This window comes from Hyperolius riggenbachi, chromosome 4, assembly GCF_040937935.1.
Source record: "Hyperolius riggenbachi isolate aHypRig1 chromosome 4, aHypRig1.pri, whole genome shotgun sequence".
Lineage (NCBI taxonomy): Eukaryota > Metazoa > Chordata > Amphibia > Anura > Hyperoliidae > Hyperolius > Hyperolius riggenbachi.
In genome coordinates this window covers 105,533,247-105,655,142 of record NC_090649.1, presented here as the reverse complement: position 1 = coordinate 105,655,142, position 121,896 = coordinate 105,533,247, and the positions used below count along the sequence as shown (strand labels likewise).

At 44.4% G+C, this 121,896-nt stretch overlaps 1 protein-coding gene across 1 annotated transcript; it reads right to left on the bottom strand.

Annotated features, from left to right (window-relative positions):
* Nucleotides 1–1,048: 1,048 nt before the first annotated feature.
* ALKAL2 (ALK and LTK ligand 2) lies at nt 1,049–88,029 on the bottom strand. Its single transcript, XM_068279108.1, has 5 exons — nt 87,649–88,029; nt 57,118–57,171; nt 54,766–54,849; nt 45,784–45,857; nt 1,049–4,431 (listed from the first exon to the last, which is right to left on the bottom strand). Exons 1-4 carry the CDS (start codon nt 87,899–87,901, stop codon nt 45,793–45,795), a joined length of 456 nt encoding a protein of 151 aa, XP_068135209.1. The 5' UTR covers nt 87,902–88,029; the 3' UTR covers nt 1,049–4,431; nt 45,784–45,792.
* Nucleotides 88,030–121,896: the final 33,867 nt, after the last annotated feature.

Genomic DNA, 121,896 nt, shown 5'->3' with positions numbered 1-121,896 from the left:
TCTGTTATGCACGCCCCTCTCCAGGCCCCACTATGCACACTCCAGTGTGTGTGTGTGTGTGTGTGTGTTATTTACATAAGCCAGCAGTGTCTCTGCTCTCATCAGTGAGAGAAGAGAGCTGGATAAAAATCCTCCTCTGTTAGGCTGTGAAAGGAGCTGGCTGACACATACTGAGGAATTACAGACATGGGCAGAGCTGTATGCAGGAAGAAACGATCAGCCTGTCACTAGTATTCAGTGGATGAGAGCTGCAGGGAAACAGAAGGTAAACACACAAATGATCCCTTGAGATTCAAAAGGAAGGCTGTATACAGCCTGCTTGTGTATGGATGCATTTTCTATGTGTGGACATGCTGTACATCAACCTACTTCCTGTTTTGGTGGCCATTTTGTTTGTTTATAAACAAACGTTTTAAAACAGTTTTTGACTACTTTTAATGCGGCGGGGAGCGGCAAAATTGTGACAGAGGATAATAGGAGATGTCTCCTAACGCACTGGTATGTTTACTTTTGTGCGATTTTAACAATACAGATTCTCTTTAACCCTTTGTGGACCAGCACCCTCTGCCCAGAGGGTGCTGGTCCAGCAAACCGCCACTTCCCGACGAATCGCCGCAAGTTACCGTCGCTCCCGCCGCACACGCCGCTCTGTCCCCGCCGCAGGCTGCTCTCTTTGCCGTCGCTATGACGGCAGAGCACTGTGCGCCGGTCAGGAGCCGCTTTCATTGGCTCCTGACCCTGTCATTCCATGTAAGCCAATGGGAACGGCTTACATGAATGACAGGGCCAGGAGCCAATGAAAACGGCTCCTGCCTGGCTCACAGTGCTCTGCCGTCATAGAGGCGGCAGGGCAGCTGATTGCGGCGGGGGCAGAGCGGACCGAGTGACGTGGACGGGCTGGGGCGCGCGGTCAATGGGACGTAGAGTTTACGTCCTGTCAGGACTGCAGCGCCCCCTGCCCGCCGTAGATTTATATTCGCTCGGTCCGCAGGTGGTTAAGCTTTATAATAAAAATACACAAACACCGTTCAGAATATATAGCATACACTTTATTACGTGTGTCATATTTACATCTATTTACATATTGCACATATATCACTTGGAATGTTTTATACATGTAATGTACATAAGAGTAATGGCCTGATCATCAGCCTATATCTGTACAGTTCAGCATCCCCCATAGGTTGGCTCACAAATGTCTCCACAGTATGTTACATAAGTGAATTGTATGCAGCACTGATATCATAGCATGGGCTCTGCATAAAATTAGGCATTGTCTCAGACAATGAGCAAGGCGTTTGTCATGCAGTTGTGACGGTTTATTCAGTAAGGCAAAGGGCAGAGATGCGTCAAAGTGCTGAAACCACTCAATTAACTGATATATATTAGTCATAAAAAAAAGAGCGGTCACACCAAATGGTCATTCCAATTAGGGATGGACAATGAGATGCAAATCATTTTGAGCTGATGCAGTATTATGCAAATGTATGCAAATTTAAGCAGCTTGAAAATGAACCAATCAAATCCTGCTGAGGTAAAATGTGATTGGTCCATTTTCAAGCTGCATGAATTTGCATATAAAATTTGCATAATGGTAATCCTGCATCAACTCAAAATTATTTGCATCTCATTGACCATCCCTAATTCCAATTACACGCAAATTATGTCTTTTTTTCTGATGGTTAGGAAGCCTGTGGTAAATGGACAATTTGGGTGCCGCCATTGTCACTAATGTTAATTAGCAGCAACCGGGCACGTGAGCAGAAATTTGGGCACCTGGACAAATGCATTGTTCGTATTATCGTCTATGTAGTAACTTCAGTACTTTTCGTTATTTGCTCCCAGGGGGCAGTTAAGGTTAGGTGTCAAGAAGGGGAGTTAGAGTTAGGTGTTGGGGGTTGATTATGATTAGACGTGAGGGGCGCAGGTTCTATGTGAGAGTAGAGTTATGTTTAACTGTAGTAAAATATCAGAAATATTTACCAATATTATTATTTCGTTGTCTCTGCTCAATGACACCTTCATTGAAGTATGCCAGAGCTCAAATCGATGAATTATTGACCCTATTGATCTCTATCCTGCTCTCAGAAGCCATTTACTCACAGGAAAGTGTTTTATGTACCGTAATTAATTATCAGTGAGGGTTATGCTATAGTCTGACCTGGGCAGAAACTGTAACTTGCATACCTGACGTATACGGTAACTCTTTCAGGCAGAGAAAGGAAAAAAAGGAACACAGCCTAGTTATTTGTGTGTTTGGCACTATACATACACGTCTCTCTCATCATGCCACATGCCGCCTCGGTTGTCCTTTAATGAGTAATGTACCGGTATGTGTTTGTCAATTTGCCTGGAACTCTGTGGATGCACACTGGTCTTTGCCTTACTCAATTAACTCACTCTTGTTTTGTGACCAGTACTAATATTTAACCTTAAAATATATTTTCTCCAACCAAATGCTATTTGCATAAGCATTACATACAGGTTTGTACCAGTGTTGCAAAGCAGACTCTATGACAAAGTTGGAATACACAAATATTAACAGGAATGTTACACAACACATAAGTAATTAAACCCTTAGCTGGTCTCAAGAAGGTCACAAACTAGTTTGATTTTGGCGGCACAACATGATACATTTGTCGGTGTCATTATTTTGCTTATTGGAGGCAATTTTTGAACTTTAATGCTCAGCAACGGTTCTGATTTCCAGTTTGATTGAAAATGCCTGTTCTGGATTTTTTGGTTTATGTAGTCATTGTAGCAAATAGAACCCTCCTCTTACCAAGGCAGCTGATTCTGCAACTATATGCTCCAAATACGGAAGTACCTGCAGTTTAAAATACAGTAATGTAGGTTTCATTTTTAAGGAGTACCAAGGTCGGGTCAATGTGAGGGTCAGGTTAGTGTTGGATGACAATTGTGTGCCAGAATGTAGCCAAACCATAATGATGAGCGACCAATATTGGGCACTTTGCCCGATCTGTCCAGAGGATCAACTCACACGACACTTGTGCTGATATCATGCACTTGGCCATATGTGTACAATGTCGTTTGAATGATATTATTCTACCGTAATGTCGTTTCTGTTTGCGCCACAATATTTAAATGAATAGGACATTTGCAATATCGGTGTGTGCGGAAACAAACAAGTCATCTGTTTTCCGCAACTTTTGTTGGGCGCTTGTACGGACCTTTAGTGAAAGATTAATCTCTTCCAGACCTTGATAATTGAAATCTCCGCCCTGTTTACATCCAGCTATTCCTGCCAGGGCACAGATTTCAATCATCCCTTCATTTCAATCGTCTCGATGCTCTTGCCGTTCCCATCGCTTAACCCGCTTGCTCTGCTGAGCAGAGCTTGAGCTGATTTCATTGCCTCATGACTGCATGATTGCTGTGAGCCAATCACAGTACAAAAAAGGGCACCAACAGCTCTGGTCTTAAAGTGTCCAGAGCTGTCCGGTCCGGGTTCTCTTTCAGCTACAGTCCTCTGGTGGTGGAGTAAATAACTACCTCTAGTGTTCCTTTGTAAAGTGGCAATAATTTACAGTAGCTCTGACCTGGGAGTTTGGACCTAGTGCCCATGAGCCACAGCTCCATTCCTACACCTGCAGGAGGACAGGAGCATCTGATCCAAGTCTTCATGGAGCAGAAGGCAACACTTTGGTGCTCTAGTATTGGTTATTACCGAATAAAGTAGTGACAGTGGCACTATTCCATAACTAAATGGCTTATAGCAGTAGGGAAGGAGAGGGAGTATTAGGGGCAGGAACCAGTACTGTTGGGGGGGACGGAAATCGTGAAGGCAGCAGTTGTGGATAGAAGAAGTATGATGCCACTGGTGGGACAATACTAAGACGGAGGGGTAACTGCAGTGAGGTCTGTGGTCTTCTAGCTATGCTGCTGCCTATGCAGGTGCTAAAAAAAAAAAAAAGTATTTTAAATGCATGAACATTGGTGAGCAAGCTGGCTAATCAAAGATAAATCCTCATAGGATTTCCATATCAAACTGGAAACTCATTTCAACTAAATCAATAATTTCTTACAGTGCTGATTTTACCAACACTGGATCTGCTGGCCGATAAGCGTGTTGGAAAATCGCTCTGAAAAATATGACAATTCTTCCAATGTAGCAATTAGCATTGGCTTATCCCAGAACATGGGCGTGTCCTGTTACACAGAGATCCGGATTGCGGCGCTGTTACTACGGTAGAGCAAGGACATCTCGGTACCAGTGGCAGTCACAGTACTTGTGCACAACATTTGTAGAGTGGATGTAGGAAATGCATGTCTGAAAACGGAAGTATATCATTCTGTCCATATGCAAAAATAAATTCATTTGTTCACAATGGAGCATGTTAGAAGTTCCCTGTTGGATTCCAAGGCACTTTTTTTTTTTAAATTCTTGGGGTATTTTGTTCATTCTTTTATCTGCAGAGAAAAGGACAAATGGTAATTAGAGTGGGTAACTAATTAAAAATGACACTTCAAGTTGAGGCTCCCTGCACACTACAAATCCGATTTACGATTCCGATCTTCCCTGGATGCTATCAAAAGAAAAATGCAGAAAAAACGCAGCATGCAGTGCATGTGAAAATCGATTAAAAATCGAAATCGCATGTAGTGTGCAGGGAGCCATATGGGTCCAAAGTGCATTAAAATGATTATTATATCTTTGTTACAGTTTAATAGAGATATATATATATATATATATATATATATATATATATATATATATATATATGTTATACAATACACAATATAACAGAAAACAGACCATCACAAAAAAAATGTGTACATTTAAAATGTATAGGTATAATATGTACATTTCTCATACAATAAAATGCACTATAAACTACTCTTCCATGTTCCTGTAGCTTACAGTAGACAGTAAGAATCTGACAGGTTTTTGACTAGCCCATCTCCACCTGGGGAATTCTCAGTATTTTCTTTGTGCTTTACAAAAGCACTCTATGGAATGGATCTATACAAAGATATTGGCAAGCCTCAATAGTTGCCTGCCATTCAGTAGTTGCTTTTGAAGATAAAAAAACCTTCTAGTCCCCCATGAGTAGATGGACTAGTCGAAAGCCTGACAGATTTTTACCACATATTGTATATAACAGCGATTAAAATGTATATTGCATCATACTTTCGAATAAATGTAAATGAGAGTGACAAGGGGTTGGCAAGGGAAGAAGTGTGAACACTGAGGGTCCATCAACGTTTTACTGAGGAGCTCCATGATTTATAGTTACGCCCCTGCACATGTATACACATGCATTTTAAAGAAAACCTGTATTGAAAAAAGGGCCCCTGAGGGGTACTTACCTCCGGAGGGGATCCATCCATTTGAGGCTTCCTCCATCCTCTGTCCCGTGGTGGTCTCGCTGGGCCGCTCCGAATGGCGGCCACGTAAATATTTACCTTTGCGGCTCCAGCGCAGTAGCGGCTCTCGGCTTAGGATCAGGCGGAAATAGCTGATCCCAGTCGAATCCGCTCTACTGTAGTACAGCAGACCCAACTGGGATCGGCTATTTCCGCCTGATCTGCGCCGCTAGTGCACTGGAGCCGGGCAAGGTAAATATTCCAGGGTCTTTTGGCTTCGTAGGGGCCCTTAGTGTCCACCGTGGGACGGGGGAAGCCTTAATCGGATCCAGAGGCTTCCCCCTCCCAAGGTAAGTACCCCCAGGGGCCCTGTTTTTAGTACAGAGTCTCTTTAAAGTGTAACTGTCGGGCATAAAATCAATTGTTTATTTTTATCTGGTAAACAAGTAATACGGATGCTAACCAGGAAATCCAAAAGTTAAAATCTCTATTACTTTTCTTGTTTATAAATGATCATTGCCCAGTTTACCTGACTCATCTGGTATGTTGCCGCACAAAGGAAGTTGCAGGGCATGCTGGGTTGTCTTTTTTTGCTTCTTTATTTCCCCTCAGACTTAACTAATGTACAGAAGCAAAAAAGGACAACCCAGCATGCCCTGCAACTTTATTTTTGCGGCAACGTACCAAATAAGAGTCAGGAAAAATGGGGAATGATCATTTATAAACAAGAAAAGTAATAGAGATTTCAACTTTTGGATTGCCTGATTAGCATCCGTATTACTTGTTTACCAGATGAAAATAAAGAATTGATTTTATGCCCGACAGTTACACTCTAACGTTTTCTATTTTTTACAATAGTGGTCCTTTAAAGGACAACTGAAGTGAGAAAAATATGGTGACATATTTATTCCCTTTTGAACAATACCAGTTTCCTGGTAGCCCTGCTGATCTATTTGGCTGCAGTAGTGTCTGAATCACACCAGCAACAAGCATGCAGCTAATCTTGTCACATCTGACAATTGTCAATAATGTCAGAAACACCTGATCTGCTGCATGTTTGTGCAGTTTCTATGGCTAAAAGTATGAGAGGCAGTGGATCAGCATGATAGCCAGGTAACTGGTATTGCTTAAAATGAAATAAGTATGGCAGCCTCCATATCCCTCTCACTTCAGTTGTCCTTGAAGGTTAGGAAGGGAACATACTTAGAGAATTGTCTGCATTTTCCCTGCATCCAAAATCACATGATAATGTAAGTAAATGAAATGACACTTACAATGGGATTTTGGATGTGTGAAAAAACAGCCTGTAGGGTAATATTGTACACAAGGTACGATTCCCAGCAGCTAAACGTTCAGCTGCTGTTAGCTGACATGCGCGTCAAAACGCACATTTTTTTCGCGAACGTGTTCCCTGCATTAATGCCTTTTTATTGCAGCGGTTACACCTTTTTCAAACAATGCTAAATATGAATTTTTCTTCTTAGAGCAAGCCTGAAATAAACTGATTAGATATACAATTGTATCTATCCTCCTACTCCAATTTTTTCTTTTTTTATAATCCCATTTTTATTTTGTGTTTAAAAACTAAAAAAGTAGGATTAATGTTTTTATTGTCTCAGCTGAATAACACAGTCTTTTAGTGTTCCACAGCTACAATTTATAAAACTGTTGACCATTTTTTTAATCTTTTCCCTGCACTCAGAAGCTGTTCTCTTCCAGGGAAGAGTGTTAAGGCTATATCACATAAGACGCAGCATTGCGTACTGTACACATTGTCCCACACTGTTTCACACATACAAACCTTGGGCACATCAGTGAGTAAACCTGGACTGGCTGATATATACTACACTGTTGTCCAAAAATATGTGTTAAGGTGACTGTGTGTAACCGGATCGTTGGAATTTTTAAAATTATTTGATAAAATAATCAGTTGCACCAGAAAAATTGAAACTCTGCTTTCAACTGAGAAATCTTGTTTAGTTTTGAAGAAAAGTTGATAAAATGCATAAATCAAGTTTTGGGAAAATTCTAATTGATTGATGTATAAAATCATTACAAAAAAAAGGGAACAAAAGAAAAACTATAACTGGGTATGTTAGCTTTTGCATGCTATTTTTTTTTTTTGTTATACAAACTCCTCTGCAGACGTTGCTGAAATCCATCTAACGGTCCACATTAGCTAGGCTTCCTCATTGATTACTTTGGTGTTTTGGCTCAGAGAAAGTTTACCGTATTTTAAAATAAAAATAATCACTACTAATGTACTGTGTAGATAAAAAGAAACAACGCACCTGGGATCCACTGCGAATCGTGGGAGTCAAAAAGAGCACCGGACATTTGGGCACCATCATAGACTGTAGTGTGAATTACGGCTATAGTGGCACTCGAAGGGTAATTTGGGTGTCAGCAAAAGACAGAGCCCACATTACGAAAAACAGCGCAATTCAGCCGCTAGCAATAGCTGGCAGCTGAATTGCATTTTACCCCCGAGTCCATGGCGGCCTGGAGGGGAAATAGTAATCTACACTGCAATAGCAGGATGAGCTGTTCTGCTCACCCTTTCCTGGTGCCGTTTTTGCATGTATGCACTGGGAATAACTGATCAATAGCAGCATTGATTTGCAGAACAAAAATAAATGCTCTGTTGGCTTGGATCAGTGATACCACTAGGAGATGTGGGTCTGCACAGCAAGAGCAAGACATTTACTACACCACCCCCTATCCCATGGATATGAGTTGACATGGCAACGTGCAGTGCAAAAACACATAGATGGACACAGAGCTATAAAGTCCCAGGATGAATATAAGATAAAGTAAAAGGATTGTATAAAACACCAGCAGCGCGGCGTCTCGCCCAAATGCTTTTCTGCTTCCAGTTTTGACCCCCACTGGGCAGCTTGGAAGCGCTCTGCTTAACCGTTCCTGGACACTACATGTAGCGTCAAGGATGAAAGGATACAACAGGAAATGACAGGATCGCTAAATTATGGTACTGAGCGGGGAGCACCGCGGGCATCATTAAATGCCGGTTCATCGCAGTAACGCTCCCTGCACACTGCATGCAATTCCAAATTGTAATCGTTTTTTACATGCGATTCCGATTTTTAATCGTTACAGAATATGTTTTTTTCTGCGTTTTTCTGTTAATAACATTCAGGAAAAATCGGAATTGCAAATTGGAAATGGAATCGCAAATCGGATTTGCAGTGTGCAGGGAGCCTTGCAACCCCCAGGGCTCTATATCCGCTCCTCCCATTCCAGGGGCTACATTAGCCTCTGCTATGCTATTATGGTGCCCGTTGTCTGCAGTGCTGTACAGCTCAACAGGTCACTGCAGGATGGTGTAAGAGGAAATCCCGCTTCTACCTGAGTCCTGACAGCTGCTTAGTTGCTTAGCAAAACAGCATCCTCTAGAAACAAGCATGGTACAACTTCATATTTGATAATTAGAGTACAATGTTTCCTTAGAGAGTCTATAATCCCCCAGGGAACACTGCTGTCACTTCCAATCACTACAAGGATAAACTGTCACTGTAGCATCTTGTGATCATAACATCCTGTTGCTTTTACAACAGGCCTGTGTAGGACAGGGACACAATACTGCTCATCAGTCAATTTAATTCAAAACCTTTCAGGAATATGTACAAGTTAAAGACTTCTTTTAATTTTTTGTAAATTATTTATAATATTGGTATAACAATCAGGCCCAGATTTACATCACAGGAGCCTATAGGCACAGATGTCCTGGCACCCTAGACTTCACCCTCCATGAACCTACAAACCCCCACTGAACTGCACCGCAAGTGTGCTGGCTAGCCCAGCTGTCACTTCTCCCTTACTTCCCTTGCCCGTCATAGGTAGCTACAGATGTCCCTTAGCATTAGGCAGCCAGAAGTACCCTCAATATTAAGTAGCTAGAGGTGCCCCCAACTGAAGAGAGATCTCATCAGTGAAAAGAGCAGGGTGAGTAACCTCTCATTTATGCTCTCAGCAGGACTTTACATAGAGAAGCGCTCGGGGAGTGAGCCACCTCTCCACCATCAGGCACCTGTAGGCACGTGCCTACAGTGCCTTATGGTAAATCTGGCCCTGATAACAATAACTAAGGGGAAGCCATGTAACTCAGTTTGCAAGGCTTGATGAGTTTTCACATAAGACAAATCACTGTTGCGTGCAGCTCTCAGCAACCAGCCCAATGAAATAAGTTGTGTTCACTGAAAGTATTAACAAATCAGTTAGCTAATCTTATCTCTTAGAAAACCCTAAAGTGTCTGTGGAGCCTGGAGGTTTAAGACCGTTTCACACAGGCGTCCCGCAGCGTCTCGGTCAAATGCTTTTCTGCAAATGGGGCAGCTTTTCGCAGCGATCGAGTTTTCTCATCCCGTAGGGGTATACGGAGGCGTGGCGGTGAACGGCCCCCAGGGTTGCCTCAGACAACAGAAAAAATAAGGATAAAAACTCACTGTTTGTGTAAATGACCGTAAAGATTCTGCCCATTTACTCAAATGGGCGGCGTTTAAATTAAAAGCACCTGGGAAGCGCCCAGTGAACCGGGCCTAACAGATGTGTACAATACATTTCTCCAATCAGCTGCTGTATTTAATATAATAAATAAATGCAAAAGTGATAAATACAAAAAACCACAGACAAGTGAAGTTAATAAGTTTGATTAGCTTGCTACAATTGCACCTGACACATGTTGGGATATTTTAGGCAGCAAGTGACCAGTCAGCTTCTAAAGATGATATACTGGATTGAAAGCATAAAAATGGGCACCTAAAGCCTCTTTTTCACGCAAGGCCGAGCTGTGCGCTTGTCGAGCGGGCCACAAGCAGTGTGTGGTAACAATGCGCCTGGATGTCACGTTTAGCGGCATTACCCAGTGGCCAAAAATTGTCTCATGTAGTTTTTAAGGACAGCAACCAACAGGTTCAGATGCAACTACATAGGGGGCGGTGGCGTCCAAGCAGATAAACGGCCGATGTGAGCAAGTGCCCAGCTGGAAAACAGGAGCCGCTGACGAGCATTAAATTCAGTGCCTTTATGCTTTGAGCTGCTCATAGAAAAGAGGCCAAAGGCTAAACTGTGATGACAAAATGATTGAGTTACACTATGTCTAAAATGGCCTTGTTCCTTATATGTTCTGTGGTTAGTACCTCGGAAGCGGTCCAAGGAAGGGCAATTAGTGAAAAAGTCCATTGGGTGACCAAGCCTCACTGCTGCACCAGAGAAGTGAATGATACCTCAACTGGACCAATCAAATAGAAGAGCTACTGAAGAACAAATTGCTGAAACACCTAATGCTGTCCATGAGAAAATAATGTGAGAGCTTACAGCGGAACTGTAGATACAAATTAAACACATTGTTTCACTTACCTGGGGCTTCCACAAGCCCCCAGCATCCGTCCTGTCCCGCGCCGCTCCTCGACGAGTCTCCGTTCTCCCGCCGCCAGCTACTTTCGGTTTCGCCGCCGGGCCACTGCGCCTGCGCGGCTCTGGCCACGCGTATCTTTTCTTAGCGTCCCCGCTATTGCAGAGGGGAACGTGAAGAAAGGATAGGATATGCTTGGCAGGGCTGAGCGGGCCTCGACTTACAAGACGCGGTACGGAACGGAGCGGCGGCGGGGGAACAGAGACTCGTGGAAACTCGGCGTGGGACAGGAAAGCTGCTGGCAAGCCCCAGGTAAGTGAAACAATGTGTTTAATTTGTATCTACAGTTCCGCTTTAAAGTGACTTGCCGTTTAGTGTGTATGGTGCTACATAGCCGCAGGCCAGTTAGAGTACTCATGCTGATTCCTCTCCACTGCATAAGACCCCCCTACAACTGGCATGTAAGGGTCATAAACGAACCGGGGGGGTCTGCTCCTGTACTAAAGAAAGAAAGCAGCAGCGCATCATACATTACCTGCTTGGGAAGGCAAGAAAGACCCGGGCCTTGGGCGGCTGCAGCTTATGGGGCACCTGGACATGAAATAGGGATTGCTACATATGAAGGATAAGGCTGCAAATGGGGGGCAACACATGAAAATGGAAGCTGATGCCTCAGGGAGTTGTACATGAAAGAGAGGAGCTGCAGTACATGGATGATACACATGGGAGAGGGGGCTGCACTTGGAAAGAGAGCCCCAACATACTTGGCCTAGGGATGGAAAAGGTATAAATCCGGCCTTGCAAGTACTGTACAGCCTATTACCATTCGATTCCCAATACCTGTCATATGACATGCAGGGACAGAAGTCGCAATGTGATAGGCTGTACGCAAAGTGATCTCTGCTGGGGAGCCCAGCGCAATATAGTGAACCCTCTGTATCCCCAGATAAAATGTTATGTCCATAATCCAGCTAATCTTTTCCAGCAGACCTGGCCTACAATAACCGGCATGCTGAGCTTGTAAAGAGACGTAGACACAAAAGAAGCAGCTGGTATTGCTTGTTAGAGCTACACCGATATAACCTCGCTCAACAATGTTATCACTGCAGAGATTAAGCCTTTATTTCTATATCCAGATAACATGAAAGGTTTACTAGGAAAAACAAATCATGAATATAAAATTGGTTTCTTTTGTACAGTTGCCATAACTCAACATTTGTACATCTGTGTGGGTTTATTTGTAATGGTTAAACAAAGAAGGGGTTTGGGCATGATGTCCTGAGCAAAAACTCACACTGAAGCTGGCCATACCCACGTCGCAATTCTCCTGACGATTTTTTGAGCGCGGAGCGGTTGTTTCCGGATCGGTGGATCGGATCGCTAAGATCCCCGACGACTCCTGCGCAAAGTACCGCAATTGCTTGAAGTCTCATTAGCTCCCGGCATGTAGCGTCACGTGACATCGTGCTCATCCGCCGACAGGAAGAGGCGTTGCTGACTATCGTTATCAAGGGGACGTCGCAAGGCCCGTCGGGCGGTGAGTACGCAGCTTTAGAGATTGCCACCCAATGTGGCAGAATGATCGATTCCTCTCTGATAGGAATCAGTTCAGAAGGGGATCGACTCCAACCACACACCGCACACTGATTTTCAATTATTATCTGTACTGCTGTTCCAAATTCTTCAGAACACAACTCAAATTTAAACTGATAAGCACCAAAGCTGTGGGAGGGGGATATGTGTTAACTCACCCAGTCACCACCTCTGTGCACTGCCCTCCATGTTGAGTTGTAGCTTTCCAGCTACTTCCTCCTTCAGAGCTGCAAGGAGGAAGTAGCTGAGGAGCTGAACGAAACGTGGAAGGCAGCGCATAGAGGAAGCGACAAGGTGCGTTAACCATCCTGCCATCAGTTTAAATTTGAGTTCTGTTCCAAATAATTTGAAACAGCGGTGCAAATGGTTCCAAATAGCTCACTGATATTTTTAATATGGAAAACAAATTTTTGCTTTCTTAAAAAGTATTTGTGAAAATTCAGGTTGGATTGAGCTCCAAGAAGTCTCCTAGTGCATCACTGCTGAAATATGCAAATTATCCATTGTTGTCCCTGAAAGCTAGCCACACCTCTAAGCAAACTTTTGTTTTGCATATTATTTTAGTAAGAAGGCTTTTTGGTCCATTGTAGCCCCTTACACACTCCTAGGAGTTCTGGTTCACCATGAGTTTGCTGGGTACTCTGATATTTTTAATAGATTCCATCAGGGAATCTATTGACTATCGAACTGCAGCGTTGCATTGTTCCAGTTTAATGGTATGTCCCATTGGTTAACTAAAGCTCCTGCCCCACCCCCCAACGACCTAGATTTTCTTTCCTGCCTGATCTATAATTTCAATCAATTTTTAAGTTCGAACAATCAAGACATTTTGGGTGAAAGGATTCCCAGGAGGTGAATCTGCAGGGAATTGAACAGGAAAACTGATGACTGTATGGGTTATTATTATATAATATTTATATGGGTATGGGTTCTTTAAAGGTGCGTATAATACAAAGATCAATATGGCCCTAAATGATCATGTTTGTTCTTTAGGGCAAGACTGTGGGGGACACAAGTGCTATACAGATGCTGTTTGCCTATACCCGAGTGCTTACACGCAACTGTATAGAAAATATATGCACTAGTAGAAACAGGTCTTAATGTAGCCATGACTGACATCACTTGTAACTTTATGTATCAAATGCTCAGTACTTTATTTATTTATTCTCATTGCAGATTCACTACTTAGTGGGCTGTGCGTGTTCTAGCAAATGGGGAAATTTGTGACGTCACTTCCAGGATCCGCAAAGTGATTCCGGGCCACTGCTATGGAGCTGTACGCTATACATAACTGTTATAAAGTGAGATACCACTCAAATTTCATCTGTGGTCTAATGCATAAAATTACCAGCTAAAACCAATTGAGCAGTTTTCACAGTACTGGAAGGGTTTTTACTAAATTTAGCTGCTAATTCATAAGCTTGACGTCGTGCTTTCTGCTGAAGCTTGGGGGAAAGCGGAGAACTTTCTCTTTTTAGTTTGCTCACTAATTGCTTAATTAAAAGCGATAGTTTCTCTTGCAGTCTGCAATGATATCAGTTAGCTTCAGTGAGGTGTAAATATATCAATTAAAAGACCAGTCTTCTAATATTTAATAGGCATTATTTACTGTGTTTAATGTTTTAAAGCCTAAATGTAATTTTGAGTACAATCCCACTTTACACAGAAGGTTAGAACTATGAGCCAGTAAAATCGCTCAGCAGTGCCTGGTTTCTCTAGAATGAGACATTTCTGAATCATTGCTTTAATCTATGTTCTATTACTAGTCAATTCAATTGTACAGCTTCAATATTGCTTTTTAATCTGTCTCTACAGCTGAGCACCATATATTATAGATAGGCAACAGGAGTGGGTACTAATTGCCTGAAATTGTCTATAATGTAATGAATGCACACAGTCAAGACCTCAATGTCAATAAGGCAAAGACATTTACACCCACAGCAGAAAAGCAGCTTCTGCAACAAGTCTGCAAGGAGAGCAAATGCTTCTATGAAATGTACAGGGGCATAATTAAAAAGCAGCACACTTTGAATGTCCCTAATAAAAAAATAAAATAAAACAAAAAAAGGCCCTAAGTATCATAAAAACAGCCATTTGAGATGTAATCAACTACAGAGTGCATTTATTGTTTTTTTGACACCATAGAACTAAATTAGGAAGCATATCCCCAAAATCACTGAGATAAGACAGTATATGCCCCAAATAATCAAATTGGGCTGCATGTGCCACAAATAACAACGGGCAGGAAGTACTCCAAATAACATAATTTAACAGCTTAGTCCACAAAGTAATATTATGAACCAGGCACTTTCCCCAAATAACATAATTAGGCAGCATGTCTCCCAAACAACAATTAGGCTGTCTGTCCCATACACAGACTAGGCCCCAGTGACATACTAGAGCAACAGATAAAAGACCCCTGTAATGGGAGCACACACTAATCGGATATACACACGCTTACTACTCCAGCAGTGTTAACTTTCCTCTGCACTATCAGTACAGTCTCCACCCTTACTAGGTTGTGTGGCTACATAAGATAGCAAGTAAACGTAGTATATGTGGCAACATAGTACAGTGCCTATCCGTAGGTAAAAACACACCAATATCAGCTGCACAGTGTGAATTAATGTTATAATTCGCAAATATAAGATGCCTCCATACACTACATGCTATATCTCAACTATACTCTGCACCTGGTGCCCCTTGTGTTTCTCACATGTCACAGTGTAGAGAGTCAAAGTGATTAGCCTGTCCCTTACTGGCCAATTAGGCCTTTTACTGGGTTCCAAAACATAGCAGATGTTCTAGGTTATATGACCCATAAAGACACAGAAAAGACCAAAGCCCAAGCTCCATATAATTTAAACAAATCTTTATTGACTTGGTCTATTAGGGTCAGCTTACATTCACTGGATATATATAAGCCATATATACCTTTGATGAACCCATAAAATACTGCAACAACATGTCAAGGCTCTAGCAGAAACACACATGACATTGATGAACTGTTATATAGGGCTGATAAAAGGGTAACAAAGCTACAACTGACATGTATATCTAAAAACAAGGAACACCAAGAGCCCCAATAGTGTAATATGTACTGGTAAATGGTTACTAGATAGAGTAAATATTAATACTCACAAACCAGGGTTACCATTAGGCAACCACTGTAAAAGCAGGTGGGGAGATTTTCCTGACCCCACTCAGGAATAAGAAGTCGCTCTCTGTAGATGAGAAAAAGCGGGTTCAACCCTTCACCCAGGGTGGACTCAATATTATGCAGGAGAACAGAGGCGCCAAAAGGATAAAAGGAAGCTAAATGAGCTTAAAAAACCAAATTCTTGGTAAATAGAGGAGGTAGTGGTGGACTTACCTTCTCCAAGTAGTCACACAACAACTGTAGTAAAGACAGTTAATATATTTTATTTATGAACTCCAAATATGCAACGCGCTTCGCAGGTTTGATCCCGCTTCATCAGGCAATAACAACGGAGCAATAGCATATGTAGTCAGTAGAAGAGCCAGGCACCTCTGTGTACTGACCACATATGCTATTGCTCCGTTGTTATTGCCTGATGAAGCGGCATCAAACTTGCGAAACGCGTTGCATATTTGGAGTTCATAAATAAAATATATTGACTGTCTTTACTACAGTCGTTGTGTGTCTACTTGGAGGAGGTAAGTCCACCACTACCTCCTCTATTTACCAAGAATTTGTTTTTTAAGCTCATTTAGCTACCTTTTATCCTTTTGGCACCTCTGTTCTCCTGCATGACATGTATACCTGGCTGACAGTGACCCCTGCTCGGGATGCTATAATCCTTTATATATGGTAACATGCTGGGTGGCAATGTCAGCTAGCTGTATTTCTCATATATATCCTTGTTAACCTTTCATCAGTCCTATAATACACATATACAATTTATACATAGCACTGCTACTTGTACATTTCTGCTTGAATATTGAAGTGTCGCTAAAGTCTTTTATAGGATCTTGAAATATTTTTAATGACGTATATCTTGAATGAATGTAAGCTTAGCAAGCAAATACAGTTATTTTTAAGTCCTGTGTAAAGTAAGTGAACCCTCTGGTAGACATTAGAGTGTTCCGAGGCAGGAAGAAAAGTTGTAACTACAGAAAGAACAGTCCATGCAGCTGTAAAGAGGTCCAGCTCAAAGAGCCCCCCCCCCCATCTTTTTACCCTTCTTTGCTTCAATACAGGGGTCTCAGCTTCAAAACAGGCATTGTTATGTTCACATTTGTTATGGGAAGGGAGAGTTATGGTGGACCTACTGTTATAATTATATGACCCCTGTTAAAGAAGGGGTTCACTAAGATGACAGGGGGAAAGAGTGTGGACATTGAAGAGGCCCTGGCATTTGTAGTTCTGTCCTTGACTGGAAGCCCATTAATGCTTTACTGTCTGAGACGGTTCTTATTTAGTCATGTCATTGTATCTTCAAATAAAAATAAAGTAACTTCAACGGGACACCTTTTTTTTCTGTTCAAGAAATGTTTCAGCCTCTTTTTTGAGAAATGAAGTCTACAGACGTACATGTACAACAGTCCCTGCAACTACAAGGAGGCCAAGTTCCATGGGGGGAGGCATCTTCTTTCCTTTCTTTGCTCCAATACATTGTTTTGCTCACACTTGTTATGGAGGAGGAGAGTTAAGGTGGCCATACTGTTATTTTTTTATATGACCCCTGTTAAATAGGCCTCATGGTCATGGAGGTCACTAAGAGGAGAGGGGAAAAGGGTGTGGATGTTGAAAGGGCTCCATCACAGATTTGCTAGTGGCCCCATCATTTTTAGTTATGCCTTGACTGGGAGTCCATTAATGCTTCATTGTCTGCGATGGTTCTTATTAAGTCATGTCATGGTATCTTCAAAGAAAATTAAACTAACTTTAACTGGACACCTTTTTTCGGTTCAAGAAGACGTTTCAGTCTCTTCTTGGGAAAGTAAGTCTACACACATGCACAGATAATCCTCTTACTCCAAGGTAACAAAACCTTCCTTTAGCAAAATGCTCATTATTCATGTATGAACTGTCTAAGTCACCCAGGTGACGGTGTGGATCTTTAACACTTTTAAATACCCAACATAAAACAGCATTGTATGTTTTTTGATAAATGAAAAGTTCTTTCCCTTGTTTAGAGATCTTTCTTCTAGCTTGACGAAGGCCACTTTTAACCCTCTTGTCGGAAAGTTCCCTTCTCTGACCAAAAATTGCACCTCGCTATTAGCCATAGGTGAAACTGCTTGACTTTGCTCCAATGCTGATAGTGATGACTACAGATTTAAGTTAATAAGTGATGTGAAAGTAAGGAAAAATTAACTTGCTTTTAGAACTAGGAGTTGGTAGGTAGGTAAAGAGATTTTTTTTGAAAACCTGTTTAAGCAGAGGCATAGCAAAAAGGAATACAGAGGTTGTGACCACATCTGGATCCCTGAACACGAGGGCCCATCAAGAGCCCACCTTCAGCAGCCACCTTAGCTCTTCATTGGTGCTACCGTGGTAATGACTACATCTATAGGTGCTTTGAATAGCGGTTCTTCCTCTCTTTGCTGACACCTTTCTTACACTTGGTGCTATAATTTTATATACAGTAATTGGGGTGGGGGAGGCAATAAATAAAAATTGCACTGGGGCAATGCTAACAAACATAAAAAAAACAAAAACACTTGCCAAATATTGTTGTTTTGTATAGAGCAACATTACTGTTTATTAAATGTAGCTACTTTTTATGGGGTAATGCAACTTTTTTCAGTTTATTGCAGTTATTTCACTTGTATAACACAAGAGTAAATTGATTTATAGCTTTTTATATTAAAAAAAAACATTACCATCCGTCATACCCAGTATATAGAAGCCTGGTGAGTAAACATAGGCAAATAATACATTTTTGGCTAGGTAGTCTAAACAACTCTTTCCAATAGTTTGTTATTTGGTGACATGACCATTGCATGTGTAATAAATCACTGTCTGAGTTCTGGCATTTATAACAGTTACTATTTGTTTTTCCTCCAATTAAGAAGTGTATAATATATTCTATGTAGCATACTTAGTTGAGTAATTCTATCTCTTGATGGAATAGGTGTTTTAGTGTATATATTAAAAAGAGAACTCTCTTAACAAAGGGATATTACTTGCCCATTTTATAAAAAATGTGTCTCTATACTTAGCTTTTGTTATGTAAAGTTTGTATATTAAAAAGACACTGAAGCGAAAAAAAAATTATGATATTATGATTTGTATGTGTAGTACAGCTAAGAAAAAAAACCATTAAGATCAGATACATCAGTCTAATTGTTTCCAGTACAGGAAGAGTTGAGAAACTCCAGTTGTTATCTCTATGCAAAAAAGCTATTAAGCTCTCCGACTAACTTAGTCGTGGAGAGGGCTGTTATCTGACTTTTATTATCTCAACTGTAATTGAACTGTTTACTTTTTCTCTGCTAGAGGAGAGGTCATTACTTCACAGACTGCTCTGAAAGACTCATTTTGAATGCTGAGTGTTGTGTAATCTGCACATATTATAGAGTGATGCAATGTTAGAAAAAACACTATATACCTGAAAATAAAAATATGAGAATATTTTCTTTGCTGCTAATCTTCTAGTAATTATTCATAGTACACAACCAATTCATTATATCATATATTTTTTTCCGCTTCAGTGTCTCTTTAAAGGAAACCTTAAAGTGGTCTGAAACTTCGACATAACATTCAATAAAAATGTGTTTTCTACTTTTTATTATTCATACAGTTATCATATTTGCTTTTGTGCACAAGTAATATTGTCTGTCTACAAATTAGCAAAGTTTCCAAACTGTAGTTTTTCTTGCCATAAAAGATTCCGTTGCATTTTATTCCAACTGCTTTTTATTATATATTAAAATCTTCTAATGCACTGTGTGCGCCTGAAGCAGAGACAGCTTCTCAGAGAGTGTTTTTTACTGGTTACAAACAAATGTATCATCATTGGAATGCAAACAAAGATACTGTTATCTCCAGTTTTGATGATAGATTTTAAGCTGAATAGCAGGACAAAGTGCTTTGTTGAACTATTTCAGTGATGTTCTGCTAAAAAAATAAATTCTGGGATAGTAGCTTTGAAGCTGTGATGATTCTTTTAGAGCAAAGTAGAAATGCTGACTTTCAGACCACTTTAAGGAGCAAGGGGAGAAAATAAATCAATACACAGCAGAGTGAGAAGCTGAAAAGTAGAAAAGAGATCAAGAAATTATCGATATTCACCATTTAATTTGTTAATATTGTTTGATCCACAATTAGCCTGCATGTCATCATCTTTACCACTGGCAGACATGAAAAAAACTAAACAGCCCCAACTGCACAGCACCAGCTGCCATTATCTATAGCCACACCAACTAACAATACAATAGGCTAAACAGTTGTTGTTTTTTTATAGCTATACACATGCACAGAGGGAGATACTGGTTGCATTGCAGTTGGAAAAAGCCATTATTTCCCACAATGCAATGCAGGACTTACAGTAGGTTCTGGCATCACACTGCGGAAGGCTGTCACAGACGAACCATGAAAAAATGCAATCAACCCGTTTTTTGATTGTGATTCACGGTACAATCCAGATTACATGTCTAGGAGTAGCAGAGTGCAAAACTCCTGGGTTACTTTAAAAAGAGCCTTATGTGTAGATTACAGTGTGTCTTTTAATTGCCTGAGACCAAAACAAGCATTCCCCTACCATTTGGCCCTGTTGCTAGCAAAGGAAGCCTGAGCTCAGCAGGACACAGGCAACCAGGGGCCAAGAAGTCCTGACTATATTTCATAGCTGTAGTTTATTATTTTGCCTTTTTTAGAGATACTGTACTTAGGATCTGTATGAAAAGGGGATTATTTGACTGCTAATGTCCGGCTGCACGTTTCCATATCCCTGGGGTAAGCAGCAGGCCCGTTATTAAACTTCTCAGGAAAGGAATGTCAAACACTATCCATGTCTAGTATTAATGTGATCCATATTCTTTGATGTTAAGGTAATTTGCTATTATTATTTGCGTGGAATGAACATGGTTTGATTTATAAAAATGTCACATATTTGCGATTCAAACTCCAAAATAAAGGGACGCCCCTGCCCTTAGCTCAGGGACTGGCTCTCAAGAGCTAGGTCCTTTATAAGCAAAGGACTGAAATCTGATAAAAGATCTTAATTTAACACCACATATAGATTGAAGCTAGCCAGAGAACCCACGGCTAGCTTCCCTGAATTCTGAAATGAAGGCACTTTGAATTTCCTGGATTTCCACACAAAGGACATCTTTCTTCCAAAATTATTTATTCATTTTCTTTGTTTTGACCCTTCTATTCTATCTATGGCTACCGTCTCTATAATTGTTACTTTTAATAATTTTCTATATACAGGTAGTCCCCGGTTAACGAACGAGATAGGAACTGTAGGTTTGTTCTTAACCTGAATCTGTTCTTTAGTCAGAATACTGTGCTATTTCTGTCCCCTGTACGTCCTCTGTACCAGCCTGTGCCTCCAGTGTCCCCCTCTGTGTCACCTCTGCCCCCTGTAACTGCTTATATAGTTTAAAAGCCATTTTCCTTTGATTTTTTTAAAATTAATTTTCAAGTCCAATTTGAAAAAAAAAAATGTTTTTGACTTGTTCCCATGGAATCACAGAATCCACGATACTGGATTGTCTGGTCACTAGGGGGCCTGTGACAGAGGGGTTTTACCACAATATCAGCCATACAGTTCCCCTGGAGATCTATTAGAGAAAAAGGTAAAGATTTATCATGGGGAAGGTGGTATCAGCTACTGATTGGAATGAAGTTCAATCCTTGGTTACAGTCCCTCTTTAAAGTAGTGATTAAGGAACCCCTTCCCCCGCTCTACATACCTGGTGCTTCCTCCAGCCCCTTGCAGCTGACATGTCTCACGCCACAGCTCAATGCTCAGCCGCCAGCCCGGCGTCCCCGCCAGTGCAGAGGCCGACCTCAAGGTCATCTCCACTACGCCTGCACGAGTGTCCCTGTCAATCATGCCCACGTTGTCCACGGTGTACTGCGCAGTACACCGCGGACAACATGGGCTTGATTGGCAGCGTAGCTCGCGCAGGTGCACTAGAGGAGGTCGGGCTCTGCACCAACGGGGACCCCGGGCTGGCGGCTGAGCACAGAACTACGTCATGGGACACGTCAGCTGCAAGGGGCTGGAGGAAGCCCCTGGTAAGTAGAGCAGGGGGTGAGTAGGTTTTCCCTGATGACTCCTTTAACTAAGGTGCCCAGTTTAACTACTTTAGGACCCTGCTAATTGAAATCTACGCCCTGTTTTGATGGCTATCTGGCTGTTAGGGCGTAGATTTCAACTCACTGCCGCTGTGCGTATCCACCGTTTTCATCGCCCCTACCGATCCCTGCCATCTCCTGCCGCAGCTCACTCGCTGTGCCTGTCTATATGACGACAGAGCCCTGTGAGTGGGTCAGGAGCCGATTTCATTGGCTCCTGGCCCTGTATGTCAATTTAACTCCCATCGGCTTACATTGAAAGACAGGGTCAGGAGCCAATGAAAGCGGCTCCTGACTGACACACAGGAACTCTGCCGTCATAGAGATGGCAGAGTGAGTGGCCCAGGTTTCCGACGTGTGGTAGTGACAGTAGTTGCGGCAGGTATGTGCGGCGATTCGTCGGGATTCCGACGTTTTTGTACTAGCGGTCCCTTTGCATTAAGGGGGCAGAGACTGCTGGTACTGAAGTGGTTAACTTACCTAGAGCTTGTTCTAGCCCCCTGTAGTCCTTTAGGTCTCTCGCTTTTCTTCCGCTCTGATCTATTCAGCAACTGTGCCTCCCGCAAACTGTCTGACTGAGGCATAACCCAAGTTTGCAAATGTTTGCCATATAATAGCAGGCCATTGCTAAGAAACCAAAGCCAGGTTTGCTGGAACTCTGGTATTCCTCCACTCTTCTCCAGTGTCCTCCAGCCTTTGGAAAACTCATTAAATCAGGCTCATCTATCTATATAGGTAGGATTGTCAGGTTTCATCACAGAAGCCTCCCTAGGCAGGGCTTAGTTGGCAGCTCTTAAAACATACCAGTCTGTCTGCCAACATCTCAGCAGGTTAATATAGATCACCAGCTTATAACTATTTATCTCATAGTAGCATATTTGTTATGCATGAATTATGTTTATGAGTGTCATTTCAGGTGATCATCTCAGGTGATCATCTCAGTAAAGCTATGAACAAATGTAAACACATTTCCCCTAGGCATAAAAAAACAACATTAACCATTACGCGACTGTGCATCACTTTAAAACATCCTGTTGGTCCCTCTTAATGGACAAACAGACATTTTAAAATGTCCTCCGCTGCTGCCCCGCCGCCCTTACCGCCGGAATCCGTAGAGCTGCTATTGGTGAAAGGGAAGAAGTCTTCTCTGAACCAATCAAAGTGCCTGTATGGGAAAAATCATGGCTTCAACGAGAAGCCAATGATCTTTCCTGTCAGTGTGCTTATTCTAAGCACACTGACTAGTGAGTGTGGGGACATAATAGTTACCAAATAAAACACTTGAAAGAAAAAAATGACAGCATTTAAAAAAAAATACAGTGACATTGGGGACTTTGGGGTTTTGTTGGGTCACGTTGTTTTTTTTTTTTTTTTTACTGTGTATGGCATGAGGGTATATTACTGTTATATTTGCATATACGTGCTTATAATTAGTGATGGACGCGAAACTGAAAAAAATGTACCTTTATTTCTAAATAATATATTGTCGCCATACATTGTACTACGGACATAATTTAAATGTTGCAATAACTGGGACAAATGGACAAATAAAATAAGTGAATTTTCCTAATAACCTTTTCACTAATAAACCAGTGATTTCTCTGGTGGATGTTTTACTGCACTTGAGAAGCTGCCTTGAATTGTGTAAGCTGTTAAGGTCCATACCCACGGAAAGATTTCTTGCACGATTTTACACTAAAATTGGTTGTTTTCCTGGCACCGCACAACAGCGTTTTACAAAGATTTGTTAAACGGTGTGTAAAGACTGTTGTTTAACTGCAACGATTGTTCGTTTTGAACAACGGATCCCATTGCGTATGTTCGTTCAGATTTTCTCTAAAGGCAATGGACTTTAGCGGAAAAATTGCACGATTGTTTAAATGATCGGTCGTGTCCCATCGTTTGCCTTTTGTTATTCGCAATGTTCACAGATGGATTGCTGAACCATCGTTTGTGGGTGCTTAGCTTCACAGAAATGTGAGTGATAATTCAATATGGCTGCATACACACTGCAGAATTCCCACACAACTGCACCACGATCCAGCCACAGGCAAATCAAGAAGCTAGCGGAAAACCCTGCTTTTCTGATAAATATTATAGTTATAGTGAAATATTGTACAGGTGAAACTCAAAAAATTTGAATATTGTGCAAAAGTCCATTTACATAAGTGATTCAACTTAAAGAGACACTTAAGCCTAAGGAAAAAAAAATCAGTTTCGCTCACCTGGGGCTGCAGGTGTCCGGTGCTCTCGCAGTCACTCACAGAGCCTCCTGTCCTCCGCTGCCAGCTACTTTCACTTCACTGACAGGCACAACAGGCCTGGCCACACATAGCCTTCTACGTGTTCCAGTCCGCAATAGTGTCCTGCGCGATATCGTAGTAGGAGACGCGTGGCCAGGCCTGCGCAGGCGCAGTAAGCCTGTCGCCTAAAGTGAAAGTAGCTGGCGGTGGGGGACAGGAGGATCCGTTTGTGACTGTGAGTGCACCAGAGAGCTGCAGAGGGCTGGTAGAAGCCCCAGGTGAGTAAAACTGATTTTATTCCTTAGGCTTAAGGATCCCTTTAAAAAGTGAAACTTAAAGGACACCTGAAGTGAGACGTATATGGAGGCTGCCATATGTATTTCTTTTTAAGCAATACCAGTTGCTGATTGTTCTGCTGATCCTCTGACTCTAGTGCTACGTACACACATGCGACAACGATCGTTCATTGTCAACGACGAACGATCTTTTAATTGACGAAAGAACGACCGAAGTAAAGTTAGTTGTAAAAAGTGTGTAACGATCACATCGTTAGAACGAACGTTACACCACTTAAAAGTACTTAATGCGCCTGCGCATAAAATTGTAAAGTTCCTTGGAGAAAAAGAGAAATGCGCATGTCCAGCCTGGTACGAACGATCGTTTCCAACAATGTACCACTTTTGCTAACGATCGTCGGTGGTAAAAATCCGCCAAGACAGAACTTTGTTTTGTAGCGATTTGCCTCGTTCGTCATTTGCCTTAATAGTCGTTGGTTCGTTTTTTGTAACGATCGTCGTTGATAAAGATCGGGGAACGATCGTTACAAACGACTATAGTCGCATGTGTGTACGCACCTTTATACTTTTAGAGATAGACCTTGAACAAGCATGCAGCAGATCAGGTGTTCCTGACATTATTGTCAGAGCTGACAAGATTAGCTGCATGCTTATTTCTGGTGCAATTCAGACACTACTGCATCCTAATAGACCAGCAGGGCTGCCAGGCAACTGGTATTGTTTAAAAGGAAGTAAATATGGCAGCCTCTCACTTTGGTTGTTCTTTAAGATGGTCACATAATGTATAGCTTTGTCTTTTTTGCTCCTTCAACAAAAGCTTTTCAAACAGAAACGTAGGCCCGGTTCACATCTGCGCTTTTTTGCTGAGCCAGCCGTACGGATCCGGCAATCTGGATCCTGGGAAACAGTCAGTTTTTACAGCCAGTGTGCCAGTGGCGTAGCTAAAGAGCTGTGGGCCCCGATGCAAGTTTTACAATGGGGCCCCCCAAGCAGTCTATACATAACAATTGATACGGCGCACCAAAACCTGCCAATGGCAACTACAGTGTCAGAGGTGCAAGAAGGGGATGGGGAACAGTTTGTAAGTAATTACTACTATTCAAAGTATCTATAGAAGTGATTATTATGAGCACATTGACCAATAGAGAGCTAATACTGTAGTTGAGGGAGAGCTCTTCGGGGCCCCTCTGGCCCAAGGGCCCCGATGCGGTCGCTACCTCTGCACCCCCTTTTGCTACGCCCCTGCAGTGTGCTGTAAAATGTCTGTTTTCCATAGGTTCCTATTGTGGTGCAAAACCTTACGTTTCCGTTCCGCTGAGTGAAACAGTCCGGAATATTGGGTCCTGCTGCATTTTTTGTCTGTTCAGCATTCCGGACCACGGAACCATACGGCCGGTTCCGTTGTCAAAACCTAATGTGAACCGAGCCTTATATATGAAATAGACTCCTTACATGCAAAGCAAGATATTTCAAGCCTTTGTTATGATTGTGATGATTTTGGCTTACAGCTTATCTGGACCCCAAAATCTAAATCTCAGACCATTAGAATATTGCAAAGAGGTTCAATATCCTAATCTAGGCCTAAGCGTCAGACTCTTATAAGCTAATTCATGCAAAACACCTCCAAAGAAATGGACTTCTGCACAATCTTCAATTTTTTCTACAAACATTCTTTTGTAGATATTCTTTTACTAAAATCTGGCAAGTTTCCTTCTTTACTCTGCATCAGTTTTTTTCATTTGATTAAAAAATATTTGAGGTGAAAAAAAGAAAGTAGATGAAAGAAATGCCTTATACAGGTAGTCCCTGACTTATGAACGCCCGACTTACGAACGACCCGCCGATACGAACGGCATGGATTCTGTGTTTCCATGGGAACAAGTAAAAAATAAACATTTCAAATTGGACTTGTAGTTTTTGAGAAAATCGATTTTCAAAAAAATTAAAGAAAAAATGGCTTTTAAACTATGAGTCCAAAAAATGGCTTTTAAACTACAAGTCCAGGTGCAGAGGGCAGAGGAGACACAGAGGGGAACACTGGAGGCACAGTGGGGCAAAGAAGAGGTACAGGGGACAGAGATGGCACAGAGGGGAACACTGGAGGCACAGGGGGGCACAGAAGAGGTACAGGGGACAGAGATGGCACAGAGGGGGACACTGGAGGCACAGGGGGGCACAGAAGAGGTACAGGGGACAGAGATGGCACAGAGGGGGACACTGGAGGCACAGGGGGGCACAGAAGAGGTACAGGGGACAGAGATGGCACAGAGGGGGACACTGGAGGCACAGGGGGGCACAGAAGAGGTACAGGGGACAGAGATGGCACAGAGGGGGACACTGGAGGCACAGAAGAGGTACAGGGGACAGAGATGGCACAGAGGGGAACACTGGAGGCACAGGGGGGCACAGAAGAGGAACAGGGGACAGAGATGGCACAGAGGGGGACACTGAAGGCACAGGGGGGCACAGAAGAGGTACAGGGGACAGAGATGGTACAGTGTTCCAACCTAAGAACAGATTCAGGTTAAGAATGAATCTACAGTCCCTATCTTGTTCGTTAATCGGGAACTACCTGTATAGTATTCCCATGATCTCCAGTCTATTCCCTCCCGCAATCCCGTTAGTCCGCAGTTCAGTCCAGCATGGGTCGCAACCCATGGAAGTTGCCGACCTTTGAAGCGGATCTATTCTGGCCCATGCATGCATAGTCTCTACTTGACGCCACTCTGGCTGCGCCCCCGACCTATTTGCAGGCCACAGGGTATCGCAGGAGGGAACAGTCTGGAGCCCATGCGGATTCTATGCAAGGCTTCACTTTCATGTATTTTTTTCACCTCAGATATCCTTTAACCAAATGTGTTTAACATTTGTTACAAAATACAATGTACATATTTTATGGCCAGGCATTCAATAATTAAGCAACGGTTAATGATTTATAAGTGATAATGGACGGCATTCAGATCATCCTGCGTCAAAGAAGCAGAAAGTTGTGGGGTCCAATAATTTGCTGTCCCTTAAGGCAGCTTGGCAGAATTAATACCATGAGTAATTGATATTAATAATTTATAAACTTTCACGGCAGATTTTATGAAGGTGTGGCGTTGCCTGGCAACAGATAGTAGGATTCCATTAAGTAGGTAATAACATTGACTCACGCTACAACATCCCTGACTGAGCATCAAAACCCTAGAATGAACATAGTCTGCCAAAGAGAATTAAAAAAAAATCTTAAAAGATGTGGTAGAAGATAAGATGCTATCTCCTTGACTTTTATGAGTATTCTTAATGAAAAAAAGAGTTAAGCATAGAGATCTCAGTCAGCACCTGTAGAGTAAGTGTGGCTGCCGGGGGCTGGAGAGCACAATACAAGCGCCTGGCCTTAAAAGAGCACTATGATGAAACACTGTAAAATACATACCTGCCACATATAGATGTATCCCAGACTAAAAAGAACTGCACAGTGGAACCTTGGTCTGCAGCCAGTGGCGCACCTAGGACATTTGACACCCAGTGCTGGGTATTAAATGACACCCCCTCCCAGCCTTCCCCCAAAAGGAAAGAGTTCTAAGCACACCATGGGGTGTAATGCCAGGTACAGGTAGCCTGGAGTTGGAGTAGTTACCCCTTGTATAGGTTAGCCAGGTATAAGAACCCACAGTATAGGTATAGAATAGTTGCCCACAGTATAGGTAGCCTAGTGTAGTTGCCCGCAGTATAGGTAGCCTAGTATAGTTGCCCACAGTATAGGTAGCCTAGTGTAGTTGCCCGCAGTATAGGTAGCCTAGTATAGTTGTCCGCCAGTATAGGTAGCCTCCTGGTATAGTTGCCCACAGAACAGGTAGCCTCCTGGTATAGTTTCCCACAGTAAAGGTAGCCTAGTATAGTTGACCACAGTATAGGTAGTCTAGTATAGTTGCCCACAGTATAAGTAGCCTATTATAGTTGCCCGCAGTATAGGTAGCCTGGTATTGTTGCCCACAGTATAGGTAGTCTAGTATAGTTGCCCGCAGTATAGGTAGCCGAGTATAGTTGCCCACAGTATAGGTAGCCTAGTATAGTTGCCCGCAGTATAGGTAGCCTAGTATAGTTGTCCTCAGTATAGGTAGCCTAGTATAGTTGTCCACAGTATAGGTAGTCTAGTATAGGTAGCCTATTATAGTTGCCCGCAGTATAGGTAGCCTAGTATTGTTGCCCACAGTATAGGTAGCCTAGTATAGTTGCCCACAGTATAGGTAGTCTAGTATAGTTGCCCACAGTATAGGTAGCCTAGTATAGGTAGCCTATTATAGTTGCCCGCAGTATAGGTAGCCTAGTATAGTTGCCCACAGTATAGGTAACCTAGTATAGTTGCCCGCAGTATAGGTAGCCTAGTATAGTTGTCCTCAGTGTAGGTAGCCTAGTATAGTTGTCCACAGTATAGGTAGTCTAGTATAGGTAGCCTATTATAGTTGCTCTCAGTATAGGTAGCCTAGTATTGTTGCCCACAGTATAGGTAGCCTAGTATAGTTGCCCACAGTATAGGTAGTCTAGTATAGTTGCCCACAGTATAGGTAGCCTAGTATAGTTGCCCACAGTATAGGTAGCCTAGTATAGTTGCCCGCAGTATAGGTAGCCTAGTATAGTTGTCCTCAGTATAGGTAGCCTAGTGCTAAGGCACCAGTTAGTGTTAGGTGAAGGTGAGAAGATTCTAAGGCATAGGTGAGTTGGGGTTACCTAAATCATCAATGCAGACTCTGCATTGATGATTGAAGTACCCCACCTATTCCTTCTCTGCCCGCAGCCCACCTTTACCAAACACTAACTACTGCAGATCATTGCGAGCGGAAGCCACTCCGTGCCATTAGCTCACCTGCTACACCGCCAGAGTCCATGATTCAAACTCCTGTCATGTTCATCTCTCCCCCTAGTGCCCGGTGTGTCTTCCTGCATCATGTGATCACACACATGCAAGAAGAGATGCCAGCACTAAGGGGAGAGCTGAGCGCTGAAAGAAGGTCAGACATCGTTGGACTCCGGCAGGTGTAGCAGGTGAGTTAATGGCACACCGGGGCGTTCGGGCAGCAGCAGGAGGTCTCTGGTGTCAGCCCCCTGCCATGGTGACACCCAGAGTGTATTGCTTCTGTCGCCAGCCCCTCCATATGCCACTACTGCAGGCATAATTTGTTCCGGAAACATGGTTGTAATCCAAAACACTCTTATATTAAAGCAAATTTCCCCATAAGGATTAATGGAAACTCACATAATTCGTTCCACTACCCAAAAACATTTTTAGAAAAATGTTTTAATACAAAGTATTGTACTGTATAAAGTAATTAAAAATGTAAAAAAGACTTTCACTATAACTAACAGAATAATTGGTCTCTGTTGGCTCACCCTAACTTTTTTTTGTGTGTGTGTGACTTAAAGGGAACCTAAACTGATATGGATTTTTCCTTTTAAAATAATACCAGTTGCCTGACTCTCCTGCTGATCCTGTGTCTCTAATACTTTTAGCCACAGCCCCTCAACAAGCATGCAGATCAGGTGCTCTGACTGAAGTCAGACTGGATTAGCTGCATGCTTGTTTCAGGTGTGTGATTCAGTCACTACTGCAGCCAAAGAGATCAACAGGACTGCCAAGCAGCTGATATTGTAAAGGAAATTGTAATTGTAAGGAAACATCCATATCCCTCTCAGTTAAGGTGCTCTTTAAACAAGATACTTATCCAATGACAGTTCTACTTTTGAGGATTTCACGGAACGAGACAGCGCAAAACGGCACAGGGAAATTTAGGCGCACTACAGGACATAATGTGAATTGCATCCATAGAGGCGTTCAGACTGTAATATGGGCGTGGTCAAAAGACGGCCCCCAAATTACTATAAAAACAGTGTAATTCTGCCGCCAGCAATAGCTGGAAGCTAAATTACATCTTCCCCTAAGTCCATAGTGGCCTGGAGGGGTAATACTAAATATTTTTCAGCTTCACCCTGCACCTAAATTTCCCGGCAATCTTTTTGCATATATGCTTTGCATAAATGTGACATTGTACAGTCCTTACACTCAAATTACATGCAATTCTGCAGCGTCAAATAGGGAAGAACCATCGTCTCAGTTGTGATTACGTGATGAGCATATACAGTGGGTTGCAAAAGTATTCGGCCCCCTTGAAGTTTTGCACATTTTGTCATATTACTGCCACAAACATGAATCAATTTTATTGGAATTCCACATGAAAGACCAACACAAAGTGGTGTACACATGAGAAGTGGAACGAAAATCATACATGATTCCAAACATTTTTTACAAATAAATAACTGCAAAGTGGTGTGTGCATAATTAGTCAGCCCCCTTTGATCTGAGTGCAGTCAGTTGCCTATAGACATTGCCTGATGAGTGCTAATGACTAAATAGAGTGCACCTGTGTGTAATCTAATGTCAGTACAAATACAGCTGCTCTGTGAGGGCCTCAGAGGTTGTCTAAGAGAATATTGGGAGCAACAACACCGTGAAGTCCAAAGAACACACAAGACAGGTCAGGGATCAAGTTATTGAGAAATTTAAAGCAGGCTTAGGCTACAAAAAGATTTCCAAAGCCTTGAACATCCCACGGAGCACTGTTCAAGTGATCATTCACAAATGGAAGGAGCATGGCACAACTGTAAACCTACCAAAACAAGGCCATCCACCAAAACTCACAGGCCGAACAAGGAGAGCGCTGATCAGAAATGCAGTCAAGAGGCCCATGGTGACTCTGGACGAGCTGCAGAGATCTACAGCTCAGGTGGGAGACTCTGTCCATAGGACAACTATTAGTCATGCGAGTACATTTGAAATCGGCGCCGGTAGACTTGGGTGCAAGATTCATCGGTATATGGCTGATCCTGCTTCTGCACAAGACCGGGCCGTTTTAATTACTATTCCCCCTCCAGGCCGACATGGATAGTGGGGGAATGAAATAATTCGGCTTCCAGCGATTGCTGGAGGTTGAATTATTGTGTTTTTTAAGCAACCTCGGCTCCGTCTTCTGACGGACCCGACGTTACTCACTGAGCGCTGCAATAGGAGTGATTCCTATTGTAGTCTATTGAGGCGCCAGCTGCGCCCAAATCTAGCAGCGCTGAAAAGCACTGCTCCGAGTCATGCACTGTACAAAGTTGGCCTTTATGGAAGAGTGGCAAGAAGTGGAAGAAGGTGCTCTGGTTAGATGAGACCAAAATGGAACTTTTTGGCCAAAATGCAAAACGCTATGTGTGGCGGAAAACTGACACTGCACATCACTCTGAACACACCATCCCCACTGTCAAATATGGTGGTGGCAGCATCATGCTCCGGGGGGGGGGGGGGGGGGTTGCATCTCTTCAGCAGGGACAGGGAAGCTGGTCAGAGTTTCAGAGTTGATGGGAAGATGGATGGAGCCAAATACAGGGCAAAAGGTTCACCTTCCAGCAGGACAATGACCCTTAACATAAAGCCAGGGCAACAATGGAATGGTTTAAAACAAAACATATCTATGTGTTAGAATAGCCCAGTCAAAGACTAGATCTAAATCTAATTGAGAATCTGTGGCAAGATCTGAAAACTACTGTTCACAAACGCTGTCCATCTAATCTGACTGAGCTGGAGCTGTTTTGCAAAGAAGAATGGGCAATGATTTCAGTCTCTAGATGTGCAAAGCTGGTAGAGACATACCCTAAAAGACTGGCAGCTGTAATTGCAGCAAAAGGTGGTTCTACAAAGTATTGACTCAGGGGGCCGAATAATTACGCACACCCCACTTTGCAGTTATTTATTTGTAAAAAATGTTTGGAATGATGTATGATTTTCGATTCACTTCTCACATGTACACCACTTTGTATTGGTCTTTCACGTGGAATTCCAATAAAATTGATGCATGTTTGTGGCAGTAATGTGACAAAATGTGGAAAACTTTAAGGGGGACGAATACTTTTGCAACCCACTGTACGTTCTGTGCTTGTATACCAAGATGTTGCTTGCTTAGCAAGTCAAAATTCCATAAAAATGTTTTGCTCATCTTGCAAAGCACTCTTAAACCAAGTTATTTGCAAGCCAAAGTGTTACTGTAGATTACCTGTACTTCCTATGTTGTTGACAGTTAGGGCAGGTTCACACTTGCTTAAAAAAAGTACCCATTCAGATCTTTTTTTAAGGTTCACTTGCAAAGACCAAATCCTGATAGATTCCATGCTGAAATCGACTGGGGATGGGCCTGGCCTTAGGTTTCACAGCGCCCTGAGCGAAACCTGATTTTTGTGCCCCCCCTTCATCCTCTTCCCGCGTGCGCGCACACACACGCACACATACACAGGCCCATATGCAAATCACCTTTTCTCCTGAGATATCTCCTAGAACAGTGGTTCCAACCTTTTTGACGTTGTGACACATCACGCCAAATACTCAGATCTCTGTGAAACATCACATATGTATAATAGAAAAATATACTGTTAACAACCACGAATGGATGGAAAGAGTGCTTAATCCTGAATATATACCTAAAAATGAAGGCTAGAACCTTTCAGGAATATTATTAAAAACAATCAGTGGGACAGTTAAGGAACTCCCCCCCCCCCCCACCTCTCCCCCATTTAGAATGATAGCACAGCGCCGACAATTTGCACCACGTGTTATAGCCGCAGCGCCCCCCCCCCAAAAAAAAAAGAAACAAAGCCCTCAGAGTCGATTTAGGTAGGTAGCCAGGTATAGGTGCCCCTAGTATAAAATCCCATGTGCAAGTGCCCTCCAATATAGGTTGCCAATCATAGGTGCCCCCAGTATAGGTAGTCAGTTGAAGGGTCTCCATCGCCCCCATAGGTAGCCAGGCGTAGGTGCCTCCAGTATAGGTAGCCAGGTATTGGTGTCCCCAGTTAAGGAAATCAGATGTAGATGATCAGTTGCGTAGCTAAGGAGCTATGGGCTCCTGTGCAAGTTCTACAATGGTGCCCTCAAGCACTCTTTACATAACTATTGATAATCTGCCAAGGACAACCGCAGTGTCAGAGGTGCAAGAGAGCATGGGGAACAGTTTGTAAATGATCATTACTATTCAAAGCATCTATAGAAGTGATTACTACCAGCACAGGACCAATAGAGAGCTAATACTGCAGTTGAGGGAGGGCCCCTCTGGCCCAAGGGCCCCGATGCGGTTGCAACCTCTGCACACCCTATTGCTACACCCCTGTTCCCTCAGTATAGGTAACCAGCTATGGGCGCCCCCTTGGAAGCCGGCGCCCTGAGCGACCGCTCCGGTCGCACAGGTCAAAGGCCGGCTATGCCTCTCTGCTCAGATTCGATCAGAGAGTGTGCTGGTCGAAGAGCCCTCAGCCCATACATCATTGGATGTATGGGCACCTTAAAGAGTAACTGTCAGGCATAAAATCTAAAATAAATTCTCTATTTTTGTCTTTTAAATAACTAAAGTTAAAGTTGCTAACCAGGCAATCCAAAAGTTCAAATCACTCTTACTTTTCTTTTCCAATAGAATTAAATTCCCCAGTTTCCCTGACTCTTAATTGGTACATTTGCCGGGCAGAGGAAGTTGCAGTGCATGCTGTTTTTTTTCTTCTTCTCTACTTTCCTCTCCTTCATTAGTTGTTCCCCTCAGGCACAATTAATGCAGCCTGATTGGCTGAAGCCTCTTTCCCTCCCGTTTTCCCCTCCCACGCCTCTGTTCCGCTCTGATTGGACAAAATGATGATGTATGAAAATGCACTTCCTACCACAGAGCTGGGTGGGAGTATCTGAAGGCTGAGAGAAGGGCGGGCAATGCATACAGACTCATAAAGAGAAGAAGAAAAAAGTAAGGGAGGAAATTACATCAGGATTGGCTTCAGTCAGAGGGAATTCAAAATGGCAAATGACAGGAACAGAATTCTCTTTAATATATGAAATTCACTGAAATAAAAATGTGGACAGTGCAATACAAATGTTATGTAAGTAGAGCAAGTATTTATCTACTTATATATGTGTTTTTTTTCTGAGATAGTATGGCTGACAGCTCATCTTTTAAGTGTACAGATAACCTCTCCCAACCCTATCTTCTAACCTTCCTAAACAAAGTAAATGATTCATCTAAAATGTTTAGAATTTTCTTGATTTCATAAAAATCAGTACTAAATCCAACAAACAAAACACAATTAAACAAATCACCAAACATTTTTAGTAGTTAATGAAGTAGTTAAGTAGTTAATCAAACTCAACTCAAACTATTACATAAATTCTACTACATGAGTAAAAGATTGATGGCGATGTACTGTCAATGCCGCAAATACCTTTCATGAGAAAATTCTTACTCTATTTACTTTTGTGTAAAATGCCAAAAGCAAGAGATATTTTAATTAACTCCATGACCTCTCAGTGCTGATCAATCATATATACTGACAATCCTAGTGTGTAAAGCTGCCTGACAAGCAAATGTATCATTTTTGCACCTTCTAGGGTAACTTTCAGAATCAGAATGTCAGACAGTGTCATACCCGGAACTGTTTTTGGTACACATGGCATCAGACAAAGGGCATAGTGCAAATATCCAACATTTTTAAAACATGCCACAAAACATAAGACATAGCGCAATATACATAAGACGTAGTGCTAATATCAACTTTCATTATCCACCTGCCCCACTCATTTGTAGCAGCCCCTTCCTATCCTCCATGTACACCAACTATCCTCCATGTGCAAAAGCAGCCCCCAACATTCCTCCGTAGAGCTTTGGGGCACTTTCACGGTGTGTGAATTGTATAATGCATGTGTTATAATGAGTGTAAACAGCAATGGAGACTACATAGACTTTAATGCAAAACCTGCATGCAGCGAGTTACAATAACACAGAAGTGTGAATAGCCCCATAGAATTGTATGGCTAGTGAGTTGGCATGTAGAATTATTTTGTGACGCAACTGACGTAGTGTGCAAGGTGTGCAGCTCCCCCCAGACCATTGCCTATTTGGCCTTCTCAGAAAACCAGCTCTGTTTGAGACACGCTCTGAACTTTTTGGCTTTAGAATATTGGCACTGTAATTGGCCAGAGAAGGTAGGCTTGTGCCCACAAAACGTGTTGCCTGTGCAAATAAAAACTAGCTAATGTCATTAGAGAGGTAAGCCACCTCCCTTTTTTATATTTTATTGTGCTTTTAACTTTTTGGGTGAGTGTCCTGATGTTGTTATGGCAACCTACCAAACTATTATATGTTTATACATGAGTCAACGAGTAGGAAAGCACCACAACCGTATAAAAAAAAAATGTTTTCACTGCGGCTGATAATAGTGTAGTGGTGGGTGGGCTGTTCACGCACACACACACACACACACGCACACACACACACACACACACACACACACACACACACACACACATCACCCACATACACACACACACATACACACACACATATCACATCACACACACATCAGGCACACATCACACATCACACACGCGCACACACACATCACACACACACACATACACATCACACACACACACACACACACACACACACACACACACACACACACACACACACACACACACACACACACACACACATACATACGCACACACACCACACATGCACACACACCCACATACACACACACACATACACACACACATATCACATCACACACACATCAGGCACACATCACACATCACACACACACGCGCACACACACATCACACACACACACATACACATCACACACACACACACACACACACACACACACACACACACACACACACACACACACACACACACACACACACACACACACACACACACACACACACACACATACCACCTGACTTGATAAGCATGCTCTGACCACATAAATATATAAATACAAAGCAATGTAGCAAAATAGGTACAGACATAGGTTGGCACTGTGCAAATTGCTCAGTGCATTACATGTACATACAATTTCAATGCAAACAGGCACACAGCGGCATGGATGGTGCAAGGATTGGTGGTGAGTGCGGGGGAGAGAGTGGCCTGACATCTGTTTCATGCTGGGGCCGCTTCTAGCCTCAGAACAAGAAGCCTCACCACCAATTTTTACACCATTGTTTATCAAATTTGAATTTTAATTTATCCCTAAACGTTTTCAGAAAAAAAAAATTACAATACAAAAAAATACATAAATAGTTACTTTAGGGACTGAACTCTTTCAATATTTATGTCAAGAGGGTATAACACTGTTACCTTATAAACTATGGGCTTGTAATTAGGGATGGATGCAAAACTGAAAAAAGACACCTTTATTTCCAAATAAAATATTGGCGCCAAACATTGTGATAGGGACATAATTTAAACAGTGTAATAACCGGGACAAGAGGGCAAATAAATGTCATGGTTTTAATTACAGTAGCATGCATTATTTAAAAACTATAATGGCCGAAAACTGAAAAATAATGCTTTTTTTCCCAAATGTTTTCCTATTTTCCCATTCAAACACATTTAGAATAAAATAATTCTTGGCATAATGTCCCGCCTAAAGAAAGCCTAATTGGTTGGCGAAAAAAACAAGATATAGTTCATTTCATTGCGATAAGTAATAATAAAGTTATGGACGAATGAATGGAAGGAGCGCTGAAAGGTGAAAATTGCTCTGGTGCTCAAGGGGTAAAACCCCTCAGTTGTGAAGTGGTTAATGCAAAGGCATAATAATATGTCCATCATCAATCACTGTAAGATAAAAATATGCTGCCTTGTAAATTATATGTATGTGTTGTGTCACTTTAGAGATGAATGGTTTTATCGCGTGATTTTCAACTAATATAGAAGTGACCATGATGTCAATGTACACATATGGTATGTCGTTAAGCAAGAAAGCAAGTAAAGCCACAAGACAAGAGGAATTTGTTGCTTATATAAACAGCTTTGAAGCTGTTCCCTTCTGTTTGTCTGTCATTTACAGCAAACCTGAACCCAAAATAAGCTTATGAGATACAGTAAATCCTTGGATAGAGAGTAACTTGGTTTACCAGCACTTTGCAATACAAACAAACATTTTAGTGAAATTTTGTCTTGATATGCAAGGATAAAAACATCTACGTGGCGTCGTCACAACTGTGCTGATGGATCTTCTTCCTTTGACGCTGCAGAATTGTACTTTAAGTAGTCCCGAGTCGAAGGTCGGAATGAAAATCATATACTTACCTTAAAAAGAACCTGTAACCAAAAAAAGTTCCCCTTTGGGGTACGCCTGACAAGCGCTGATTTATTTACCTCATCTGGGTCCAGCGGGGGCGCTGTTGCAGCTCTCTGCATGGAGATAGGCGAAAATAGCCAATCTCTGTTGGGTCCGCTCTACTGCGCAGGTGCAGGAGACTTGCGCCTGCGCAGTAGAGCAGCCCAACGGAGATCGGCTATTTTCGCCTATCTCCGTGCGGAGAGCTGATACTGTGCCTGCGCTGGACCCGGGGAGGTAAATATTTACATCACCACCATTCCGGGAGGATTTTCACCACTGCCGTGGGACCGAGGAGGACGGGGGGAGGCCTCAATCGGATCCGAAGGCTTCCCCCACCTGAGGTGAGTACCCCCCAGGGGAGGTTTTCTTCATTACAGGTTTTCTTTAAGAGAGGAAAGCCTCATGATCCTATTGAGGCTTCCCTCTCTGATCCCAAGCCCCCTGTTCCTGAGTGCGGCCCACCTCCGCATCGGGGCCGCGCAGCTATTCCTGCAGAAGCGTGGCCGTGCAATAGCCATTCGAGGCCTTCTGGGCATGAGCAGTACCACAGAGCCTCCGGCTTACTGTGCATGTGCGGTCGGGCTGGGTCAGCTATTGCACAGCCACACTCTTCTGGGGGGCCACGCTTAGTGACGGGGGACATCAGAGCAGGGAGGGAAGCTTCAATAGGACCCTGAGGCTTCCCTCTCTTTAGGTAAGTATTTAATTTTGTACCGGAGTTTCGGGAGAGGTACTCTTTAATTGTACGTAAAGCGGATCTCCAAAGTAAAAAGAAAGTTATAGCTACCTAAGATGTCTTGTCCCGCGAAGCCATCCCAAAGACCCTGCATCACCCGAATACCAGGGCCTGGCCCTGCCTCCACTCCCCTCTCGGCTGTTTACCGCAGTATATACAGTAGATTGGTATTTTTCTCCAGGGAGAGAGGTGAGGTGGGGCCAGGCACCTGAAATCGTGTGATGCGGGGTCTACGGGATGGTTTCACGGGACAAGACATCTCAGGTAACTATAACTTTCTTTTTACAGCCAGGCTGCAGGATTTTTTTATTTACTGTGGAGATCTGCTTTAAGGTGGCCACTAACGATCCAATTAGCAGCAAAAAAAATCGTTTGAGCGAACAGATATTTCTGATCGGAAAAAAAATCGTTCACTGCATCATCAACGAACCAATCTCTACTTCCTATCTATCACAACCAACAAGAAAATCCAAATTTTGGTTTGACAAAAATCTAATCGGACGACTATTTTTATAATCGTTCGTAATCGATTTTGCCCATCTACTGAGATTATTTACAACCAAACCAATCAGAATTTCGGATCGCTCTAATGATTTTTTTGCTAGAAATTGGACTGTTAGTGGCCACCTTTAATCTGAGTGTAGCTATTGTGTTGGAAAAAGATGAATTCTGGAGATGTTTTTGAGATGGAAGTAGCAGGATATTGTTAATGTGGTAATATGCGGTTGAAATGAGAGCTCAGAGTCCAGAGTTACCCCCAGACAGTGAGCTTTAGAAGTTGAGGTTATTGGGGTATTTTATACATTAATTGTAACTATAGGTGGGGGAGCAAAGAGAGATGGAGGAAATTTCACTGTTTCAGTTTTGTTCATGTTAAGTTTGAGGAAACGGGATGACATAAATGCAGAAACAGCAGACAGACAGTCAGGGAGTCGAGATAATAGTGTGGAATAGAGAGGTCAGTGTGATGATCCGCTCAGCTGGCTGCACAGGCAGACAGCTGTTTGTCCATTCCTCTAGTCTGTGGGCTGCAGGTCTCTGGAACAGAGACCTGTCTTTCCATTGCAAGTTTCTGGTCTGTTCTCTTGCTGGGGAATTTGCATACATTCGTTATGCAAATCCCCTACCTGCCTTCTTTGATGACTGGCACTATAAGAGCTTTATGTTTCCCAGAAGGCTTTGCTGGTCATTTCGTTTCCATGGTCTGTTCCTGATGGACACTGCTGGAGTGTCAGCCATTGCTATCTAGTATAGTTAATTCCTGGGGGTTGCTTTAGGCTCCCCTTCTAGCCCAGTCAGGTTGTATTATCTGTATTGCCTGTTCTGTCTTGTCTTGCCTGTTGCCATTGTCCTGCCCCAATGGTGGTCGACAGGAAATGGTTCTGATCTCTGTTCTTGGAGTATAGCTGGTGCAGCGGTTGCTACCAGCTATCTCTTCTGTTCTGTCTCCTGGGATCGCGCTAGCTACTTTTCGCTAGCGCTGGGGATCCTTCTGTTCTGTCTCCTGGGATCGCGCTAGCTACTTTTCGCTAGCGCTGGGGATCCTTCTGTTCTGCTACTCTGTACCTGGATCACGCTAGCCACTTTTCGCTAGTGCTGTGGATCCTATCTCTCGTTTGTCCCTGTTTTCGTGTGTCTGTCTTGTCCGCTACGCTTGCTGCAGGCTCGGTGAGGTAACCGTTAAGCAAGCACTCGCGTCCTCTGTTTCATGTTTGTCTGTCGATGGTTAGTTAGGCGTGCTTGTCTCTATTGTGCTTATCACGTGGAGGCCGCGCATAACCGCGTGCACTGTTGCGAATGAGTGCGGTGTTCGCGGTTAGCTAGCGTTTATTATTTTCCGTATCTCCTTATTGTATTATTTGCTGTGCCTTTGCTACCCTCGTATTCTATTCTGATCTGCCTTGTGTCACGTCTGGCGATCGCACCTCTCGCGATCGCGTTCCTATTTCATATCTGCTGTTGTGTGTGCACGGTCGCGGAGTGGCGACTGGATTGGCGCACACACATACAACCTGTCCCTTTGCTCAATCTCATTCGCAATCGCCTCTCTTGCGATTGCGTTCTGCGCTTCGTACAATTCCTGTCTGGCACTTGTGGAGGTACAGAGGATTGGTTCCTCTGCACTCCCCAGCGCCATCTGCCGACAGGACTTTCCCTCTACAGGTGCGTAGCACCTTTTGCTGGGTGCCTGCAAATATACGCTTGTGGAGGATTTCCGCCGTGTCAGCGCACGCGTTGTGCGCTGATCACGGAGAAAGTTCCACAATCGTTACAGTCAGGAGCTGAGAGATAGATTTGAGAGTTATCAGCATAGAGGTGATTCTAGAAACCAGAGGAGAGTATAGACGGAGAAGAGACGAGGTCTAAGAACGGAGCCTTGTGGTACACCAACATATAGCGGGCATGGAGAGGAGTTGGTGTTGGAATAGAAAAACAACGAAAGAGCATCCAGAATGTGCTAAGCCATTGACACCCAGTGATGAGAGTGTTTGGAGAAGCAGAGTGATCCACAGTGTCAAAGGCAGAAGAAATGTCAAGGAGTATTAGTGCAGCAAATTGGCCTTTGGAAATGTACAATATTTATTTCAAATACCGGTAAAGAGCTGCTTTGAAATGCTGCACACACGTAGTATTTGCTCTCATTCTAAAGAGAAGTCAGCTAATATGCAAATGAAAAGCTCTCCAAACACTTCTATCTCTTGATCACTCTGTGCTAGTCCCTGCCCTCTTCACAGCATACTGTCTTACAGTACCACTCAGGCACGTACAGTATATATACTTTTTTATGGTGTTAAAACTCAGCAATCAGATACAACACTCCACTCCCTCACTTTTTCTTGTTCTCTGGTTCTGCTGCTGCTGGCCCTTAGATGTAATCTAATCTGTCAGAAAGAAAAATTCCTGCATGATAAGGCTTTGATAGAAGCCGCCATTCGCTAACTTATGCGCTGCATATCAGTCTCGAGGCAAATGCAGTATAACTATCATTTTACTTAGGAAATAGAGTTTGAATGTTTACAGTAGTGGTAAATGCTGTATGTCTGTGCTGTAAATCACAAACTCAACAACCTATGTATAAAGCTTTTAGGATCTACACAAACAAAGGTCAGATAAATTGTACATGGTAACGTAATTTCCAACTTTCAGGAGCAGTTGTGATTTTGGCTCTGCAGCTACTGATGCGATCGCTCAAGGATCGCTCCCAAAATACTGCATGGAGCAATTTGCGATGGAGTGGGGCCACCCCCTTAGGGTTACACTGGTGTTTGCAAATGGCCAGTGCTGCAATATTGCTTGCAGTGGTTCCCCGGACTTACAGTAGCCATACATTGGTCGACATGGCCAACAGATAGATGCCTCTCCAATCATTATTGGATCATAGAGGGATCTGTCTGCTCGATTGCCCCCACACTATTTTCAATCCATTTCAGCATGAAATCTTTGAAAATCTGTGTGTGCCTGCTAGGTCTGCTGGTCCTCTCTTCCCACCGGGCCATGCGGTAGAGCGGACTCTCACCTGTCCGCTGCACGGTCCCGATCTCTGCTCTCCAGTCCCCACCTGCTTCTTCTTCACTGCAAATCCCGAGGCACATGTGTAATGTAATGCACTTCACTTCCATGTCCCTGGGCGCCTGTGTGACGTAATGCAGAGGCCAAATACTAGAGATACCTGTTGGTAACAGCTCCCCTAGTGTCTACTTACCAACAGGTATCTCTAGTATTTGGCCTCTGCATTACGTCACACAGGCGCCCAGGGACATGGAAGTGAAGGAATAAGCAGCCAGCAGGGAGAGAAGAGACCTTCATAGGTTATCATATTGAACGCTGCTAGAGACAGGCTCCCAATACACCGCCAATTGACTGAAATGTTCCATCGTGTTCGACCGACCTAATCGAAGGATTTCAGTCAGAAGTTGGTCAATTGGGAAACGTTTGCACCATCGATTCTAGCAGATTTGCTCAAATGATCGAATCGGATGGATATGAATGAAGAAAATTGTCAAGTGTATGGCCACCTTTAGGGTTGCTTTTGCACCTCCCCCCCCCCAAAAAAAAAAACAGTGTTGGGGCTGCCTTTATTCCCTTCACCCTATAAGATGTTGTCATTGTTCCCCTTCCCCCCATAACAGTATTAAGTCTGGCAATCATGCAAAGTGCACATAGCAGAGCATAAGCTCACCTCTCCAGCCAACATTCTCCCTATTTTGTGTACAGCCTCCATCCCTGCTGGCGCCTCTTCTTCATTCCCTGTCAGCAGGTGCGTACATGCATAACATGCCGCCAGGTCAAGAGGACAGTGACACTGCTGCCAGAAGCCATAGGGACAGTAGGACTGGACTAATAAGGATCAAGGACCACTCTGCATGAGTGTGCAATAACTACCCAGGAGTCGTTTTCAACCTACTAGTAGATTGCGATCGACACAGTGGGCACCCCTGTAGGTAACCATTCAGCTTCCGTTTCTTTTAACTAGTGGCCCATCCCTCAGTGTACACAGTGACTGCTGATCATGTGACTCTCCTCAGAGCTCCAGCAGTCAGAGGGTATTCCTCTTGCAGAGTCTACTGTTGAGTTTTCTTTATTATCCTTTTTAGTTAGAAAGCGGAGGTGCAGTTAAAGATTTCTTTAGACCCTTGGAAATTCCCCGTCCTTATCTCATCACACTACTGGAACTACTGCACAAAGAACCTTAATTGCAGCCCCCATAGAGGCTCATCGTTCTTCTGTGCGTAGTATATTGACACCAGATCAGTCAGGGATACGCTCACGCGCCATCATCCCGGAGTGTCTATAGATTTAACATCAGTCAGGAAACGTGGATTATGCTGTGCCCAGCTGTACCTGTCACCTAATGGTAAAGGAGCGTAGGTGTTCTGGAGCTAGGCAACGATTTCATGCCAGCAACCTGTCCTTACTTTGTTTATCTTCACTGATTATTTCATAGAGTCACTGAATGTCTGCCCCGGTGTTTTACCAGAGTCACTCATTTACACCTAACAGAAACAGTGACAGTTATCCTAATCAGAATCAAAGTTTATTAAAAGATAAACCAGAAGAAGATAGTGGCCTCACTTTGAAATAAGCTAAATGTCAGTATTTCTATGGATATGGATATCTCTGTCTCAGAGTACCACAGAGACATACCTACTAGGGGACAAGACCAGATTAAAATTGGCTCTGCCCCAAGGCCATCTTTCATGTGGCACCCTCCCCTGTTTCCCCCTCTTCCATGTGTATCATTCATGTAAAGCATCCCATCTCTTTCATGTATCAGTCTCCATTTCAAGTCTCCCCTTTCATATGCAACATCCCTTCTTCCATATCCAACCACCACCCATGAGCAGCAGCTTCCCAAGGCCTGGGCCTTTCTGGCCTTTCTGTAAAGCTCTGCTAGGGGAATATCCTCTGCAGTACAGGAGCCCCCTGACTTTTTCCACTCTCTTTAATAATCCCAGGTAGAAGCAAACAAAAATTTTATTAATTGAACCATTCCTTTTAACCCCTCAGCTGCTGGGCTCTCCCATAGTGCACGTTGGAGGGCCATGCTAGTTTTTTTTCCATTTTTACCATATGTAAGGGATTGAACACACATGACAAATTTGAAAATGTACTAAACTGCATTCAAGCCGTTATTCTGTAAAAACAGATAAACTTACCAGTTCTAGCTAAATAATACACAGACGTATTATCTGGATGTATTAAAAATAAAAAACAGTCCTCATTGCATGCACAAGGTAATTGCTACACAGGCATTCATTTAGTAACAACCACACTATACTCTGGTATGATGTAAAGATGTTTGGTTCCTGCCAACAGATACTTTTTTTTAGCAATCCAGCCAGGTTTGTTAAGTCATTTATGTACTCTAATAGCAATAAAGCCACCAATAGAATATGACATTACTTAGGCCTCTTTCCGATGGGCAGCTGAAGATGGTGAATTCACCGCCTGTCAGCTGGTCTCGTGCACCGCCCGGGTGCTTCTTAGCTCTCTGTAACAGTGGTTGGCAGGTGACTCCTCCCCCCAATAAAGTCACATCTGAGCATGGCCGCATTGCAACACGTCACGGTTTTCTGCCGTGGAGTAACAACACCGCTTGAAGCACTGACACACATGGGGCTTGATTCACAAAGCGGTGCTAACCTACTTAGCACGTCTAAAGTCTTTAGAGGCGCTAACCAGGGTGCTAAGTAGGTTAGCACCGGATTTCTCAATCAGATCGTGCGCTAACTTTGCGCGCGTAAAGTTTTACGCGCGCAAAGTTTTACGCGCGCTAAGTCCCATAGGCTTTAATGGGCACTTCGCGCGGTGCGCCCTGCGCTCTGTGCAGTACGCGCGTAAAGTTTTACGCGCATAAAGTTTTGCGCGCGTAAAGTTTTATGCGCGAAAAGTTTGTTTAGACGTGCTAAGGGGGTTTTCACAGGCGTGCTAACAGTTAGCACCGCTTTGTGAATCAAGCCCATGGTGTTATAACTGAAGCTGCATTTAAATTGCACCAAAATAGTGCTCGGGGCAGCATGTTTATTTCATCATGTGACATGTCATGTGATGAAATAAACGTGTATGTACAGTCCCAATCCTACTTAGAAACTAAGTTACGCTTATTTTTTTAAGAATGCAGGGCGCTACAGTTTCTTTGCAGTCAGGCTTCAATAGGAACTGCATAACCCTCGCTGATAAGTAATTAAATGTCATAATACTCCTGTATGGCTAAGAAAAAACACTTGTGAGAGCAGGTAACAGATAAGTGGCCATATCTAATTAACTTTTTCACCATTGTTTTCTCCTAGGAGATACATTTTTCGACTTCTCTTTAAAATACTTTTTCAGCACTTTGTAATTGAAAAAGCACCAAAAAGTAGGTTAAAAAGTATCATCAAGATTATTTTTAGTATCTTTTTGCCTGCTGGTGGTTTAAAAGACATTTAATTGATGAGATGTAAAAATATCACCTAGGAGAAAAGTCAGGAGAAAAAGTTAATTGCATATGGGCCAGCAAGTTCAATAGTTCAAGATTTGTCTGATTGGGAGCTGAGTAAACATTGTCATTCACCTGATACAATCAAAACTTCCTTTAGCCCTTTGAAACAAATTAAGACTGTGGTATTCTAGGAAAGTCCTACACAGGATTGGGTTCCCAAAAACTACACACCTTAAGCAAGGGTATCTCTTGGTGCTTCCTGCTGCATCTCTCCCTTCCCCTCTAGCACCCTCAATGTGCCTTCATTCTCCTGCACCTCTCACTCTGCTGCACCCCTGTTTCCTGCTTCCCTAGTAAAATAATTCAAAGATTCGGTTCAAAGATCCGGATCTTTTCAATGATCCGATTCGAATCTTCCGAATCATTGAAAAGATCCGGACTTCCCAGGATAGCACCGAGAGCCTTATAACGCGGCTCAATCTAACGTCCAACTTCAACACCACCATGCGTTGCGTTAGGGGCACGTTATGCGACCTTAACGTCCCCTAAAACGCAACGTCTTGGTGTGAAAGAGGCCTTAGTCTAGTAATCCAAAGTAGGGTCTACGCATAGACAGGTTAAATGAACAAATGATTCATTGTTCCATGCAATAATCACATAAGATTATGATATCGCTGTCTGTTATCCCTTCTGTATCCCCAACACAATCGTATGTAATTTTTGCATGGGACAATAAATGGTTGGTTCCTTTAACCTGTCTGTGTGTGGACCCTACTTTGAATAGGATTAGGACAATTGATACAATTGTTAATCTCTTGTCAGCACTTACCACAGAGTGTTATCCATCCATACACAATGGACTGACAGCCAGCCTGGTGAGGAGTCTTGCACATCTTTTATAATCTGTTTAGAAAAAGTACAAATTTCTGATCAGTCCTATTTTCCGAATACTTTAGTGTATCTTTATTTTAAAACAATACTGTGTGAGAAAATGTCAGGGCTTTATATGGGTTCTCAAGAGAAGGAAGTGAGGTAAACAGAGCTGTAAACCCCCCAAAACAAGGATCATTGAAAAGGATGACAATCCTGGAGCCGGTATTTTTAAAAACAAGCACAGCGTAATTCTATACTTACAGGTTTCCTTTAACGGTAATCTCTAAGGGCCTGAGCCCACTAACGCAGTTGTGCACAGTTGTATCCGCTTTTCAGCAACACATCAATGTTACAGATGCTGAAAAGCGGACACAACTGCACACAACTGCGTTAGTGGGCTCCGGCCCTAACTAAATCAATTGATTGCCCCTGAGGATGCCGAAAGGGCGCAACCTGATCGGGTTGGAGAGCGGGCAAGTTTATCTGTTATCTGCTTACAGCTCTTTGGTGTACAGTACAATGTGAGTTTTACTCTTGGAACTTGGTTTTATTTAATAAACACTTGAAAATGTTATGACCGGTACTTGATGGCATCTTATTGTCTATGCGGTGGTAGTTACCTGTGAGTCTAGATACCTCTGAACACTGGGTGGATACAGGTACGCTGGATTCTGATTGGATACAAAACTAGCACTGAGGAACTGTTGGAATATAGTTCTATACTTACAGGTTTCCTGTAACGGCAATTTCTAGCTTAAACAATTGATGCCTGTTTGATTAACGTGGCGCCAAGTGTGACTACGCTTCAAGCCTGCCAATGTTTAATTCTCGACTGACAGGCCAGAAACTAAAAATGACACGTTTAAATTAGGGGATTAATAGGGATCATTCTTAAAACTGTTATTGAACTTAAGATTGAAATCATTTCATTAACAGCTCCTTAGGGATAAAATTATTATGAATGGACATTATTCATTGACAGCACACTCCTCAAAAAAGACATTTGGACAAAAAGTAAAAAAAAAAAAAAACAGACAAAAATCTAAGTTGCAATAATACAATAATAATATTGTATAGGCACACGATACCAAAGACCAATAAAAGCGCCTTTGTTCTGCCTGCTGCCATGATTATATGCTGCAGAATGTTTGCCAGAAATGACTTTTACAGCCACTTCTGGGGTGGAAGCGGGAGCCAAGTTAAGGTTAATTACAAGCATTAACTCCATCAAAGGAATTTTCATTAATTTGTTTGGCATGCTTTGTGGTGTCAAGCTTAGCTGCATGCACAAGAGGAAGTATTAAATACGTCTGCTATGGCAAAGGAGAGCTGGGTTGTGTCAGGAATCCTATTAGATCAAGAAGAGACATATCCTGGTGATAGTAAACTCTCCCGGTTACAACCAGCCCTCCAAACATTTGTTGTCCTAAGATGTAGGTCATTGAGGTAAGGTACGGCAGCTACAGACATGAGGTGACGCCCATCCAGTAGTTTAGTCAGCAGATGATAGGCTAGTGAGTGCCTACGACAACACTATAACAATTGTTTAAACAAAAAAAAACAGTTCTAGATGAAAGCATTTTAATTTTTAATGTCTTCTGTGCCAATGTTTACCGCTCTACCATGTATCAGCAAGCCTATAGTGACGTGTGCTTCAGAATATGCACGAGACACGTTTTTAGATCAGAGTTCATAAGCATATAAGTTACAGTCCACGTGAGACGCTCCTATAAAACCTTATAGGACTCACAAGCCAAAATATGAATCTAGTTTTAATTACCTGGGGCTTCAGTCAGCTCCTAGATGTCATTTGGGTCCCTCACCACAGCTCCAGTCCTCTCCAGTGTCCCGCTGGCTGCCTCTAAGGATCACCGACCCCTAATAGGTCAGCGTCTCCTGCCATGTGTGCATGCATGCGCCCGTTCTGTACGAGCACGCGCCTACGTTTAGGCGTCCACATCACTGTTAGTAGTACTACTGCACCAGTGCAGTAAGCTCCCCATGACGTGGGCACGCTGACCCATCGGGGGTCTGCAATCTTTAGTGGCACTCAGTGGGACACCGGTGAGGACTGGAATTGCGGCGAGGGACAAAAAAGACGTCTAGGGGCTGGCCCCAGGTAAGTAAACCTAGATTTAATATTTCCCCTTGTGAGTCCTTTAAGGTGGCCAAATTTCCGATCGTTTTTTTTCCTCCACAAAATATTAGACTCATCAAACCAATGTACCACATACTTGTATCCGATTTTGAAACACAAGAAAAAAGATGGAATAAAATATAAAAACTGGGTTGGGAGTAGTAATTGAAAGAAAAAAGTTTCTTCAGATTTGCTCGGAAATGACGTGCATATAAAAGAGTGGTCTTTTTGAACGCGTCATTGGTGTCACTCAATTGGATGACAATCCAGCCGATTACCAGAATTTCCTTAGAATGTCTGAGGAAAACTTCCACTATTTAAAGAATTGGTGTCTTTTGACAGCACTTTGGTCTTGCCCATGATAGTAGTTGGAGTCTGACTGACTGTGCGGTGGACAGATGTCTTTAACCACTTAACCCCCTTGCCGTTCCAATTCTGATGGCAAGGAGGCGGCGCAGCACTTTTTTTTTTTTAAATCATGTAGCGAGCCCAGGGCTCGCTACATGATAGCCGCTGACAAGCGGCATCTCCCTGCCTACCTCGATTGCCGACGGCGATCTTTGCAAGCAGGAAATCCCGTTCAGAACGGGATTTCCTGCAGGGCTTCTCCGTCACCTTGGGGACGGGGTGGGATGACGTCACCGACGTCATGGACATCGGGACGTCAGAGGTAATCCCGATCCACCCCTCAGTGCTGCCTGGCACTGATTGGCCTGGAGGGTCTGGAGGGGGGGGGGGCGCGGCAGGTAGCGGCGAATCGGCGGCGGCGATTGGGATATGCACGCAGCTAGCAAAGTGCTAGCTGCGTGCACTAAAAAAATACTCTGAAAATCGGCCCAGCGGGGCCGGAGAAATCCTCCAGCGCAGGTTACCCCGAGCTGAGCTCGGGATAACTGGCAAGGAGGTTAAGGACGACGCTAATTGAAATCTACGCCCTATTTTGATGCTGATCTGGCTGCCAGGAGGTAGATTTCAATTCACTGACGCCGCGCGTTCTCGCTGCTTTCATCGCACCCGACGATCTCCTTGCTGTCTCCCCTCACTCTGCCATCTCTATAAAGCAGAGTCCTGTGAGTGGGTCAGGAGCCGATTTCATTGGCTCCTTACCCTGTCTATTAACATAAGCAACTCCCTTTGGCTTAAATTGATAGACAGGGTCAGGAGCCAATAAAAGCAGCTCCTGACCGGCTCACAGGAACTCAGCCAGCATAGAGATGACATAGTGTGTGCGGCTGAGGTTCCCAGCATGAGGCATGGATTGACGGTATGTGTGGCGGTTCGTTGGTATTCATTTGTTGGTAATAAGTGTAGTAGAGGTGGACCTTTTAAAGGCAGAGTAACAGGTCTTTGAGAACCAGAAATCTTGCTGATTGTCAGGCGGTCAAATACTTATGTGCAGCAGTGCAATACAAATAAATTATTAAAATATCAAACAATGTGATTTCCTGATTTTTTTTTAATGTTGTCTCTCACAGTGGGAATGCACCTACAATGTGAATTTCAGACCACTCCATGATTTTTAAGTGAGAGAACTTGCTAAATTTCAGGGTGTTCAAATACCTATTATCCTGGCTGAATGTAACGATTTTATTGACAATAGCATGTATGGTATTGCTATTAAGTGCTAAAGTCGGCGCAAAATTACACGTAATTGTGAAATTATGAAACCTGATTATGGTTACGATTTTTTTTTCTGAAATTTCGTGTTACAATTTTGCTTCGTCATTGCAAACTATGATGCACTAGTTCTGATAACAACGGGTCTTTTTTTAAAGTAGGACGTTTTTTTCAGTGGAAAAATATAAATACTTCCATAGATCTGTATATCAATCTTGAAAGAGGGACAAAATGAGGGAGAAAGAGGGACAGGAGGATTTGGTTCCCAACGAGAGACTGTCCCTCCGAAAAAAAGGACAGTTGGGAGCTGTGACAATGATGGCTGAGGAATTATTGTGGGTATTCTCTCTGCATTTACCTTCACTAGCTTTCTTGTCTGTACTTCCCAATCTCGCCCTCCAGTACATATTTTGCGCATTCATTTACATATGTATTTATAGGTGAGAAAAAAAAGTGTTTTACAGCTGCAACTTTAATCCTGACTTCAGGCATAATTATTATTATCTACTTATATACTGCTAACAGCTTCCTCAGCACTTTTTTTACAGAAGCCATAGTCATGTCACTATGTAGCCTTCCAAGAGCTCACACTCTAATTCTACCATAGTCATTGTCTAATGCCTCTATCATAGTCTTAAGAACAATTTCAGGAAGGAACCAATTCACTTCTCAATATTCTTTCATTTCCAAATATACCATGATAGGTTTTATAAACAATGCAAGCAATTGGCATTGCTGTGTCAAAGAAGACTGCAACAACTAAAATTATTTCATTTATGAGGCAGCACAGTGGTGTCGTGGTTGGTGTCATGGTCAGCACACTCGCCTTGCAGCCCTGGTCCCAGCTTCAAATCTCAGCAAGAAAACTATCTACATGGAGTTGGTATGTTCTCCCCGTGTCTGCATGTGTTTTCCTTCAGGCACTCTGGTTTCTTCCCAAATCCCCAAAACATACAGATGATTGAATTGGCTGTGAATACAACTTGTAAAGGCGGGAAACACCGAGAGGTTGAAGAAATTGAGGTTATCCAACCTTATTACAAATGGCCATATATGTCGCCATCAAGGTAACAATTATAAATACATTCGCATGCACCATGCCAACAAATCAATCAATAAAATAAGAAATAACAAGAATTGGCTCTTGGGTGCATGAGAATTAAAAAACTTTATTAATCATGAACAATCAGAAAATGTATAATTAGAAAGAATGTTCTTCCTAAGTAAACATTGTCTGATTGTTTATGATTGATAACGTTTTGTAATTCTCGTGCAACCAAGAGCCAATTTTTGTTATTTCTTATTTCATAAGTTAATTGGCTTCCCTCTAAATTGGCCGTAGACTATGATACATACGCTACATGATAAATACATAGACATATGACTATGGTAGGGATTAGATTGTGAGCTCCTCTGAGGGACAGTTAGTGACAAGACTATAGATACTCTGTACAGTGCTGCGGAAGATCTCAGCGCTATATAAATACTAGTAATAATAAAAAATTAGACCTGTAGCAGCCAAACTGCAGCAGGTAATAGTAATCTGTATCAGAGTGCAAGGAGGTGGGCAAAGACAGGATACTGCAGTAAGATACCAGCCTGCAGGTCTGGAAGCGTATGCTGTAGCAAACACTGATAGGAGCCACTGACCATCTATTTTTAGACTTTGCACAAAAGTGATTACAAGCTGTTGTCGCTGAACACCCGCACAAGACAAGGATATTTGTCATTGGGACTGGGATATATTTTGGAAAAAGTAATAAGTTCATGTTTATTAACCACTTTACCCCCGCCCGTACGAATTTCTCCGTCCCTTATTCCATCCTGTAACCCCCAGGGATGGAGAAATCCGTACTTTCCGCGCTCCCGCTCGCTCTAGCGCACACTCCCGCCGGTAAACACGCCGCCCTTCGCTCGCCCGGAGATCAATGAATGGGAAAATCCATTCCTGTTCGTTGATCTAAGCCCCGCAATGATCTGCTGCTGCTCCGCTGAGCAGCGCGATCATTGTGAAAAAAAAAAACTCTCAGCCTCCTAGTACTTCCTGCAAGGGTCCGGAAGGACGCTTGCAGGTTGTATTAGCCTTCCTGGCGGAGCCGCGCAGGAGGTTTTCTCAGGCCCTGCTGGGCCGATCTGCGTAATTTTTTTTTTGCTGAACGCAGCTAGCACTTTGCTAGCTGCGTCAGCACACCGATCGGCGCTGCCCAGCGCCGATTCGCCACTATCCGCACCGATTCACCGATATCTGCGCCGCCGAAGAGCCCCCCCTAGACCCCTGCGCTGCCTGGCCTATCAGCGCCAGGCAGCGCTAAGGGGTGGATCGGGTCTCCCTTAGACGTCACGACGTCCATGACATCGGTGACGTCATCCCGCCCCATCTTGAGGGTGTGGTGGTGGTACACACTGTAGAAGATATATACTGTATACATCACTACTGCGAGTCAAGGATTAAAGTGGACTTGCAGACTTTTGATCCTCAAATCATTTTGGACTCTATATGTGCGCTGTTTTATATATATAACGCTTGCTGATTCAGCCAGATGGATCGGGGAACCATTGTCCGTCGGCAGAGATCCCCGATCCATCTGGCCATGGGCACTCAGCTTCAGACTGATATAAATACAGCAATCATCACAAAGCTGGCGATCCTCTACACAGCCATCTCTAAGGGCTCATTTACACTATGTGCGTTGCTGTCAGTCATTATGCATTATAGCGTGCAAGGCGCATGGTAACATGAAAGTCCACGTTCACAGTACAGCTACGTGTTCCCGCTCATTGGGATACCATGTGGACGTGAACTTTTTATGGCATGACGCACAAGTTTTACTGTCGGGTTCTATTGCTGCCGACCTCTGCACTTTAACGCAACGTGACGTGCATGCTGTGCGTCGGGAACGCATGCACGTCATTGCATTCGTCCATTTACTTTGTAGTGTGAATGAGCCTTTATATAACTGGCAGTCTCTGAAGCTGATCATCACTTTAAGGCCTCTTGCACACTGCATGCATTTCCGATTCCGATTTTTAATCGGTTTTTACATCCGATTCCGATATTTAAACTTTACTGCATGCTGCGTTTCTTTATCTGTTTTTCTGTTGAATGTATTCAGGGAAAATCGAAATTGAAAATCGGAAACAGTATCTGAATCAGAATCGGAAAACGGATTTGCAGTGTGCAGGGAGCCTTATAGAGATTTCTACAGAATGACTAGCCCTTTCCTGGCGGTCTGCAGACTGCCACCTTTATAAATAGACCTTATAATGAGATCCTTGTAGCCTCCGCAGTGTGATAGTGAAATGTGATGTCTTGGAAGTCTTCCCAATCCCTGATAAAATAAACACAGGTCTGTTTAATGTAAAGTCTCGCTTTAATAGACCGCAATGATCCTTTTCCCTTAAACGGAATGAGAACTGAGACAAACAATACATTCTGTGTTTTATTAATAGCCCAATGTATACCTCTGAAGAGAGCTGCTAATACTGCGATGTATACATTGGGAAATAAACAGCATCCTATCACCGCGCATTGTTTACTCAACAGCTAGATGTTGTATGTACATTAAACCGGATGCCCACATTCTCCTGATTGTTAATAAACAAATGCAAGATACTGATGTGTAATATGCTAACTGAGCTAAAAAATGAGGATCTGGAAACAAAGGCCCGTATCCACTATGCCATTTTTCTGACGACTTTTTGAGCGACAATCGATTGTTTCTGCAATCTCGTAACGTGGGTACAGATGCGCGATTACATAAACGACATTTGGCAACGCCCAGCGATAACGACCGTCATGGCAGATCGGATCTTTAAGATCTCTGAGGACTTCCCGTGTGCCTTCACGTGACGTCGCACGTACCCACCAACAGAAAGATGGCTTGGGGAGTGCTCGTCATCGAGGAATGTCGCTGGGATCCATCTTTCTGGGTGGTCAGTTGAGGTCGCTTGTACATATAGCTGTGTGCCAATGCTACTACTAATGCTGAATAACATGAATGTATTTTAATTTGCTGTTTTATGCACTTTGTGCATGACTGCGCTTTGTATATGTCCCCTGAGGAAGCACCAAGAGTTTTATGAGGCGAAACATGTTGGGCTAGGTGGAGGGTGGTGACTCTGTATAAATGCTATACATTCTGATTAGTGAGGCAAAGGAGGGGAAAACACCCTAATAATATTTGTGGATTTGTCAACCACTAAAGGGGTGTTAGAATCTCAGCCCCCTTTTGTCCCTTCATGTAAATGATTTTGATAGGCAGTTCAGGCTACATCGGTTTTTAGCAACATATTCAAAGTTAAGTTTTATCAAATCAAGTTTCCGCAATAAGCATAAATTGTGTTTGGTCTAATATGAATCAGCAGTGGTGTAGCTAAGGAGCTATGGGCCACAGTGCAAGTTTTACATTGGGCCCCCCTAAGCACTCTATACATAACAATTGATACAGCGCACCGAAACCTGCCAAGGGTAATCACAGTGTCAGAGATACAAGAAGGTGATGAGGAACAATTTGTTAATGATTACTACTATTCAAAGCATCTATAGAAGGGATTATTGTGAGCACAGGACCAATAAAAGAGATAATACTGTAGTTGAGAGTGGATCCCTCTGGCCAAGGGCCCCGATCCGCCCGCAACCTCTGCACCCTCTATTGCTACGCCACTGTGAATCAGCCTAGTGTTTGAATATTTAAAGCAAAGCTGCCCCCCCCCCCTCCTCCTCCTCCCTCCCAAATATAAGAGTTTAGCAAAAAGGCATTCCAAATAAATTTGTGGCCAAAAATCCTGAGTGCAGCAAAGCTTCTGTATGGGAGGAAAATCAGTCCTTTCCAGTGCCTGATTTCTAGCACATTTGATCAGAGAGATCAAATTTGCCAGATATCAATGGAAAACATTGATAAGTGTATGGCCACATACGAGGCTTTAGGGGGAGCAGTCAGAAAGAAAATATGTAAATAAACACATGGAAGATAACAACTGGCACATGACATACAAGATCAGATTGAAGTAAAGCTACATACACGTGCTACGTGGAAACAGGTAGAGGACAGCACACCAGTCTGCTGAACAGCACACCTGCAGTGTGCAGCTCATCTGTGTGTATGGATATTTTAGTAGCTTGCAAGGAAATCTCCTTTTATAATAAATATTTATGGCTCAGGGTTAGGGCAATCTCTTACTTACGAGCTGGGATTGTGCAATCTCTCGTGGTGTTGTAGAGCCTCCGGAAGTGTTTATTGCAGTTCGGACTTGTAAATGAAAGTCGACCTGAAACGCCAAAGTGAAAAAGTCAATGAAAGATAATTAATGTGACAGGCATAAGAATGACATTTCTATCACCAAATACATGATAATGGACCACTGTGGTCACTCAGGTGGCTTCCTATGAATGAACAGCAGAGCTGCAGATAGATACAGTATATGAAGAAGGCAGACTGAAGGATAATTGGTGGGTACTCTCTCTTTTTCTTTGTAAATAGGTGTGGCCTTGTGATGCTGGGATTCAATTTCTACCACATCATAAGGCTAGGTCCATACTTGTCGGCAGCAGATCAGATCCCTTTTGAATCCCCTCACCTGGGTCCCCCCTTCCCAGCTCCCCCTCCTGCCAGTCTAAGTGATAAAATCATTAAAGTGTTCAAATGTAAGCCAAGCAGCGAGCGGGGAACTTACTTCCTTGCATTCCACCGCTGGCCCTCACTTCCTGCAATGCCGCCATATGTAGCTCAATGGGTGGTATTGCAGGAAGTGACGGCGAGTGGTGGAACACAAGGTAAGTTTCCCGCTCGCCGCTTGGCTTATATTTGAATACTTTAATGATGTTATCAATGAAACTGGCTGGAGGGGTACGGGGAAGGGGGACCCAGGTGAGGGAGGGCAACCCCCCTCCCCGCCACTGTCCCCCACTTCACCCCTTTCTGCCTGCTACCCCCTCCAGCATGGCAACCCCGTTTCTGTGTAAAAAGATGCCTGTGTAGGGGGGGGGGATCTGTTTTGCCATTACTTTTCACTACCCCTCCGTGTATCCGGGGTCCTTGAAAATGTTGCAAACCCGGACCGTCCACTCAGGTTTTCAAAACGGAACCCCCTGAATGCAGACGGATCCTTTTTTTTTTTTAAGTGAAGGCGGCTGCTATTTTTAACATTGGTATCCGTGGCTACGGTTTTGATCCGGGCTAAAAAACGGAGCCACGGATACATTTTTAGAACAAGTATGAACCTACTCTAACTGTCCCGTGCATTTCCCACTTCCATACGGGCCTGAAGGATTTCTCAAGAGCTGTCCCCACCCTCTGGAACTCCCTTTCACCGCCCATCAGACTTATCCCCTCCTTCAACACATTCAAGTAAGCCCTCAAAACCCACCTTTTCAAGACAGTCTTCCCACCCCATACCACATACTAACTCTCTGCTAAATACTTTTTCTACAGCCCTACCTAATGTGTTCACCCCCACGCCAGCTTCCCCATTAGATTGTAAACCTTTGGCAGGGTCCTTCCTTCCCTAGTGTATTCTACATGTTTGTGTGCGCCTTTCCTATGGCCGCCCCGTACTTGTATTACTGGGCCTACCTAACCAGCCCAAAATCTCATGATTATGTATCTTGTACCCTGTTTGTCTTGTATAAGATTGTCCTGTAGTATTTCTGATGCTGAAACCAAAATGTACCATAAAAGTTAGCATCCCGAATAATTTACTGTATTCTACTATATGTCACCACAGTGCCTCTTTAATAACATAAAATGACAATTTTAACATGTGTATAATGAGTCATCTGAGATCTCTATAGCATGGACAAACACAGCAGTAACATGTTTTTTTTAGTCACATGGAGAAGTGTTAGAATAAATGTGAGTTTTTCTTCGCTGACGGCATTTCATTGTTCTACAATTTATGCTCCAGATATAGGGTCACTTGGATCAGGAAGTGAAACAAATTGTTCCCAATAGAGACACAGACAGCAAAAAAATCATAGAGAGATTTTCTATCACTGCCCCCTAGCTGTTTGGAGGTAAAAAGACAAGTATTGCCTAGAGGTCCACTTTAACTTCTACCAAATCCTGGAGAGCAAGGAGGAGTATGGAAGCTTACATAAAACATTAAAATACTCTTATCTTTTCATTTCTGCCTGCTTAAAGGACAACGCCAGCAAAAAAAGTAAGCAGTAAAAGCCTGACAGAACCAACAGCTTTTGGACTAGTCCATCTCCTCATGGGGGATTCTCAGGGTGTTCTTTGTTTTTGGAAGCTTTTCCGCAGCAGCAGTTGCTAAGTCCAACTGCCAAAATAGTGTGCAAGTGAGTAGGGAGGCTGGTATCTTACTATTTTCTCAGTTAGACTTAGCAACTTCGGTTCAGGATAACCTTTCGAAAAACAAAGAAAACAGTGAGAATCCCCCAAGAAGAGATGGGCTAGTCCAAAACCTGTTGGTTCTGTCAGACTTTAGCTGCTTACTATTTTTTTTCGCTGGAGTGATCCTTTAATATCCTCGCCATGGCCTTTTCATGCATGCACTTACTCAAATCAAGCAACTCACCTGTTAAATGTTTTAAAAACTTCTCTTTCATTCGTAGGTCTCGGGGAACAATTTCTGCATTGGAATAAAAATACAAATTATTGTTTCCATTTCACCAGTCTTTTTTCATCACATAGTATCACATAATTATTTAAAAAAACAAGGACACACGTTCCTGAAGGTTGTGAGTTTTTATTCTATTGCTCTAAATCACTCCCTTTTTTGTTTAATTGTGCAGACAGCCTAAGACTAGCCTATGCCACAGCGGTGTTCAGAGCCGGATTTACAGTATACATTCATATGACCCAAGGCACGTACAGGTGGCCTCTTATCTCTCCCCAAGTCCTGCCGCCCTTCTACTTTATCAGTGCCCAAGGCCATGGCCTTTGTAGCCTTTCCAGAAACCCAGCCCTGGCGGTGTGTGGTCAGAGATCTCACCTCACAGCACTAGAGGCCCAGACTGGCACCTGCATGGAGTTGTTTGTGTTTTCTCCACATGTTTTCACAACTTTGTTCTGGGCAGTCTGGTTTCTTCCCACAACCCAAAACATACTGGTAGGCTATTTAACCCTAGACTGTGGCAGGTACATTAGGTTGTGAGAGACAGAAAGCAATAGGGATAGTGCTATGTTCTTTTTAAAGCACTGTGGAAAATATACAGGTACTGTATAAATGCACAATGAGGACCCTTTTTCGCTGCCGTAGGTGCGATCCAAAAATCCTGTTTTGCCAATCACAACAGCACCGGAATTAAAGGACACCCAAGGTGAAAATAAACTAATGAAATAAACAATTGTATCTATCTTCCCTCTGCTAAAAAAAGACTTTTTAAGTTATTCCATAGTTTTATATTATATTTAAATCTACTTTTCAAGTTCTTACTGTTTTATTGTTTTTGCACAATTACACATTCATTGAAGTAAGCCAGAGCTAAAATCTATGAACTATTGACCCTTTTTTATCACTTTCCTGCTCTCAGAAGCCATTTTCTGCTAGGAAAGTGTTTTATAGTTGTAATTTCTTATCATTGAGGGTCACGCTGTAGTCTGACTCAGTCCTTACCCAGACAGTAACTGTCACTTACATACCTGATGTTTAACTCTTTCAGGCAGATAAATAAACAAAAGGAACATATAGCACAGTTATTTGTGTGCTAGGCACTGTACATTTACATGTCTATCTCAACATGTCACATGTCACCTCTGGTATCCTTAAACATTTAAGCCATGGTGCATACACAAAAATAAGAAAAAAGACTGGCACTAAATGTGAACAAAAATGCTGGGTCCGATTCACCGGATCTCGTATTCAAAGCTTGCACGTGCAACTCAGAACACAGTGATGTATAAAGAGCAAAAAGAGGAATGGAGGCACTGTGCTTGCAAAAAAGATATACCTTTTAATCCTTGGTGAAGAGACACATCGGGGTAGACAGTGGGGGTGAGGGAGGCCTGACAGCTGTTTCGCTTAAAAACAAAGCTTCCTCAGAGGCCAAGGGAAAGAACCCTTTGGCCTCTGAGGAAGCTTTGTTTTTAAGCGAAACAGCTGTCAGGCCTCCCTCACCCCCACTGTCTACCCCGATGTGTCTCTTCACCAAGGATTAAAAGGTATATCTTTTTTGCAAGCACAGTGCCTCCATTCCTCTTTTTGCTCTTTAAGCCATGGTGCATCTTTTTCATTAACACAATTCATTTTTCCCTGTATTGCAGTCACCGGCCTTCTCATTTTTTGTGCATTTGTGCTCATACCCGAAGGATAGCAGCGCAATCGTGGGCAGTGGAAATGAAGGAAACGCGATCGCATAACGTTTGCATATGCAATCATTTTTGCTGGTGGAAAATAAAGGCAGCCTAGATTCCAGTTTCCTGGGCTTCCTGCAAGTAATTACAATAAACACACACATTTCATTGTCTGCTAGTTACTGATGTTTTATTATGCCGGGTAGTCAACTGTGAGCTCTCACTGACAACTTATAACAGTACCGTTTTTTCCCTGAAAGGAAGACATGGTCTTAGCTTAATTTTTTTTGCTCCAAAAGATGAGTTTTTAGGCCTGGAACCCACTAGCAGAGATTTTATAAATGCTGTTTAAAAAAAAGGTCTTGCTAATGTACTGCTATGGATGTGATCCCACTTGAGGGGTGTGATTTAAAAAAAAATCCCCCAGAGCTTTTCAAGTGGGTTCCAGGCCTTATTTTTTCCCAGGGATGTCTTATTTGACTATGGGCAACAATCTACTCTTGAATAAAAAATCAACGTTTATTACCGGTCAATACATGTCATCACATTCTGGAACACCATAATAACATCATAATAACTCTCAAAACCTTCAATTCAACCATGAATATAAGAGAAGAAATAGATAACCGGCACCAGATGCTTTGGCTAGCAGGTCGGGAACCCTGGGTGCAACACAGCTGTGCCTCCAGATAGCAATTGATCCAGTGTTGTAAAGGAAGGAAATTCCGGGCACCAGTAGATTGCAGTCACCCTTTATTTGGTTCCCAACACCTCTCAAACATACACATCAAATCTTAGGCCATTCAACCATGAATGCTCTCCTTGGTGAGTGGTCTATCTGTCTTGCTGCATTCTATTGCCAATTGAGTTTAATTTTTGAACTGCAATTAGGCATATTTCAAACGTCCTAAAAAAATCAGAAAGCTCATGCTTACCCGTGTGCAGTATGGAGCCACCCAACTTCAGAAGCACTTGGGGACACAAGTGCTTCAGAAGGCCCCCTCGGAGGCAGCAATTTTGAACGAGGGACAGCGCTGGAAGCAGGCAGGGGCGGTTTTTCCATGATGAAATATGAATCAAGTACTTCAGGGCAGCAACAATAAGAGGGAGGCAAGAGGCAGTTCCCCTCTTCAAATGTCTCACTCTTCGTACTCCACACCTCCCCTTTCCCTTCATGTGCGTGCTGTGACTGTGCCAGCTTCACTCACCCGTTTATAGCATCCCACCTATGGGATCTCCATCCGCCCATCCAGTGTCTGGTATCCATGGCTACAACAGTGCCTCATGTGACCTGTTACCTGCTGACGGGTCACATGAGACACCGCTGTAGTCAGAAAGGAAACAGGTATTCACGTGTGGCTGGTGATCCCATCGCTAATCTGCTGAGAGCGGGTGAGTGATGCGGCATCGGCGTAGCACATTCCCAGCATCCTTGGGATCAGATGCTGTGGGCCAGCAGGAAGGAAATGCTGTCTTGGAGGAGGCAGAGGGAAGTAAGCATAGTGCACTGCCCAGCCCGATGATTCTCTCCTCTGCGGCTTTGCACACACACACATCGGTAGAGGGTAAAAAATCTAGAATATGGCCCTGGAACCAGGACACCATGAGAGAATCAGGAAAGCTCTATAGGATTCAGAGCCTTCCCTCTCCATGGGTCAGCATCTGACTTTCTTTTCACTATAGATTGCTGTAATAAGGACTGTATTTTGTTTCTTAGAGAATGTGGAGAGGAACTTGCAGTCCTTTTAAGCACACTTAAGTATAAGTAAACTAACACGTTAGCTACATACATATCACAGCGTGGCAGTGGTTGTACAATGTTTGCCCACAGCCTGGTATTAGCAGGTACTCTGCGTGCTGAAGTGTGTGGAGAGCCCATGAGAAGATGTGACCTCTTGACTGATAATCCACAGAGGTGGAGAGGAGGTTTTGCCAAAACACATAAGACAGGGAAATCCAGGCTTTCAAACTGTTAAGCTCTGCCTCTGCTCGTGATCTGTATAAATACAATCCTTTCACAACGTGCTCACTGCAGCCTCTCCTAACTGCTGCCGGCAAATCCCTATGATGAAAGCACCGGCCTCGTTGGTGAATACAGGAGCGGTACTGTGCTGCTGACATAAACAACGTATCCCTGTTTATTCTGAACAGCGCAAGAAAAAAACCTACTGCTTAAAGAAAAGTTTTGCCAATGTATCGCAATGTTCTGCAGGGAGCTGGTAAACAAAGAGAACAGAAGCTTTCATTCTCTCACAGCAGGTCATTTAACTAGCAAATAATAATAATGATATTAGTAATAGCAGAGGCGGACAAAGCCAACAGTGGGCCCTGCACAGAATAAATGAAGGGGGTCCCATGTGACTGGCCATGGCCATTATGGTAGAATATTTTGTTACTTATCAGTATTTGCATGCTGTTGGAGAATGTTAGTGTTAGGCAGAGAGGATGAGATATTAGTGTTAGGTAGAGGAGAGGGGGAGGTTAGTGTTAGGCAGAGGATGTGTGAAGGGTAGTGTTAGGCACAGGATAGGGAAGTTTAGTGTTAGGCATGGGATGGGTGAAGGCTAGTTTTAGGAAAAGGAAAGAGAAAGTTAGGCATAGGATGGGTGGAGTGTAGTTGTAGGCACATGATAGGGTAGGTTAGGCACAGGATGGGTGGAGGAGGGTAGTTTTAGGCACAGGATAGGGTAGTTTTAGGCAAAGGATGGGTTAGGAAGAAAAGTTGGAAGGTTCATGTGAGGCAGAGGAATGGTAGAGGTTGTACATTCTGATGAAGTTGCAAATATTTTCACTACAGGTCGCATTTTATGCAACCTGTCATAATTTGCACCTTATAGGAGAAGAATGGTAGAGGTTGAAAATTCTGACAAATTTGAATTTTATTTTCATCATCACACCATAACAGATCATGGTTACATTGGAACTCTCAAACACACAACTGCTATGGAGTGATAAAGCTGGGGACAGCCGCAGAGGTGTAAGCAGGGGAAGTAACAGTTTGCTGATGATTACCTAGACTATCAGTACATATAGAATTGATATTCATACAAGAAAAAGAAAGCCCATATGGGTCCACACTCTATAACAATAATCAGTCATATACCATAAGATTAGCGAAAAATTGTCAGAAATGTTATAGTGGACTTGTCCAGTGACTTAAAACTAATAAAAACATTTAAAAATCTTCTCTTTGCTGCTGTTGTTCTATTCATTGTCATAAAAGACCTTTTAAATCCACCAACAAGCAACTAAATATTCAAAAGAATTTTGATTGTACCTTTTCACTAACTTTTAGGTACTTTTTTTAATTGTAAAATGCTTAAAAGCTATTTAAAAGAGAAGATGAAAATTACCTCCTAGGAGATAACTCAGGAGAAACAATTTATTGCATATGAGCCATTATATCATACTTTTTTTTTTTTTTGCTTCATGTTGAGAAAGGAGCAAAAGCTGCTTACTGCTTACTGCTTGTAACATCCCAAAATGCTTAGAGAAACTAAATGACAATAAATCACCAGGAACTGACTAATTACGCCCACGACTACTTAAAGCGGAATATAACCCTGCATTTCAACTTTGCTCTAAAATATTATTTACAGCATATTATATGCAAAAAGCATTTTTTTTTTACTAGACCAGCATTGGAAGGGTTAAACACAGAGGTTTAAAGTTCCATGGAGAGATATGCAGAAGTTCAGATTGCTACATTCTATTTAGTTGAATGTATCTATTGATAAATGTTACACACTCTTTGGCTGTCCTCCAAGCTCCTTCTCAGTCAGAGAGATGAGTCACATTCAACACTTAGATACATTTATGTAAACAAAATGTATCTATTTCAGCTTCGGATGCGTCTGCAGAAATCTCCAGGAACTTTAAAGCCCTGTGTAACTCTTCCAATGCTGGTCTAGTAAAAAAAAAAAATGCTGGTTGCATATAATATACTGTAAATAATGTTTTAGAGCAAAGATGAAATGCAGGGTTTTATTCCGCTTTAAAGTGCACCTGAACTGAGAAGGATATGGAGGCTGGCATATTTATTTTCTTTTAAAGAATGCAGATTGCCTGGATGCCCTGCTGATCCTCTGCTTGAAGACAGAAAACAGACTGGATTAGCCACATCCTTGTTTCAGGCGTGTGATTCAGACACTCCCGATGCATGAAAGCTCCACGGGACTGCCAAGCAACTGGCATTGTTTAAAAGGAAATAAATATGGCAGCCACATATCATTCTCAGTCCATGAGTACGTTAACCACTTCAGCCTTCAGTGTTTTTCCACCTTATGCATCCAAGCAATTTTCACCTCCAATTAATTTGCCAATAACTTTATCACTACTTAGTTATCACAACAAAATGATCTATATCTTGTTTTTTCTGCCATCATTTAAGCTTTCTTTGAGTGGTACATTTTACTAAAAATTATTTTATCATAAATGCATTTTAATGGGAAAATTAAAAAAAAATAAATGGAAAAAATTCATTATTTCTCAGTTTTCAGCCATTACAGTTTTAAAGTAATATATGCTACCATAAATAAAACACACGTATTTTATTTGCCCATTTGTCCCGGTTATTATATCATTTAAATTATATCTCTATCACAATGTATAGCGCCAATATTTTATTTGGAAATAAAGGTGCATTTTTTCAGTTTTGCATCCATCACTATTTAGAAGCTCATAATTTAAAAAAATAATAGTAATATACCGTCTTGACATGCATATTAAAAACTTCAGACCCTAAGGTAACTATTTATGTTTTTATGCATTCCCATTGATTGATATCCAGGCTAAAATGCAGCGGCAAGAACACGTGGGGGACCGTGCCCGTTCGGCCGTGGCGGCGAGCGGGAGTAGGGGCAGCCTTTTGGACGTAGCAGCTACGTCCAAAAGGCTTAAGTAGTTAAAAGAGTTTAGCAATATTTAAGGCCTCATGCACATTTTAACAATTTGGCAATATTTGGAGGGTAGGATGAGAGAGTGTAAACATTCACATTGCTCTGAACGGCCTGCAAGTTTATCGCAAGGCTGCGATAAACCCAGTGACGCGTTGCATTGACCATGCGGACCATGGATCATGGATGAAAAACTGATACCTTTTAGAAACTGATCTGTCCCACAGCAAATATCAATCATTTCTTGATCTCTTTTCTACTCTTTAACTTTTCACTTTGTGCAATGTATTGATTAATCCCCCCCCCCCCCCATTTTTGCTTGCTACAGTTCCTCTTTACATACCCATTTTTAAATTGTGTGAGCAAAACCAAGTCCTATCTGTCCCCAAAACATTGCAACATTTGTGTTAATGAAAAAGATGTTTAAAACGTATTAACAGCTAAAGTAAATGACAAAGTGTGTTCGCTAAAGTATTATAAGCTTGTTCATTCTATGAGTGTTGCATCGCACTTGTTTACACAAATAAAGCATGGCAGGCCACTACACTTAACTTTGAATGTGGCCAGTCACACTAGTGGCCATATGCAATTCACTTTTCCTCCTGAGTTTTCTCCTAGGTAATATTGGCACAATATGTCGATAAAAGGCAAGCAAGAAAATAATCAAAATCATTTTGAAAGTACTTTTCCAACTACTTTTAGTACTTTTTCAATTGCAAAGTGCTGAAAAGTTATTTAAAAAGAAGTCTAAAAATTATCTCATAGGAGAAAATAGGAAAATGTTAATTGCATATGGGCCCAGATCTGCTGTATGGAGGACCTCTAGACAAGCGGTATGCTGTATGAGGGAGGGGGGTACCACAACACACCAGGGAACGCTGTATGGGGAGAAAGGGGGGCCACTAGACACCAGATATAGTAGAAATTAGATATGCTTGTCTTCCTAATCTTCTAGGGTAGAAGTAACACTAGTAACAGCTCACTTCACAGAATATTCCCAGTCACACCAGAAATAAACACATCTTATATGCTGACATCTTTGCACTGCTCAGTCTTATAATGGGCCATTTGAAGATTAATTTGAGGCACATGCCTGCACGGCACAATGCAGTACTGGCTTACAGACACACTTATAATAAGGGATTTCAACATTACATTCAGTTCTCAATTTTACAAAGACTACATTATATTTGCTATGCTTCTGTTACCTAATCTAGTCAAGATACTTAGGGCTTGATTCACTAACCGGCACTAAGCCTTATCTGAGGTTAGTGTGCCTTATCTGAGTTAGTGTGCCTTATCTGCGTTAGTGTGCCCTATCTGAGTTAGTGTGCCCTATCTGAGTTAGTGTGCCTTATCTGAGTTAGTGTGCCCTATCTGAGTTAGTGTGGCTTATCTGAGTTTGAATTAGTGTGCCTTTTCGGAGGTTAGTGTGCCTTATCTGAATTTAGTGCCCCTTAAGTAGCTTTGTGCACACTAAAAGATGCATAAAGCTACATTGCGCACTGCACGATAACATCGCACCCGCTACACTGTACATGATGCGACCTTAAGATCGCATTGGATGCAACCTAAACAGCGCATCAGTGCATCATTATCGTCGCATCCTATGCGACCTTATGGTCGCATCATATACAGTACATCAGGTGCAACGTTATCGTCACACCACGCGCAAAGATCGGTGCATCACGCTGTGCGCGGTGCATTGCACGATGTAGCTTTGTGCATCTTTTAGTGTGCACAAAGCTACTTAAGGGGCACTAAGCTCAGATAAGGCACACTAACCTCAGATAAGGCACACTAACCTCAGATAAGGCACACTAACCTCAGATAACGTTAGCGCTGTAGTTTGTGCCCACTAAGTGATAAGGCACACTAACCAGCTTAGTGCCGGTTAGTGAATCAAGGCCTAACTCTCATCTACAAAGCACTCTACAGTAGGGACGCTCGTTCGGATTTCCTCTTGGTTCCACTCTTCTGTTTAACTCACTCTGAAAATTTGGTGTTTCTAGTACCTATGGGGGCTTTGCTATTGACTGCTTAAGTCAGCGGCTTTTGACTGTAATGTAAAATGCGGGAAAATCCACATTATCTGATATGCAGGAATTTTATGACAATCAGAAGACTCTGAATGGATGAACCAATCAAAGAATCGGGATTTAGGTAGAAATTTCTGCATTCTCTGATTGGCTTATTCATTCTGAGTCTTCTGATTGGCTTAAAATTACCGCATATCGGATAATGCAAATTTTCTGCATTTAACATTACAGTTCAAAAGCTGCTGACTTTAGCAGTTAATAGCAAAGCACCATAGACACACCAAATTTGCAGGATATGTTAAGCCGAAGAGTGGGAACAAGAGGAAACATCTTTTTCAAAAAGACCTTGTAGTTTTTGAGAAAATCTATGTCAAAGTCAGTGTAAATTTCTACGAAAATCTGCATCGGACTGCGGAAATCGGTAGCAGAAAGCAGAATCGGTAGCGGCTATCAGCAATGGCAAAAAGCGGATTTTCTGCAGAAGCTGCAATTGGCATCTCGGACCACCCCTACTCTACAGTCTCACCCCTCCTTTCTTAAAGGGGAACTGAAGTAAGAGGTATACGGAGGCTGCCATATTGATTTCCTTTTAATCAATACCAGTTGCCTGGCAGCCCTGCTGGTCTATTTCTCTGCAGTAGTATCTGAATAACACCAGAAACAAGCATGCAGCTAGTCTTGTCAGATCTGACTTTAAAGAGACTCCGTAACAAAAATTGCATCCTGTTTTTTATCATCCTACAAGTTCCAAAAGCTATTCTAATGTGTTCTGGCTTACTGCAGCACTTTCTACTATAACAGTCTCTGTAATAAATCAATGTATCTTTCCCCTGTCAGACTTGTCGGCCTGTGTCTGGAAGGCTGCCAAGTTCTTCAGTGTTGTGGTTCTGTGATGAATCTCCCCCCCTCCAGGCCCCTCTATGCACACTGCCTGTGTATTATTTAGATTATGGCAGATTCTCTCTTCTCTCTTATCGTTTACAAGCTGGATAAATTGTCGTCTGAGCTGGCTGGGCTTTCACATACTGAGGATTACAGACAAGGGCAAAGCTGTTTGCAAGAAGAAAAGAGCAGCCTGAAACTTCAGTGCATGAGAGCAGAAGGGGGAAAGAAACACACAATGATCTCTTGAGATACAAAAGGAAGGGTGTATACAGCCTGCTTGTGTATGGATGTATTTTCTATGTGTGGACATACTGTACATCAACCTACTTCCTGTTTTGGTGGCCATTTTGTTTGTTTATAAACAAACTTTTTAAAACTGTTTTTAACCACTTTTAATGCGGCGGGGAGCGGCGAAATTGTAACAGAGGGTAATAGGAGATGTCCCCTAACGCACTGGTATGTTTACTTTTGTGCGATTTTAACAATACAGATTCTCTTTAAAGTCTGAAACACCTGACCTGCTGCATGCTTGTTCAGGGGCTATGGCTATTCGTATTAGAGGCAGAGGATCAGCAGGGCTGCCAGGCAACTGGTATTGCTTAAAATGAAATAAACATGGCAACCGCCATATACCTCTCTCTTCAGTTCCCCTTTAACTACACTTGTCTCCGGATACCATCCAGCACGTAATCTCCACTCTACTAACCATATTCTCCTCGTTACCTCTTCTCATTCTCGCATGAAAGACTTCTCTCAAATTTCCCCTCATCTCTGGAACTCCCTTCCACAATCTGTTTGTCTCTCACCCCCATTTACCATTTTTAGGTGCAACCTGAAAACTCACCTCTTCAAGCAAGCGTATAATCTCCCCTAAAGACGCTAAACCCGCCAACAACCACAACACTACCACCTTGTACACAACTCCCCATAGACTGTAAACTCATTTGGGCAGGGTTCTCTCCCCAATATGTGTTAATACTGCTGTGTAAACATATTTACTGCCTTCATTTATAATGCATTGTCGTTTATCTGTAACCCATTGACTTGTAATTGTTTACTGTACAGCTCCACGGAAGATGATGGTGCTATATAAATCCAAAATAATAATGATTATTATAATAATAGTCTCCACACTCAGTTCTTCCTCCCTCCTAACTCATTTCTGTAACCTGTTTGGCACTCCCTCTCCCTTAAGGGGACACTGAGCGCCTTTTAAAAACACAATTTGGTCAAATCAGGTCAGGTCGCCGATGAACGGAGCCGCCAGCGGGACCGGGAGAGGAGCCAAGAGGACGCCGGGGACCTTGCGGCCTACGGTGGGCTGGAGGAAGCGCCAGGTAAGTGCAAATTGTGTTTTTAAAAGGTGCTCAGTGTCCCTTTAAGGTGGCCACACACCATACAATTTTTTACATTTCTTTTCAATTCAAGATTTACAATCAATGTTTCTGTTTGATTGCAACATTTGAAAAATCTGACCAATGTACCACATGTTTTCCCCAATTATGAAAAAAATGATTGAAAACTGCGTCTCTACACTATGAAATTGTCAACCTACCACACACCATGCAATCTTGCACAAAATTGATCAGACGTCTCTACCACTCCCGATGAAGAAAAATCAAAAGAAACAGGAAATCCGATCGGAATTTTAACTCGAATTAAAAAAAAAAAACGCTTTTGATTTTTCTGTAGAAAATCATTTTTATAGAATTGCCTACTCACTTTGATTGGCCCCTGACCACCTTACTAGGGGCTTGATTGACTAAACCATGATAACTCATATAATGGCCATGCTAGCGTTTTTGTGCGCATTTTTGTGTTTTGCGCAATTGCGAATTACGCGTGAAAACGCTAGCGCGCCCGTGATATTGGTTATCACGGTTTAGTGAATCAAGCCCCTATGACTTTCTCACAGCTTGTTTAACATATTATATTTCTGACCCTTAATCCCCAAACTCAAAAGGGGAGGGCTTTCTTTCTTATTGTGTTGTTCCACTACTGCTGTGTAATGTGTTCGTTAAAGAAAACCTGAACTGAAAATTAGAAGTCAAAATAAACATACACAAGTCATACTTACCTCCTGTGTAGTCTACTCCTAAGGGCCTGTTTCCACTAGGGCGGTTTAGCCGGCGATTCGGCAGAGTTTCCCCGCACATCATTCGCACGGGGAAACTCTGCCATAGGGGATGACGGCGCCGCGGCGGAATCGCTTGCGGGAGCGATTCACCCGGAACCCTCCGCAGATTTCGCCACTGAGGCTGCGAATCCCATAGCCGTGCATGGCACGGCTCATGGGATTCGCCTGCGATCCCACCCACCGGCTCAGTGCGGTGTGCGTCTACGAGACGCATGCCGCACTAGTGGAAACGGGCCCTAATCTCTTTCTCCTTTGCCGCGTCCTGTTTGTCCACTGTGATCAAGGGAATTCTCTGTCCTCCATTTTGAAAATGGCCATTACCCCATAACAGCTTTCTGGTCAGCACAATGTTAAACTGTAACATCGCCCACTTGAGCCATAGCAGTTGTCCTCTCAGCTATAACTGAAAGTAACTGATAAATAACTGACAGCAACTGATATATTTCAGTTCTGAAAAAATGTTGTCAGAACTGGAAGGGATCATTGTCAGAAGAAAATGGTGAGCTTCTGAAAGGAACTAATGACAAGGTAACTATGTAATGTTCATTTGAAGTTAACTCATGTGTTTATTTTAAATAATTTTATTCAGTACAGGTTCCCTTTAAGATATTTTGCCTAATTTACAAGCTGTGCTGTTCAACTGTGTCTGTCAGGTTACCCCTCATAGTTCATGCAGCTGTATGTCATGCGTACTGTCTACTGTAAAGCGTCACTACATATACATAATCCTGTTTGAGCCTGGGAAAACACTTAGCAGAAACGCTAGTGTTGTGGAAAACACAGCGTTTTTGCCTGCAATGGCAGTCAATGGGCCGCATCAAAAAAACACATATAAACGCATATGCATTTTGGTCGTGGATGCATATGCATTTTGTATGCATTTTATAATATGCGTTTTTAAAAATGCTGGTTGTGTTGCATATTGTTCAAAAACGTACATAATGAAAGTCAATGGTGACACAATGTAATGCGTTTTGCATGCGTTTTTATATACTTTTTTTTTACGTGTTTCTGATGTATTTCTGCTTTCTGTTGTCTTCCTAGTGATTTGCATAAAACGCAATAGAAAAAACCCATTAGAAAACATATGTTTGCTGTTTTGTATATGCGAACAGCAAACGTGTTAAAATGCACACAAAATGCACGACAAAATGCATGTGCGGAAAAAAACCACAAAAAACAAATGCACAAAAATGCACTAAAAACGCACTATAAACGCAAAAATGCACATGACAGAAAAAGCGATCTTTCCCGCACTGACAAGTGTGCACCCAGCCAAATAATATCCCTGTCCTTGCATCCTTCTGTGTCCCTCCGTGGGCGGGCTTTGGCAGTGGTCGTGGATGGGCGTGGGGTGTGTGCAGTCCTGTGTTGCACATTGGTTGCTGTTGTGCACGTGATAGGGCGCTGACACATGGCTGGAGACAGCATGCATCACTTGCCTGGCGCCCATTATTGAACGTGCAAGCTTTTTGCCTAGTAATAATAATATATTTTATCTACTCTGAGATCTCAGATGGTGAGCACACATAAACGATATGCTGCCTAATGATGGACATGTAGGGAAAGATCATGAATAGGAACAAAACACTGGGCTGGGGTTTCCTTCTAACATAGACATTCTGGTAAATCCAGTTCAAGGAATATTTGCGAGGTTTTAGATTCTGTAAACTTCAGCTATTTTTGGATCTAGCCAAGAAGTCCTTCACCCGTTAATTTAAATTGCTGTTGTCATTAAAACTACATTTAATGTAACTCAAGAAAAGTGTAACAATGTTAAATGTCGTGGGAAAAATACAGGGACCAATTTACAAAAAAACAAGCAAAAAACAAAACAAAAAAAAAACACCTAAGTGTACTAAGTGTACAAATTAGGATTCTTTTTGTATCTTACAATATTTTTCATTGAATTCTATTTATACATTTTAAAGTGTACCGTAATTACTTTATCCTGATATCACTGCTCTTTACTACTTTGCTACTTTTTCTGGCACTCTAGAGTTTGCATAATGTTTCTTTTTGGAGGTTTTCTGTTTTTTTTGTTTTGTTTTTTGCAACTTAACTATAACCCTATTTTTTTTTAATAACATATTTCATTAGTTTTCATGAATTTTACAACAGAAAATGGTCTCATTCATGTCTCTTTAAAGAACAACTGTTAGCCACCATATGCCCCCACAAAAAATACATATGTAAGTAGATAAATGCTTGCTCTACTTACATATCAGATGTAATGCACTGTCCATGTTTTGGTTTCTTTTAATTTTCAATTTATATTATTTTCCTGGCAGGGGCCATCTTGTGCCCTCCAGGTTAAAGAATCCCCCCCCTCCGCATCCCCTTCATCCCTTCATCCCTGCACTGATTCAGAGCACAGCGGGGAGGATAAAGGCAGCAGACACAGACTCACCTAATAATATATCCAAGTGCTGGCATTCCCATCTGTTCTCTGCACTACCACTGGAGGCAGTGCAGAGAGTATAAAAGGGAACTGCAGTGCCTGGAACCATTATTCAGAGAGTCTGTGTGCAGCTCCTTTATCCTTCCCCAATATTCAGCACGGGGAAGAGAGAGAATTCTGTTGGCGGCGGGCGGAAGATGCAGCAGAGACAGAGAGGGAGCCCACATGCCTCTGGGGGAGGGGGGCCAAGGACAGTGACAGGAGACAGCCTCTGGCCCCCCCTCCCTGCGCACTAACAGGAATGAAACATAGAGAGTGAAGGGGAGAGCAGGCGGCCAATCACAGTGCAGAGAGGTGAGTGACTGAGGCTTCAGCCAATCAGGCTGATACAGCATAGCATGTTACTTCTCTTTTGTGTCTGTGTTAGTCTGCGTACCATCTTAGAGCCTGGGGGCATGGGGAGTGAAGGAGCACAGTAAGATTGATTTTAAAGTTTGGATTTGCCTGGTTAGCATCCTCTTGACTATTGTAACAGCCTACACTAGAAAATTAATTTTGTATTTAATGCCTAAAGGTAGCCATATACTGGTCGATTTGCCATCAGATTCGACCAACAGATAGATCCCTCTCTGATCGAATCTGATCAGAGAGGGATCGTATGGCTACCTTTACTGCAAACAGATTGTGAACCGATTTCAGCCTGAAACCGTTCACAATCTGTTGTGGTGGTGGTGGTGCTGCCGCCGCTCCCCCCGCCCGCATGCCCGCATACATTACCTGCTCCGCCGGCGCGACTCCAGTCCCCAGGTCTCCGTTGTCTTCTCCGCTCTGGTCTCCAGGTCCAGCATGCTTTACTTCTTCCTGCCCGGCAGGAAGTTTAAACAGTAGAGCGCCCTCTACTGTTTAAACTTCCTGCCGGGCAGGAGGAACTGAAGCATGCCGGAGACCAGCGCGGACACGGAGCAGCGGTGACCGGGGGTAGTCGTGCCGGCGGAGCAGGTAATGTATGCGGCTCTATTGCGTCAGTCGTCGGGCACTCGAACGCCGCTAGCGACGCGCTCCCTACCCGCGGGCGATCGATGGTAATTTTCCGCACGGAGTGATCGACGGGATCGGACGAAATGGATCGAAATTCGGCGTGTAGCGCGAACGATTGGCAGCAGATTCGATCCCAGTGATCGAATCTGCTGTCGAAATGGCGGCAAATCGGGCCAGTGTATGGCCAGCTTAACAGTTACTCTTTAAACAATGCAATGGAGCAAATCTGTGACTACACAGCAGAGCAATACAAGATAAAAACTAAGCCTACAAACTCCCTCCTTTTACCCTTTGCCCTTCCCTCCCCTCACCATCAGTGCTTATGTCTGGAGTTTTTAATTGACCTCAACCTGTAACTTTTAGTCTGCCCAGTTTGCCCTGCAAGACCAGCAGTGCATACCATGGAGGGACTCCGAGCAGTGCAGTAACTATGGAAAGATGCATACCATTTTGAAGCTCCCTTTCTCCTCTTTCCATTGCTGTATAAAGCCCCACCCTATGCCTTTTAGTTTTCGCTATTTTTTTTGTATTATGCAGGACTACACTTTCCCCAGTGTCAGCAGCTCCATTCAGTGCAATGAAATACAAGGAACCCAGGGGGATATAATTACAAACATCATGCCCGTAGGTGTGAGGATATAATTAATTAGTTGTGGGTATGCTTAAAGGCATACCCACAGGCACTGCTCGGAGTCCCTTTAAAGTGGTCCATCAGCTTATGTAATTCTGGAGCTGGGAAAACATGGAAAATGAACCTTTTCCAAGTTGTGAATAATTACTTTGTTAATGTTTCCTTATGTTGTAGAGTTTCCAACTAAAAAATATCAAGTAGCTCCTCTCTTAAATCCCAAATAGCTACAGCAGTGCAGCTTAATGACAGCAGCAAGTGGTAATAATTCTCAGCGCACGCTATGTAGCCATATTGTGCGCAGCTAAATTACACTCGGCTCTGATAGTTTAACGAGTGATTCGTTAACCTAAACGAGCGCTCCACTGAACCCGCCCGGAGCACGGAGGGTCCAGTAGCTTCAAAGAACTATATTCCTGCACTTCGATTGGCCCAAGAGCCTGACTGTCAAGTGACAGTCAGCCTACTGGGCCAATCACTGCACTACTGCGCTGAGAATTATTACCACTCGCTGCTGTCATTAAGCTGCGCTGCTGTACCACCCTATAGATCCACTTGTTATATATGGTTTTCTTTGCCGCTTTTAGAATCAAATGCATCAATCTAGTAGCTTCTTTATTTCTTTTCTTCATATGGCCAATTTAATATACCATTTAGTCCGGTTTACATTTTACCCATGGTGTCACACTTTCTCAAATTACAAATTACAAAAGAAGAAAAGAAGAACTTGCAGAAAGGTGAAAAATACAAACCTCCAAATCTCAGTTCAATATTCATTTAACTGAGGTTATTGTTTTGTTTTGTTTTTTTGTTTTTTTTTATAACCCAGAATCAGAACACTTCGGTGACGACTTTCACTTTTCTCTACCATAAATCTTACCTCCAAATCCTTACCTGGCCAGCTCATAACTTGGTGCTAGTATGGTTGAGGTAGGCGACCTCATAGACCCATAAACACTACTTCCTGCCTGCGGCAATCTGGTCACAACCACTAATTTGTAAAAAATAGGAGACCCAGCAAAAATCACTATCCATGCCCACCCACCAAATAGGCTTAGTAAAGTTGTGCAAGCAGCAGCTGAAGCTAGCACCGTGCCTAAATCCCAGCATGGGCAAGGGTCCAGGGCTTCTTGTGATTGGCTCACAGTGATCATGAGGTCAGGAGCCAACGAAATCGGCTCCTGACCGGTTCGTGGAGCTCTGCTGTGATACTGAGAGTAGGGCGAGTTAGCTGCAGTGGCGGGAGAAAGACGTTGGAGGTAGACAAAAAACATGATCAACAAGGAATTATTAATTAAGTTATAATTATGCATTTTTACAGCACTTCACAGAGCACATCAAACAGTTTAAGTCATTAACTGTCCCTCAGAGGTGTTCATAATCTCGAGGAAACCAATTAAACTCATTCCATTAGTAAATGATTATATACACATTTTGTGTGCCTTAAGTGACACATAACAAAAAAAAGCTCAATTAAGACCAAATTAACCAAACAATGGAGTGTAATCCAAAGAGGTTATTATGTAACTAATGAGTTCTTAGCAAACAAATCCTTATTATGAAAGTTACAAGTTCTTAGCAAACAAATACTGTACTTATTGTGAAAGTTATGGGTTCTTAGCAAACAAATACTCATTATGTAAGATAATGTTCTTAACAAACACATACTGGTTCTCATCTCTTCCTCCTATTACCATAAAACCATCAGCAATGTTCCAAATCAGAGGAAAAGAAGAGAAACGGGTATGAGGGAAAAAAATATTTCAGGAGAAAAATAACAAGGACAGGAAGAAGAAAGACAGAGAACAATAAGTAACTCACAACAAGCCTGGAGGTCAATTATTTGTTTAAAGTGGACCTGAACCCAGAACTTCCTCTCTGCTCTAAACATAAAGCAACAGCTTAATAAACTTTTAAAGAAAAACATTTCTTTGTTAGAGCTGATACAAATCTTGCAATAAATCTGCGGTGTGTCTACTTCCAGCTTTTATGGAAGCAGACATAGGGTTAACATCCTGTGGTTATAAATTAGCTGCAGTGCCGAGGCAGCCAGCTGACACATCTGAGAGCTCAAATTACATTTGTGATTAGTCACAGATGAAGGGGAATTAGACAGGCTAAACTCTCTAAATACATACAGAGTGGATTTCTATATGTTTTCCTTCTGTGCAAAAGGTCAGGTCCACTTTAAATTTCTAACTGGAAGGACTCTAAATGCATCAGCTCCTAATTACTTCTGAGTCTTTGAGCTAGCTATTACCCGGGGAGAATCATGTTTTATGAAATGTTTCAAGAGTACCTATTAGTGATGAAGTCAGATTCTCCATTAGAATGATTTTGTTTATCCTGGAATAACAAACATGGGGATGTTGTGGAGAGGGAGGATTGCCTTCACAACACTGGAGTGCATAACAGTGCCACATTTGGGATCATGTAGGCATTTTTAATTTGTTTTTATCGTTGTAATTGTTGCTCCTTCCATCAACTGCCTAACTGTAACGGAATCTCCTAATGCTATATTCTCTTCCTGATTCCTATCTCCACCCCCTCCATACTAATCCCTTCCTGTCACCTAACCTTCTTTCCAACAGTAAGCCCTTCCTAATGTCTAACCCTAACCAGCCCCCAATTTTAATACAACCTGATGCCTATCTCTAACCTTCCCTCAACATTAACCCCTTCCTAACGTCTAACCCTAACCTGCCTCCAATGATTGCCCCTTGCTGATGCCCAACCCTAATCTTCCTCTTAACTTTAACCCTTCTTCTGATGGCTAACCTTAACCTAACTCTAACCCCCACCACCACAACTGATCCCTTCCTGTAAAGATAAATGCAGAATGGAGCCTATTTTACTTAAAGCGGAATGAAACACAGCAATTCTTCTGCTCTAAAACATTATTTACAGCATATTATATACTACCAACATTTTTTTTTACTGGAACAGCATTCAAAGGGTTAAACACAGGACAGAAAAGCTTGATGCCGGGAAAGCTGGACAAATCCGAACTGGAGATAATGTTATCTTGTGTTTAATTGTATCACGTGAGAAATGTAAACAAACACTTCTCTGACACTGCAGAGTCTCCTGAACAAAGACAGACAGTCAGAAAGCAGTTCTGCTTAGATTTCAGCATGAAAAAAAAAACCAGTTATAAATAAAATGCAAAGTCAGCTCTGAAAGCAAAAAAGTGTACTTTGGAACCTTTTAATTTCTAAATGAATAATAATACTTTTGCACAAAAGCAAATATGAAAACTGTATGGCATATAAAAAGTAGGAAAACATGTTTTATTGAATATTTTGTCAGGGATTTATACCGCTTTAACATATAGGCACAAAATTGCAACTCTCTTTCTCTCTCTCTCTCTCTCTCTCGCCAGTCTCATAAAATCTGCCCTAAAATCAGCACTATGCTGATAATGATCACACGCACGCACGCACGCACGCACGCACACACACATTGAATACTGGAGATCACTAACAAACTGCCCCTGTTATCCCTCTCTCACACTGTGACTATCCTTAGAAAGCAGCTTTTTGGTGCTCTGTTTCATGCTCCATACATTGTAGCTATGCACAAGGTTCACACAGCATTACATTCTTTTAAAGTTGGATTATACTTCCATAATTTCAGTAACTACTCTTAGTTACATAAAAGTACACATGAAAGCAATCCCACACATTCTCTCTGTGTAAAAATGTATACATTGAATGCAGAGAGGAGTACAAGATAGCTGATCTCTGGCCAATGTTTAAACATTATCATTGCTGGCTGAAGCTCTCTGAGGCACGTGCCTTCACTCTGCCCCCTCCTGTTTTTCTGCTGAAGTGACTCAGTTGTTGCCAGGGTGATGTTCAGCAGAGGGAGGGAGGCGGAAGTAGCATCAGAGGCAGAGAGTGTCTTCTGCCTTTGGTTGGCTTCGGCCCCCCAGAAGCCAAACAAATAGTTGCAAGTATGTCAATAATCATTTTACAGCATAATATCATGAAGTACACCCTAGCAATACCTGTACCTTTTTGTGTGAAAAAGGAATTGTCACAGGAGCCCTTGTGGCTGACCGCACTTAGCCTTCTAAACGGTGCCAGCGCACAGATCGTGCGAACTCTGGTCGCAGTCAATGCGCAGGAACCGTTAAGAATTAGCCGCGGACAACTCAGAAGGGAGCCCGTGAGACACGGGTGATTACCACTTCACCCACTGGTTCAGAGTAAACTGCCACCACCGCGGTTATCATGGGACCGTGGGGCCCACTAACTGACTGACTAATCCTGCGAATAAAACGGTTAAACACACGATATTCTGTCTAGCCAACAACAAACAAACAGTAGCGTATCTTCAGAGACCCGGGATCATTTCTGTGTGTGCTGATAAGCAGGGTAGCGGAAAGTGAATGACTTGGAGAAAGTCGTTTATTCACGCAATATAAATAATTAATATATACAGACAATTTATTAAAAATCACAATTATTAAGACAGTAATAGCCAGTATGAAAAATAAAAGAAGGGAGAAAAATACTTAGTTCCTGGAAAGATGTCCTGTTTGTGGGAAAAATCAGAGTTCTGGTTTCCAATCAAGTTCAAGCAAACGGTTTCAAGTTCTTAGAGTTCTTTGTTCAGATGGGTCAGCAAAATGGCCACCAGCCCTATGTCCTCTGGCTGGCAGCAGATTGTCATGAAGATGGTAAAGGGAGGAAGAACTTCTCAGGCAGCTCATTCACTTTTAATGGAGATGAGCTCAGAGGCGGGCTTCCAGAGTCGGCCCCCTAGGCCGGACTATGGTAATCACACCTGGGCAGGGGCTTTTAGCAACCTCATAATCCTGACAGGTTCCCTAGGCCGACCTGCGCGGCCGGCACACAGATAATAATTACATATTCTCGATCCCCAGAACCTACCGATTAATATGATATCAAACTTGGGCATGTTTGCATGCCCGGTTACAAAACGGTGGAATTCCCAGCGTTCTGGTTAGGCTAGGGGCCCAAATTTAATATCAAAACACTCACAAGCTCCGGACCAGCAGAATGATATAACTTTCACATTTCTCCGATGTATGGTACTTCTAAAACATGCATAAAGATCATAACTCTATGTTTCCCTATCCTGGCTGAATGGTTCCGCTAAGTCTGCCCCCTGCTGGGATTAGCTTCCTTGGCTCTGAAAAGACTCCTGGTTTGTTAATTAACATCTCCATGAGATCAGCTAAGTGTCACCTGGTTCCCAGAGCCAAAAGGGAAATTGTGCCTTCCACAGGGAATATGTCCCAGCTAATTAACAGCTTCCCCCCAGGCTGTCACTGTAGCTTAGGAACAGCTGGGGAATCTGTCTTAGCTGAGGGATACTGTCTGAAGCGCAATCGATGCAGGAATCGAGTGCGATCATTCTTTACTTCACGGGCGGTGCCAGGACGCGCCTGCGTCCCCGCAACCGTCCGTGACAGCCCTCCCCCTTGTCCGCGGCTCAGCCACTCATCCGCAAGATGTGTGGCGGCGCCGCTAACCTGGCTGACGGGCCTCGAGTTGCCGGTACGGCGGGAAAACCTATTGGAGCCTGTGGCTCGGTTCCCCTGGACCGGTCGCGGTCTGCTACCCTCAGGGTTGACCCAACATGGACCGTTCTGGACAGGGTGTTTGCGCCACTGCAGTCGGACGTGGTGTCTGCCGGGACTGCTGACAACGGGCAGTGGGTTGGTTAGGTCAACAGCCAGCCCACGCAGGGTTCCCCTGCTAAGTGGCTGTGGACCTAAGGGAACCCCGCGGGAATCCCTGGACCTTCCCAGCTCCTGACAGACGGCACATGCCCTGCAGTAGTTTGCTACATCCCTGTTCATCCGGGGCCAATAAAACTGGTTCCGAATACCGGCGAGTGTCTTGCGGACCCCTGAGTGCCCTGTCAGAGGATTACCATGTGCGGATTTCAGCACATGTCCCCTGAACGCACTCGGGACCACAAGCCATTTGGTATTCGCGTGGGATCTACCTGTAGGGGGCTGTGCAGACTCACTGTACAGTCTCCCACCTTCCCAGTACACCTTGAAAGCGGCCCCGTCTGCGAGGGGCTCAGCGGCTTGCTGCATGAGCACCTCCAGGCTTGGGTCACTTTGTAGTGCGGCTGAGAATACGGCGCTGTCAGTTTCAGCCAACTGGCTCATGTCACACGAGGCCAGCGGCTGAAAGGTCTCCTCCCTGCGGTCAGAGGAGGGGGAAGAGGCCGGAACCCCCTCCACCTGTTCTGAGCTCGGGTTCTGAGCAGTGCAGCTGCGCGGTATTGCTAGCACAGGTACACTGTCAGAATGGCACAGACGGACATTACTCAGATCATCATTGCATGCAGTAATGACATTGACAGGTATAGACATTTTTTCATTACAGACAGGTTGTACAGGAGACTCAGGTACAGTTACAGCATCATCACAACAGACAGTCTGTACCTCAAACTCAGGTGCCTTTGAAGCAGGCACTATTGAACCTGGTACCCTTGAACTGGGCACATTCAACCCACCTCCCCCTGGTGCTCCCCCAAGTGTATAAAGTACCTGGTGGTGGGTGGAGAGTCCGTCTCCTTCCGTGAGCGACAAGGCGGTCGTGGCAGGTTCATAGTAGGACACAAGCTTGCCCAAATCAGTCCCTAGCAACACAGGGACTGGGAGATCCTTCATAACCCCAACAACCCTTTCTTGGACCCCTCCCACTCCCCAATCCAGCTTCACTCTGGCGTGGGCTATGTGAAAAAGGGTGCCTTCTACCCCAGTAAGGGCAAGGGATCGGCTGGAGCTGATGCTCTCCTTTGGCACAAGGTGTGAGTGAACTAACGTGATGTCAGCTCCGGTGTCTCGGAATCCGGTGACAACTTTGCCGTTCACTCTAACAAGTTGCTGCTGGTCGGTTCGGTCGCGGATTTCCTTTCCGCGGGCAAACAGGACAAAATCTGATGATCCAGGCTGTGGTTCTCTGGCGGGTTGCCTCTGCTGTGGGTGAGGTGCAGGTGATGCAGATGATCCAGGTGCTGGTGGTGTCTGTCTCCGCTCCGGGCAGTCGAACTTCATGTGTCCGGGCTGGCGGCAGTAGTGACAGATGACCTCTCCAGGCGCTGCAGGCCTGGGTGCAGCAGCTGCGCTGGGTGGCCTCTGTGGCGGACGGCTCACAGGGGCAGGAGGGTCTGCCGAGGTATTGGGCTGACCTCCTCTCCAGCTGGATGGGACAGTTCTGCGTGTATCAGCCACCCGGGTAGTTGCAAAAGTCTCAGCAAGGTCTGCAGCGACAGTGGCTGAAGCCGGCTTGCGTTCTAGCACAAATTGTCGTACATCAGCAGGGCAAATGTTCAGAAATTGTTCCAGGACTATCAAGTCCTCCAGGACGCCATAAGACCCTTTGGTGAGGCCTAGTGTCCACTGGCGGAGTGTGGTGAGCAAGCTGCTGACCACATCTCGGTACGAATCAGAAGACTTTTTCTGCCAGGCCCTGAACTTTTTCCGATAGGCTTCTGGCGTCAGCTGGTACTTAGTAACGATAGCGTCTTTTATAGCAGCATAATCATTATCCTTCTCCGCAGGCAATTCTGCGAAGGCATCAAGCGCTTTGTAGCGCAGCAACGGTGTCAGATGTCTGGCCCACTGGTCTTGGGACAGACGATACTGACGGCATGCTTTTTCAAAAGATCGCAAAAACAAGTCAATGTCTGTGTCTTTTTCAATATTAGCAAATTTAAATTTTGCACTTACGGGTGCTGCAGCTCCTTCAGCAGGGAGGCTGGGCGGTGAACTCCGGCTGGCCTGTTGCACTTTTGCCATGTTTAGCTCATGCTGTCGTTGGCGCTCCCGTTCTCGCTCAGCGGCATCCCTCTCCGCGTGGCGTTCTGCAGATTGGCGCTCCCGTTCTCGCTCAGCGGCATCCCTCTCCGCGTGGCGTTCTGCAGATTGGCGCTCCCGTTCCTCTCGTGCTTCCATGTACTGCATGTACTTTTCCAGGTCAGTCTCCATCAGCTTTTGTAATGCCTGCTGCATTACCGGGTCAGCACCCATGGACAGTCCAGTACTGGCCGGTTCCAGGCGAGTACTTTCAGAAACTCTGGGGTTGGGGTCCACACTGACATTCTCTGGCGTAACTGTTGCAACAGGGCCCGCAGGATGCTCAACCTCTGTACGCCTAAGATCTTCAGCCTCTGGTTCCCCTTGATTGTCAGATGGGCTGGTATCCACCTCAGCGGACACTCCCAGCTCCCGCAGTTGCTGGGCATCCCATCTGGACAAGTCTGCCATCAGGTCCCGTTTTGTCTTGCGGAGGATGCCAATGCCCCTCTCTTCGCAAAGATTTTCCAGGTCTGCTAGGCACATGTTCTGGTAGTTCCCGGACATTTCCATGCCAAATAAAATAAAACTTTTGGGGAGGGGTACTGGCTACACAGTCTCTCTGTATATATAAAAAATATATTGCCTTCCAGCTACACCAACGAATTAGTTCGTTTCTCGATAGCGCTAGCGCTATCGTAGATACTTTCAGCACAACACAGGTCCCAACCGCTGCCTAACACTGTCACAGGAGCCCTTGTGGCTGACCGCACTTAGCCTTCTAAACGGTGCCAGCGCACAGATCGTGCGAACTCTGGTCGCAGTCAATGCGCAGGAACCGTTAAGAATTAGCCGCGGACAACTCAGAAGGGAGCCCGTGAGACACGGGTGATTACCACTTCACCCACTGGTTCAGAGTAAACTGCCACCACCGCGGTTATCATGGGACCGTGGGGCCCACTAACTGACTGACTAATCCTGCGAATAAAACGGTTAAACACACGATATTCTGTCTAGCCAACAACAAACAAACAGTAGCGTATCTTCAGAGACCCGGGATCATTTCTGTGTGTGCTGATAAGCAGGGTAGCGGAAAGTGAATGACTTGGAGAAAGTCGTTTATTCACGCAATATAAATAATTAATATATACAGACAATTTATTAAAAATCACAATTATTAAGACAGTAATAGCCAGTATGAAAAATAAAAGAAGGGAGAAAAATACTTAGTTCCTGGAAAGATGTCCTGTTTGTGGGAAAAATCAGAGTTCTGGTTTCCAATCAAGTTCAAGCAAACGGTTTCAAGTTCTTAGAGTTCTTTGTTCAGATGGGTCAGCAAAATGGCCACCAGCCCTATGTCCTCTGGCTGGCAGCAGATTGTCATGAAGATGGTAAAGGGAGGAAGAACTTCTCAGGCAGCTCATTCACTTTTAATGGAGATGAGCTCAGAGGCGGGCTTCCAGAGTCGGCCCCCTAGGCCGGACTATGGTAATCACACCTGGGCAGGGGCTTTTAGCAACCTCATAATCCTGACAGGTTCCCTAGGCCGACCTGCGCGGCCGGCACACAGATAATAATTACATATTCTCGATCCCCAGAACCTACCGATTAATATGATATCAAACTTGGGCATGTTTGCATGCCCGGTTACAAAACGGTGGAATTCCCAGCGTTCTGGTTAGGCTAGGGGCCCAAATTTAATATCAAAACACTCACAAGCTCCGGACCAGCAGAATGATATAACTTTCACATTTCTCCGATGTATGGTACTTCTAAAACATGCATAAAGATCATAACTCTATGTTTCCCTATCCTGGCTGAATGGTTCCGCTAAGTCTGCCCCCTGCTGGGATTAGCTTCCTTGGCTCTGAAAAGACTCCTGGTTTGTTAATTAACATCTCCATGAGATCAGCTAAGTGTCACCTGGTTCCCAGAGCCAAAAGGGAAATTGTGCCTTCCACAGGGAATATGTCCCAGCTAATTAACAGCTTCCCCCCAGGCTGTCACTGTAGCTTAGGAACAGCTGGGGAATCTGTCTTAGCTGAGGGATACTGTCTGAAGCGCAATCGATGCAGGAATCGAGTGCGATCGTTCTTTACTTCACGGGCGGTGCCAGGACGCGTCTGCGTCCCCGCAACCGTCCGTGACAGGAATCTTTTGCAGCCGCTATACTCCTCATTTTCCACATGCTGCCACACAGACTCATCTAATATGAGGCAGGGGGAGGAGCATTAGTTACGGAAGTAGAAATGCATATTTGCACACATGCTGTAGGTGTACCCATGCACAGTTCTAACCTATTGCCTGCGCTGTGCCCAGCTGGTAACACTTTGCTAGCAATATTAATGTTCTTGAATATGCTCAATTGTCAACACTAATAGACATAACTACAATAAAGGTGCTGTAATAGTAATGATCCGGGAAAGAGTTATATACCCTTGCCAATCATATTTCCTGTTTACAGTGGTATGAAACTCAAAATTTAATATTTGCTCTATAACATTAACCACTTCAGCCTACAGTGTCGTTTCACCTGATGCATCCAAGCAACTTTCACCTCCCATTCATTCGCCAATAACTTTATCACTACTTATCACAATGAATTGATCTATATCTTGTTTTTTCCACCACCAATTAGGCTTTCTTTGGGTTGTACATTTTGCTAAGAATTATTTTTTTCTAAATGCATTTTAACAGGAAGATTAAGAAAAAAATGGAAAAAAATCATTATTTCTCAGTTTTCAGCCATTATAGATTTAAAATAATACGCATTACCATAATTAACACCTACGTGTTTTATCTGCCCATTTGTCCCGGTTATTACACCATTTAAATTATGTCGCTATAACAATGTATGGCGCCAATATTTTATTTGGAAATAAAGGTGCATTTTTTCAATTTGCGTCCATCACTATTTAGAAGCTTATAATTTAAAAAAAAATTATAGTAATATACTCGCTTGACATGCATATTAAAAAGTTCAGACCCTTAGGTAACTATTTATGTTTTTTTGTTTTTTTTTATTAAAAATTTTATTTGGGTTTTTTTGGAGTGGGGAGGAAAACAGGTAATTTTAAATGTATTTGATTGTGTATATTTAAAAAAAAGCCTCGTATGTAGATGTAATTTTATTATTTAACCACAAGATAGCTACAGTGATTTTTTGATTTTTCATGCTGTAAGCGAGAGCTCTTGCTTACAGGAACTGCAAGGATGATGTGAGACATAGAAAAATCGCAGCTTTTCATAGAAGCCGTCGGTTTTTCTTACGGGGACATAGATCAATGAATGGGAACTGAATTCCCATTCATTGATCTCCGGGGAAAGAAAGGCGGCGGGAGCACGTGCGGGAGCGTGCCCGGCGCAGCAGCAGCAGGGCAGGCTATCTGGATGGATATATCCATCCAGATAGACCTAAGTGGTTAAACACAGTAAACATGAATCTAAAACAAGACTGGACTAATGTCATTTGAAGGCATATTTACACTTCACTGAGTTATCAGCTTGTATTTTAATTAAGTAATTGATGTGCAAACAACTTAGAGAAAGTTCTCAGCTTGCCTGGATACAGCAAAAGATTTTCTGAATTGTTTATGCTAGGTACACACCATACAATTTTGTGTTCGATAGATGGTTCCATAGATAATTTCCGTTATTATTTCCGATCGTTTTTCTGGTCGATTTCTCATAGAAGTAAATGGAAATTGATAAGAAAAGATAAGAAAATCAAGCGGAAAATCGATCGGACGGAGAACCGACTGAAAAAACGCATCGTGTGTACCTAGCATTACAAAACTCGGTACAGTTCAAGTCAATCTGATAATTCTGGACTTCTGGCAATAATTTCTGACTTCCAGGACAATCTAGCAATCTTATCAATTAGCTTCTGAGTGAAGTGACAGTTTAAAGTATTAACCCATCCAGTAGCTTCAACCATTATATCTTTGTTCCTATTACTTTTATATTGTTTAATGCTTTCGATCACAGATTAAATTTGTGTTTTAATTAACTGTAAGGGATTCCCTGATGGGAAAGGAGGTGATTTTGTAACAAATGTTCCCCAGCTTGAAATGACGGATAACAAGATAGGATTTGCATTTACATATGTTTATGCTCAAATGCAACTTAGGTCAAAACTTTTGTTTCCCGATTATGAAAAAAAAAATCTAGCACAAGTCTGCATTCCAGAATGACTTCATATAGGGAAATGCCCTCTCTCATTTCCTGTCCCGCGAAGGGTGTTACCAAAGAGAACAGGAAGTGAGGGGAAATGCCCCAAAACACTCAGAGCTGTACAAGCACTGATTTCACAAAAGTGGAGAGGAATGAGATCCTCTATCAAACTTTATTGCTATCCTAGCCCCCATTTCCTGCTCTGCTCACAGGTGTCACATCAAACAGGAAATCTGGGGACATTTCTCCAGGAAGAGCACAGGAAAAGAAAATCAATGGAGGTCCTAACATTTTTATACGCTATCTGTAACTAAAAGGAAATTTAAATAAAGTGGAGTTAAAGCCAATGGGAACCGCTTGAAAAAAACAAAAGGCAGATACTTACCAAAGGAGAGGGAAGGCTATGGGTCCTGTAGCGCCTCCCATTTCCTCTCCCGGTGCTCTGGTTCAGGCGGCAGCTCCTCCGTTCAAATCCCCCCCCCCCCGCCGTGGGTGACTTCGGGAGCCAAGTCCTCCCGAAGACCGGTGGCTCCATACTGCGCATGTGCGTGAGAGAGGGCGCTTACGCATGCGCAGTATGGAGCACTCGGGCTCCTGAAGTCTTCCTCTCGGCAGTGGAGATAGCAGCATTTGACTGAATTGGTCGCATGCTGCTACGGGTGAGCCAGCGCTGGAACGGGCAACGGGAGAGGAGAGAGAAGGCTCATTAGCACCCAGAGCCTTCGCTCTCCTAAGGTAAGTATCTGCCTTTTGCTTTTTTCAAGTGGTTCCCATTGACTTTAAACTTAAAAAAGTGCTCACCTCAAGTGGGGAATCCTCCAGAGGCTTCCCCCATACTCCTCCACCAGGCCGCTCCAGCGATGGGACCCCTGAAAGCCCGCTTGACGACAGTTTGCGCAGTACCACGGACCACCAGAGCCTGAGCAGGAGAGTGCTACTGTGCAGGCTCAGTGCAAACGCAATACGGGGGTCTCATCACTGGATTGGCCAGGCTGAGGAGGATGGGGAGAGCCTCTTTAGGCTTCCCCCTCTCAAGCCAAGTATGCAAATAAGCTGCAGCAAACCTCACATGTTTGTTATAAATACGTCTCAGTGGCCTTTTATATGTTTCCTGGGTATTGATCTTGTTAATAAGTCCCTACAGTGTAATGTTCTGTGCATGAATTACCACTGCCAACCACGGCACATGCTCATTAACCAGCAATGATGACCAGCACACACAGACTGCCGGAGCTACTGGGTTCACTGGTCAGAAATCTAACAATGTATTGGTTTATCTAAGGACCTTATCTTATTATTCATAACAGGTGAGGTTGGGTCCATATCCTATCAGCTTTTCTCCTGAGTTTTCTCCAAGTAGATATTGTCAAACCTTTCCAATATAACACCTTTAAAGCTCCCGCCAAACAGGAAAAAACAACATATACGTTTGATATAAGCTCTGTACCTATATTTTTTCTTTTTGTGTGTGTGTTTGAAACTGCTAAGTTCCAAAAAGTTATTTTTTAGATAAGATTAAAAAATCTCCTAGGAGAAAACTTAAGAGAAAACGTGAATTATAAGATAAGAGCCTAGGTCAGATATAAATTATTTTATGAAAGCTAAGCAAACTACAGTATGAAATCTATTTTTTTTTTTACTCATTGTTTTTTTGGTTTTTTTTTTATCCCTGTCACTTTTTTTCTGTGCACTGTGCTTCCCTTTTATTCTGTGCACTGTGCCTCAGAGGCAAAGACAAATACAACGCTGCATCGCTTTCATACACATAGATTAATGTCCTCATATTGCATTTGCTTTCTAAGCTGATAAAGTATACATTTGACTTCTCAGGATTATGCCAACCATATGAATGACTGTTGCTTGTATTTGAGTAGCTGTACTACTGTATATATCATGCAGAATTCTTATGTGAAAAGTTTGCTACTAACAAACAGGTTGTATACTACAGGACATTTTTTTTAGAGCAGGCAACAATGGCTAAAATAAGAAAAAAAAAAAGTCACTGAGTACCTGACTTCTAGGATACCACCAGCCCTGCTTCAGTTGCCTATGCAGAGCACTAGTAAATGATGAACTACTAAACAATACTATGCTGTACTATACTTCTATCATGGTAAAACTAGAACAAACATTGAACTACAATGAATATAACATAAACCAGTTTCCACATAAGTCCTACACCACAAATGTGATATAAGGCAACGGCTTCACCATCCTCTTAGGTAACACAGCTTAGCTGCTATTTGCTAGAACTACATTGCTAACTTTTGAACAAAGACTTATTAATAAAAGACAGCTTAATAAAACTTTTCCCTAAATTTTCTCAAAGGAGATGTTTTCACATGTTATGTTTGAAATACCTTGTCAACCCCCAGCAAGTGATACATTCATAAAAAAATAGGTTGAAAAAGTAATATCAGACTTAGATAAACTGGTAACAACTCGTTTTGATTTGTTTGGCTTTCTGGGGACTAAAAAGTTATCTCTTTAATAAGTTGCGAAAACATCTCTTGTGAGAAAACTTGGGAGAAAAGTTTCCAGAATCACTGCTGATGCAGTTTCAGAAGAGATTTGTTTATATAACAACACTAATAATAGCTTAAAAGACTGTCTATATTGTATCGAAAATGTGTTTTTCTCTGCACAATATACTACACCTAATCAAAAGTTGTAGTAAGAAAAGCATAAGAAACTATAGTGTAACAAATACAATTGTACTACAAATGTGCTGCCCTAGGCAGCAGCCTAGTTTGCCTGGCTAGAGGGAAAGAACCCATCACACACAAATAGACTTTGCAGTTCTCTCCTTTAGTTAGGAAATGCCTTACCTACTCTCTGCTCCTGGTAAGCTTCATACTCCATGTCATCCTTTTCCTCAGGGTAATAATTTTGCTTGGAGTCGTACTGCACTTTATTGTCCTCATCCAGGTTGTACTTATTTAAGTCTTTGATGATTTTCATAATAAAGTTAAAAAGGTCCTTGTCTGTCAGGTTAGAGGAGTCAGTCCTGTCCTTGCAGTATCCAGAAGAGAGCAATAGGAAGAGAATCCCCAACACAGCAGTGTACATGAAATCCCTCATCTTCTCATCCACTGGGTGTCCTCCAGAGCTCTGGTTTAGGTGGCTTCTTGAAGTGGAATAGAAGAAAGTAGACTCCTGTCAGTATTATTTAACCTGATGCTGGATCTGCACATCCTTCTCCCACAGGCTGCCTCTTCAGTCTGAACCCAAGAGGCACTGTCACAGCACTTTTACCATTCACTTTCACTACACCCCCTTTATGTACTGCCTCCACCACCACACCATCCTCAAGCACTCCTCCTTGCTTAATACCTGAGTACACACAGCAGCCACACCAGCTCACACACACTGCTGCAGGTTCTCATTCACAGTTAGCAAAGTGACACAAGCCACCTGCAAAGCAAGAAGGCAGGTATTTAGCAATGTTACCTGTCCAAGAGCTTAGGCTGCACACAGTCTCTGTGCAGAGAAGTAACAGCAGCACTGAGAACAAGCAGGAAGACAGATCATCAGCAGTGTTACCTGTCTAGTATCTCAGGCTGCACACAGTCCCTGCGCAGAGAAGTGACAGCAGCACTGAGAACAAGCAGGGAGACATATCATCAGCAGCGTTACCTGTCCAGCAGCTCAGGCTGCACACAGTCCATGTACAGAGAAGTGACACCAGCACTGAGAACAAGCAGGGAGACAGATCATCAGCAGTGTTACCTGTCTAGTATCTCAGGCTGCACACAGTCCCTGCACAGAGAAGTGACAGCAGCACAGAGAACAAGCAGGGAGACAGATCATCAGCAGTGTTACCTGTCCAGTAGTTCAGGCAGGCTGCACACAGTCCCTGCACAGAGAAGTGACAGCAGCACTGAGAACAAGCAGGAAGGCAGATCATCAGCAGTGTTACCTGTCCAGTAGCTCAGTCAGGCTGCACACAGTACCTGTACAGAGAAGTGACAGCAGCACTGAGAACAAGCAGGGAGACAGATCATCAGCAGTGTTACCTGTCCAGTAGCTCAGGCTGCACACAGTCTCTGTACAGAGAAGTGACAGCAGCACTGAGAACAAGCAGGGAGACAGATCATCAGCAGTGTTACCTGTCCAATAGCTCAGGCTGCACACAGTCCCTGTACAGAGAAGTGACGGCAGCACTGAGAACAAGCAGGGAGACAGATCGTCAGCAGTGTTACCTGTCTAGTAGCTCAGGCTGCACACAGTGCCAGAGCAGAGAAGTGACAGCAGCACTGAGAACAAGCAGGGAAACAGATCATCAGCAGTGTTACCTGTCGAGTATCTCAGGCTGCACACAGTCCCTGCACAGAGAAGTGACAGCAGCACTGAGAACAAGCAGGGAGACATATCATCAGCAGTGTTACCTGTCCAGTAGCTCAGGCTGCACACAGTCCCTGTACAGAGAAGTGACAGCAGCACTGAGAACAAGCAGGGAGACAGATCATCAGCAGTGTTACCTGTCCAGTAGCTCAGGCAGGCTGCACACAGTCCCTGTACAGAGAAGTGACAGCAGCACTGAGAACAAGCAGGGAGACAGATCATCAGCAGTGTTACCTTTCCAGTAGCTCAGGCTGCACACAGTCTCTGCACAGAGAAGTGACAGCAGCACTGAGAACAAGCAGGAAGACATATCATCAGCAGTGTTACCTGTCCAGTAGCTCAGGCTGCACACAGTCCCTTCGCAGAGAAGTGACAGCAGCACTGAGAACAAGCAGGAAGGCAGATCATCAGCAGTGTTACCTGTCCAGTAGCTCAGTCAGGCTGCACACAGTACCTGTACAGAGAAGTGACAGCAGCACTGAGAACAAGCAGGGAGACAGATCATCAGCAGTGTTACCTGTCCAGTAGCTCAGGCAGGCTGCACACAGTCCCTGTACAGAGAAGTGACAGCAACACTGAGAACAAGCAGGAAGACAGATCATCAGCAGTGTTACCTGTCCAGTAGCTCAGGCTGCACACAGTCCCTGTACAGAGAAGTGACAGCAACACTGAGAACAAGCAGGGAGACAGATAATCAGCAGTGTTACCTGTCCAGTAGTTCAGGCAGGCTGCACACAGTCTGTGTACAGAGAAGTGACAGCAGCACTGAGAACAAGCAGGAAGGCAGATCATCAGCAGTGTTACCTGTCTAGTAGCTCAGGCTGCACACAGTCCCTGTACAGAGAAGTGACAGCAGCACTGAGAACAAGCAGGGAGACAGATCATCAGCAGTGTTACCTGTCCAGTAGCTCAGGCTGCACACAGTCCCTGTACAGAGAAGTGACAGCAGCACTGAGAACAAGCAGGGAGACATATCATCAGCAGTGTTACCTGTCCAGTAGCTCAGGCTGCACACAGTCCCTGTACAGAGAAGTGACAGCAGCACTGAGAACAAGCAGGGAGACAGATCATCAGCAGTGTTACCTGTCCAGTAGCTCAGGCAGGCTGCACATAGTCTGTGTACAGAGAAGTGACAGCAGCACTGAGAACAGGCAGGAAGGCAGATCATCAGCAGTGTTACCTGTCCAGTAGCTCAGTCAGGCTGCACACAGTCAGTGTACAGAGAAGAACAGTAGCCACAAGTTTGCAGCTAGTGAACCATGCCAGTCTTATATAGAGTTTAGCTTGTCCATGATAAGGTGGCTGCTGGATCTGATGATAGGAATTGGATTGATGAGGAGGAAACAAATAAACTTAAGTGAATGCTATGGGGAGTCCCTCCTGTGTGAGGTCTGACCAGCTCCCTGCTCACTTCTTATGCTCGAACCCTGCTGACACTCAGCACGTGCACTTGTCTTTAATTAGCCATCCCCAGGAAAAGGGAGGAGGAGGGGGAGATCCATTGCTATCTTCCCGGCCATCACACACCTCTTTGTACAGGAAAGGCCAGGCAAGGCTTCCCTCTCCCCGATCTGGGATATCATTATTATCAATTTACACTTCTTTACCAGCAGCAGCGTCCTTTCCTAATGCTGATCATCAGGCTCATTACTGGAAGCTATTAAAGTAGCCGCAATGCTCTCCCACGTGCAGGCATTCTATGTACTGATCAGTGGGGATCGCTGGAGCTGCCACACTCCGGGCACAGGGGCAGGGGGTCGGGCACAGGGCAGAGAGGCACATGCAGCTCGGATCACGGGGGTAATCTGATCTGCTCTGAACTTTTCTGTTTGCTTTCTGCTGTGTGTTTACCACTCCCTGCTGAGAGTAAACACAACGCTGCGTGGCCGTTTGTCCGCATGTGAAGGGACAAATAATCACTGTGATACTAGAAGGGGATCGCACACGTTCCTCGTACTACACCGCGTCTCTGGCTATCACTGCTGGGGTTTATTGTGCTCTCATACACCGCCATTCTGTGGCCACAATCGGAATTGCAGCTCAGAAATATCAGAAGAGCAGTAGAGCTGTGCTAGCCATCAATAACCAGGGGCGTAGCAATAGGGGGTGCAGAGGTAGCGACCGCATCGGGGCCAGAGGGGCCCCGAGGGGCCCTCCCTTAACTACAGAATTAGCTCTCTATTGGTCCTATGCTCATAATAATGACTTCTGTAGAAACTTTGAATAGTGGTAATCATTAACAAACTGTTCCCCATCCTCTTCTTGCACCTCTGACACTGTAGTTGCCATTGGCAGATTTTGGTGCGCCGTATAAATTGTTATGTGTAGAGTGCTTGGGGGGCCCCATTGTAAAACTTGCATCGGGGCCCACAGCTCCTTAGCTACGCCACTGAAAGTAACTCGTACTTTTTTGGAGGGACAGAACTGAATCCCTCTGTCCCAATTTTGTCTTGAATTGTCCCTCTTTCATATCTGATGTACAGATCTATGTAATTATATGTATTTTTCTCCTAAAATATGTTTTTAACCGGTTCAGCCTACAGGTGTTTTCACCTTAATGGAAACATCCAAGCTGTAAAAAAACAAACTCCACTTACCTGGGGCTTCCTCCAGCCCCGGCAGTCGTTCTGTGCCCTCGCCGCAGCTCCTCTCACTCCCGGTGTCCTGCGCTGAAGAAGCTGACCTCTCCAGGTCGGCTTCCGGGTTTGCTTCCTGTGCGCTCCACGGCGGGGGGTGTCACATGGTGTATGCAACGTCATCGGGTCTCTACTACTAGAGACACGATGACGTCACGTACACCACGTAGAGCGCACATGAAGCCGACCCGGATGCCGACCTGGCGAGGTCGGCTTCTTCAGCGCAGGACACCGGGAGTGAGAGGAGCTGCGGCGAGGGCACAGAACGACTGGCAGGGGATGGAAGAAGCCCCAGGTAAGGGGAGTTTGTTTTTTTTACAGCTTGGACCTTCCCTTTAAAGTGAACCTCCAGACTAAAAATCTACTCAGCATAACTGAAAAGGCTTGGTGTTTCTTTATCAGGTTCACAGCATCAGAACTTTGTTTTTCTTACCAAAAAATCATTTTTAGCTGCATTTTTAGCTAAGCTCCGCCCCATCAAAGAAACCGGTACGGGCATTTTTCCCCTGATGCTGTGCAAAGCATGATGGGATTTTTTGATGATGTTGTTCTTGTTGCCTAGCAACTGGGAGGGGTGATCAGGAGACAGGACAGTTGGAACTGTGTCTCATGCTCCCTGTCACCTCCTTTCAACCAAAAAGATGGCTGCCCTCATGAAATTACAAACCTTTGCCTGTTCTTTTAAAACAGGGTGGGAGAGAGATTATATTTATTTTAATTAACATAACTAATGTTACTTAATGACAGTATGTTTGTTTAGGCTGAAGTTCCTCTTTAAGGTCGGAAGCAATTTTCCCCTGTCAGCGCTCCTCCCATTCATTTGCCAATAACTTTATCACTACTCATCACACGAAAATGATCTATATCTTGTTTTTTTGTTTTGTTTTGTTTTTTTGTGATACTTGTTTTCAGTAATTACTTTATTTTCTATGCATTTTACATGGAAATCCCCCCCCCCCCCAAAAAAGAAAAAAATACACTATTTCTCCAATTCCATCCCCTATTGTTTTAAAATAAGCAATGCTACTATAAATAAAACCCACCCATTTTATTTGCCCATTGGTCCTGGCTATCACAACATTTAAATGATGTTCCTAGCACAATGTATGGCACCAACATATTATTTGGAAATAAAGGTGTATTTTTTTTGTATAGGTTTTTTTTTTTGTGTGTGTGTGTCCGTCAATTGTAAGCCCTTATGTACTAAAATAACAGTAATATACCTTCATGACATACATATTAAAAAAGCTTCTTTTTTTTTAAACATCTGCTTGGTAACTGGGGTGGGGTCTTTGGGCTGGTGCACACCAAGCGGGTTTTGTTGCGTTTTTACAGCCGCTTGCGGCTGTGGATACGCTAGGGTAATGTATTTCAATGGGGTGGTTCACACCAGAGTGGGAGGCGTTTTGCTGAAACGCATATTCCCGGGCTGAGGCATTGTTTTTATTTCGGAGGCATTTCTGCCTCCAATGTTAAGTATAGGAAAAATGCAAACCGCTCTGAAAAACGCCAGTTCAGAGCGGTTTTGCAGGCGGTTTTGTTACAGATGCTGTTCAGTAACAGCTTTACTGTAACAATATATGAAATCTACTACACAAAAAACGCTACCCAAAACTGCAAAACGCTAGGTGAAATGCTTCATAAAAATAAGAAAAAGCGTTTCAAAAACCGCTAGCGTTTTGCGGATCTGCTAGCGGTTTTTGGTGTGCACCAGGCCTATGAAAGGTATTGATTATATTATTTTATATTATTTATTTTTTTATTAAAAATGTGTGGTGTGTAATTTAACTTGTCGCCACTAGATGGCGAGATAGAAACATTCCCTGGATTACCAGGAAGTGTTTATTTTATTATTTTTACATTTTCATTCACCATCTTTATTATGAATGGACATGGCCCCTGAAGGGGGTCATGTCTATTCATTACATGCACTGCGATTACGGGGCAGCCGTGCTTCCCTTGCCCAATCACCGACACAGAAAACCGCCAGGGTGCGAAGGGCTGCAGCCCCGCGACTCTGCAGGTACCATCGCTCAAACACTGGACACGGATACGCGTCCAGATAGACATGACTGGTGCCTATCTTGACAAGAATACCCATCAAGATAGGCTGAACTGGTTAAAATTGACTGTAAACTTTATTCTCATCCTTTAAATTAATATATTTCTTACTTTTAAATGTATTATGAAATAAAACTAATGATGATCGATAGGACCAGCGTGGTCTGAATGATAAAACTACATCTTTTGCTTATGATTTCTTTGTGATATACATGATCAGGGGTCTGGCGGGGGCATGGTTAGAGGTGTGGCAGGGGCGTGTGTTAAAGTATGCCTCTTTCCTAACTCAAAAAGTTTGGAGGTATGAAGTAAGACATTTTGAATTAGGATGGCTAACTTAAAGTGTACCAGAGGCGATCTTGAGGTTTAATAAACAGATACTTACCTTAGTCCTCCTGGCCCCCACCATTGCTGCACACAGAGCCCTGAAAGAAATCCGACAAGAGCTTTTTGGATCTCTGATTATGACCACGCTCCTCTTCATGTACGAATGTGGCCATACTACAACTGCACAAGTACAGCCGCGCCTGCGCAGTAAGCTGGAGCCGTTCGTGCTGCTGTGCAGGTGCAGCCATACGCATGTGGGTACAGCTTAGTAGTGGTTGTGCATGAAAAGCAGCGGGATCTTCAGGAGGGTCTCAGGCAGTTGCGGTGGTCTGGGGGAGGATCCAGAGGCTTCCCTCTTCTCAGGTAAGTATCTGTTTTTTTACGTTAGATCCGCCACGGGTTCACTTTATAAGAACAAGAGTAAGCTTTCGGCTAATAAGCCTGCCTTTTCCTGTATGCTGACAAGATGTGAGCACAGAAAGCTTATTTACATTGAACACCAGAAGGAGGAACATCAATTGCAATGGATGCAAAACATTTCTGTGGGAAAACGCCAGTGTTTTCCGCAGACACAAGTGAGGCCTCTCCCTGACTGTACCTCTCTCACAGCAGTTCTGTGTTACATCAGATCTGTGTTCTGAGGTGGCAGGAGCTGCTGTGAAGGTTCACATAAATTTGGGTGCAGTGTGTGCTGATAAATTTGAGTGCCACTATAGGCCACCTTGTTAAAAGCCACTAAAATCGGCTATAACAGTAAATTTGGACCCTAAAGTCACCCGATAAAATAGCAGTCAACTGGACCACCCACTACAGAAACTGCTGCTATAAATATAAAATAGCGGGTGCCAATGCACCCGCTATTTGTAGCCACAGTTTCTATAGTGGGCGGTCACGGTGCCCGTTATTTTATCGGGCAACTCCAGGGCCCAAATTTACCATTGGAGCCGCTATAAGTGGCATTTTATGTGGTCACTTATGGCGGTGCCCATCAGTGTTAAAGAGGAACTTCAGCCTAAACAAACATACTGTCATTAAGTTACATTAGCTATGTTAATTAAAATAGATAGGTAATATAATCTCTTACCCACCCTGTTTTAAAAGAACACGAAAATGTTTGATTTCATGAGGGCAGCCATCTTTTTGGTTGAAAGGAGGTGACAGGGAGCATGAGACACAGTTCCAACTGTCCTGTGTGCTGATCACCCCTCCCAGTTGCTAGGCAAGGTGAATAACAACATAGGAAATCCCATCATGCTTTGCACAGCATCAGGGAAAAAAAGCCCGGGTAGTTTTCTTTGATAGGTGGAGCTTATCTAAAAATGCAGCTAAAAATGATGCTTTTATAAGAAAAACAAAGTTCTGATGCTGTGAAACTATTAAAGAAACACCAAGCCTTTTCAGTTCTGCTGGGTAGATTTTTAGTCCGGAGGTTCACTTTAAGTGTAGATTGGGGAGGATTAGTGTTAAGTATGGATAGGGCATATCTATAATAGCACAACATGGAAAAATGGGTGCAAAACTGACAGCAATAGGCATAATATAAGGTAATAGAATTTGAGTAATTTTACCGATATTCTATTATTTACTATAGTAGAATATCAGTAATTTAACCAATATTCTGCAATCACTCACCATACCCTCTCACCTGCACCCTCTCCCAATTATGTCTTACACTAATCACCCCTCAGCAGCCTACTCCTAACCCTAACCACCCACCACATACTCCTAATACTAACCAGTCCATATCTGAATAAACTGCAAAAAGCCATAGGCACACTTTGAGAATAATGGATTGCTGTGCATCAAGTTTGTTATCCAATGGCGTATATGTGACCTGACCTCAGTTTCATAAATGAATTGCAGAATACATTTTTATGTATCTTATAGCTTGAACTCTGTGACATAAAAGATAGGTAGGGACAGACTTAATCCAACTCATTAAAGTTATAATCAAACTAGGGAAATTTTTAGCAAAACTACATGAGTCAGTAGTTTACAAAACACCCACTTTTAAATAGTGCTGGTTATTACATTTTCAAAATGGTGACACTTGTGGCCTTTTTTATGCTGTCCAGACTCTTCTGGGGCAATGCAAACAAAGTATGGCGCTAAAATACTTTGTGGAAAAAATTGACCTGTACAAAGCCGTACGGACTCTTCGGAGTTGATGGCCTGCTAGATGCGCAACTGGCAAGCGCAATCACAAATGCAGTTGCGCTTGCAAAAGCTTCTTTTTCCACTTGACACCACTGCGATGTGAACCGTCGTGAGCGAAACGCAATCGCGGCAATAAACGCGCAGCACTACGATTGCGCTTGGGAAAAAATCAAAACGCGCTAATGCAAAAAGTGCACTGCGATTTACATGTAAATCACGGTGCACAATCGATCGGCAAAACGCTGGCGATCCGCTTGTTTAAAGCGGACCCAAACCAAACATTTTTTTAATTCAAAATATTTAGTTGCACTACTCTGACACATACAAAGATAAATACGGTAAGCACTCCTTCAAGCCTATGAGCATTTCAGTGCATGCTTTTCACCCTTCTCTTTTCATAACTAGGGCTATACAGGTGGCAGCCATTAGCAATTCCTCCTGTGCTGGACACCACCCACTCCACCAGTTTGTCGGATTCTGTCCCGGCAATATGAAAGGAAGGGAGGGGTTCCTCCAATAAATGTAAAATACTTTATATTTGTCATCATGCAGCTGAAAAAAGGCTGCTATTTATTATTATAATTTAGAAAATAGATTTTATTTCTGAAATCTTGTATTTTTAATTTGGGTCCACTTTAAGTGGATCACGGCTAGTAGAAAAGGGCCCTTATACTCGTCCTATGGCTTCACTGCCTATTAAAGGGAACCTAAAGTGAGAGAGATATGGAGGCTGCTATCTTCATTCTGTGTGGCTGGATAGTGTAATGGTTAAGGGCTTTGCCTCTGACATGGGAGACCAGGATTTGAATCTCGGCTCTGCCTGTTCAGTAAGCCAGCACCTATTCAGCAGGAGACCTTATGCAAGTCTCCCTAACACTGCTACTGCCTATAGGGCGCGTACTAGTGGCTGCAGCTCTAGCGCTTTGAGTCCGCCAGGAGAAAAGCGCTATATAAGTGTTTGTCATCTTCCAATAATCAATCCTGTTGCCTGAGGTCTGTGACGATGCTCTGCCTTTAAAGGGGAACTGAAGAGAGAGGTATATGGAGGCTGCCATGTAGTGTTGGGCGAACATCTAGATGTTCGGGTTCGGGCCGAACAGGGCCGCGATGTTCGGGTGTTCGACCCGAACTCCGAACATAATGGAAGTCAATGGGGACCCGAACTTTTGTGCTTTGTAAAGCCTCCTTACATGCTACATACCCCAAATTTACAGGGTATGTGCACCTTGGGAGTGGGTACAAGAGGAAAATTTTTTTTTAGCAAAAAGAGGTTATAGTTTTTGAGAAAATCGATTTTAAAGTTTCAAAGGGAAAACTGTCTTTTAAATGCGGGAAATGTCTGTTTTCTTTGCACAGGTAACATGCTTTTTGTCGGCATGCAGTCATAAATGTAATACATATAAGAGGTTCCAGGAAAAGGGACCGGTAACGCTAACCCAGCAGCAGCACACGTGATGGAACAGGAGGAGGCGCAGGAGGAGAAGGCCACGCTTTCAGACACAACAACCCAGGCCTTGCATGAGGACAAGAAGCGTGCGGATAGCATGCTTTGTACCGCCATGCAGTCATAAATGTAATAAAGATAAGTGGTTCAATAAACAGGGACCACGCGGCAACGCTAACCCAGCAGCAGCAGACGTGATGGAACAGGAGGAGGCGCAGGAGGAGAAGGCCACGCTTTGTGAGACACAACAACCCAGGCCTTGCATGAGGACAAGAAGCGTGCGGATAGCATGCTTTGTACCGCCATGCAGTCATAAATGTAATAAAGATAAGAGGTTCCATAAACAGGGACCGGCAATGCTAACCCAGCAGCAGCAGCAGCACACGTGATGGAACAGGAGCAGGTGCAGGAGGAGAAGGCCACGCTTTGTGAGACACAACAACCCAGGCCTTGCATGAGGTACCGCCATGCAGTCATAAATGTAATAAAGATAAGTGGTTCAATAAACAGGGACCACGCGGCAACGCTAACCCAGCAGCAGCAGACGTGATGGAACAGGAGGAGGCGCAGGAGGAGAAGGCCACGCTTTGTGAGACACAACAACCCAGGCCTTGCATGAGGTACCGCCATGCAGTCATAAATGTAATAAAGATAAGTGGTTCAATAAACAGGGACCACGCGGCAACGCTAACCCAGCAGCAGCAGACGTGATGGAACAGGAGGAGGCGCAGGAGGAGAAGGCCACGCTTTGTGAGACACAACAACCCAGGCCTTGCATGAGGTACCGCCATGCAGTCATAAATGTAATAAAGATAAGTGGTTCAATAAACAGGGACCACGCGGCAACGCTAACCCAGCAGCAGCAGACGTGATGGAACAGGAGGAGGCGCAGGAGGAGAAGGCCACGCTTTGTGAGACACAACAACCCAGGCCTTGCATGAGGACAAGAAGCGTGCGGATAGCATGCTTTGTACCGCCATGCAGTCATAAATGTAATAAAGATAAGAGGTTCCATAAACAGGGACCGGCAACGCTAACCCAGCAGCAGCAGCAGCACACGTGATGGAACAGGAGCAGGCGCAGGAGGAGAAGGCCATGCTTTTTGAGACACAACAACCCAGGCCTTGCATGAGGACAAAAAGCGTGCGGATATAGCAGCAATGCTTTTTGCCGCCATGCAGTCATAAATGTAATACAGATGAGAGGTTCAATAAACAGGGACCGGAAACGCTACACCATCCCAGATGTTCATTGGTCATGTTACTTGGTTGGGGTCCTGGAGTGTTGCGTAGTCGTTTCCAATCCAGGATTGATTCATTTTAATTTGAGTCAGACGGTCTGCATTTTCTGTGGAGAGGCGGATACGCCGATCTGTGACGATGCCTCCGGCAGCACTGAAACAGCGTTCCGACATAACGCTGGCTGCCGGGCAAGCCAGCACCTCTATTGCGTACATTGCCAGTTCGTGCCAGGTGTCTAGCTTCGATACCCAATAGTTGAAGGGTGCAGATGGATTGTTCGACACAGCTACGTCATCTGACATGTAGTCCTTGACCATCTTCTCCAGGCGATCGGTGTTGGAGGTGGATCTGCACGCTTCCTGTTCAGTGGGCTGCTGCTGCATGGGTGTCAGAAAATTTTCCCACTCCAAGGACACTGCTGATACCATTCCCTTTTGGGCACTAGCTGCGGCTTGCGTTGTTTGCTGCCCTCCTGGTCGTCCTGGGTTTGCGGAAGTCAGTCTGTCGGCGTACAACTGGCTAGAGGAGGGGGAGGATGTCAATCTCCTCTCTAAAGTCTCCACAAGGGCCTGCTGGTATTCTTCCATTTTGACCTGTCTGACTCTTTCTTCAAGCAGTTTTGGAACATTGTGTTTGTACCGTGGATCCAGAAGGGTATAAACCCAGTAATTGGTGTTGTCCAGAATGCGCACAATGCGTGGGTCGCGTTCAATGCAGTCTAGCATGAATTGAGCCATGTGTGCAAGAGTCCTACCAGAATCCTCATCATCCTCTTGTGAGCGTTGTGATAGTTGTTGTGATGCATCATAGTCGTCACCTTCCTCCTGGTCTGCTTCTGCTGACCATTCGCGCTGAATTGTGGAAGTCCAACGTGCACCGCTCTGGCCCTCGTCAGTGGTGGCATGAAATTCCTGCTCCAACTCCAGCTGTTCCTCCTCCTCTTCTTCGTCATAGCTGCTGGGGCCAGCGTTCCCTGAGGCGGATGGCCTGATGTTGGTACCATCACGCTGATCGTTTTCTCCTTCAGATTCCCCCAGTTGCATCATGACAGCTGTTTCCTTGATTTTCAACATTGACCTCTTCAGTAAACACAGCAGTGGTATGGTAATGCTGACTGAAGAGTTGTCACTGCTCACAAGCAACGTGGATTGCTCAAAATTTTGGAGGACTTGGCAGAGGTCCAACATGTTGGCCCAATCGGATCCACAGAAGCTTGGCAGCTGTCCGGATGCGCCTCGGTACTGCGCCGTCATGTACTGGACCACTGCACTCTTCTGCTCACAAAAGCGTGCTAGCATGTGCAGCGTAGAATTCCAGCGCATAGGGACATGACATCACACAGCAAGCGATGGTGGGGGAGATTGAAGCGCTCCTGCATCTTGGCGAGTGCCCCCGAAGCAGTACTGGAATTTCTACAATGTTTGGCCACTCGACGCACCTTCAACAGAAGATCGGCCACGCCTGGGTATGTCCTCAGGAACCGCTGAACTACTAGGTTCATCACGTGCGCCAGGCAAGGGATGTGTGTCAGCTTAGCCAACCTTAAAGCGCGAATGAGATTACTCCCATTATCACACACAACCATGCCCGGTTTCAAGTCCAGCGGTGCCAGCCACAAATCCGTCTGTTCCTTTATTCCCTTCCAAATTTCCTCCCCTGTGTGCTGCTTATCCCCAAGGCAGATCAGCTTCAGCAACGCTTGCTGACGCATGCCAACAGCTGTGCTGCACTGCTTCCACGATCCTACTGCTGCTGGGTTAGCGTTTCCGGATGAGGTACAGCTTTGAGATGCGTTGGAGGAGAAGGAGTCAGAGAGGTAGGTGCTGCTGTTGTTATCCAGTGGGAGGGACGGCGGTGCAGCTGTTTGCGGCGTGGGCAACACCCGCGCCGTAGCAGGTGAGGAATCGCTGCCAGGCTCCACAAGGTTCACCCAGTGCGCGGTAAGGGAGATGTATCGACCCTGTCCGAACGCACTCGTCCAAGTGTCAGTGGTGAGGTGAACCTTGCAGGCAACGGCATTCTTCAAGCTTCGGGTTATTTTGCTGACCACGTGCTCATGCAACTCAGGCACTGCAGAGCGCGCAAAGTGGTAGCGGCTGGGAACCACGTAACGTGGGATGGCCACTGACATCATGCCCTTGAAGCTGTTTGTCTCCACCACTCGATATGGCAGCATTTCGCAGGCCAAAAGCTTGGCTATGCTGGCTGTTACTGCCACGGCCCGGGGGTCATTTGCTGGCAATTTCCTCTTGCGCTCAAACATCTCCGACACAGACAACTGAACCGTAGCGCTGCACACGGAAGGGCTGTTGGTTGTTGTGTTTGATGAACACTGGGAGACCTCAAGAGCACTACTCCGGAAAGTGACAGTGTCAGCGTCGTCTGATGTTTGTGAATGTTGTGAACCACGCAATGGCTGGGCTACTGCTGCTGCTGAGGTGGGTCTGGTGGTGAGTCTGGTGAACCCAAGGGAGGCAGTGTTGCTGGTACCCTGTCCTGCCGCGTTTGCCCACAGAGTGGGATGTTTGGATAGCATGTGGCGGCTCATGCTGGTGGTGGAGAGGTTGTTAATACTTTTCCCCCTGCTCAGGCGGGTCTTGCACACCTTGCAAATCGCCATGGTAACATCCTCAGTGCAGTCTTCAAAGAAAGCCCAGACTTTGGAGCACCTGCCTCCTTGCTGGCGATTTCTGTTTGCTCCTCTTTTGCCTCTCACTTGAACTTCCACGCTTGTGGTGCCTGAAATTGCGCGCCGCCTACCTTGTGGCACAAGGCGAACTCGTGCAGCAGTGGGTTCTTCAACAGACTCATCTGTGCTGCTGCTACGACGGCGATGTTCTCGTTCACAAACAAAATCTGGGTCTCTGTCCACATTGTCCCTACCCTCCTCTTCCATCTCCTTAAACTCGTCATATGTCATTGTGGGGGGCCGCACAACCTCTGCGCAGCTCACTCCAACGTCGTCTTCCAGATCTTGTCGGCCGACCTCCTGCAATTGCAACCCCTCCTGCCCAACTTGCTCTGGGATTTGGGTTTCCGAGTCCTCCTCGGACTTGCCTTGTATTTCAGTGCGCGGTGCATTTCCCACAGTTAATGGTTGTGAATCCGGGCACAACATTTCTGGCTGTTCCTCCATTGACCGTTGAAAGGTGGAAGTTTGTTGGGCTGGGAATAGCTCCTGCGAATACCCCATTGTGTCCTGAGGTAATTCATCGGACTGGTTATCTGGCAGTTGTGTGCGTGGTGTCGCTGCCGGTTGTGTCAGCTTTGTGCCCACTGGCTCCTTGTAACTGGCTGAGGACTCGGACCTCGTGCGTGATGTGCTGGTGCTGCTTAACCCACTGCTGGACGCTTGAGAGGTCATCCAAGTAATTATCTGGTCCTGTTCTTTTGGATCTGTGAGGGTTGTTGTCCTGGACAACATGGGCGGTATTGAGTGGGTTTTCTTGGGTGCTCCCCTGTGGCCTGTACGTGAACCGTCAGGGGAAACACCTCTTCCCTTGCCCCTTCCTCTTTCACCGGATTTCTTCCTCATTTCACTTATCCTTACAGTACACGCTGACTGGCAGCAGTACAGTGGCAGTACAGAAATGCTATACAGTACCACTATTCCCAGCAGCGACACAGAGCACAATGCTATACAGTGGCGGGTGAGCGGTGTACCACTATTCCCAGCAGCGACACAGAGCACAATGCTATACAGTGGCAGGTGAGCGGTGTACTAATGTTCCCAGGCCCAGCAGACACAGAGTGGAAGTAAACACAATGCTATATAGTCTGGCTGAGCGGTGTACACAGAGTGGCAGTACACACAATGCTATAAAGTCTGGCTGAGCGGTGTACACAGAGTGGCAGTACACACAATGCTATATAGTCTGGCTGAGCCGTGTACACAGAGTGTCAGTAAACAATGCTATATATAGCGTGGCTGAGCGAGGTACACAGTGGCAGTACACACAATGCTATATAGTCTGGCTGAGCGGTGTACACACAGTGTCAGTAAACAATGGTATATAGTCTGGCTGAGCGGTGTACACAGAGTGGCAGTAAACAATGGTATATAGTCTGTCTGAGCGGTGTACACAGAGTGGCAGTAAACAATGGTATATAGTCTGGCTGAGCGGTGTACACAGAGTGGCAGTACACACAATGCTATATAGTCTGGCTGAGCGGTGTACACAGAGTGGCAGTACACACAATGCTATATAGTCTGGCTGAGCGGTGTACACAGAGTGGCAGTACACACAATGCTATATAGTCTGGCTGAGCGGTGTACACAGAGTGGCAGTACACACAATGCTATATAGTCTGGCTGAGCGGTGTACACAGAGTGGCAGTACACACAATGATATATAGTCTGGCTGAGCCGTGTACACAGAGTGGCAGTACACACAATGCTATATAGTCTGGCTGAGCCGTGTACACAGAGTGTCAGAAAACACAATGCTATATATAGCGTGGCTGAGCGAGGTGCACAGTGGCAGTACACACAATGCTATATAGTCAGGCTGAACCGTGTACACAGAGTGTCAGTAAACAATGGTATATAGTCTGGCTGAGCGGTGTACACAGAGTGTCAGTAAACAATGGTATATAGTCTGGCTGAGCGGTGTACACAGAGTGGCAGTAAACACAATGCTATATATAGCGTGGCTGAGCGAGGTGCACAGTGGCAGTACACACAATGCTATATAGTCAGGCTGAGCCGTGTACACAGAGTGTCAGTAAACAATGGTATATAGTCTGGCTGAGCGGTGAACACAGAGTGGCAGTAAACACAATGCTATATATAGCGTGGCTGAGCGAGGTGCACAGTGGCAGTACACACAATGCTATATAGTCAGGCTGAGCCGTGTACACAGAGTGTCAGTAAACAATGGTATATAGTCTGGCTGAGCGGTGTACACAGAGTGTCAGTAAACAATGGTATATAGTCTGGCTGAGCGGTGTACACAGAGTGGCAGTAAACACAATGCTATATATAGCGTGGCTGAGCGAGGTGCACAGTGGCAGTACACACAATGCTATATAGTCAGGCTAAGCCGTGTACACAGAGTGTCAGAAAACACAATGCTATATATAGCGTGGCTGAGCGAGGTGCACAGTGGCAGTACACACAATGCTATATAGTCAGGCTGAGCGGTGTACACAGAGTGTCAGTAAACAATGGTATATAGTCTGGCTGAGCGGTGTACACAGAGTGTCAGTAAACAATGGTATATAGTCTGGCTGAGCGGTGTACACAGAGTGGCAGTAAACACAATGCTATATATAGCGTGGCTGAGCGAGGTGCACAGTGGCAGTACACACAATGCTATATAGTCAGGCTGAGCCGTGTACACAGAGTGTCAGTAAACAATGGTATATAGTCTGGCTGAGCGGTGAACACAGAGTGGCAGTAAACACAATGCTATATATAGCGTGGCTGAGCGAGGTGCACAGTGGCAGTACACACAATGCTATATAGTCAGGCTAAGCCGTGTACACAGAGTGTCAGAAAACACAATGCTATATATAGCGTGGCTGAGCGAGGTGCACAGTGGCAGTACACACAATGCTATGTAGTCTGGCTGAGCTGTGTACACAGAGTGGCAGTAAACACAATGCTATATATAGCGTGGCTGAGCGAGGTACACAGTGGCAGTACACACAATGCTATATAGTCAGGCTAAGCCGTGTCCACAGAGTGTCAGAAAACACAATGCTATATATAGCGTGGCTGAGCAAGGTGCACAGTGGCAGTACACACAATGCTATATAGCCAGGCTAAGCCGTGTACACAGAGTGTCAGAAAACACAATGCTATATATAGCGTGGCTGAGTGAGGTACACAGTGGCAGTAAACAATGCTATATATATAGTGTGGCTGAGCGAGCGGTGTACTACTGTTCCCAGCAGCGACACACAATGACTGGGGGGGACCCTGGCTAGCGTGGCTGGAGAGCGAACTACCCTGCCTGCCTACCCAAAGCTAAACCCACAGACAAATGGCGGAGATATGACGTGGTTCGGGTATTTATTTACCCGAACCACGTGACCGTTCGGCCAATCAGAGCGCGTTCGGGCCCGAACCACGTGACCCGTTCGGCCAATCACAGCGCTAGCCGAACGTTTGGGGAACGTTCGGCCATGCGCTCTTAGTTCGGTCATGTGGCCGAACGGTTTGGCCGAGCACCGTCAGGTGTTCGGCCGAACTCGAACATCACCCGAACAGGGTGATGTTCTGCAGAACCCGAACAGTGGCGAACACTGTTCGCCCAACACTACTGCCATGTTTATTTCCTTTTAAGCAGTACCAGTTGCCTGGCAGCCCTGCTGATCCTCTGCCTCTAATACTATTAGTCATAGCCCCTGAACAAGCATGCAGCAGATCAGGTGTTTCTGACATTAATGTCAGATCTGACAAGACTAGCTGCATGCTTGTTTCTGGTGTTGTTCACATACTACTGCAGAGAAATAGACCAGCAGGGCTGCCAGGCAACTGGTATTGATTAAAAGGAAATAAATATGGCAGCCTCCGTATACCTCTAACTTCAGTTCCCCTTTAATTTCTTTAGGTCACTGGCCCAGAATGAGGATGCAGATCAGGTGGTCTGACTACACTGGCTGCATGCTTGTTGTGGGTGTGGGACTCAGAAACAACTAAAGCCAAAAGATCAGCATGACAGCATGACAGCCAAGAAACTGGCATTGTTAATAGGGGATTGAAAATGGCAGCCACCGCATTCCACTCGCTTCAGGTTCCCGTTAAATCATTGAAGAAGTATGCAGGTGGTGAAGCCAGATGTGATCAGCATGCTTTTTCAGTCAGGGATTCACCGATAGCAGGGCAGGATTTACTATAAGGCACTGTAGGCACGTGCCTACAGGTGCCTGATATTGGAAAGGCGGCCCAATCCCCTCCTTGAGTGCCTCTCTCTCCTTCCCTATACAGAGTCCCGAGTGGAATGCAAATGAGAGGTTACTCAACCAACTCTCAGCATTCCACTGACAAGATCTCCCTTCAGTCGGGGGCACTTCTAGCTACCTAATACTGAGGGTACCTCTGGCTACCCTCCAGTTCGAAGGGGGTTTGTAGGTTCATGGAGGGTGAAGTCTAGGGTGCCAGGACATCTGTGCCTATAGGCTCCTGTGATGTAAATCCGGGCCTGACCGATAGTGAAGCAATTAGGACACAAATGGATACAAATGGTAGCCAGGAATCGAGCTTCTTCTAAAAATAATGCCAGGGGTAGCATCCAGGGCCGTCCCGCCCATGAGGCGGGGTGAAACATTTGCCTCAGGCGGCACTTCTGGGGGGGCAGCACCCGCCCGTCCGTGGGTGTGGGGGGCCGCCCGAGCTGGAGGGGATAGCGGGCAGGAAGGGGTTATTGGGCCTAGCGGCGGGGAGGGGGGTCGGACCCCCCCCCTCCCTCGCCTGGGTCCCCCGTCCTCCGCTCCCCTCCAGCTTTAAAAAGTTACGTCTGCAGCTATTGTAGCAGGAAGTGACGTCAGTGGAGCGCACGCTGGAACGAGGAAGAGGTGAGTGATCCCCGCCCGTTGCCTCTTACAATAGCTAGCTGCAGCAACGTAACTTTTTAAAGCTGGAGGGGAGCGGAGGACGGGGGACCCAGGCGAGGGATTTCTTTAAAGATTGCCTCAGGCGGCAAAAAGTCTAGGGCCAGGCCTGGTAGCATCCATCTATTTCTAGCGCCACAAACGCCCTTTCATGTCTCTGACTTTTTCCATACATACTTAGCATACATTCCTGACATGAAAATACATTTGGAGAAGAAATCATAATCCTCAAATATTTACCAGAGAGCTCAGGCCTTTCAGAGCTGTGCAGCAAATTGAGAAATTGTTTCTGAACCTGCCCATGAGATTTAGGCCTCTCGTGATTTCACTGTATTTACCCAGGTGTGAGAAGGCAAGCGCAGCGCTGATCGCATTGTGTGCGTGGTTTATAGGTCTTTATGTCCAGGCACAAACATGGCTAAGCCTGACTCCTGGAAGCTCATCTACTGACTACCCGTTCCCACCTATGCATGTGCAGCAATCCTTATGCAGGCATTTTCATAGGCATTATTTTTTCTCAAGCTAATGTGGTTTTTTAGTCTGGTTTTACATTTTATTTTTGCGTTGCGGTTGGGATGTGATGCCCCTGACACATCCCACCGCGACCTAAAAAATCATCCTGCGGCAGAGTGTGCTGACAGGGTCATATGCATAGCACTGCCCCCCACTCAGTGACGTACAGGAAGTACGTCACTGGGATTCCCAGGGATTATGGTTGTATTCCTGTCATTCCGCACATGCACACCGCAACCCCAACCTCTTTAAAAGGTATGCGTCGTCCATTGACTTACATTAATTCTGCCGCTGTGGAAGTCCGGCGGTATCGCGCTGTTGCCCCTGCATTGGCCGAGAGACGGATTGCACACTTCCGGCGCAACATGCCGCATTGCGGTAAGTGTGCTAAGCCCCATTGCTTTGCATTGTCATTGCTTTACCCTGCGGTAAAACAGGGTAACGCAACGCACACTTGCAATGCAAGTGTAAATGGGCACTAAAGGACACCTGAAGTGAGAGGGATATGGAGGCTGACATATTTATTTCCATTTAAACAATGCAGATTGCCCGATTGCAGAAGATGATGATCACTTTACAAGTCCGTGGCAGACTGCTTGTGTTGTGAGATCATTCAGTATGTTGTCAAGTGTGTACAATTGTTGCTGATGCCAATTGTCTCTTAAAACTGCACGCTGCACTCTTCTGTCTTTAGTTTCTGCCTCGCAGCTTTTTTTTAACATACATTTGTATGCCGTGTGTATGTACCCTAAGTGCGTGCCTGTTTGTGCAGCATGTTCAATGTGCGTGTGTGTGTGTCTGTGAGTGTGTGCCGGTTTGTGCAGTGTGTGCGTTTCTGAGTGTGTGAGATTGCAGGGCCATTTTAAAGGGAATATCTGGGCAAATAAAAAAAAATAAAAAAATTACCCAGGGCTTTCTCCAGCCCCTTGCAGCCTACATGTACCACACCGCAGCTCCACTCTCAGTTGCCGGGCCGGGGTCCCAGGCCCCGCCGGTGCAGAGGACGACCTTGCAAGGTCGTTCTCTACTGCACCGCTGTCAATCAAGTCCACTTTGTCTGGAGAGTACTGCGCAGGCGCAGTAGTTCTGTGCCTGGGCAGTACACTCCGGACAACATGGACTTGATTGGCTGCGGCACTCGCGCAGGCGCAGTAGAGGACAACCTTGCGTCCTCTGCACCGGAGGGGACCCCGGGCCAGTAGCTGAGAGCAGAGCTGCGGCGTGGGACATGTAGGCTGCAAGAGGCTGGAGGAAGCCCCGGGTAAGTCTTTTATTTTTTTGCTTGGACATTCCCTTTAAGTGGCTGGTAAGGTGGGTTGGGACACAACCTTGTACGAAGTGGTGGAGGGGGAGAAGTGAGGGCGCAGAGGGCTCAGTGGAGCGAGGGATGAAGTGACTCACCTCTCTGAAGATCCGGGGGCAAGAGGGATGCTCACGACACTATCAGTCTTCCACTTTGTCTTCACTTTCCAACTATTGCTCATCCCTTAACCCTTCACCATCCACACCTCTGTCTTTCTCTTTCACCTTCCATTATAGAGCCCTTTGTCCTCAGCTGCAATTCTTCTCTCTTCCCCCTATCATCTTCTCCATCTATTCTATTCAGTTCCATCATCCATTCTTATTCACTTTCTTCTTCACTCTCCATACTTTACCCTCTTTTATGCCTACCTTCCCTTTTGGCCTTTCATCATACACCCCTGCTTCTTCATCTCCTAAAATTCAGCTCTATATTGCACTGCCCTCGGTGGAAGGGAGTTCCAGAGAGTCGGGGCAGCTCTTGAGAAATCCTGCAGGCGCGCATGGTTGTGGGAAATGCGTTAGGCAAAGGTCGTTGGAGGACCGGAAGGGGCCGTCTAGTGTATTCCTGTAGGTAGGGCAGGTTTTGTGCACAGATTTATAGGCCAGGCATAGAATCCTGAAACATATCCTAAATCGGATAGGGAGCCAGTGCAGGGATTTATGGGGGGAGGGGGTGGATGTGGAGTAATAAGCCTGACATCTTTCCTAAGTGTCATGCTTGCAACTGCATATTTCAATGACATACTAATCATGAGTGATTGTACTACAGAATAACTCCTGATGATAAATATTTTATGAAGAGCAAAATTACCTAATATTTACATCTCTGCAATGCACTGTGGAAATATAACGTGAAGCCCTTATTAACCTACATTAGAGAGAAACCAGCTGCCTCTCTATCCCCTTATGCCGGCTTGTGGGGTCATAGCCTGGTCGTACACACAGTGATGATGTAATGCCTATAGTGTAAATTCTACATATACAGTTAAACCGCTGTCGAAGAATCAGTGATTCTGTTGAATTTACAGCGTAGTTTCAACAAACAGTTTATTTCTGGACTTTCTTCAGTTTCTAGATATATTTGTCAGTGGAGGAAATACAGTAGTAGATACCTATTCAGTTAACCCTTACGGCCTGAGCCTACTGCTGGGTTTATAAAAATGCATATCTGCTATCATCCACCACTGTTGTCTTCCATGGACGTCCAGATCTTTTTGTGTTGCTAAGTTCACCATTGCTTGCTTTCTTTCTCAGGATGTACCAGACTGTAGATTTTGCCAATCATTATATTGTAGCAATTTCTTGGATAGTTTTTTTGTCCTCTGTATTCACAGCTTAAGGAGACTCTGAAGTCTCCTAAAAATCAGCTTTTTATTTCAAAAACCTCTGTAACATTATTGCCCTAACTAAAACGCTGCATCCCCGTGGCTGGACTCTAACGAAATCCCCCCAAACTCCCCGGGGCACACTGCGGGTAGCGCTTCCGTGAGAGGCAGAGCTTTCAGCTGCAGCTCGCCGCCTCCGCCCACCCCTCTCTGTCTTCCTTCACTGAAAGGAGGGGAGAGGTGGAGATACGCCCTGATTGACGCGTAAGGAGGCAGAGCTGCGGCGGAAAGTTCTGCCTCCTCCAGAGTCCAGCAGCAAGATCCACGACCAAGAAAGTCATGGATTTTGCTGGGGAGTGGTAGGGGGGAGTTAGGGGGGATTTAGTTAGATTTCAGCCGCGGGGATGCAGCGTTTTAGTTAGGGCAATAATGTTACAGAGGTTATTGAAATAAAAAGCTGATTTTTAGGAGACTTCAGTGTCTCTTTAAGGATGGTTTCTTTAAAACCACTCAAGGACCGGGCTGTTTTTCTCAGATCTGTGCTGCGTGGGCTCTCCAGCCCACAGCACAGATCAGCAGGCACGCAGGGCGATCAGACTTCCCCCCTTTTTTCCCCACTAGGGGGATGTCCTGCATGGATCTGATCACCGCCGCTCTGTGTGGCTCCTCAAAGCCCACCTCCACAGCGATTCCCAGCCTCCCTGTCCTTCCCTCCCTCCCCTCCTTCCTATGGGCGGCACAGGACGGCGATCCGTCCTGCGCCGCCTCTGATAGGCTTCAGCCTATCAGATGCCGGCGATCCCCAGCCAGGCCAATCAGAGGCCGGGGATCGCCAATCTCCTTTACGGCGCTGCTGCGCAGCAGCGCCGTATGATGTAAACACAGGGGATTTCTTCCCCGGGTGTTTCCATTTAGCCTGCGAGCCGCGATCGGAGGCTCGCAGGTTGTTCACGGAGACACCCTCCGTGAATTGACATGGAAAGGCCGCTCGAATGTAAAACCACTAATGACCTGCCGTCGCCTATCGGCGTTAGGCGGTCGTTAAGTGGTTAACCTGCATGGAGAGCTCCTTTGACCGCATGTTGTCTGTTCACAGCAAAATCTTCTACACCTCAAATCAACTCCAGGAATTTTTTCTGCTTGACTGTTAACCTTCCTGGCGGTAAGCCTGAGCTGAGCTCGGGCTATGCCGCACAGGAAGATATCTCAGCCCCTGGTGGGGCGATTTGGGCCATTTAAAGTGCTGTACGCGCAGCTAGCACTTTGCTAGCCGCGCGTACAGCTTGATCGTCGCCGCTCTGCGGCGATTGCCTGCACGCAGCGGCAGAAGAGGGCCCCCCCGCCAGAGCCCTGCGCTGCCCGGACCAATGAGTTCCGGGCAGCGCTATGGGCTGGATCGGAGGCGTCTGACGTCAGGACGTTGGCTGACGTCCATGACGTCATTCCGATCGTCGCCATGGCGACAGGAGAAGCCAAACAGGGGAGCGCGTTATATACGCGATCCCCTGTTTGCTATTGATGCCGGCGACGATTGCACTAGAGGGACACATGCGCCCTCTAGAGGTGTTTCATGTAGCTACCACTCTGGTAGCTTTACATGAAACAAAAAAAAACAAAAAAAAAAAAGGATTATTGCCTATTTGGCAAAAAAAAATTAACCGCCAGGGAGGTTAATGACATAATGACGAACTTGCCCACACCTATCCATGAAAGGCCTTTGAATCAATTGTCCAATTACTTTTTGAACCTCTGAAATGAAAGGATTGTGTTAAAAAAGGCTTTAGTCGCTTCACATTTTATGCAATCATTTTGTTCACCCCACTGAATTAAAGCTGAAAGTCGGCAATTCAGGTGCATCTGAGTTGCTTTATTTAAAATGTATTATGGTAATGTACACAACCAAAACAAGACAAAAGTTGTCTCTGTCCAAATATTTATGGACCTGTCTGTAGTTGCAATAAAATGCCTAATAAATAATATTGTTAAACTCTCGAGAATATTGGTTTCGCTGAAAAATTGTAATCCCGCTTTAACGATCACAGCTGGACTTACACATCTCACTTTTTATTTGTCACGTTTCTTTGCAAGCTTCGGAATTTTTAATGCACACAATGTCGCTGTTAAAACCTTTTGTTTGGGAATGACAAGCCATATTTCCAGTTTTCAGTATGCAAACCTAGAAAAAGCGACTTTTCTCGTAACCCATGTCAGTATAAAGGCTCAGAGAAGATGACTTGTTCCAGTGTTAGCTTACATCTACATACATTGTAGGATATATTACATGCAGCGGCTAGACCAAACACTGTAATAAATGATAGCATGGTAATCTCTCATATCAACAGTAGTGAATATCAAATCCCTAATGATAGATCGGAGATCTCATTCTCACTTATTGACTGTAAAATCATAACAAGAAGTAATTCATCTCTGTAAGTATAGTTCTGTTGTCATCATCTACAGAATCATCCAACCTCACCTGACTTTGTCTAGAGAACAGACTGAAAGTGCAGAACAAATGATGTGTCATAAATGCATACGTAAATCATATGTCATAAATGCTTACTTACACTAAAAATAGTAGTAACCTCCCTAGCATTAAAGAGAACCTGAGGTGGTTCGTGGGGGGGGGGGGGGGGGGGGAAAGATGGGACTCAGAGGCATGTTCTCTACCTCAGTGCCCCATGACATGGCTCTGTGTCCCCACACCGCCGCTCTCTGCCCTCCCACCGCAGCGCTATAGCCCTCCGAGATTGTTTGTCACCATCTTGGAGGTAAACACAGGGGAGAGGAATTCCCTGTTCAAAACGCCCGCCAGGGTCGTTCCTACAGGGTCTCCAGAGCTGCCAATGGGCAGCTCTCTCTCCCTAGCCACGCCTCCTGCAGCTCCCCCACCTCCCTGTGCGCTGGTAATAGAATGAATCTCTCTTTCCAGCGTCATGACCCAGAGGTCACCTAAGTGAAAGTGGGCCAGTGCGGCACACAGGAGCGGTGGGGATCGGCGTTTTTGAGGCTACTTGATCCGCTCAGCCCCCCGGAACAAGTAGCCTACTTTTTTTTAAAATTTTATGAGCCCACCTCGGGCTCTCTTTAAGGATGAGCCTGTCTAGTCCATGAAAAACTAGATAGTAATGGTAAGGATGAGTAAGCTCATCCAGCATTTACAAATACTCGCCTTCCCGGCGATCCCTATTCTTCCGTGTTCGTCGTTTCCTGTCCCTCGGCGATTACGTGACCTTAAGTGTTCCTGTGATGATGCTGCATGCACTCCCTGGTGTCGGGTGCACTCAGCATCAACAAATTGGGCGGCAAATCCACATTTTTTTGTTATGGATGCAATACAAAAACACATGTATTGGATTCAATATAAAAAATTGTAAATGAAAAAAAAAAAGCTATGCGCAGCTCTACTGCCCATAGCAGCAAACATTAAAATAAAAAAATAAAGAAATGAAAATTAAAAAGAAAAAAAAAAAAACATTAATACGCATGCTTGTGGACAGCTTGCAAGACCACATCTTGCAAGCAGTCCACAAAAATGCTTACAATATAAAGAGACGCATAAGAAAATTGTACCTCTTGTGGTACAAAAAGCTTGCATGAAGAAAATGCAGAGGATGTTAAAGTAAAACTGAAGCCAAACTGAAAAAGGTTAGATACTCACCTATAGAGAGGGAAGGCTTTGGATCCCACAGAACCTTTTACAGACCTCTCTCTGTGTCCATGCTTCGCAGTTGTCCCCTGTGAAAGTTGTTTGACCAGCTACAGTAGTCAAATACATTCTGGAGTCCTCAAGGAGGCTTCAGAAGTACTTGTTTCCCGAGTGCTTCCGAAGACAAGCTGGTCTGTACTGCAAATGCGTGAGTGTGGACATGTGCATGTGCAGTACAGATGCGCCGCCCATCTTCAGAAGCACTAGGGAAAGCAAGTACTTCCACATAGATGAGTATAGTGCAAAAATGCATGGGCAATTGGGCATGTATGTGAAAAATTATTTCCCCCAAATCTATTGGAGTTAAAGCTCCAGCAACAGAAAACACATTTTTGCAGCGCTAAGCATATATGCAAAAAATGATGGGCTAATTTTATGAAAATTCATTTTCACAAAATGCATTGAAGTCAATGGGCATGAGAAAACACATTTTCACACAGATGAATATTTTGCCAAATTTCGAGGCAATGCGAAATTATGCATTCTAATTATGATTATATGCAAAATTCATTAGGCAATAGTTGGAAACTTCACATTGTAATTTTGCATCGTATTTGTGAATTTTTCTACAAAATTACTACTATGCTAAATTCCGACTCATCACTGATCACAGTTACCAGGAGGTGAGGCTTCACACTATGCAGGCTTATCACAGCAACACCACTGACTGCAATCCATGAATTTGGTTTCACTTAGCTTTTGTGAGTCACCCAGCTTGGCCAGACTTCCTGCTTCAGATGTCTAGCTGCATCCCTTTGTTGTCCCTGTTACTGCCTCTTCCAATCATGACTACACGCCTCTGTCCCCCCATTTCACTCCCCACCCATATCACTCCCCTCTTGAAACAGTGCCACCTCCTTGAAATCCTTTTTGATCACTTGTAGCTAGGGCTCTGAATGAATCCAGAAGTCAGGCAGCAGTCTGGTAAAACAAGCATAGTAATGTGATGTGAGATCCATAGCAAACCCTGAGACTCTGACCCCTAAGGGAACCTGGCACCACCAGTGACTCTGATTTTTCCCCAGAGGTGCTGGGCTCCATCGCTGACTCTGTCCCCAGGGGAGCCAGGTGACCTCTGACCTCTAAGGGAGCCAGACATCACTGCTGACACTGACCCCAGGGGAGCCAGGCCACCACCTCTGACCTCTAAGGGAGCCAGACACCACTGCTGACTCTGACCCCAGGGGAGCCAGGCCACCACCTCTGACCTCTAAGGGAGCCAGACACCACTGCTGACTCTGACCCCAGGGGAGGCAGGACACCACCTCTGACCTCTAAGGGAGCCAGACACCACTGCTGACACTGACCCCAGGGGAGCCAGGCCACCACCTCTGACCTCTAAGGGAGCCAGACACCACTGCTGGCACTGACCCCAGGGGAGCTAGGCCACCACCTCTGACCTCTAAGGGAGCCAGACACCACTGCTGACACTGACCCCAGGGGAGCCAGGCCACCACCTCTGACCTCTAAGGGAGCCAGACACCACTGCTGACTGACTCCAGGGGAGCTAGGCTGCTACCCATCCCGGAGGCCTAGGGATCTGGTCACAAGCCACAGCCTGCTGCTCACGGCTCCCTTGCACACCACCAGTGATCTCTGCTTGCTCTAGGGGACTACCATGCTGACCACCCTTCCCCTTAGATAAAGGATAAAAACCATGGAATCATCCCCTGCTCCCCCTGCCAATGTCTTAACCTGGCTTCAGCCCCCCCTTTACCCCCAGTGCTAATTGACCCGCTCTTCTACTCCCCTTTCTCGCCCCCAACACCCTCTGCCCTCCTCCATGGGACTGACCATAATAGCATCTCACTTGTCGTGTAAGCAGTTGTTGGTGCCGAAGATGGCAGAAACCTCAGCAAAACTGCACTCAAAAATATTGACACTTTGAGCACACTTTAGACATTCTTCGCTTAGGGGTGTACTCACTTTTGTTGTTTAACTGTGTGTTGAGTTATTTTGGTCGGACAGCAAAATTTACAATGTCATACAGCTATACACTGACTACTTTACATTGTAGTCAGTTTATGCTGTATCAAAGTGTCATATCTTTTCTGTCCAATGAAAAGATATCATAAAATATTTACAAAAATGTGAGAGATTTACTCACTTTTGTGAGCTACTGCATGTACTAAAAAATGTGCCCGTATACCCTGTTATGTGTCTGTTATCTGAAAACTTCAACTATGTCACACCTGTCCTGGTCGTGCCCAATGATACAATGACAAGACTATATATCCTCTGTACAGCGCTGCGGAAGATGTTGGCGCTATATAACAAACAAACAAAGAACATTTATATTGCGCTTTTCTCCTGGTGGACTCAAAGTGCCAGAGCTGCAGCCACTAGGACGCGCTCTATAGGCATTAGCAGTGTTAGGGAGACTTGCCCAAGGTCTCCTACTGAATAGGTGCAGGCTTACTGAACAGGCAGAGCCGAGATTTGAACCCAGGTCTCCTGTGTCAGAGGCAGAGCCCTTAACCATTACACTATCCAGCCGCTAAATACTAAATAATAATACTAATACTACAGTATATGTTTTGTTTTGTTGCTTATACACTCTCAGATGGACATTTTAGTTCAAAAGGTTTCCTGGATCTGTTTGCTGGCCCTACCAATGCCTAAACTAAAAGCCCCATCCCAGAGACCCTTGAACTTATACCTTACAACTGCTCATTGTCTTATTTCCAAGCACTGGAAGAATTTCAATCCCCCACTCAGGTGGAAGTCCGCAATAGAGTCCAGTATGTATTGAAAGGTTAACCACAAAATAACAAAATTAAAATCATGTCTTTTTTAAAGTTTGGGGTACTGTATCTTTTTGATGCTATTGGGTCATCTTTGTATTTTTGATGTCTATTTTTGGCACTTCTTGACTGGTGCGATTTCTCTCTTTCTTCTCTATTCTCTTGCCTTTCTTATTTCTTTCTTTTTCCTCTTTCTTCTTCCTTCCCTTTATAAATATTGGTTATGTTAATACTCAGGAAAACTCTTAGCATTAGCTTATTGTTGCACATTAAAGAGGAACTGTAACTAAGGATTGAACTTCATCCCAATCAGTAATCACTACCCCCTTTCCCATGAGAGATCTGTACTTTTTCTCCAATAGATCATCAGGGGAGTCTGTGTGGCTGATGTTATGGTGAAACCCCTCCCACAGTGTGATGTCATAACCATGGTCATGACAGTTTCCTTTCTGTGTGTAGTTGTTTCTTGTCTAACAGTAGTAAAGATGATGACATACAGGCTCCTTATGGGTCAAACAACATGAACAAATGACATGGCGAATATTAATCATTTCTTGATCTCTCTTCTATTTTTTAACTTCTCAGTTTGCAATGTAATGATTTATCCCCCCCCCCCCCCCCCCCACACACACACACAGTCATCTGTAAAGTGATATGAAATTCAGCATTTTACATCTACTACCACAAAAAAATTGTAGCAGAACAACAATCAAACAGTCAAACACAGTGTAATGATTGTGGAACTTTCTCCGTGATCGGCGCACAACGCGTGCGCTGACACGGCGGAAATCCTCCACAAGCGTGTAATTGCAGGCAGCCAGCAAAAGGTGCTACGCACCTGTAGAGGGAAATTCCTGTCGGCAGATGGCGCTGGGGAGTGCAGAGGAACCAATCCTCTGTACCTCCACAAATGCCAGACAGGAATTGTACGAAGCGCAGAACGCAATCGCAAGAGAGGCGATTGCGAATGAGAACGAGCAAAGGGACAGGTTGTATGTGTGTGCGCCAATCCAGTCGCCACCCCGCGACCGCGCACACACAACAGCAGATATGAAATAGGAACGCGATTGCGAGAGGTGCGATCGCCAGACGTGACACAAGGCAGATCAGAATAGAATACGAGGGTAGCAAAGGCACAGCAAATAATACAATGAGAAGATGCGGAAAATAACAAACGCTAGCTAACCGCGAACACCGCACTCATTCGCAACAGTGCACGCGGTTATGCGCAGTCTCCACGTGATAAGCACAATAGAGACAAGCACGCCTAACTAACCATCGACAGACAAACATGAAACAGAGGACGCGAACGCTTGCTTAACGGTTACCTCACCTCACCTCCAGCAAGCGGTCGTAGCAGACAAGACAGACACACGAAAACAGGGACAAGCGAGAGATAGGATCCACAGCACTAGCGAAAAGTGGCTAGCGTGATCCAGGTACAGAGTAGCAGAACAGAAGGATCCACAGCACAAGCAAAAAGTGGCTAGCGCGATCCCAGGAGACAGAACAGAAGGATCCACAGCGCTAGCGAAAAGTAGCTAGCGCGATCCAGAGAGGCAAAACAGAAGAGATAGCTGGTAGCAACCACTGCACCAGCTATGCTCTAAGAACAGAGATCAGAACGACTTCCTATCGACCACCGCTGGGACAGGACAATCACAACAGACAAACAAAACAGATAAACAATCCTAACTGCACTAGGGAAATCTGCCTAGCACAGTTTCCAGGAATTACTCTAAGCTGATCTTCAAACAGAGAGTAAGGCTGACACCCCACCAGGAGTGTTACATAGGACGAAATCCTTATGACCAGCGAAGCATTGTGGGAAAGACATAGTACTTATAGTACACGCCTCCAATGAATGTGGCCAGGCAATTTGCATGACAACGTATGCAAATTCCTCTGCAAGCACAAGCTGCAAAACTGACACAAGCTCTTCTTTCCAGAGTCCTGCAGCATGCAAACCTACACAATGGTCAAAAGGCTGCCTGCCTGCACAGGCAGCTGAGCAAATCATCACAGTACCCCCCCCTTCCCCTCCAGGGTCGAATTCCAGACGACCCTCAAAACTGCTATTAGCAACAGACTCAAACTGAAGACTCATGAAGGTCGGGGCAGCCCGACAAGGTCCAATTCCAGAGTCAGTCCACCCGAAACCGACCTCATCGGAAACAGAAGCCACCGAAACATGCCCATCAGTACTACCAGTCTCAGTAGAACACCCATCAGGACTGTGAACGCCAGAGAAGAAGCAATCGACACCCTCCAGACAATACCCACCACCTTCCAAGGAGCGTCCGAAAATACCAAACCTGCCACAATACCTGTTCGAAGTGTCCCTTACAACACAAAAGCCACCGTTGATCTTATCCAGGGTACCAAGCAAAATTTCTCCCGGAATCTCCCAGAACCTTTTGAAGCTCCACAGAGATCCCAAGAGGGCACAACAATCACCAGGCTCACATGGAGAATTACCAAGAACCCCCATGGAACCAATGACAATTCCGGATTCAGAATTACGAGGACACCCATCAAGATCAAGACTTTCAGGGACCACTTCTGGGCATGCAAGCAGGCAGGCCATATCAGAGCATGTCTCCACCGAGGAAGCATCTGAGTACGCTGGTAACCGAGGCACACTTGGGCTTTCTGGGTCACAGAGCACACTGGGGTACACCAGCACAGGAGAAACCTCAGGACATGTCGGGGAACTGCAAACCTCAGAGTCCGGCACGACAAGACCAAAACCAGTACCGGACAGAGAATCATCATGAGTGGAGGTCACAGGCACTGGACTTTCAAAAGAAGACTCGGATACAAATTCAGAAATTTCTGTGACAATAATATCATCATTGACTACATATAAGTGAAGCTCCATCAGAGCTGAAAAGGTAGCCAGCAAGGCAGCAATGCCTACGGAAGAGGGTAACACCTCAGAAGGACTTGGGGGGCAGGAGACATCTCCTACAAGTTCTGCACCCTTTGGGAGGAACTCGGAGACCTCCAGAACATCAAACAAGACCTCAGGAACATCATTTTTCAAGTTTTCTAAGAAGGATTCTGTACTATCCATGTTACAGGGCAAAACTGGAACTTTATTTTGAGAACAGGGCAGATGTCCCAGGGAAGGTTCCACCATAAACTGAGACTGAATTTCATCATCATGAGTGGAACGTACAGGAATATTCACTGGACCACACACTGACTCCCTAACTTTAATCTCGCTGCACCCAGAATTCTGCGTAGCAGTCAAACTAGCTTGCAACTCCAAAACTGCAGAAAGACAGGTAAAAATAGCAGCAATACCTAGACGAGCCTCTAGGGGCAGGGCAGGAGATATTGTACAAGGCAATATTGACTCATCCAGAGTACAGGGTGGAGAGTCAGAACTTTCTTCAAAGCAAGAAAGGGACTCCCAAATGTCAGTGTGATTGGACATCGTTTTGTTATTCATGGTACAGGGCAGGCTCAGAGAAAGCGTCTCTGAATAAGAAGGTTCAGCATCAGATTCGCAAAACCGAAGCGCTGTCTCACTCTTAGATTCGGCTAACAATGTCGAATCCGAGGAATCAGAACGCAAAACCTGCGAATCAAAATTCACTTTAGGTTGTGAAACTAATGCTTCCATAGCGCAAACCTCCGCGATCTGCGGAGCAGACTGCAAGGCATCTAGGACAGAAACACTGGAGCAACTGTCTCCAGGCAACGGGCCCTTACAGGTGAGAACAGGGTGAGACAGGGAATCATTTGCAGAAGAAATAGCGACATCAACAGGATAAACTTTATTAGGCATATTAATTTTACTTTTGACGCTGCACAGTCGAGAAACTTTCCCCATAGCAGGGTCACAGATGGAAGATCTCAAAGATCTGTTTCTAAATGACAAAGGATCCCACACATCCTTGAGGAAACCGGCAGACTCATGCCGATCACAATCTGCAGGAACATCCGAGAAACAGGCATCAGATCGCACAGATTCAAACTGCACACTGTCAGGAGAGAATCCTTCAGGATTCGCACAGGAATCAACCACAGCGGCATACTCATTCATTTCAGATTGCACAAAGTCAAGACTCTCATGCTTTACCCCAGAAAGGCAGGAACAATCATCCGACAACGATGTCTCTTTATTGGAATCAATTGGTTGGTGTGTGTGCAACTCATCCAAAATTGTTTGCCATACATAGATCACCAGATCCACATCATCCTTGTCACATTCATCGGAATCAATCAGAAGGTACATAGAATCGAGACAAGCATTCAAGACATCTTAGCTTTTTGCGATGTAAAAATCGCAAAAGGCTTTCCAATCAAAATCGAATTCCTCCAGCAAGGCCCCAACATCCCAGGAAGCAAATGGGGGTTCAAACAGGCCAGTATCCAGATAATCTCCATAGGGGTGGAGTTCAGGAACAAGAACAGATTTTTTAACTACTTTAATGTAGTGTGCGATCCTACCTATAGCAGGATCCACATAAGCTTTGGATTGGGGCAAAAAACCTGGAAACTGATCAGCAGATGCATTATAAACATCATTATCATACTGCATGGTTTTGCCCATTTCAGACTTGACAGAAATAACCTCTTTATTTGTGGTTGCTATGGGCAACGGATCTTTCCGCTGGGAAGCCTTCCTAGATCTTTTACGTTTAGACTTAGATGCTTTGGATGGCTGCTTTATGGATGAAAGAGTAGATGGAACAGCTGATTGAGCTGCTGACAACAACTCATTAAGGGGGTATGGTAATTGAGGTAATCTCAGCCAATTGTGAATTAAAAAGGCCAAGAATTCCAGGGGTCTTTGACTCAGGGTGGTATGATCTAACACATCATAAGCCCACATTGACATTTCGCCCCCCAACAGAATGTAGACCATTTGAGGGGCCCAGGTAGACACTGGGGTGCATTGGAATTCAGGGTTCGCTAACAGTTTCGTACACTCAGACATATGTAGGTATAAAAAACAAAGTCTTGTAAAAGTAATACCTTTTAATGGCTAACTGATAAAGTTAAATAATGCAAGCTTTCTGGGATCTAGTCCCCTTCTTCAGGCATATTTCTAGATGTTAGCTGTAGTAAAACACTGATGCAGGGAAGCTTTACTACAGCTAACATCTAGAAATATGCCTGAAGAAGGGGACTAGATCCCAGAAAGCTTGCATTATTTAACTTTATCAGTTAGCCATTAAAAGGTATGACTTTTACAAGACTTTGTTTTTTTTCTACCTACATATATTGTTTGGCTAACACGGTACAGAAACATTTTTAGTACACTCAGACAAAAATTCGTCTGCTGATTCCGGTTCAAGTTTTTTAAATCTCTTAAAGGTACAAAAGCCATATTCGACAAAATCGTACAATTCGGAAATTCCATCTACACTGGGGTTTTGGGTTAGGCTGGTCATACTGTAACGATTGTGGAACTTTCTTCGTGATCAGCGCACAACGCGTGCGCTGACACGGCGGAAATCCTCCACAAGCGTGTAATTGCAGGCACCCAGCAAAAGGTGCTACGCACCTGTAGAGAGAAATTTCTATCGGCAGATGGCGCTGGGGAGTGCAGAGGAACCAATCCTCTGTACCTCCACAAATGCCAGTCAGGAATTGTACGAAGCGCAGAACGCAATCGCAAGAGAGGCGATTGCGAATGAGAACGAGCAAAGGGACAGGTTGTATGTGTGTGCGCCAATCCAGTCGCCACCCCGCAACCGCG

Bases quoted from the DNA above. Each gene is read 5' to 3' on its own strand.
- ALKAL2 (XM_068279108.1), bottom strand. From the start codon at position 87,901: ATGAGGGATTTCATGTACACTGCTGTGTTGGGGATTCTCTTCCTATTG. The intron at 54,850-57,117 runs GTGAGTTGCTTG...TTGGCGTTTCAG, and splicing joins GTTTTTAAAACATTTAACAG to GTCGACTTTCATTTACAAGT. The intron at 45,858-54,765 runs GTAAGTAAGAGA...TTTTCTAAACAG, and splicing joins AGATTGCACAATCCCAGCTC to ATTATAAAAGATGTGCAAGA.